This window comes from Cygnus olor, chromosome Z, assembly GCF_009769625.2.
Source record: "Cygnus olor isolate bCygOlo1 chromosome Z, bCygOlo1.pri.v2, whole genome shotgun sequence".
NCBI lineage: Eukaryota > Metazoa > Chordata > Aves > Anseriformes > Anatidae > Cygnus > Cygnus olor.
In genome coordinates, this window is record NC_049198.1 from 6,379,482 (window position 1) to 6,523,660 (window position 144,179).

Consider the following 144,179-nt stretch of genomic DNA (forward strand, 5'->3'; position numbering starts at 1 on the left):
AAGGAAGGAAAGGAAAAGGGAAAAGGAAAGGAAAGGAAAGGAAAGGAAAGGAAAGGAAAGGAAAGGAAAGGAAAGGAAAGTGTAAGGGAGGTGAGGGGAGGGGACGGGATGGGAGGGGAGGGGTTTGGGGGAGCGCGGGGGGGAGGCGAGGGAATGAGACAGAAGGAAAGGACCGAAAGAAGGAAAAAGTTTCTTTTGAAACACAGAGAGTACAGTCAAATCAGAGACAGCTTACGCGAGGAAACTCTGTCCAGAGAGTCAATGTGACTTACCTGGGCGGCAGAACAGATCATTACTAGAGTAAAGAAAACCTGGATTCTGAAGCAAAATTTTAATTTGATTTTTTTGCTTTGTCTTACTGGCCATTTCCAGGGCACACAATTGCAGATCTGTTTTGGCATGGCAACTCTTACTCACTCTTTTATTATGTTAGCTTTAAGAACTGAAGAATTTTATCATCACCACTCCTCCCCTCTCCCCCTCCCCCCCTCTCCCCCCACCCCAAAAAAAAAAAAAAAAAAAAAAAGGCCACAAACGTTGGCCCTGGCAGAGGAAAAAAAAAAAAAAGGGTTAAACCCTATGTCAGTTTTGCTACCAGGTGGGATGCAAACACTCTGACAGTTCCTGAGGATGCCTATTGACTCAGTTCAGTGGTGCCACATCAGCTTCAGCCTTCAGGTCATCTGACAACCTCCCCAAGGTTTATGAACCTCAAAACATTTGTGGATCTGATCCAGACAGCTTCCAGTAGCTCTGCACAACTGGGGTGCTAAGAAGAGTTAAAACTTGCCCCTACTGATATTATACCTGCTTCCATCAGAGCCTAGTTACACATCAGATTGATTGTAAAGCTTTATTGTTCTATAAGTCTCTGCTTGGTCTGCTACCAAGTCACATTAACAATCTGTTAATGGTTTTCATTATTCCCAGAGCATCCACAATAGGTGTCTACGACCTGGAAACAGTCCTTAGAGGAGAGAAGAATAATGGCGATAACTGTGTTGATCTGTTCCTCAAGTGACATTTCTGATGTACTGGTACTGAGATTTCTAAACGTGGTTCCTGCTCCCTGAGCAGTGACTAGCCCATAAACAAAGGGATGATAAAAAAATGTAAAAGCACCCAGTGACAATGTGGGACAGAGAGATTCAGTTCACTCCTGTCAGTGCTTAACTTCAGAGAAGGAAGGGATAGCTAGGGAAAATGCAACGCTTTCAGGAACTGCTTCCTAAAAGTAAACCTTCATCCATCTTTAATGGACCTGGTGGAAGTAAACAGGCTCACTTCAGTCATTTAAATGTAAATGTAGCAAATCACTGCAGAACCTATGAGGAAAAATCCTGTCTTAACAACTTGATGAGACTTTCTAAGCACTGTCCAATTTACTGTTTCATGGTAAGGAGGTCATGCTAAATAATGATTAGGATATTAGCCAGCAACTGTGAAACACGACTATTCCCAGTTTTACAACTGACCTGCGATCTGACATTGACCAAATAACCTCATTTCTCCATTCATCTGTTTTCCACTCATCTTTTTCACTGAAAAATAATTTTTGGTATCATTGATTGTTGCCTCTGATGTATTCAGGGAGCAGGAATAAGCACTGTGGTTCAGTGTCAACTGATGCTTTCAAGCACATCTGTTCTTGAAAATAAAATAAAATTATTATTCTGTGATTAGGAATCTTCAGAGAATACATTGTCTGATCACTTACTCTTATGGAAAAGGAAGAACTTAGCCTCCAAGATGTTATGTAAGCAGATAGAATTGCCGTAAACAGGGCTTTATTATTGGTGGAGGGGACTATAGCTAAAAAAAATAATGATAATAAAAATGTATTAAGTAAAAAAAAAAAAATCCTTCTTTATGTTCTGAAAAACAATGTTATGCTATTGGCAGTGAATACACGTTTTAATGTAGAACAACCCATACTACTGAATGGAGCTTTCCATGAATAAAAAGAACTGTCATAACAAATCTAAACTTAAAGTAAGGTGAACCAAATGATAATTCTGATACTTCAGGGAAAGAAAAAAAAAAAAAAAAAAAAAGTTCAGTTTAGAAGTTTGGGATTCTGCACCAGCCAGAAAGTTCTCACATCTGTGCACAATCTATTTGGTGTGCTCTGTGTCCCTCCTCCCCTCCCCCTGAAAGCCACATGTGGTGCCTACTGAAAACAAGAGGTTCACAATAAACTTTAAAGTGTTAAATCAAACTTTTGCTCACGTTTAAAAATGTAGATATACTATAGATGGTTTTAGCATACTTTGGATCATACAGGATACTATTGACACAGCTGGTAGAAATGAAGAAAGTTCAAGCTTTCAGTGAGCCTGCAGCTGTCTTTCACTAGAAATATTTCACTAAATCCCAGTCTGTAATCCTGACTTTCCATTCTCATGTGAAGCTGCCTCTTACTGTTCCCATACTGAGCAAAGTGAGTTGCTTAGACCTCGTGTCTAAGTATCATTAGAGTCCAAAAATGATTTGGCTATCTCTTGCGAAAATCTGTTTTGTACTTTTCCTGAACCTCATGCTAAAGGACCAATTCTTTCTGCATGAATCATCAGATGCCCCACTGCCTAATTGGAGATCGTGGTTCCTATGATAAAAGACTGAAAAATAATTGGCTATTGCAATGTTTAGCTTTGAAGTTTCTAAATCTAATTTTGCATTCACACTTAAGAACTGCACTGAAGTGGTTTACCCACAGCCGGATTTTTTTCTTTTTAAATACTTATTTATTCAATTTTTACTGATTTTAAGCAGGTTTGAAGAGACTTAGCTTTTGTTATTAAATGCTTACTTGTCAGTCATTTGAACTCATCTCATTGAACAGACCAGACCCAAAAATGATGTATTTCCAGATGTAAACATCCCTGATTACTCATCTTCTTGCTTCTAGTGACTTAGCATGAAGCACCATTAAATAATAGTGATATCAGTGTAAAAGGCAATACAAAGTAGTGACGAAAAGAGAGATAAGCACTTATTTGTTACAACTATTCTGTGTTATATATGCTAATAGTTAGTTCAATAGACTTGTAACTGTTAACACACGGAATAAATGTTTTTTGAAGAAAGTTTCCCAAAAGATTAATATGTTTAATTCTTGAAACTGTACTGAAAGTATCAATTTATAATGAGGTTCAGTATTGTTCTGGTTATCCCAATGTACATTTCCCTAAATCCTTTATTTTTAGGGGGACACATGGTGGTAAGTAGGAAATAAAACACCTGCTGAACAAGCAAGTAGGCTTCTTCTTTTAATGATGAGGTGATAGCTCTGAATAGCTCTGAATCTTCCTCTTTTTCTTTTCATAAAACATTTAAATGATGCTGTATATGTTCATTCCACTGCTGTTAAGAAAAAAAAAAAAAAAAACGAAACTGAAGAAATCTTGCTACATAAAAGAAGGAAACAAAATATAGTGTTTTACTTTGAATTTGTTTGGCAGTAGCTTATAAAATCTCTGGGTTATGTGAAGCTTTTAATCCATCACCCAGACCCGAAGCTTTTCATTGAAAACACATTTTATTGAATTGCATTTAAATTATTTAGCCATTTTTATAGGCATGAGGTGATGAAATACATAATGTATTTTGATGCTCCCCAAAATGTCCCATATGTGTGCTGACTTTTGCTAATTAAATTCAGACCACTCCTAGAGGGGGAGAAAAAAAAATTGTTCCCTTTCTTTTTTTTTTCCTTCTCTCTATTCTTTTATTTCTTTTTCTTTCTTTCTTTCTTTCTTTCTTTCTTTCTTTCTTTCTTTCTTTCTTTCTTTCTTTTTCTTTCTTTCTTTCCTTCCTTCCTTCCTTCCTTCCTTCCTTCCTTCCTTCCTTCCTTCCTTCCTTCTTTCTCTCTCTCTCTCTCTCTCTTTCTTTCTCTCTCTCTCTCTCTCTCTTTCTCTCTCTCTCTCTCTCTCTTCTTTCTTTCTGTTTCTCTTTCTATGGAAAAATAAAGGTCAGCTGTTAATTAGTGGTTTTCTGAGGGTATCCATTAATGTTACATAAATTACTGCCTCAAAATCCAATTAGAAACCTGGGCCATATTGAAACTAAATAGATCATTTAATTTTCAGGGCACAACATGAAATGAGGTCTAGGGAAGAAATCAATACTTTTTCAGTAAGGAAATATCAAAAGGAAAGTGTGTGTGTGTGTGTGTGTGTTTGTGTTTGTATGCATACTCATATAATATAGTACCAGCAGCCTTATGAGAACCTGGATGCATCAGATGGGTATGCATTTAAATGTGCATCAAAGCTGACTTTAAGAACAACACCTCTCTCTGTTTAAGAACAACACCTGCCTGCTTATTTTACTTTATGATTTTTAGCACTTATTCTGCTCTCATGTATTTTAGTCTCTTCATCCCCCTCCACCCTTAACTTGTATTCTTTTTCAGCTCTGTTAACGTTATATTCCACTTGCAAAAAGGTGAACATCAGCAATTTTTTGCTAGTGCTTTGAATGGAGGGGAAAGTGGGTCCAAAGACATCCAGAGGTCCCTTCCAGCCTGATTATTCAAAGATCTTTGATGCTCTAATCAGGACAGCAAAGGTCACAACAGGAATATGATCTTGGATAAGAAACTCAAGGAACTGGAATTTGTCATTCATGAAAAGAATTTTGTCTTAGCTCAGTTTGATGAAAACTGATGGCAAGACTGCAATTTTAAACCAATGTTTAGGAAGGATGTAGTTGACAAAAAGGGAGAGAAAGTGTATTTTTTCTGACTCATCAACATTACAGAAGTAAATCGTTTTGATTCATCATGTGCAGTGCTGGAGTTGTGGAGATTGGAAGGGATCTCTGAAGATCATCTAGCCCAACCTCCTGTTTTAACAGATAAAGCAAAAGAAGAAGCTGTCATTGGTATGTCTTACTGACCAATAGATTAAAAAAAAAAAAAAAAAAAAAAAAGGTGCAAGGAAGAGAAATTATGTCAATTACTTTGTAGATGAGGGTGATAGAATTGTCAATAATAGCACAAAAACTCCAACATTTTCAGTACACATTTCCCTTCTGCAACTGGGAAAAGGCAAAGAAAGTAGTCACATCATATCATGATGATATATGCTTTCTGCTACAAGAAATGTCTAAGAAACATGTTAAACTACTGCTGTTAAGTTAGACATATTTACATTAACATATCTGATAGTTTACACCAAGGAATTGTAGAAGGACTGTCAAAGACCATCTCCGAGCATTCAATTTTCATGTCAATTTTTACAAAATTCTGTAACACAAGATAATTCAGAGAACTGAATGCAAAACTGCTGATATTTTCTAAAGGGTAAACAGAAAACCCAAATAACTCTATAATAATTTAGGAAAGATTCACTTTTGCTTATTTTATGGAAAGTACATCCCATCTAACTAATGTGACATCTTCATTTGCAAGAAGCATATGTTAAGTCAATAAATACAGCAGTGCTGGTACAGTGCTCTTAGATGTCCACGAGGCATTTGATTTGGGGCTATACAATATTTGATTAAGTAATTAAAACAGTTAGAATCGATACAATAAATAGGTTTAAAAGAATGAACAGATGTATTTTATTGTAAATAGTTTTGTTTGCAGTGACATCTCACACTATTTATAATGTTTGTTATGAGTGACAGAGCTGAAGCCTCAAGATTTCAACTCGAGAAGAGTTGCGTAGCCTCAGGTAGCATCAAGTAGCTCAGGGGGGAATCTTATCCATGTGTATAAATACCTGATGGGAGAGTGTAAAAAAAGGAGAGCCAGACTCTTCTCACTGGTACCCAGTGACAGGACAGGAGCCAATAAGCACAAAACAAAACCCAAGAAATTTAATTTAGATATAAGAAAAAAAAACTGCCGATCAAACACTGAAACAGATTCCTCAGTTTCCCAGAGAGGATGTGGATTCTCCTCTGCTGGAGATATTCAAAACCCAGCTGGAAGGTATACTGAGAAACCTGTTCTATTTCACTTGGCTTTGAGCAGGGAGGTTGGCCGACGTGACTTCCAGAGATGCTTTCAGACCTCAGAGATTTGTGGTATTTAATCAATAAGAATAAATCTTTTTACATAGGAACCAGAGATAATGAGAACCAATATAAGATCTAGCTCAGATAAATAAGAAGATCTTGAGAAGGAGAATGGAGGTTAGATGATTTTGCCATTTAGTAAAGCGCAGGGATAAGACTTTAAAGAATGAGGGAGCCATATCACATTAATGGTTCCCCCTTACAGATGGGGTCTTTTTTCTGGATTATGTTGTGCCTCATTCCTTTGTTCTGCAGCCTTTCAGGATGGCATATGGCCCTATTTTTTATTTTTTAATTATTTTTATTTTTTATATCAGACATAGTCTATTTAATCTTTTCACTAACAATTAAGTTTCTGTCTTAGCTGGTTCGCAGATTATTATATCAGAACTATTAAACTGGTGGGTCGTTTTTCTTTCAGCTCAGTTTAGCTATTTTTTTGTTGTTGTTTAAAACAAACATTTGTCTCTGTGGTGCAGCACATACCAATATAGAATAGAATTACAATGTACTTCCAGCCAAAATCAGTTTATTGTCTATTTCAGTAGTTTTCTTATGGTAGCAATTATTCTCTGTAAGCCTGCAAGCAAGCAGCAGAAATCTGAAATCATCAAAGAGTTTTTATCTGCAGCAATTTCAAAAATGGCAGGTAGCTGATAGTTTAAACTTTAGTTCTCCGCAGTAGAGCAGTGTGAGAACTGGAGAATGCCATCTGTCTTCACCAGCTAGTTTTAAATGTTCAAGATTCAGGCTTGTGTTGCCATTGTTCAGATGTGCTAGTTAAATCAAGCTGGCATGGCACAGCAACAAATGAGTTACCTACAGCAAATACTGATGGGTGAACCCCATTGCTGAGAATTGCAATGGGGTTGGAGAGATACCAAGAGCTTCATTCTCAGCTCTACCAAGGGGGTCTTTTGTATTGTTCCCACACATCTTTATTAAAGCAGAGGAAGGTACACTGGAACCATATTTAATGGCACCCTTATTCTGCCTTTTTTTTTTTTTAATATATCCCCATAAGAATAACAGATTTTGTGTGCATATATTAGGAGAATTGCAACGGTTTTAATGCAGAAAATAAATAAATAAATAAATCTGAATTCACAGAACTGGGTTTTAGACTTTGTAATCCAGAGTGACTTTGGAGAAGTAACACAAAACATTCTTGTTTCCTACTATTATATTTCTATCAGTGATGAACAAGTCTCTTTCATGAATGTAAGAAGAAAATGAAGTCCTAGATCTAAAAAAAAGTGCTGGAAATCTAGAAGGACAATCTTTTGTGTTTTTCCACCCCTTACAAGAGAGAAAATCCATACTCTTCCTCTTGCTATATCTCTTCTTTGATCTGTTTTTGAACTATCAGAAACAGTCCATGATACAGAAGACAGGAGCCTGCACTGTGAACATGAGCAGGACTTGCTCAGCTTTGTACCATAGCCTCTGTTGATCTGCCTGGGACAGATCGACAGAAACACTGGGACTTTTTTGGCATTGCTCCACACTATGGATCCACTCAGACTATCTAGCCATATTCCCTGATATTTCACAGCATTTAGGTGTCTGTAACATTTTGGTTTCTCTCAGTACTTGCTCAGGGTACAGAATGAATTGACTGTAATTCTACAATCTAAGTCCTCAAGATAAAACTAGAATATACAGGTGAAAGCTAACAGCCTGTACATCCCATGAAAACTACAGAATAGAGGTTTGCTTTATTTATTTATTTATAATGTCTCGTTCTAAAACAATGAAATTTTGTGGAGCTCCTCTTTTCTGAATCTAGACACTTTATTGTACTCTCATTCGTGTAATAATTTTCTGACCAATTCTGCAGGTTTGTTTTTCTTTTGAATTTGTATTCTGTGAAGAATCTTTTGTTTAAATTTGTTTTAACATTTTAATCAACTCAAATGATGTTTTGTTGTTGTTGTTTTTTGTTTATTTTTTAAAATTTAAAAATGGTTACTTCATTTTGAATTGTTGATCCAAATAATAATGATTTTTTTTTCTTCATTTTAAAACTTGTTACTGCTTAATTATCTTTACTTAAAAATATTTTTCCTGTGGAAATTTCTGGTTTTGAGTAAAGCATTTTTTATTCTTTTCTTTAAGAACTGCACAAACATTTTCAAGCGACTAAAATTGTGCAGCTCATTTGGAACAGTAAGATAAAACAAAGAATCCCAAAGTGATGCAACAAAATAAAGCGGAAGGGTTATTTTTTTATTTTTTATTTTTTAATAAATAAATAGAATAAACAATACAGAATGCAAGGAGCAAAGTGAATTGCTCATATACTCTGCTGGGGTCTAAAGTTGGGAGAAGGGAAGTATCCTTGCAATTTGGGTGAATGGCTCAATGTACCTTTAAATGAATCACAGAATCATCTAGGTTGGAAGAGACCTCCAAGATCACCCAGTCCAACCTCTGATCCAACACCAACAAGCCCTCCACTAAACCATATCACTAAGCTCTAAATCTAAACGTCTTTTAAAGACCTCCAGGGATGGTGACTCAACCACTTCCCTGGGCAGCCCATTCCAATGCCTAACAACCCTTTCTGTAAAGAAGTTCTTCCTAATATCCAGCCTAAACCTCCCCTGGCACAACTTTAGCCCATTCCCCCTCGTCCTGTCACCAGGCACGTGGGAGAATAGACCAACCCCTACCTCACTACAGCCTCCTTTAAGGTACCTGTAGAGTGCAATAAGGTCACCCCTGAGCCTCCTCTTTTCCAGACTGAACAATCCCAGCTCCCTCAGCCGCTCCTCATAAGACTTGTTCTCCAGACCCCTCATCAGCTTTGTTGCCCTTCTCTGGACTCACTCAAGCACCTCAATGTCCTTCTTGTGGTGAGGGGCCCAAAACTGAACACAGTACTCGAGATGCGGCCTCACCAGAGCCGAGTACAGGGGCACAATCACTTCCCTAGTCCTGCTGGCCACACTGTTTCTTATACAAGCCAGGATGCTGTTGGCCTTCTTGGCCACCTGAGCACACTGCTGGCTTATATTCAGCCGACTATTAACCAATACCCACAGGTCCTTCTCTGCCAGGCAGCTTTCTAACCACTCATTGCCCAGCCTGTAGCTCTGCTTGGGGTTGTTGTGCCGCAGGTGCAGGACCCGGCACTTGCCCCTGTTGAACCTCATACAGTTGGCCTCAGCCCATTGGTCCAGCCTATCCAGATCCTCCTGCAGAGCCTTCCTGCCCTCGAGCAGATCGACACACGCACCTAACTTAGTGTCATCTGTAAATTTACTGAGGGTGCACTCGATCCCCTCATCCAGATCACCGATAAAGATATTAAAGAGGACTGGCCCCAGTACTGAGCCCTGGGGGCTCCACTAGTGACCAGCCTCCAACTGGATTTGACTCCATTCACCACGACTTCTCGGGCCCGGTTACCCAGCCAGTTTCTAACCCAACGAAACGTACTCCAGTCCAAGCCACGAGCAGCCAGTTTCTCAAGGAGAATGCTGTGGGAAACGGTGTCAAAAGCCTTACTGAAGTCAAGGTAGACCACATCCACAGCCTTTCCCTCATCCACCAAGTGTGTCACTTTGTCATAGAAGGAGATCAGGCTCGTCAAGCAGGACCTGCCTTTCATAAACCCATGCCTGATCGCCTGCTAGTGCCACATGGTGACACTCAAGATAATCTGCTCCGTGAGCTTCCCTGGCACTGAGGTCAAACTAACAGGCCTATAGTTCTCTGGGTCTACCTTCTGGCCCATCCGGCCCTTCTTGTAGATGGGCGTCACATTTGCTAGCCGCCAGTCGCCTGCGACGTCCCCTGATAGCCAGGACTGCTGATAAATGATGGAAAGCAGCTTGGCCAGCTCTTCCACCAGTTCTCGCAGTACCGTCAGGTGGATCCCATCCGGCCCCATCGACTTGCGTACATCTAAGTGCTGTAGCAGGTCGCCAACCATTTCCTCATGGATTGTGAGGACCACATCCTGCTCCCCATCTCCCTCCAGCAGCTCAGGGTACTGAGTATCTAGAGAACAACTGGTCTTGCCGCTAAAGAATGAGAAAAAGAAGGCATTAAGCACCTCAGCCTTTTCCTCATCTCTTGTCACTAAGTTTCCCTCCGCATCCAGTAAAGGATGGAGATTCTCCTTAGTCCTCCTTTTTGTGTTAATGTATTTATAAAAACCATTTTCTGTTGTCTTTAACAGCAGTAGCCAGATTGAGCTCCAGATGAGCTTTGGCCTTTCTAATTTTGTCCCTGCACAGCCTTACAACATCCTTATAATCCATCTGAGTGGCCTGCCCTCTTTTCCAAAGATTATAAACCCTCTTTTTTTTTTTTTTTCCTAAACTCTACCTACAACTCTCTGTTCAGCCAGGCCAGTCTTCTTCCACGCCAGTTCATCTTTGGACACTTGGGTACAGACCACTCCTGAGCCTTTAAAATTTCCTTCTTGAGGAGTGCCCAGCCTTCCTGGACTCCTCTGCCTTTCAGAACTGTCTCCCAAGGGACTCTGCCAACCAGTGTCCTGAACAGCTCAAAGTCTGCCCTCCGAAAGTCTAAGACAGCAGTTTTACTGGTCCTCCTCCTGACTTCTCCAAGAATAGAGAACTCTACCATTTCATGGTCACTCTGCCCAAGACAGCTCCCGACCACCACAGCTCCCACCAATCCTCTGTTTGTGAACAGAAGGTCCAGTGGGGCACTTCCCCTAGTAGGGTCGCTAACCAGCTGCATCAGGAAACTATCTTCCACACTCTCCAGAAACCTCCTAGACTGCTTCCTCTGAGCTGTATTGCATACCCAGGATATGTCTGGGAAGTTGAAGTCCCCCACGAGGACAAGAGCTGACGATTTTGCAAATTTTGGCAGCTGCCTGTAGAATTCCTCATCTGGCTCCTCATTCTGGTTTGGTGGTCTGTAACAGATCCCCACCAGGATGCCTGCCTTGTTGGCCTTCCCACCGATCCTAACACATAGGGACTCAACCTTATCATTCCCAGTCTCAGCCTCGAGTTCCACAACATCAAAACACTTTCTAATACAGAGAGCCACACCACCACCCCTTCTGTGCTGCCTGTCCCTTCTGAAGAGCCTATAGCCAGTCATTGCAGCACTCCTGTCATGGGAGTAGTCCCACCACATTTCAGTGATAGCAACCAAGTCATAGCCTGCCTGCTGCAGGACAGCTTCCAGCTGCTCTTGTTTGTTGCCCAAGCTGCGTGCATTAGTGTAGATGCACTTCAGCTGGGCCATTGCCTGCTCCCCGGGCCCTGACACTGTTACCCCCGACACACCTCCAACAAGCCTTACTCCCTCCCTCCCCCCCCCCCCTCCCCCTCCCCCTCCCCCTCCCCATCCCCCTTCCTACCTAGTTTAAAGCCCTATCAATGAGCCCTGCCAGCTCCTGTGCTAGTGTCTGTTTTCCCTTTAGAGACAGGTGGGACACATCTGCAGTTAGCAGGCCGGGTGCTGAGTAAAGTGCCCTTTGTTCAAAAAACTCAAAATTTCTGTGTTGACACCAGCCTCTGAGCCACCTGTTTATCAGGTGTGCTTTCCAAGTACTCTCTGTACCCTTCCCTGCCACTGTAGGAATGGAGGAAAGCACAACCTGTACTCCCACTCTATCTACTAATCGTCCCAGTCCCCTAAAGTCCCGTTTGATAGCCTTCAGGCTTCTCTCTTCAATATCATCTCTGCCAGCCTGGACTATCAAATGATGTATGGAAATGAGTAAAGTGCTCTTATTTTAATTTCTTGTAATGGAAACATAAGGCAAAATTCAGCAGTATTCAAAGGCAGCTCATTTAAAACTGATTAAAAAAATATGGAACTCATTTCTACCAGATACAACTTGGTGCAAACATTTTTATAGGGATAATATAAGTATCTACAGTTATATTGAAGAGTATGATACAGAAGTTACCTGACCTTAAGCAAGATCCAAACTCTAGCTGGTGGAAATTAGTAAAAACTGTCCCCATAAAGACGAAGTTGTAGTATTTCCAAGAAAATGTAAAACTTACTTTTTTAAACCTAATTTTATTTGAAAAGCAGAAACAAAAGAACAGCTAAGATTGTGTTCCCTACTAATTTTATATATAAATGAGGGAAAGAGAGAAAAACAGAAAGACCCAGCAGCAAAATATTCACAAAAATATTCCTAATAATATTTTCACAAAAATTGTTTTGAACTTTCACTTCAGTTTGTAAAAGCAGAAATGAGAGACTGAGCTATCTCATGTGACTTACATTATTTTCAGTTTCAGATGTTAGAAATACAGCTACAAACACTACTTCCTGTCAAGTTCTCTTTCAGGAGCAGATGACAGCAGAAAGTAAGGAAAAAGCAACTGGAAAAAAAAAAAAAAAAAAAAAAAAAAAAAGCAAAACATGCATACCAAAAACTTTCCTAAACTTTTAAATATCATAACATTTTGAGTTCTCTTTAGTGTTTTGAAAATGTTTTTAACCCATTTGTTCTTTCCTGCTGTTATCCCCACAGTCTGAATAAAATGTGATTCTATGCCCCCCTCCAAAAATATCTGAAACCCATCTCACTTTCTGACTCACCCAAAACTTCCATCATTATGTTTCTGTTTCCTTTCTTAATGCAGTACTTTTTATCATATGCTGGAGGGTGATGGCTTAAAAGTTGGTGCCTAAGGGTTGAATTACTTAGACTCCCTTGAGCCACAGGTTCAAATTCTGGCAGGATTGACTCAATTTTGCCTCCTTTCAAGGAAAATAAATTTAATTGTGTGTAGGTCACTCTGCGAGACTGTTTCAGGGAAAGACAAAAGGGAAAAACTAATATCTAACCTGCTTTCTGGAAACATAGAGCTTGCTATCAGAAGGAAGTTTACACCAGCTTCTTTCACTAGTATTTCCTCTTCTTTCACTTGAGTGCTGCAGCTTCACCAGTGCTGCTCACATCGCAGTCAGACTCAACCACGTGTTGTGTAAATAAGATGGTTTTGTACAGGGCCAGATGACACAGTGCCCTAAGTTCCAGCCATTTCATTGTCACATCTGGTGAAGTTTTACTAATACCATGTTTAAAATTTTAGTATGCCTTTTTCAAAGCCCCAGACAAGGAGATAAAATAAATCCCTGAAATCTTACCTTTAAGAAAATAAAGGTGTTTTTTTCCTTTTCTTTTTTTCTCTTTCACATTTGCAGAAAAGAATCTTGAAACTGTGCAACATGCACACCTCAAGGAGTCAGCAGCAGTGGTTTTTTAAAATGGTGTGGTTTTCAGCAGTCTTTCATAGTTTGTAAATGCTTTAGGCTGGCAGCTCTGAGAAGTGATGACATGGATGCAATCAGCAGCAGAAGGCAGCCCACAGGTTGTAAAAGTGTTGGCATCCCGTAGGAAGAATGGCACCACAGAGCCAGGCAGCTTAGGGAGTGCTTAAACCTGACTGACATTTCCCATTTCTTGATTCTCTTTCCAATTCGTAGGAGTATTGCCAATCGTCAAAAGTTCAGGCCAGAATTTTCCATGCTGGCAGCCTATGTCAAGCAGATATTGCATGGAAAATACCACAAGAAGTGGTCTGTCCTGGTTTCAGTTAGGACAGAGTGAATTTTCCTCCTAGTAGCTGGCAGGGTGCTATGTTTTGGATTAGAATGAGAAGAGCGCTGATAACATGCTGATGTTTTAATTGTTGTAGAGCAGTGCTTACACCAAGCCAAGGACTTTTCAGCCTCTCTCTGTCCTGCTAGCGAGCAGGCTAGGGATGCAGCAGAAGCTGGGAGGGGACAGACCCAGGACAGCTGACCCAAACTGGCCAAAGGGGTATTCCATACCATCTGACGTCATGCTGAACAATATATAGGGGTGGCTAGCCGGGGTGGAGGGGTGGCCGGCTGCTCGGGGATAGGCTGGGCATTGGTCAACGGGTGGTGAGCAATTGCATTGTGCATCACTTATTTCGTACACATTATTACTATTAATACTATTATTATTATTATTATTGTTGTTATTCTTTTCCCTGTCTTAATAAACTGTCTTTATCTCAACTCACAGACTTCACTTTCCCGTTTCTCTCCCCCATCCCGGAGAGGGAGGGGGGAGGGTGAGCGAACGGCTGTGTGGTGTTTGACTGCCAGCCGGGCTAAACCACAACATGGTCATATCATTTCTGAAAACAAGCTTAGGGAAAAAAAAAAAAAAAAAGAAAAAAAAATAGTTTTTGCTCTTTTGTAAAGAATATTCTCATAACATTTTTCTCTGAGAAACACCATGATCTTTGCCTGATAGAATGGAAATTTTACTCAACTTCTCATCACTTGTGTGAAAATTTGTGTAATTTTGCTTGATCTATTAAAACACTTTTTCAGAAATTCAGCAAAAGCATGCTAGCTCTTGTTAGCCCCACTGACTGATAGTTGTCTTGCACAAAATGTACTTTACCCCATTACAGAATTTCTGGTTTTAGGAGTGCAGCTGCTTCATTTCCTGAAATCACTAAATACATTCTCTCATGGGGTAATGGAGCAGTGGAGTTCCTCCCTGGAGTGTCCAGTCAGGGGAACTGAAATTGTGAGCTCTGCCTCCTATGCTTGTAGCTCCTGCCTCCTAGGGTGCTGGCAAAGAGAATATAGCCCAAGGCAAATTAGAGGGGTGAAGTTCAGGGATTGGATTAAAAAAGTAAATATAAGGGATAACTGAGAAACCACAACATATGTCTACAATATATATCATTTATGGCAGATAGACAATGTCTGCCTCTCAGTATGAAGGATGGAAGCTGCCTATGATGTTTTCATACATTCTAAACCCTAACAGGGATATGCTTCCAAGTAAATTGTTTTTGGAGGAATTATCTTGCTCATGCCTGAAGTTGACATCCCATGACCATCCTCCTCAAGTCCCCATGTCTTTCTCCTGATATATCAGGATTAATACATAAAAGCACAGACAAATTCCTTCATGCTCACCACAAAATATGACTTCCCTATGAAGCAGATAGTACATTCTTAGCACCTCCTGAACTGAACTCCTTTCCTCCTTTTCTTCTAGTTAATGTCACAGACTTAAATCAAGTACAGTGAGTCCAGGTGAGTGGGAAGGAAGACAGTATCTAATACAGCCTCCAGCTACATCTAGTGTCTACTGTGTGCCCCACTATGTTGCACAAATCTGAATGGCTAGTTCGTGGGACTTGATGTTTTCTTCAACAAAACAATCCCAGAGGCATAAAGGGCAAATCTGGGGCAATGGCTCAATGAGATTACATCCCTAGGAAAACAAAATAAAAACAAACAAAAAAAGCAACCAACCAAACAAACAAAAAAAACAGAGTATTGCATATTATTAGTTAGTAAATCTGTAACTATCAATGCTGTTTGTGCATGCATACATGTGTTTGTGTCAGTTGTAACAACAGTTTAGATAAACACAATGACTTCAACCCATAGGCCAACATTTTAAAAAGTTGCTTCTGCTCTGTTTTTAGAACAGTGCCCATATATGGCTGGTTTTGGTGTTTGTTCAAATGTTTTAAAACCAACAGATGTCCTTTTTTTTTGTGAGTATAGGAAATGAAGAAATTAAATAGACTGTTTAATACGATCTGATTCTATTTTAGAATACAATTAAATCAGGGGAAAACATCCAGAATAAACATTTAAAGGGTTTGATAATAGTATTCAGATTTTTTTTTCCTCTAGATCACTCAGTGGTTGCTCCCCAGACTCTGAAACAATTCAGAAGTGTGTGGCTGTGGTCCAGTGATCAGGTGTGCACATACTTGCACTGCGCTAGCTATCCAAAGCACAGAAACAAAAAACTAAAGACCAAAGAATGTTTCAGTTTTGAGAGATGATGTCTCAAATGCAAAAATCAGTCGTATTTACAGATTATGAGGTACAGGTCTTGTGCTATGATTGTTTCTGCTTGTGGGTAGAAAATTTCAGCATATGTAGCTGTTACAATAGCATCTCTCATCAGTTTATAATTTACCTTACCTTTTGGAGACCATGAGAAGAAAGATATAACTTAAACAGTAAGTCACCATCCCTGACCCCGAGAAAACGTGGGGATTGCACATCTGGCTTCAGGCTAATATTCGAAACTGAAAATTGATTTTGCAGTTAGTAGTCTCATAAATGGTGCCTAGTTTAAATCCATTATCCCAATCCATTGTCATTTCTTGCTTAAATTTTGAAATATGAAGTATGAAGAAAATATACTGAAGGACAAGGGAAAGCATTCTGGGTAAGGGGAGAGAAAGATACAAGGTGCAAAGTGTTGAAATACATCTGAAGACTGAAATATTCCCTAAACATTGAGCTTCAGGCAAGTCATTGCTGTTCTTATCATTGCTTTATATTTCTATCTGATTATCAATTGCACTTACAAGCTGAAAATGACATTCATGCTACAATTAACCTTTATTTGTTTTCATGTATTGCAATGTGGGATCGAAGATCAGGAAGGGATTGGAAGAAGCTGTAAATTTAAGCTACCTATGCCAGTAAATTCTTTTTCCAAAGCCTTCCTAGAGCTGTTTATGCCAACATTAATGGCACTTTACCTTCTGTTTATTTAATACCAAACTTCTTTTGTTCTTCATGACAGTGTTTTCTGTTTGTTTGTTTTCTCACTACTGAAGAGGAAAGGTGTGAGTGGTCCAGTGTTGGAAAGGCCGTAAAGCCCTGTTTACATTGTTTTGTTGAAAATTTCTAGAGTGCCATCCAGGTAATGGAGAAAGGAATGCGATAATATACATATACGTATATGTAAAGATATATATGTCTATCTTTACATTTAGCCTCTATAATGTCCCTCCAGTACTATAAGTAAAAAGGAAGGGGATAGCACTTTTTTTTTCTCTTTTTTTTTTTTTTTTCTCCAGTATCCTAATGAGAATGACTGCATTCCCTCGGCTAGTTCTTTTAGCCAGCAGCTATTGCAATATGTCTATAAGGAGAAACTCAAGAAGACAGAGCAGAATCTCAAGGAGGGAAAGTTACATAGAAAATATCTCATCATCATCTAATTTCAAAGAAACAATTTAAAGATAACTAGCTTGTAAATGATTGGGGTTGTATTGTTTTTAACTGCAGACACCTGTTTCTAAAAGAAGAATGGGTTCTTGGCTAAGGCTTGGCTGAAACAATATTCAGCTAAAGATGGATAGCTTGGCTCTCTTCCTAGAACTGCTACAGGATTCTTACATGACCTCATAGCCCTTCTTACACTTCTTGAGTATTATTTTCTCATGTCTCTCCACTTGTGTGCTAGTCATTCTTTAATCAGAGGATCACTCATAAAGTGAGCAGAAAAGTTATTTTTGATGGGACAGAAAACCTGGTGCATGAATCAAGGTATTAGAATTTCTGGAGACTGTTGGGTTTTTGTTTTTGTTTTCATTTCTGTTTTGTTGTTGTTTGTTTATTTGTTTTGTTTCAATAATAAAACCACCGTCTCTGACCTTCTGGCCTGAAGACCACTGTGGATCATTGAGGTGCTGGAGTTGTTTTATAGCAGTAAGCTGAGAATAAGCCTAGTAAACATTTATATGTTTTAGAGAATGTTTTGTACTCATTTATACTTCTGAAATTCAATGCATCTAATAGAGGAGAAAAATAAAATGAAACAAAACAGACAAACAAACAAACAAACAACAACAACAAAACATAAAGACTTGGCTTAGTTTGTATTTCTGGCATTGTTGGGAGACCTAACAGTTCACTTTGCTTTTCTGTGCTTTTCTTTTCCTCCCCTGCCTTTTCTCACTAGTAAAGTTCCCTGAGACAGGGTTTCTCATTTACAGTGGCCTTTTACATTTTCTTTAGTCTCAAACTCCTCTCTAGTTTGATAAATCTGTCAATATAAAGATGTTGTACTGAATAACAGCTGCAGAGATGTTAGGTTCCTCTATCCTTGACAAGATTTAAAAATCCTTGTGGGTTCCATAGGGGAGGGATGGTGGAAGGAATCATGATTTTATACACTTATTTATTCATTCTTTCATTCATTCACAGATATTACTGACTAGTTTCAGTCTATACCCTGGAGTTCCAACACATGTTCTTAACAGATGTTTTATTATCTGATCTTTTGTTATAATCATCCAAACTGCCACAACAGTCGTCTCCTACCCCAAATGAAATAGCAAGAATTAAACTCTTCATATTCATAGATAGTGTTGGGTTATTCTGACTAAGAAATCACTCTCTCTAAGGGCAATTGTAACCAACTTTTTATTTTAACAGAATCTATAGCGTGAGCTTATTGACTTGAAATGTAATGTGTTATGATTTTTGAAGTCTCAGACTGGGATTTTTAGGAACACAGCGTTTGCTCTTTCAGGCCAGTTGTCTCTGGTCTTGCTTTGTGTCCCTAGGAAAAGAATAAGTCAAGCTGCTTTGAAAGCACTTTTAAATATTTTGAGGTAAACAGTTATTCAGTCTGCCGTATAGACCTTACTCTGATAAACTCCCTAGTTTCTCACGTATAACCATGCAACATCATTCAGGAGAGCAACCCTGCGGTTCAGCACCATATGGGTTACACAAGAAGTTTGTCCCCTTGATCTTGTTTCTGATTCAGCCCTCTCTCTACCACCTGCTTTTTTTGTTGTTGTTGTTGTTGTTGTTGTTGGGTGAGATTGTTAGCAATTTAAGCATGCACAGCAGTAGAAGGTGACAGTATGAAAACAAAGTTTGTAGGTGTTTGTTTGAGCTCCAAAGTGTGAGAGTTAATGTCCCTTTTAAAGTGAGTACATACGGAGCAGCAGGTGTTGAAATTTAGTGCTCAGCTTCTCCTTGAATCAGGCATCTACTTTTACATTGAAGTACCTTCATTTATTCACCAAACTTCAAAAATGTTTGCTTAAGTGATTTTTCTATATTGACTTGGCAAGTTAATGGCAGAGGAGAAAGATAGTCCTTTGCTTTATCTATCAAAGTACAGTTCCTTTTACCTGTCTCAGGCTGTCATTAGAAAGAAGCAGAAATATTTGTATTAGCCATATTTATATTTCTATTTGATCATTTTCGTACTTGTGTACAGTGGATGTAGCTATATTGCTTATAAAAATCTAGAAAGATTTTCTAGAATTTTAGAAGCCTGGGATCTAACAGACACAAGATATTCATATCAATATCATTCTCTTCTTAAAACTTGTAACCATCTCTGAACTTTCTTTGAACTGTTCCTACCTCTTTTAACAATATTTATGTTTTAATAAACATAACAATGTTTGTATTTTGAAATATTTTTTTTTATACAATTTTTACAACGGCTTGCACATTTTCCTTTAAACTGAAACAAAAATTACTGCAATCTGTATCCTCAAATACAAAATAGAATCATAAGGGTACCAAAACAACAAAGTAAAAAATGAAGAATGTCATGAAAGTGAAAAATTATATGTGTTTGAAAAAGGGTTAGCACATTAAAATGATAATTTATACTGTAAAATATTGAATAAAAATACATTAAAGTCTGTCAGAACATATGTCAGTGGAGAATTTTTTTTAGTTGCATCTTTTTGTCCACACATTCTTGATTTTTATAGAAAGTGTACATTTTTTTGTATATAAAAAAATACTAAAATAATTTATTTTATTTTTTCCCAAATGTCTATGAAATCTATGAAAGATTAGAGTTGCCATTATTCAGTTTATTAATAGCTTAATTTCTCTAGACCAATTATATTTGCCATTTGGGCTACATTTCACTTGAGCATATGCACAGTTTCTTAGAAAACAGGACATTTATTTTCATGAAAGGCATGAACTACAAAAAATCCCTGCAACAGATATTTTACTAAATTTGGGAACTTATATTTGTAATGTCCATAGCTCCCACAGGCACATTACGTTTGCCAAAGGAAAGATGAGGTGGCAACCTTTTGACAAACCAACCACAAATTGAAGTCTCAAGCTGGTCACTGATTTTGGGTACTTCCATTTCTGAATGTTTAACAAGAACCACTTCAGGCAGGAGAAACTGAAAAAGAAATGAAAAAGGAGGTATACAGGTTTTATACAATTATGAGCCAAAATCTTTCCAGCTCTTCAAATTTAAAATTTGTTTTAAATGAGCAAGATGAATACATTGAGTCTATGTGATGCTAAAAGATGACTGTATATATATTCCAAACTAATTGAGTAATTAATGATTTCCACTAAATGAAAAGTATCCTATGAAATAGTATCCTTACCAATAGTGTACAGAAAATTTATTCATTTGAATACATTGAATCTAAGGTTAAATATTGATTTTATTTTAATAGCCTTAAGTAAGCAGTGATTTCTTGGCTTTTATACATTTATCCTACATTAGAGAAGGTTCATTCAAGAAATTTTAAAGTTGATGGATTTTCAGAGCTATCTTGATGAATCCATAACCTAATGCAAATGTGATATCATCTTACCTAACACAACAGGTTCAACCCAATATTAATAGAAATATTCCTGAAGTTCAAACTACTTACACTTCTTACACTGCAAGGGTGGACTTATATTGGTTACACAAATATCTCCTATTGTAGATGAGTACACATCATACTTTTTAGTTGGAGCACTGGCAACATTTTATTGGTATCCATAGTCCCAGATAGGTGGATTGCATTCAGATACCAGCCTTTTAGTTTGAGATTTGTTGTGTCTTTCGAAGGAGTAAATTTTAAGATATGCTCTATTTGATGGCTTGTTTGTTTATTTTTGAAAGCAAATTATAAGAGTGATGGACTACTTTGTAGAGAAGAATCAAGTTGTGGTGGTGATATGGGCGGTGGTAGCTACTCACTTCCTGTGCTATGATGAGGAGTGTGTACCTCTTGTCATATTGCTGGTAAGAGGAGAAAGAAAGGAGATAATTTCTTACACCTGTTCTAACCCCCCGCATGAATGTGTCTTGTTGTGTTATAGGCAAACCATTCTGATATCATTCATTGTTATTGGACTCTCATTGCTCATAATTACTAATTCAAAAGAGGATTTTCAAGAAGTGCCTAGTGGTTTATATTTTATTTTCTACTGACAGCAGCCAAAACTCCAGGTATGACTGGGCCTCTGGACACCACAGAAGAATGTCAGGGTAAGATCCCCACCTTAGAACTCCAATTCTTTTTCAAAAACTTTTATTATAATGCTGTAGGTCAGGGAAGGTGCATTAACCATCATTTCACATTTAGTCTTATACTTCTTCCTACGCTTAGCAGTCACTATGCTGTGATGTACTGTCATCTTCTCACAACAGCTGACAATTTGTTCTGTATCACATTACATTATAATACTGCTTTCCAGAGACATTAATTCCTACCTGGACTGAAGTGGTAATGCACAGGTTAAAAAAAGTTTCTGCCATTATGCACCCTGCAGAAATTATTATACTATGCTTATATTATACAGAATGCTTACTGTATAAACATAATATAACATAACGTAAGCCCCTCTCTTCATCTCTAAGATAATTCCTCTCTTCAGCCTATCCTTTGCAAAACAAATCCAGTCAGCTGAACAATTGAAATTTTTCCATGTCTTAAAATATTTCCTGGTAGGACTGCAACTCATCCCCCCTCCCCAGATTTGTATCAATATAAATAACCTGCTACAAACATAAGGACACATCAAATTTCACTGCATACTACGAGATGGTATGAACTGGCTTCTAATCTCATTGGCTATGGTTCAACAGAGGAGTAAGTTTATTCAGGACAAAGAAACTTCCTGATTTATCTTCCACATAATAGAAACTGACACTATAAGTTCTGACCCACGCCGGGACCTGAGTTTCTGTTATTATGTAGAACAGTCCAGTACCTATGCTCAGTGTTCTCAAAGGAAAACAGCAGATGAATAACTTTAAAAATATGAAAATAAATAAATACCGATCCTATCGGCTGTTTCTTCCTACAAAGAAAACACTGATATAGCATGACATGATAAAAACCTCCTTTAGTGCCTTTAAATTGAATGGATTCTGGCTGTCTTGAATCAAGGCTGGCAGGGAATAAGCTCTCCAGACTGTGGCAGATGGCATCTGTTTTGTTTGCTTGCTCAGGTTTGCTGTGTGTTTCTGGGTGTTAATCTATGTTCTCCTCTGTTCTGCTAAAAGGCTGAGTAGCAGAGAGAGTAGAGTTGCTTTTTCATTTTCTGGGGACTCCTACAGTCTGGGTTTGGTGAAATTTTCAGAAAGGAGGAAATATTGGACCTTCTTTGGACCCAATGGATTATGTTCTACTGCAATGTTGTTTTGAAGAGCTGGTTGGGAAAAGAAGGTACTGAAGAACCCAGCTATCAGGGACTTTGAAGCACCAGTAGGAATAAAGAAGGTTCCTAGCAAGAGAAGAAAACAGACAACCATGTTTCAGAGGGAGGAGAAAGAAATATGAATATGGGACATATGAGGTTTGTGTGCAGTGTGTTACAATCTAGGAAGTAATAAAAATAGCCAGGTGGAGAGCAGGGCTGAAGAAAAGGACCTGCCACAAAAGGATATGCACTTTTAAGCTGGATTCCTCTGAAGGAATATTTTTTCTCTCTGAAGCATTTTTTCCCCTAATATTTATTTAGATTAAAAATAAATAAATAAAAATGTATTTAGGTAACATTTAAACCCTAGAATTTATTGACACCTGATATTATGGAGATCCAAAAAGGTCCATTCAAAGAGGAAGATAAATTCAGGGAAGACGGGCTCTATTTGTGTGTAGATCAGTGGGTTTTACTTTGGTCTCAGCGTGGATGGTGTCCACTGAGAATCACATTTTGTTTTTCTTACTCAAAATTAAAAATAATTATGGAACACGGAACAGAGATCCATCTTCACTAGGGAGTCTTGCAACAGTTTTTGGAGAACTTACTGATTGCGTGCCAGTTGTCCTCTGGAGGCCAAATAGGCTCCATTAGTAAAGTATTCTGGCTGACACAGTTTGTATTCACTGTGATTTATTGTTAAAAAGAAAGCGTCACCACAGGTACTTATTTAGATGACAAGGAAGGAGGTCAAACAATGAGGAAACAACAGGAGGAAAAGAAAAAAAAAAAAGTCTTTTTTTTTTTTTTAAAAAAAAAAGACAGAGCTCATCATCTTTGTGATTTTTCATCCACCTACACTCTTATGGTTTGATCGTACGTGGAACTTAGATCTTCCATGGTGGGTGATCAAAACAGGATGTATGTTTGGGTGCTAAACAGTCTGGACAAAAGTTGTCCAGTGTGGACAAGAAAAAGGTGGCAGGATGGTTGACAGATTCAGTGTTAAGGTCCCTCAAGTGTTTCTTAAAAATCTGGTGCTTTTCACTTTTGTACAAAAGGAATATTCCTTTGCACAGCTCCCTGAGTGTCAATGTATTCATAGTATTCATAGAGGAATGCTTGACTAAGGATGACAGAAAGATGACATATTCTTTTGTCAGTATGTGAAGAGTAACGTAGTGAAAGGAAAGTTTTCCTAAGAAGCAACATCCTTAAAATCTAACAGAAATGTTTGAAGGGAGGGCAAACTTTCCAAATATTGATAAGTAACAGAGAAAAGGGGTACAGAGAGGACTGAAAGGTCCTCTAGCTAGGTTTTCTAGGGCCAAAGGAATAAAAACACTTTCAACTGAGATCTCCTTCATAGCCACAATCACTATTGCATACCCTTAAGTTCTTTTTTGATACAGATGTGTATCAGGGAGGTACATGTCACTGCCCCAGTGACTGTTGGCCTGTTGCCTCTGCCCTCACTCTCAGGAAGCAGAAAGGTGGCTCTTCCTGCTGTGCAGGTAAGAAATAATTTGGCCATTCATCTGCCAACTCTGTAAGACTTGCAGCCATATTATTGTCATATTGTCTTATTCTACTTTCTGACATCCAAACTTATCTTAGGATACACTTATACTTTTCCTCTGGTGGCAAACACATGATAAAAGATTCTTTATGCCAGCCACTCGTTGTTTTCCAATGACAGGTCAACATCTCCTCTGTTATGATGATTCCTCCGAGAGAGGAACTGAGGAAAAAATCTAAAATTTCTGAAAAAAAGTACACTTTGAGAGAAAAGTCTTTTTACAGGTGTGTTTGATTTTCTCTCTAAGTATTGATAACCCAGCTGACTCTTACCTAGGGATGTCAGACTGACAGAAATGGAGATGGCATTCTCTAAGTACTTTGTGGATCAATGTGGTAATTTTTTTCCATCTTACTTCAATGTCCTTGTACAGTGCAGTCATCTTCTAATAGAGAAAGCTTCCCACATAATTTCTGTATCCTTACCTTCTCTTTGATAAAAGGATGGATGGTCTTGTATTTAATTCATTGACCCAGGAATTTGTGGAAGATCTATACTGTCTGATTGTCTCTACTGAGGACTGTTGATATCTCACAAGACAATTGATATGAATGCTGTTTGCCACATTTTTCCATCAATAAGAAAGTGATACTCTTTTCTTATGTTACAGAGAATTGTGATTGTAAAATCAACAGCCTTTGTGTAATGCTCATGCATAATACTCAGGGTGACATGAAGTTGAGGCTTCTTGTTGAGCTCTCTGAGACTATGCCTGAACTGATACAAGCAAAATTTAGCTATTACATCAGGAGGGTTAGATCCCACCAGTGACCAAAGATGAGAGTTTTCATACCCTGAGAGACACATGGTTTTCTAGTGTCTCTGTTTATTAGCAATTGCTTACCAAGCATTGTTTCCAGGTTCCTGTGAACAATTTTCTCATATTGTGTATAGCAACAGTTGATCCTTTAATTTATTAATTCATTTTTTTTTCTCCTGTCCCTATTAAGTGTTTGTTCTTTTGTTCTTCAGGCAAAACCCTTGTTTTCCTCCCTGACTCCTGCCTTTTAATTACTACAGGCTTGATTGACAGAAAAACAGGACAGAAGGTTTTTGTTTTTGTTTTTGTTTTTAAAGTAAATTAAGCTTCTACTTCATCCTTTGTGACACAATGTAGCCAGCTATTAACAGGTTTTGTGTGTGTGTAAGCACAAGTGAAAGGGAGCGAGAGAGACAGGGAGCCAGAGAGGGAGAGCTTTAACATTTGATGATAAAATGCAGAGCTTGAGAGAATAATCACAATGAAAAAAAAAAAAAATTATATGAAAAGAGAAAGTTAATTGGTCTAGAAAACTAAATTCAATATTTGGTTGTGGACTGGCTTAATGATTTAATAACTGCCAATTTTGTATACAGGCTCTGTGTAGTTGTAATAAGAATTTCATCCCCAGCTCTTACAGGGAGAAGATAAGCAAGCAAATATACTGTGGCCACTGAATGCCCTAGTACCGTGTTTTATTATGTTTACTTTATAATCCCATCATCCCCATGCCACCAGCATGCTTGAGGGGTAGTGGAGGCAGCAGTCGGCACTCCCTGTTGGCTCCCTGTCTTTCACTGCTACCCTAAGGTACTTAAGAATGACAGTATAAAGAATTTCTGTGCAGATGAGCCTGTAGATTTGGGGAATTGGCTGCTTATAGACAGGGATTCTTTTGGTAGACTTAATTCCTTTAGCAAGGGTGAAGAACCATCTGTGGGGATTCTTGTCATGTATAAGGAAGTTAGTCATGCTCTCAGTGGAGTTGAGTTTCTTGAATTTTAATGAAACACATGTCAATCTGTCTCTTCTATACCCCTGTGCTGAAATCAGTGGTCAGCTAGTCAACAATCACAACAGTAAATCACAGCAGATAAGCCATGCAGGACAGCAGTGAAGAATTTACAGTCTTGCCTTTTCCTTTTTGTTCTTTTCTTTGCATTTTCTTTTCTTTTTTTCTTTTCTTTCTTTCTTTCTTTCTTTCTTTCTTTCTTTCTTTCTTTCTTTCTTTCTTTCTTTCTTTCTCTCTTTCTCTCTTTCTTTCTTTCTATCTTTTTCTTTCTTTTTCTTTCTTTCTTTTTCTTTCTTTCTTTCTCTTTCTTTCTTTCTTTCTTTCTTTTTCTTTCTTTTTCTTTCTCTCTATCTTTCTCTCTCTCTCTCTCTTTCTCTCTTTCTCTCTTTCTCTCTTTCTCTTTCTTTCTCTTTCTCTCTTTCTCTTTCTCTCTTTCTCTTTCTTTCTTTCTTTCTCTTTCTTTCTTTCTTTCTTTTTCTTTCTTTTTCTTTCTCTCTATCTTTCTCTCTCTCTCTCTCTTTCTCTCTCTCTTCTCTCTTTCTCTTTCTTTCTCTTTCTCTCTTTCTCTTTCTCTCTTTCTCTTTCTTTCTTTCTTTCTTTCTTTCTCTCTTTCTTTCTCTTTCTTTCTTTCTCTGTTTCTCTTTCTCTCTTTCTTTCTTTCTCTTTCTTTCTTTCTTTTTCTCTTTCTTTTTCTCTTTCTTTCTTTCTTTCTTTCTTTCTTTCTTTCTTTCTTTCTTTCTTTCTTTCTTTCTTTCTTTCATTTTTCTTCCTCCCTTCCTTCCTCCCTTCCTCCCTTCCTCCCTTCCTTCCCTTCTCCCTTCCCTTCTTCCTTTTCCTTCTTTCCTTCTTTCTTTCCTTCTTTCCTTCTTTCCTTCTTTCCTTCTTTCCTTCCTTCTTTCCTTCTTTCCTTCCTTCTTTCATCTTTTTCCCCCTCTTTCCCTCTTTCCTCTTTTCATTCATTTTCTTCTTCTTCTCTTTTCTTCCATGCTTTTTTGACTTCTGCTTGCCTGTCTGACTTCATTCTTTCAGAAAAAAAAAAAAAAATGGTTCATTGTCATTTCTTGTCTTAGAGTGATAGGTATTTTGGAGGTTGAGGAGAGGAAATATAAATTGAAAACGTTTTGGAGAAACTTTCTCTCTTTTGCTCCATCTATGCTTTTTATTGTTTAATGTTTATTTGCTTGCCCTTAATTTCTCTCCAATCAGTCCTCTGACTTGAACAACTATTTAGTAGACATTTAGGTGAGAAGAGCCCATAAAAAGTTTAGTTTTATACCACTACACACAATAGGATGCAGGATATATACTGTATATGGCAAATGTCAGACTCAGGTTAGAAGACTGAAAGGTGATAAAAGATCAGATAAAGTTAATTCATGTACACTGCTGTTATCCTGGGTCCATCAACTGAAGGATTATTTGTTAAATAATCATCTTGAACACAAAATTATACTAATCTCATTTTACTAATAGAAAGCATTTTTAATCTACCTTTCAGATGACAGGTCTCAAGTTATTGTCTTTTGGGGAAGTTAATTTTCCTTCTTTGCCCTGAAGTTGAGTCTGTACTCTAAAATAGCTAGGAAAAAAATGGTTGTGTTTAAAATACCTTTTATTTTTGTATAATCTGAAAGAAGCTTTCAGTTTTTAAAATACGTTGGTATTTTTATAAAGTTATAAGAAGTTTCCTCAAATATCTTAAGATGTTATCATTCTTCCATACAACTCTGTAAAAGTATCAGAAAATCTGTCCTGTAGAAAAAAATCCAAAACTCCATCCAAACTGATATGAAATGTCCAAAATATTAGAACCATGTCAATACTTTTATTTTCTTAATTAAGATATATTACGTTTTGTTTCCTCTGTTTTATATAAATCATATTTGCTTACATTCATCTTTCTTAATACATCTTTTTAAATTTGACATTTACCTAAACAAAGTTTTAAATGTTCTAATTATGCAGAATTATATACTTCTGCATTTTGATAAAATGTTTTATAAGAGAAAACTCCATTTTGGAGATAACCACATAAACTACGTGTTCAAGCTCAGTCTTGATAGCAATTCATTTTACTGTTATAGAAAATGATACCAAAATTTCCTCTCGATAGTTATCTGTGTCTTTAATTTCTTTCAAAGCTCAATGAAGAAGGTAGGACATTTAGGTTTAGGATCCTCATTTAGTTGTTATGAGCCTTTTTTTTTTTTTTTTTTTTTTTTTTTGAGGAGTTTAACTTATGTTTCACTGTGAGAAGTCAGATATTAGATTTATTTATTTATTTATTTATTTATTTATTTTTAGTGGGTATTCTAAGAGCTACGTTATAGCAGAGTCACTATTCTGAGTCTGGCACAGATGTGAGAGGACTTTGAATGGGGTCATCACATCTCACTACACCTAAGACCCCACAAACTGAGTTCTGCTCTAAGCTATTTCTGTAGAACCCAGCAAAAGATTGAAGTAAAACTGGTAACTCAATGGAGTAAAACAAACCTTTCTAAAGGCAGTTTCTCCTATCTCTAGTTAGTGTCTGAGATGGACCGAGTAAATTGCCATACTTTTATAAGACTAATGGTGCATGAGACCAATGGTGCTGAACATGTAGCTTTGTTATTGATGAGAGTTGCTATCAGGTTGAAATAACTTAATCAACAAAACCCTTTCTTATAACCATTTTTTTAATGAAACTTCTATCTTTCTTTTACACAGGGTAAAGCTCAGACTATTTCAGGCAGGTAGGGTGTCCATTGGGGCTTTGATAACTGATGGGGTGCTCAGGAACTGTTTATAATGGTTGTCAAATTAGTATCTAGAAAAAATAGACTGAAATCTCATATACAAAGATACTACCAAACTTAAACTTTCTGGAAAGCAATGAGGCAATGACCAAAGACCCAGCATATTTGCCATGTGTATGTTCAGATGCTGTAATGAATTTGCTGCTGAAACACACTACCCACACAGGAATTGCAGCTGCTTCTATTCTCAGCCACATTCCCTTATTTTGCAATATCAGCACTGTCAAGCTTTTTTCTTCCTTCCTATTTCATCCATTATAAACTGCAGACTTTTAGTCTGAGTATTCAGATATCCTTGAACCTGTCTGCATCATGTAGCTTTTGTTGCTTGCATCCTGCCTTTACATGTTTATTTCTTGTGCTTAGTACAGCATTTTCTAATCTGTAGTTAACCACTGTCAAAACTGATCAAGAATTTGTCCCTTTCCTATAGGTAATTAATAAGGAAACATCTTTCTTTTTTTTTTCTTTTTTAATATATTTTTTATTTTCAAAATCTTTGTAAAAATTAATGAAGCATGTTTTGCCAAATTGGAGTTGTTAAACTTTTACAACTGAAATATTTGCTGCATTTGTGAGAAAGACTAAAGCATGGAGGAAAAAAAATCATGTTTAGATATTCCTTACTAAAAGGAACTACAAACATGGCATGAAATTTTATTGTTTATTTTTAAATTGTATAGCTTGCAAATCTTACGGAAAAATATGCTTATGCTACTAATCAATTAAGTCTAGTTTATTCAGACTTGTATGTAAAGTACATTAAAGTGCTAGCCTGAATATCTCCATCTAACTATGGTTTCTACCATCTAACTTGCATCTAGGATAGATGGTTTGAAATTATGTCAGTATACCAGGTTAGGAAAAGCACTGAAAAAAAAACCCATAATCTAAACCTTCCATTTGTAATAGGAGCTACAATTAAATGCCTTTGACTAGGTTATTGTACTTCAACAAAAAAGGATAGACCAAATTTATGTGTGAACAAAAAAGAACGCAGGCTAAAAATAAGGAATTTTCATGTGAAGCTGTAGGAAAGGGTAATCTTTAGCTTATACTCATCATAAGCCTTTGTTGCCTAGCTTTTTGTCCCTGTTGTCATTATGATCTCTTTTTGACAATAGTTGCCCTACTGAATTCATCACTTTGTTCCAAAGTGTAAGGCTAAACTCTCAGTGTTTTCTCTACCTTTTTTCCTCTTTTCTTTGTTCCTTTCAAATAGATTACAATCTAGTTTGACTAGAGCCTCATTCCACTGAATGAAATATACTGTAAAGAAAAGATGACATTCAAATCACCACTTAAACATTGTAATGCCAAAGGACTCTGCACTTAACTTTTAGACTCCTAAAGCCAGTATCTCAGTTAGATACTGAAGTTTCTGAACAGGGCACAGCCAAATTTGAGGATGTCTGGAATTTTACTTCCAGAATTTGAACCTTTCACTTCTTGGACTGAGGGACCTACCTCTGGACTGACCTAGGTAGCTCTCCAAGGTTGGGATTCCAAACCTCAAATCAAATCCAGTCTTAACTTCACTTTTGTCTAAGTACACGGAGGTGGGGATATTTGACTGTTATAATAACTAACTGATGAGGCCCTTCTGCCAGAAGAGGTATACCCCAGCTTTCTGGACTATTTTATCCGTAAGATTTTCAAATTATCAATGACTTTTTGTTTACTCTTACAAATGACTCTGAGCAAGTTTCTTAAGATCTTCCCTATAATCAGTGGAGGTACAATCAGTGGTTTTATCTCAGAAGTATGGCCTGACCGCCAAACTATAATCAAAGATGAGAGAAAGATAATTTATGTTTTTTTTTTGAGTCGCTATGTGGTAAGAGTTCTAATATCCACAGGCACAGATTGTGAACAAACAAGGATCAACATGATTATGAATAATAATAACCTTCCCTGAGACACCACAATAACCACAATAACACCACAATAACATTGTGCAGAGAGCTTGTGGAACATCTGTGCTTGAAGATAATCAAGACACAAATGGTCAGCCTTGGCAACCTGCTCTAGCCAAACCTGCTCAAGCAGCATGGTTGAACCAGACAATATCAAGAAGGTCCGTCAAATCCCAAGTATTCTGTGATTCTTTGATTCTGCGACTTAGACAAAACAGGGCCAGCTGAGTAGCAGTAAGAGAAATCTAACCTGAACAATGATTTCAATGTTTAGCATGTCACACAATTAAGATTGACTACAACAGAGCTGATAAGTGATCTTGTCTTTTCCATGCACTTCTTCATCTATCAATCTCCATCATTTTTAACTGTATTATAGCTAGGACTGTCCATTCTTTAGTGTGAAGGATACTGTACTTCATGAAGCCCATCAGCATCTGACCCTAGCTTGGTTACCATGTATTAGAATAAGACCAAAAAGTTACTTGGATTGTATGAACAGCTCTGTTATGTCCTTCAGAAGGAAAATTTTTATTCCTCCTCACATGTTTTTCCTCCTTTAACCACACTGGAATGGTGTTTGATATAATGACAATGATGATGATATCAGCAACAACAACTTATTATGGAATATTTCTTTCTGTGGTTGACAGTACTTCAACACCATTCAATTAATGCTACTGAAAAAAAAAAAAAAAAAGTTAGGTTCAACGGTCTGACTGTCTGACTAATAGCAGATAATTCATCATTTCCACTTACCTTCAAACTCCATAGCTCCACAGATGAACAATGTGAGTGGTCTTCTAGTATGGCTTAATTAGTTCAAGATATGTTGCAGAAGATGGATAAAGAGAAAGATAAGTTTAATTCAACAGCACTACATGATAAAACAGTGTTTTTAGGTAAACTGCTTCCTCTAAAATTTGTCTTAATTCAGGGTACATGCAAGAGCACAAGATGGAATCAAGACTGCATGGGACAGAACAAATACGTATCTGCTTAAGAGCAATTCCAAATATACACTTCTGACTTAAAAATAAATATTCACATAAAAATGTAGTATTCATCATAAATGCATGTAGGAAATATTACTTTAAATACATATAAAATTATCAAAATAATTTTACAAAATAAAACTACATGTGCAATTTGCTAAACAAGTCTAAGAAGGACAGTGGTCTGAGAACAAAAAACGAACTGGGTATTTAGCAAAAGACCATGCTCTGCGTGTAGATATGTTTCTGACCCCAATAAAATCAATCTATTTATTTTTAGGTGTCTAAATATAAATTTTGCTCTCACATTGAACAGCCCAGTTAGAGAATATACTTATACAAATTTGATTAAAGTGCTAAAGAGAAACTCTGGATGGAGAAAATTTGCTGGTTACAGCATGGTGTGAGAGTGGGCAACTTGCAATATTCAACTTCCAGCTTAAATTTTCTAATAGGGTATGAAATGTACTTTACAATATTCATTCATTTTACCTTAGGGCCATTGGCTTTGTGCTGCCCTTGCACAGGTGTCATAGGGAGTTGGTGGGCTGTACTTCAGTTTCATTAAAACATGAGAACTAACTTGATAATTCAAAAAAAAAAAAAAAAAAAAAAAAAAAAAAAAAAAAAAAAGACCATAAAGCTCCAAAGAGCTGTGTTTATAAGTTTTCAAATAGAGGCTGAGAAGCACCAATAAAGTTTGGATTCAGCTCAAGTGCATCATCAACCTCAGGCAGCTTCCTGGTATTTTTATTTATTTATTTTTTATGATCCATTTGTCTAGTCTCATTGAAAGATCTATAGAGGAAATTACTGGGGCAGAATGTAGATCCAATTGCACATTGTGCAATAGGAGCAAGTGATTCCTGTTCTCATCATTTGGATCAATAATTTGCTAAAGCAGTATTAACAAGAGCAACAACTTTACTAGGTTAAGGGGGTTTTGTACTGAGTAATGACTGCCTGGAGAAGCGAAGAACAGAGGGAGTAAATCCTAGCAGCCTTTTACTACTGAGGTAGCACATGCAAGTGAATCAATAGTGGCTGTGGTAAGGTAGTGCTGTAAAGACGCTTTATTGGTTTGACAAAGTAAGCTGGCAAGGAAGCTGCTGCAAGTATCAGTACAGTCAAATCTGGTCCAAACACAGAACTGAAAACTAGCAGCCTTCACTTTTCTGGAAGCACTAAACAATTTTAGGGGCATAAGAGCCTATGTCATCCAACTTAGCCTTACATTAAGGTTATGAGCTGTCCAGACAATTCAAACATTTTTGTTTAGTCACAAAAAACACCTTACCTCAGACATTTGCAAAGGAATTTCTCAAAGGAAGCCATTAGCAGATTTTATGTGAGTACATTGCAAAAGAGAAGCATAAGGGAACATTGAAGAGCTTAGTTTTGATTTGCAGCATCCTGGAGCTCTTCCTACCCAGCTCTGCACACCTACCTGGGGCAGCTAAAGAGAATCTCAGTGCTTAACTCCCTTTGTAACCAGAGAGACTTCTCCAAGGGGTGCCTTGGTCTTGCTTAGATCTGCCTGGCTCTCTAAAGCAGCTCTCTCCATTTAGTGCATAGGGAGCCTATGGAGACTAGGCTCCCAAGTTAAATCCTTCACTTAGGTTCCTAAATTTTGAAACGCTGAATCTAAACCAACAAGTGCACAGCCACTGAGTTAGTAGTTTTTCAGCAGAGAGTCCATAAGTTATTAAAGGATGCTGCACTGATTCTTTGTGGGTTTTACTTTGTTGTTGGTGGTATTTGAACATATGTTAATTACAGTTTCACTCAACAGAAATTTGGTGGCAAACATGAATTTCAACTTTGTTTTCAATAAACTACAATGTTAGCATCCTTTCATTATCATCCATTATCTTTGCCCATGCCAAGGGCACAATAAGCCTTAAATTAGTCTTAAATAAGGACTCTTTTAAATAAGTCCTTTAATTTATATTTTCTTTATCGTATTTTATTAGTAGCAGTATTCATAGTAGTGATAATAAATAATAAAACTATGCACATAAAAGAAAAGTGTAAATAAATAGTTTTAAGTCTTTTCATGCCCTTAGCGTGGACAAAGATAATCGTGTTTATTATTATTATTGTTGTTATTCTTACTATCACTATTTGCAGTTGTATTGCAGTAGTGCTTAAGAAAGAGCTTCAGCAGGATTTCATTTAACTATATGTTATACAAACATAGGACTGCTTCAAAGAATTTATAAGCTAAGTACAAAACAGATCTAGTGAATGCACACATACACATACTTTTACTGTTGTTTCTCTGTGTGTGAGTAGGTTTAAATGTATTTTCTGTCTTTTCTGACTAGAACAGGACAAGGTGATGACCACAGTGCACTAACAACCTAAACACAATAAACAAGCCCAGAATCTTAGATTTGTTTAAGTCTAAAACTCAGAGAAAACAAGGATATGAGATTGGGAAAACTCCATGAAATTCACATGAACTTAGCCAAATGAGATTTACGTAAGTCTCCTCCAAACTGCATAAGGTTCTACCCAAAATCAAAACCAGAAAAGATCTGACATTCTTTAGTGCCAAATGTGGGATGAAATCCCATTGCAGAAGCTTTTGCAGGAAAATAGGATCAGACACTACTCATCACCAACTCTTCTGCTTAGCAGCATTATTGATTCTAAGCCATATATTAAATATTTTAGGGATTTCAGCCTTTGGAGTTTCATTTTTCTCTATTGACAGTCAAATGACCTTCCCTTGTGACAAGATGTTGGGCCCACAACTAGACACATAACTAACTATAATTCACAGTTTTGGTAGTATAAACTTAGAGTTCTGAACAGATTTTAAATGAATGAGTATTTTTGGAAGGAGACAATGCACAAGAATGATTTTAGCTATTTATTATCTTCAACCAGGATTTCTGAAAGAGAAGAGAAAGGGAGGGAAAGCAAAAAAGGCTCTGCATTTTCTTCTGACAGTCTGTTATGACAAACAGAAACCCAACAACTAAAAATGTCCATTTTTGAGCCTGGAGGCACCACTGCAAATGAGACTTGTAAGTTATGAGCAAAACTATCCTTGATCTCTTCTAACATCAGGAAACAAAGACACTTCCAGAGACTTCATACAGCCTGGAGATGCCTTACTCCTTTTCAGTGGCTGTAGAAAGTGTATGGATGCATGTCACAGAATCCTTCATTACGCGATGAAAACAGAAGCCTTTCTGTCTCATTGTTCTGGTGCAGGCTGTTTGAGTTTGAAGATTATCTAAAAGCAGACTCAGTTATATGCATAAAATACGGTACTGACTATGGATTAGAGAGGGGCTGCCAAGTGCAGCATTCAAACACCTGGCAATATTGATTTTACACTTTTCCTGTGATTCTACATCATGTTCCTTTAGTTTCAGGCAATCTCTATAACTTTTATACTGACATAAATTGTGATAAAAAAGGAATCAAATAGTCCCCCTTTCCCCTCCAGGAATATTTAAGAAAGCTCTACAGCACCATTAATATTTTTGTTAATGGAGGTGATCTCAAGGAGGGCAAAAGTACAGAGAAAGTTAAATCTAAACTCTTAGTGTGTTTTTGTTGTTGGTGGTGGTTTTGCTTATTTGTTTTTGTTTCTGTGTTGGCTTTAGATTTGCTCTCTGTAGTGACAAATGTAAGAAATAAACATAAGAAATAAATATTTATTCATCTGGAAAAATCCTGTTATTATATGATCACTATACATTTTTCTTAAATGCATGCAATCAGAAGTAATCTGACCACCTCAGATGAATCTTTTGGTTCAGTTACAGACCAGAAGTAAAAACTACAGGTACAACAGCCATCTTCAAGGAATTATGTGGGATATAATATATCCTTTAATAATGTTGTCCCTGCACTTGATGAATATCTGATAGTTTGTATATTGAAATAAAGATAAGAAGTGGATGCAGTCCTCTGAAATCCTGCATATTACACTGTGGGAAATGGGAGGACAAGTACCCTAATGAACCCGTTTATGTTCAAAATTCATAGAGTCTTAGACTTTCACGTTTGCAGAAGTAGTATGGAGGGATATTTTTGGCTTTGAGATTTACAAAGGGATGTATATTCTTGTTGTTCCTTTTGTTGATGAATTTGTGAAAGTCCTCTAATATAGCTAATAGTGTTGGCTTAGATTCTAAACTATAGTATGAAGTCAAAGATATGGCATGTTCAGCATTTTGACAAAAACTTAGATTCTGAATGTTGCTGTTTGAGTAACTAAGAAAGAGCAAAGTCAGTATTTTGTCATGTCTCTATTATCAGAGGAGGTTGTAGAGAATTGACCAGAAGGCAGTTGTGATAATACTGTCATTTGTATATCTGTGGATGTTAATAAATGCACTTCTTGTCCACTGATATATTTTTCTTCATAAATTTGATTTTTAACAGTTCCAGTAAATACTTTGTACAAGAGCTGCAAAGAATAGAGTCCAGTAACAATGTTGGTATTAAAGATACTTAGAAGGGATGAATAAAAAAAGACAGAGCTGAGCAAGAAAAAGATGGAAAGACTTTCACAGGATTGGAACAGGACTTAGTGGTCTGTCTGTCACAGAAATGACTTAATTAGAAAATTAGCAGTATCATCAAGAGCTAGAAATGCACAGCTAAGCTTTCTGAGTAGTCTTTCAATCCGCCTTCATTGCTTGGATCATAGGCTTCTTTAGGGCACATTAGCATTGTTTATTTAAGCAAATAATCTGTCTGCTCCCACAGGGGCCCCTGCCTCTTTGACTTCACCACCCAAAAATCAGACAGATCATATATCAACTCCGGGAGCTGAGAGGAATTTTAATAGCAGCAAAGTTCTATTTCAATTCTTGTACATACACAGATGAGTTTTACAATTGCAAGCCATATGACATGAGAGGCAGTAGTGGCAGCTTTGAATTTCAAAGGTCTTAAGTTCCCAAGAAGGTGCTTTTTAAAGCAAAATCTTAATGAATTGAGTAAAATAAGCTTTCCAGCATAAGCATTCTCAAGATTACTTCTGGGAGGTGTTCCAAGTAAAAGAAAAAGTTGATGTTGTAAAATGTTTTCTTAGGACTCTACTACTTCCTCTGTAATGAAATCAAAGTAAGAATGAAGTAGGCATTTAGGAAGAGTTATGGTATATCCTTCCTTCAGTGGCCCTGGAAATAGGTTAAAGCTTGGATAGGTACATAAACACTAATATACTATCTTTTTTAAAAGATCATTTTGGGAAAAAATTATTCAGTTCAAAATATTTGGGGAATTAAGACTGAAAAGTGAGTAGGAAAGGAGCCCTGAATATCTTTAGATGGGACAAATGTGCCATATGAAGTCAGATAATTCATTTCAGGCCAAAGTCTTTGAATTATCTAAGTAGTTTGAAAGCCACCTGTGAAAGAACACTTGGTTTTGTCTAAAAAGCAAAAAAAAAAAAAAAGTGATAATATAGAGAAACATCCAGAGGAGAGAGTTCTTAAAGAAAGTAATAGGGAAATTCACAAAACTTCCACAAATAGCCATCTTGCTAGTTTAAGTCTCATAGAGGTCTGTGGTTGTAGAAAAAAAAAAAAAAAAAAAAGAGTATGAGACAAATCCAAATGTCTTGGAATTGATCAAATTTCTGAAAGTATATCTAACTGGTAAAAGAATGTATGATTTTAAACATGGACAGTCATAGATTAGACTAAAATTAGAGAAGAGAGGTCTATTGATGCTGGTTTGTCTCTGACAGTGCCATTCATGTTGCCTGAGAGACCCAAATAATTAGGAAGACTAGCCACAGGAGAAAAAAAAATAAAATAAAATAAATAAATTAACTGTCATGGACAAATCTAAAGAATTGTTATTCCTGAGGTGTAAATAATATTCAATTTGATGGAAATGGCTCCTAGATAGAAATGTGGATGGTGATTACACTTTCTCAAAAACAAGTGAGTAAAGAACACCAGCTAGGAATGCATGAATTTGCTTACATTAGGATATTTGCCAATTTCTTTACCGGAACAAACCTGCATTTATATGGTTTCTGGGATTTCCTTGAATGGAAGATTACCTTTAAATCTAAGATAATATAAATGTTTACAAGAAATTCATGATAAATAATAGATCCCAGAAAAGGAATGAACTAGAATTTGGCGTTTCATTGCCATTGCAGAAGACAAGAAAGAGAAGAATCTTCCAGAAAAATTATGTTCCTTTTTATAATAACGTTGCTAGATTTTAGCTAAGCTTTAATTAAGCTACTTTACATTCCTCATATCTTGTGTTTGCATCCCTGACAAACTTAGAGTAAAGCATATTTTTATTTTTGCAATTGCTGGACTTGCTTTTCACTCTCAGTTGACATTGTCATTTATTAGAAACCTACATGGCTTTTAATAGTTGAAATGTTAATTTCATTTTTTAGAATCACAGAATGGTTGAGGTTGGAAGAGACCTCTCTAAGACATTTTGTTCAACCACCAGCAGAATAGGACTGTAATTACCACTGTTACAGGAAAAATAGGAAAAATAGGTTTTTGTTTGTTTGTTTGTTTTTGCATAAATATTGAGCTTTAGGAGAAGAGAGGAGCTGGTTACTCCCCCAATATCACTAAATATATCGAGGGTGATTGGACTCAAAGGGCCTGAAGAGTACATGTATATAACTCACCTCTAAGGCAGTATTAGCTGCTCTATTCCAGGTAGATGTTCAACCAACCTGTTCTTAAGTTCTCTTGATAGAGATTCTATGAGTTTCCTAGGCTATCTTTTCCAGTGCAATGAGAACACTACATAATAGCAAAGTGGACATATCAACTTTCATTGAGCATACACAGGCTATGTTTTTGCTAGCTGGGCTCTTTGTAGCTTAACAAGAAGTTGTGCTGGACAGATTCTAATTAGATCCACAGCCCCCTTGTGGGTTCACTCTGAAATGCCTTTTACCAGTTTCCTGATTAAAGTCCAAATGAAAAGGATGCCAAAAGTCTGCCAAGCAGGATGCCAAGCCACCAACAAGAACTTAAACAGTAAGAGTACTGCATTGTGGGAGCTCACAGAGTCATGTCTATGCTACTGAAATGAGATAACATGAGAAATCTGCAGCAAGGCCATGGTGACACAATCTCATTTCCAAAAGTGACTTTCTTATAAGAACCATAGCTGCCAGGGTTGAAAGAGTGAACTGGTCTGAAAAAGTCTTATGAGTTCAAAGAGGGCTGAGTGCAGTTTGTTTTCCTCTCTTTGGCTTTATTTTATTTTTCTTTTTTCTTTTTTCACTGATTTTTTTTTGTTTGTTTTAATTTGGAGTCTTGGAGATATGTATGCTCAGTTTAGCTGCAGAGTAAATAGAGATTTAGGGAATGAAAGTGCTCCTTTCTTCAGACTGTATTATGAAAAGAGATGTACCATCTAGCTGACTAGTTTGTGAGGTAAAAATTTTTTGTTGTTGTTGTCGGTTGGTTTTTGACTTGTGGGTTTTGTTTTTTTTTTTTTTTTTGTCTTTGTTCCTATAACAGATTTATTTTCTTGTTTATGTAATAAGAAGGGAAAGGAAGTGAAGAGAAGGGAAGAGAAAAAAATTATTGGCAGACATGGAATGGTTTGTTTTGGATATACTTTTTTTTTTTTTTTTTTTTGGTTTGGTTTGATATGGTTTGATTTAAATCTATTTCTAATTAGGGCTGACTGATCCTGATTCACTTGACATAGTTCACTTTTACAAGAACTTAAATCAGTGTTAATGTGACCTGGGTTTTAAGTTAACAAAGGCATTAACTCCATATCACATATTTAAGAAAAAGATCAGACTAGCTTTAGCAATTCCCAAAATGCAGCACAAGTGTCTCAAAGGAACAGTTTAATTGCAGCCATATAATTAAATATAAAAGTATTAGATACACCTTAGACAAAGTCTATGTATTGTTTTCCCCTAGTTCTGTGGCACTCCATGAACAACACTTTGGAAATCTAATGAATGATCTTTCCAAGCCGTAATGTCTCCAACTGATGAAGAAAATATGTTTCTATGTTCCATTTTCTGCATGGAAAAGATATTTTAAAATAAACTTTTGGAATGATTTTCATAAATGACAGAATCAAATATTGGACAATTTTAACTGTGGAAAGCCTTGAGGATTATCTGTCATATATTTTTGTATAATTACAATGAAACAGTTGGTGGTGGTTATAAGGTTAAACATAAAAACTTCTGAAACTTCAATGGAACTCTACCATTAATTGTGTCTTTGTGAAAATGACTTTATTCTACTTTTTGTGACATTCATTTTTGATTTAATTACTCATATTCATTGCCAGCAAGGAAACCCACATTGGCAGGGCAAGGAAAAACATAAAGCAGAGAACTGGAAAAAGGGAAAGAATCTATCTATTAACAGGATTTCAAAATAATAGAAAGCCAAATGTAAATGAAAGTTCAAAACTGAAGCAGTGGGAAAACAAAAGGCAAAAGACATCTAGAATGAAATGAATGTCGTAGAAACATAATTGCATATTTGAATAAAAGAGAAAATAAGAAAATAATGGACTAAAATAAGGTGACTCAGTCATGAGAAACAAAAGAAAACTGCAGATATAGCTATGGATTTTTGTACATGTGCTGTATTAGCTTATACATATATGCCCAGTGATTCCCAAGTGTGCACTACATCATCAGATTTCAGTCATTTTTTTTGGAGTTGGTCCCACCAACTACCTAATTCAAAACCAGGATCACTTATGGCTCACAGTCTTTGTACCCACATGCTCTTCTTTGCCAAAGCCTGACTAGAGCTCAATGAACTTTCTCCTGATATACTCTAGGAGTGAAACTCCTTGTTTTCATGAAAGCAAAAGAAGCATGAAAGATACCAGGGAGTGAAAGAAATGAGCTACATCAGCTCTTTGCTTGCCCCAGCATGATGTACAAAAGCAACATTTCAAGTACAAACTGCTCAACAGAAGGCACAATTTTTGTCTTGGGAAAACGAAATAAAAAAAACACCTTGTGCAACTTTCATATTTCTTGTTGAGAAACCTTCTCTGATTAGAATAACCCAGTTCATATAAAAGTCATTTGAAATAGGAGGAAAATAATATGTCAGAACCGGCAAAATAGGAAATGGTTAGACTTGAACTGTCTTTTGAATATCATCATTTTAGAAGTAACAGGTTATGAGTTTTGTGCCATCTGTATTACCAAAACCAGGGAACAAAATCCCAGGCAACCTTATTCTCTGCTTATGGAGTACTGAACAGTGCTTACCCACAGCCATACATTTGGAACAACCCCATGTGCTTTCTGAATGAAACAGAGATCTATTGCCAGAGAAGACTTTGTGTCTGGGGACTGAGAAAAATACCAGATTACATTTTCATCATCTGTAAACCACAGATTTATAGCTGCAAAGGGTCTGGCTTGTTATATTAACTGCCCATTAGCTTCAGAGAAAATAATGACTTGCAAAACATGAAAGAAAAAAAAAATAGAATTGCAAAGATGGTAGAATCATTTACTGACAGTTTCAAAACTGGCTTCAGAAGGTATTCCTTCTGGTAGGACTGGCAGACCCAGTGTAATGGCTTTGCCATGACAAAGAACAGCCATTTATCAAAGCAATATTCATCCCAGTTCCTCCCTGCCAGCTATTTTCAGTCACACTTTAATGGAAGAGAGAGAAAGAAACCTTCTGATTGCATATGGTCTCCTTTAAATTTTATTTTATTTTATTTTTTTTTACATAGCAAACAGTTCACTGCCTTTTTAGGCAAGTCTCATGTCCTGTTAGACTTTCTAGACCTTGATGTTCCCTTGACTAACAAGCCTGTAACCTATAAAGCCAAATGAAACAGGAGAGCATAGAAAGAAGGAGACCTGTCCAGCGGCTCCTTCAGTCTCTTATTAGACAGTGGAGGACAGATCCTGTTCTTGGTCACATTTCTGTAAGAAGAGCATCTCCAGAGATTTCACTCAAACTGCAGTGGTGTAAATCTAGATGAGAATTTGTTCACCTGTGACAGCAGCTCTAAACTTAATAGAATTGTGAAGATTGAGGGGTTAAAGTAATGAGTTCCTCAACAGTTCACCTCTTACTGCCAAGTATTCATTAAGCTTGTACTGGACGTCTTAGACAGTCACCTCTAAAGTCTCTGACTTTCTGGTGAGGATACAGTCAATCTTCTCTGTAATGTCCTCAAAACTTATATCTCTGAAATGTGCTTTCATTAGATTGCTCTACAAATCACCCCTTTAAGACCAATTCTAAATATGCTTTCTGAACTGTAGAGTGATTAGTGCTGAATGCAGTACTTTGGGTGAGGTCCTAACGAAATACACTGTATTTCCTTAACAATAATTGAGTTGAAAGCTTTAATATCATTTTTTTATTATTATTAAAATAACTCTCATATCTCTCTCCAGGTCAATATGCTGTAGTACCTTCCCATTAAGCAGATATTATGTCCTTTTATTACATTCTCCGAGACTCATTATTCTGCATTTATCTGCATTGAATTTGCTATCTATTAGCTCAAGCACTTAAATGGTCTAAATCCTTCCCTACCTGACTGTATTGTTTCTCACGGATGACCTTTCCTCCCAATTTAGTATCATCTGCACACCAGAAATTTTTACTTTAAATAATATGCTCTGAGTCATTTAAGGTACTGAAAAAGCAGTGGTTCCAACACTGATCCCTGCGGTGCCCCTGGCACAAGTAACTTTGCTGCAGCTTAAAAGCGTAACTCACAAAGCGCAATCACACCAGCTGCAGTTTAACAATATGGCATTCTCCCTTTGAATGAAAGGTAAAGCCTTGCTTAATAAGTATCCAATTTTTATAAAGAGTCTTCTGGATTTCTTGAAAACAGATGGTTAACATTTCTACAGGGCTTCAGGGCATGTCTGCACTACAGCTGCAAAAAGCCCAGTGCTTGCTAAGCACCAAGAAGCAGCTGGGGATGGCTCCACTGATCCAGGACAGGTGAACTCCAGCCACTTCAACTGCCTTTGTACAGCACCATGTTTCAACCAATAAGCCCTATGAAAAACTTTGTCACAACATCGCTTGAGCGTGGCTGTGTTGGCCCTGGAGATGAATTTGTAACCCTGCCCAGCCCTCTGCTACATGTGGTCAGGTTTGATGGGACCTATGTCACACTCTTTGCACAGGGTGGATGTGTCAGGTCGGCTGCAGAGGGGAGTTAATGCAAGGATGAAAGCTAGGATGCTGACAGTTTGGTCAGTAATCCCTACCCATGAGGAAGACTGAGGCTGAGGGCTTCACACTGCTTTACTTTTAGTACCTGATTGAGATATGTGAATTGAAGATGAGCAGCCTTGGACTTCCCAGATGGTCAGTGGGGAAGACAGGCCTGTTGAACTGTGGTCTCAGCACCCCTCAGCCTGTCTGCATGTGTTCCCAAACTTCTCAAATTAGGCAAACAAAATATTTGAAATGTGTCAGATGGACTCCTTCCTCTTGTGCACAGGGATTTTCCGCTTCTACTGTAACCCGTTCTCTCAAAGCTCCCTTCTCTTGATTAGCTTTCCTCAACTCTCTTTGCTTGAAGTTTTCAAATCTGATTACTGTATTCTAAAGGGCCAAACTGTGCTGCGGGCCTTTCTTATTCTTGGGTCTGGGTTGCACCTACAGTGATGTGTGTATTCCCCGTGGCTGGGAGATAAACACCTCGTTGAGGACAGGCAGTGGCATATACAGCCAAGCTTTGCATTTCCTTGGAAAGGAGGGGCAAAGAGGTTCTTGTGAGGAAATCAACACAAATGCTTCAAGAGCTGTATTTTACTTTAGTAATTGAAATGTGTCTCAGCTCCCAAACTTGTGCTGATATTTTCCACTTACTGTATTTTTCTTCCTGCAGAAAAATAGTTTGCTATGACTGAGTAGATTATCTTTTTCCTAACAGCAGAAAAAGAAGCAATTGTGTATGCACAATTTTAAGTTATTTAAATTCCATTGCCTCAAAAAGTGATTATTTTCTTTCCCTGTGAGGCGTTCCAACAAATTTCATGCAGTCAAGGCAAGCTTAGCTACTTCTTTCTTTGGGTTTTTCACTTCTCTCTGTTCCCTCAGGATGTTCTACAATGATTATTTCTTTCTGCCTTATTTTATCTCTCCTTCTTTCTTCCTATTTTTTTTTTTTTTTTAACAGCTCATTCCCCTGAGGGAGTCTGCAGCAGTAATGCTGAAGCACTGCTAAATGCAATAAGGAAAAATCATCCATATTTGATGGTGTCACAGTACTAGCATGTTGGATAATCTGTTATCGCACTTATATGGCATGAATCAGCATGAAAATATTTTCCAGAAATCTGTATGTTTGTGTGATTTTATTAAATTTAAAGCTGATTCTATCCCTTTCCCACAGATATTATCAGACTGTTTTAGATGAAATAAAATAAAAGAAAAGGAGATAATAGGTCTCACGGGATACATACATATTTAGAGCCTTTTGACTTCTCGGTATTTCAGACATGTAATGTTTTGAAAATGTTTAATCCTGAATTTATAAAGCTCTAGAGAGTGAAGTTTTCCATTCAACTGATAACATAGGTCATAGATCCTAGCTTCTTCATAATACCCCACTAAAATATGTTCACCTGATGAAGAGGGCCCAGCCATACAGATGATGAAGTATTTCATATTTCATGTCAGTTTACACTCTTCTTTTGAAACTGTTTGAAAGAGAAAATGTTTCATTCACATTTTTCTGACACAGTCTCTGTCCATTAGAAAGTTAGGGAAAGAAATAAACTTACTTCATGTAAAGAACTTTGAAAGTGTCACATGGCAGCAGTTTTCTGGAGGTTAATTGCCACCGATACTTCTCACAGATACCAACAGCAGCTAAGCTTCTTCTCTATTATAATCACTCTTAGCCACTCATACTCATAGCTCTGTAGCTTATCATCTTTCTCTCTCTTTTTTTTCTTTCACATGGAAAAGTATATATAGATTTCACAGTGTTTGATTAAAAAAAAAAAAAAAAAAAAAGAGAGACCTGAAAACATTTTTTTCTCATTTCTTTATTTTCCCCTCAAATGTTTTTTTTTTTTTTTTTTTTTGGCCTTTTTTTTTTTTTTTTTTTTTTTTTTTTTTTTTAGGTTCAGAATACTTCTGGCCAAACATTAGATTATCTGAGTAAAAGGATAGCATTTTATACCCCCAGCAGTAAGATAAAACCTTTTTGATTTGCCTAGGCTGAAGATTCAGGATTTGCGTTTTGTTATTAACCAAGCTAGACTTTCATACACTTTATACTACAGGTCCCAATCCGACCCGTAGCTGGTAGCAAATTTGTCTTTCATCAAAATAATAAAATAGGTGATTCTAACTTTTCTTTTCCTCCAAATGTGGTCCTTGTTGTTCCACAGAGATTTTGATGAAGCACTTCTCTGAATTCTCAAATATCAGAAAATTTCTTTCTTTCCTGGGGAAAGTGTGACCAGCTTTTCTGTGTAAAACTAGATGTCTGATATTGAAGGCCTAAACTAAGTCAGTGAATATTAAACTATTCATACAACAGAAGCTATCTGTTGAATAGTACCATTTCTTTGTCCTTGTGCTAATACAGACATGATAGAACCAGCAGGTAGGAAACCTGGGTTCAAGACCTTCCTTAGCAAAAGAAAAATTGTTCTTCTAGCAATTTCATATCAGAAGTCCAAACTGGTCTTGAAGAGAGTGTTTTACTCTCCCTCCAGATGTATAGTTTTGCTTACATGGCATAAAAGCCTAAAAGGAAGTCTGAGTTTGCAGCCAAGGAGCTTAGCTGAGATCGTGAACTCTGTTTGCTGGATGGCTCACGACAACTGTTCATTTAATAACTGAGTAATCGCTGGTTGAAAATAAGGACAAATTCAAGTGTGAACCACCATTTAGACCCATTTCTTCCTTTGGCTTTCCCATTCTCTGGCAGACATTTCTGACTGCACAGCTGGAACCAAAACCCTTCTGTCTCACAGGATCTGTGGGTCGTTCCCATCCAGCTGCACGCCAACGTCAGCGCAGAAGGAGAGGTAAATTACAGCTTCTTCCATGTAATTCAGGGCCTGATGCCTGTGCTTTGTTGTGAGGTAACTGGCATTTCAACCATGTTCTCACCAACTCTAGTTCACCTCTGGGGCACGGTTCAGGTGATTATTTTCTAGACACCAAATAATATATAGTTATATATTACATAATTGCGTCACCATCGTATCTGGAAAGGGTTAGGCAAAACCTGAGAATACTTAGCATGCCAGGATCCTCTGAGGACTTAGTAGTTTCAGTCATAAATTTCCATACATAGAAAATAAGTACTTAAATACCCGATTCAGTAAAGGCAGACATGTTGCTGAAAATTTTCCTAAAATAACCCTAATTACCAGGAACTCTTCTTCCTGAACCCTTCAACAGACGGTGGGTCTCAGGTGTCTAAGCAATTTAAGTGTTTTCTTTCTAACTGAATTTCCTGAATGTAGGAACTGAAATTCCATAAAAATGTCACTTTACATGCCTGTGTGGTTAGTTGAGTGCCTGCCTAAGTATCTCAAAAAGATTTTTAGGTGCTTGGACATATACGTAGCTGTCTTTAGACACAAGAATTTGGGGAAATGTATCTTGATGATGGGAGCCTAAAGAGATCTATAAAAGGGCTAAGTATCTTCCTACATCTGACTTTCACATTGAGTATTTTAAATATAAATTATACTTTGTTTGTTTGATTACCACTCCCCCCTCCCCCCCCCCCCCCCCCCCCCCCTTTTCCCCCTTTTATATTATTAAATGTCTTGCAATCTGTAAACAGGTGTTGTGAACATTATTTACTCACTGACTTTGTTTAGTAGTATAGAAAGACCTGATTCAGAACTGGGCTAATGACTTATTTTAGTACACCCAGTGTGATCTTAATTGCTTGAGGTGTTGATTTTATTCCTCTTGTGAAATATCTTGCTCTAGTGAATGAGAATCTCAACACGATGCGTGTTGAGACTGATTGGCATCTTTTTTTGCTTTGAATTGTTTTGTCCTTTGATTGATATATATCTAAAGGATACACAGGAGGGCTTTTTTTTTTTTTTTTTTTTTCAGAAGCTCAGACAGAAAAATTCCATGTGATTTTTCTTAGAAAAAACATAGGACTGCCTACAGCTTTGTGGACCATTCAGGGTATTATGAACAAGAAACATGATGTAAGGAGAGAGAAAGAAAGCAAACAAGCAACAAAAAAAAAAAGAAAAAAAAAAAAAAAAAAAAACATAACAAAGACAAAACAACCAAAAAAGCAAAAATCCTTTCAACAGAATTTTTCAGTAATGAAACCTCTAAATTTAGGAGGATGACTTTTGAGAACGTGTTGCATAGATAAATGTACCAGGTATTGTGACTATGGAGAAAAGTAGTCAGTTGGGATATGGGATCCAAAGAGATCTGGAGTTGATACAGCTGAAGAATTCAAAGTCAGAAGCATTAATATGATCACAAACATATACTCTTTTTTTTTTCCCCTTCTGGTTTATTAGTACACATCAGCTGCTTTCCTTCCTTGGTTGACTTAATTTTATGTGCATCATGAATACATGATTTGAAGGATGAAAGTGGAGAAGGGAACTCTCTTTAGTGATATTACGGGCCAAGACACTTTCTATGGAAGCACCACATTTCACCAGACTGTACTGGTCTTGCAGGCGAAATATGGACACCGTGCATCTTTCCTATGAAGCAGACCAGTTCAGATGTGATACCACTATGTAGTTCTTTCAGGGTTCTGACCTGCAGCTGTAAAGCTTTTCCTTTCATTTGAAAGTTGCTGCTTCTAAGCTGGCCAGTCATCAGTTCTCTGATGCTATGCTATATCAGAGCAAAAATGTCAAACTTCCCATCATTTTTTTTACAGTGGAGCATCTTCAGTAAAGATTTCTACCCGTCTATTCTATTCATCTAAGAATTTCTACTCATCTATTCAAGGTGGGGAGTCCATTTAGTGTATGGGCTAAGTTTTTCATTTGTTCTGTACAGCAATAAGAACAGATAAGCTAACTGTATTTTATATATATATACCTTAATTATCTCAACAGTGATTTAAAAGAAACAAACAAGCAAAAAAAGCACCCTGGGGAGTCACAGAGAGACTAAAATGGATGAGGTTCTAATGACAATTACAACTTCTAAACCCCAAATTTAGTCATTCTTAATCTTCTTAATGCAGTGCAATTTTATAATTCAAAGCAGTCTAAAACAAAACCAAATAGCCATCAGGTATTAAAAAAAAAAAAAAAAAAAAAAAAAAAAAAAAAAAGGAGATGATTATCTTACATACAACTCTGGAGGGGAATTAGTCATGTCTGAAGAACCCAAGACCCAAGAATGTTCATCTTGATCAATTGCAGGTAGGTATAGGCAGCTGATACCTATCTTTTAGGTGTCTGAAGTTCGGTATGAATTTCTTTCTTCCCCATCAAAAACACGTATGTGTAGAAGAAGAGAGGAAGGTTTTAAGGTAATGTGAAGCATTTGTAGCTACTGACATTGACAGTCTGTCTGCAAAGCTGGGTAAAGTCTCCTCTTGGTGAGACTAATAAGACTTTATAGAATCAAAAGTTTCAAGGAACAGATAGATTCTTCTGAGAGGATGCTGATGTTGTCACTGTGCTACTGAAGAATGTTTTCTACCTTGTGAAGTTTCTGTATGGATTTCATTACTTTGGTGCCACTTGACAACTTTTTCATAACATTAAGCAGATAACTATGAAAATTTCTTCCCGTTTTCCATCTTATATTTATTTGTTTCTTTACCTCTGTTTACTAAAACACTAGTTTCAAGATCATTGCCATAAATCTAACAACTGTTGAGAGATTTGGACTTCCTGACAAAGGAAGATTTCCTGACAAGGAAAATTCTGTGCTCACAAGTGTTACAGTATTAGGTCACTCCTGAATACTAGAAGAATTCTGGTACTGGAGCAGTTAAGTCAATCCAACACAGGCTGAGTTAGCCACCAAGGTAAAAAGTAAAATAAAATGCATCGAAACACATCTCATCAGCATTCAGTATTATTTATAGAGAGTGCATGGGCATTCCAGCGTGTAATACTTCTTTTGTTTGTTTAAGTTAAATAACTAATTTGTCTGTTTAATAAGAACATTATAGATATCCTGTGAATTTGTATGTCAGCAGCACTTCGAAAAGATGGTGTGTGCAGAGACAGACTGACTGAGAATAAAATACTGAGAGCTTTACTCTGTAGCTAGAAAGATGAACCTGAGGGTAAAATATTTCAGAACTATTCTGACAACAATGCATGTTTATGAAATGCTTGTGTTGGGAGAAAAAAAGATTATAATAATACTCTGCACATGAGTTGCACTCTTCACCTGGGAAACCTAAAGTATTTTTCCGATATCAGCACTCCCAGGAGGAAGGTCTTGTGTTATTCTACAGATGGATGAACTGAAGTACAGGGGCATCTATCACCTTTTCAGCTCCCTCTAGAATGAAGACTTTTCCACTGGGCAGTAAATGATGCCCTACATTCTAAAATGATTAAAAAGAAAGAAAAAGGAGGAGAGAAAGAAAGAAAATTTATTTTAAAGCTTCAATGAACTATCAGAGCTGTTGTGGATTAGATGTAATTTAGTAATAATAATTTTAACAGAAATAGTTGAAAATTTGCATTTTTTTTGACTTATTTGTATCATTTGATTTTTTTTCTTTTTCTAAGCACTTAAAACACTATGCATTTTTTCTTTCTACTGTTTTTATGAGGCTTATCTCTTCTAATAAGTGACTTTTAAAGCACCACATGCACTTATTTGTCAGCAAAATCAGGAATATAAAGCCTAATATCTGGACAACTTTCACCCCTGTCATGCTATAAATAGAAACTACCTTGTTTTATTATCAATGGAACATTTATTAGATTCAAATAATATAAGATTTTTACTTGGGAAAACTTCTAACCAACCAAATATAATTTACTCCTACTCATTCTTCATATTTAAACCATTCTACCAATGTATTAGTAATATATGTCTTTACCAAGAGAAGGCAACCATAGATTGTGAGATAAGATAAACCAGAAGATAGGCTCAATAAAAATGACGTGCTCTAAACTCATATTTCATGAGGTAGTTCTGTAAGTTCCATCAGTGCAGGTATTTAATCTGTACTGATCAGCAGGTATATAATCCGGTGCTACTAACTCTTCGCCTTTTCCCCATTTGCTTTCATGATTTGTCATAAAGTTTGATTTATAGAAAAAGTTGCAGTTGTAGAATTCTGAAGATTTATACTTTGTATTTTTGGTAATGTTTGGAACTTTGTTTATTTGTGGAAACAACTGGTGCAATGATGGACTGGGCAAATCAAACAGAGCCTTGGATTGAAATTTCTCTAGGATTAAATGCTCCATAGTAATTATTATTACTGAAGTAATAATGTCTAACAATACTAAAGGACTTTTGTTTCTATAGCTTTGTAAAATCCCTAAATTAATAAAAAACAAAACAAAACAAACAAACAAAAAAAAACTCTGATCAGCTTAGTCAAACATATCAGATAATATGACTCAGAAGAAATAATTCCCTGTAAGGGCAGAAATTCTTTATATTGATTTTACCAGCTCAGAAAACCTTTTTATGGGGTTCCTGGTTCAAAACATACTCTGTGTGGTCTCTCTGAGGTCACTCAGAAAGTTTCTCTCTCAACTCTGAGGTGTGCTTTCTAGGTTTGTTTCCTGCGTTTAAGAGAGATCTCACTTCTTTCTAAAGTCTCTCATCCTGAAGTGATATAGCAGGTTCTCGTCTGCCTATTTTCCTGTCACTACTTCACTCCCAAGCATGCACAAACACACCTGCATAGATAACTCTAGCCATGCTTGGGAAATATAATTACCAGATTTTCTTATATCCTACTGAGGTGGAGCACACACAACAGAGTAAGTTTAGTAAATCCAACAAATCAGGATGGATCAGAGTTTAGGGACATGTGCTAGAGGCTGTCAGTGAATACAGAGACATGACTAGAGTAGCTCAGAGGAGTTATTGATACTGTTGTTACTGTGCTTCCTTTCACAGAGATGAAATACCTGAAAGAAAAATAACAGTGTTAAAAATAATTACGAAACAAATAATTCTCATGTTTCTTTGCAAAAAATGCCTTACAAGGATGATATCTTAACACAAAGAATAAGAAGACTAAGGTCACATCAGCCATAATGATGTAAGGATGTAACAGGATGATTCATTTAAACCTCTTTCCCCAGTTTTGAGGTAGTACTGGCTGGGTACAGCCTTGCCAACAAGGGAAAAAACTTCTTTGAAGTAATAAACTCTATGTTGTGTTATTTGTGGTGCTACCCACCATATTTAGTTTCACCCACCATATTTCATGCCATAGCCAGGCAGGGCTGTGGTGGGACAGGAGATCAACATCTTGTAGCATCACTGGGGCAGGGACTGACAGCCCCCAGAACAACCTCATATGTTATAGGCAGAAGTGGGGTAGTCCCAGGACAGGATGAGGAGGGACAGAGAGGCCTGTGGGTGCCTGTGGGCCCTGGCAGCGTGGAAGAACCTTCTGAGGGTCAGAGTGCCTAGACTGGGATGAAACCTTTAAATCTTACTGAGAGACGTGGTAAACATCTAACCCCATTGCACCTTTGTTTCACAGCCAAAATGTGATGGTGCTTGTAATCTGTTATGTCTTTGCCTGAAGTTGAAGGAAGAAAAGTTACACAGGAAAGAAAGGGAAAATGTTTCAGAATCTGTAGGTACCAATATATAACCATAGTTAAACTGTTTCATTTTCATGAGGTTTTACTTTGATTCATTTATCCATTTTTGGACGTGCTCGAGCGAGTCCAGAGAAGGGCGACCAAGCTGGTGAGGGGTCTGGAGAACAAGTCTTACGAGGAGCGGCTGAGGGAGCTGGGCTTGTTCAGCCTGGAGAAGAGGAGGCTCAGGGGCGACCTTATCGCTCTCTACAGTTACCTTAAAGGAGGCTGTAGTGAGGTGGGGATTGGTCTGTTCTCCCACGTGCCTGGTGACAGGACGAGGGGGAATGGGCGAAAGTTGCGACAGGGGAGTTTTAGGTTGGATGTTAGGAAGTACTTCTTTACCGAAAGGGTTATTAAGCATTGGAACGGGCTGCCCAGGTAGGTGGTGGAGTCACCATCCCTTGAGGTCTTTAAAAGACGTTTAGATGTAGAGCTTAGCGATATGGTTTAGTGGAGTGCTTAGTGTTAGGTTGGAGGTTGGACTCGATGATCTTGAGGTCTCTTCCAACCTAGAAATCTGTGTCTGTGTCTGTGTCTGTGTCTGATGCCAGTGAGGGAGAGCAAGAGTGGCTCCTTACTCTTTTCTCTCTGAAATTAAAAAGTAGTAAATTTTAAACCAATAAAACCGAATGTTGTTTTGTTCTCTTCGCCTTTTTTATTTTTATTTATTATTATTATTATTATTATTATTATTATTATTATTATTATTATTATTATTTATTTATTTATGTATTTATTTATTTTAATGTAGCTGATAGTCACCCTGAATAATTCACTGTCAGACAAGGTCAGCAAAGGCAACTGCAATATCAGGATTTTAGAAAAGGTCTAAGTAATTCTGTGGTCGGTAATAACAGTTTTGCCATTACAGAAGCTAAAAAAAAATGTTGGAAAGTTCACCAAACCTCATGCTTCAGGAGCTGGTTGATCACCTGTGGGGTCAGGACAAAACTCAGTATTGCAGTGTGCACACCCATACATACATATATATTCACACAGTACTTTCAGAACTACTTACTAATAGTTTTTAATAGCTGATGATGCATTACCAGAGAAATACAGAGTCTTAATTTTGAGTTGATTAATATTTATACTCACCACGGGAAGTCTTCCCATGGTTTCTTGTTTTCATAGGAAGATGCAGTTGGATACTACAAATACAAATACTATGTCATGCATATTTTACAACAGTGATTCAGATGCCTTTTTATATCTTAGTCCACCTGAGACAATTGACAATGAACTTTGCTTTGCTGGGTTCAGTTCCTCTTGTCCTCTGTACCGGGACAGCTGCTGACAAATTGTTCCCTTGTCTGCCTAAAAGATGTCCTGAATACCTCCTCAGTATACAGGATTGTGGATTAGAGGTCTCTATTCTGACTCTGCAGAGACCAGGACAAGTCTAACAGAGCTTTTTCACTTGATGCTGTGCCTTACCATTGAGGAGCACCATATTAGCAACAAATCACTTTGTTTTTGTGCTGTTGGCAGATTGGGTGTTAATAGGGCATTTCTTTCATTAGAGATTGAATGAAATCTCAGAGCTGAGCTGAGAGGGAAGAGTCAAAGCTTAATCTGACCAAATGGCAAAGAAAAAGCTATTCAAGTGAGTCTGAAGCTTTGGCGGAATCTCTTATAACTGAAGATGTTCATCCCCATAAAGTGATCAAGTTTCCTGTAGTTTATGAAGGAAAACCCAGAATACAATGTTCTCGTGTAATCAAATCTACAAAAAGTGCTTCCAACCATTTAAGGTTGATTAGATGACTCAAGATGGAAGATAGCTTAGACTTATTGCTCACACATAACTTCATTACTTCCTACAGCATTATGGGTATGAAACTGTTAGACCACAGTTATGACTACTTAGTACTGCGAGGATGAGAATAGTTGGAAGGGACCTATAAAAATCATCAAAGCCCACTGCCTGACCACTTCAGGGCTAACCAAAAGTTAAAGCGTATTATTAAGGGCATTATCCAAATACAGGATAGGCATATGGGCCCTGCCTATCCCTCTGAAACAGCTGATGGCCTTCCATCCCAGCACTCCAGTTGTAGGATTTGTTCCACCAGGTCTTATTAATTCCAATACCTCTGAGAAAGGACCAAAGCTTCCAGATCGTGAGCTTCTTGAATGCCTCAGGACAACTTTATGTTAATTTTACCAACTTCCTACAGAATATCAAGACAAGTTCAATAATGACATACTTATTCTTTCTGATCCCAGCCTCCTAGGGGAATGTTCACTTTTCCAGCCTGAGGAGCTTGGTCATTAGCTTACCCCATTTCACATATCATAACTAGATGCAAATGGAAGGAAAAGTTTGTTTGCTTTTTTCAGATATCAGACCAAAATCAAAACACAAGTATGACTGAAAAATGAAGGGAGGTAAATTACATTTATTGATAAAATCCCTCTTTTACTTATTCATTTATTTACTGATCTAAAGGTGAAGATTTTTAATTTTGGAAACTCCAGTGAGCAGTTATTGTTTCTCACTCTCCAGATACCTCTGGACAGATGTGTGTCTGACAGATGCACAGTATTGTAATTAACATAAAGGCAACTCAGTCATATTTAATAGCCTGTGATAAACAAGAACCTAATCTGAACCACCAAATCATCCCTTCTATCTTATTCCTATGTTGTTGTTGGTGGTGGTTTTTAATTTTATATATGACTTCCATGTTCACAGTAACTTCAAAACAACACAAACAAACAAACAAGCACAAAATACCCGCTCATCATTCTTCACGTATATACATACATAGCACAGCAGATATTCAATAGAAAGTAAAATTTTTGCAGTAGGGGAAGCAGGGAGAAAATAGGAAAGAAAAAAAGCAATACAGATAGATCCTCTTCACATCATTTCACATACTCAAAGAAGGTGCTCAAGAGAGAGCACAAGGAGAGACATGTAGCATAACAATCTGTATAGGAAGGAATGGAATAACAATAAAATGTCTGTTAAAGAACTGGGGGAGCCTCAGAACTCACAAAGGACACTAAAACGACTGAGTAAGATACTATTTGTTCTTGTTATATTTCTTTAGAAGGTAAGGGGTATTTATTATGTTGATGAGTCTGCAATATGCTTCTTTGGACTGATTCACTAGATTCACATTTTGCTGCCTGCAGAAAACAAACTTGCAGAAAAAAGACCTCCTGCCTACTCTGTTGTCCTGTGATATATCTGAGAATAAAATTAGCTGAAACATCATATGCATAATACCCTAGAAAGTAAAGCTGCTTTTTCTCAGTAAAAAACAGAGATGGATGGGATAGGTCAAGGAGATGGAAAGGATACTATACATCTGACTAAATGCAGTGGAGAATCAATGTCTGAATGAGACAACCCTGGTCCTCTTTATAGCCAGTAGAGAGAAACTGGGACAAGGAGAGTATCATTCCTCCCCTCCTAAAATCCACGTCTTCTCTCAAATAACTTTTTTTTTTTTTTTAGTAGATTCAACAATAGGTGTCAGCTATGTAGGTGTTTGCAGCTGGTTTAATCACATTTAAAGTACAATATATTTTATTTTCTTTGCTGAATAGCCCTGTTTTGTATATTTCTTCATCAAATACACATTCTCTCCCATTCTCTCTCTCTGTCCATCAACAGTATCTTTTTATACAGTTGGGTGATTTCATCCAAATTTGACAGAAGAATAAAGGTTTCAAAGACATTCTGTGATGTGCTGCTACAATGCTGTTTTGCTGGGAAAACATACAGCTTGAAAAGACACTGTTGTCATACTCCCCTTAGTGAAACCTTCAGATGCTCATACTTTATTAAACATCAGAGAATTCACATGGTGAAGGTAAGGGAGAAAGGAAGACAAAAAGCTGGAAGCAGGTATTTATTAGGTCTGGTAATCTCTGAACTAATAGTTCAAACATTGTGATTATCTTTTACCAGGGTTTAATGGATGAGTAGCCATACTGGTGTCTTTTAAAAGAAGCTGCCAAATTCATAACTGATATAGCAGTTTCAAAGTATCAATTTTTAGAAGGATTGGGCCATTTTTTTAAATTTGCAATTGGTGTTTTCTCATCAGTATTGAAGCACTGGTAGCAAGGACTACTTTTTAATACATATCATTTCTGTATAAAGAAAACTTAATTCTACAGGACCATCTATTTGTCGTGCTTTCACTGTAAATTGTGTATTTTTTGAATGCAGAAGCACAGAAAAGATCTTTCCACTTGAGAAAGAAAAGAAGAAAAAAAATCTAAGATATGGCATACAGTGTTTCCTGGGCTTTCATAGATGATCTTATTAAAAGGAAATGCAACATGAATAAAGCCCTTTGTTGTGTGTTCCTGTATAGAAGGCACTTATGTCTGTCATACGTCATCAGGTGAACTACCTCGCTCCTCAACTTGTACCTGAGAGTTTAAAGAACATATCCTATATGTTACATATTAAAATTGATTACATCAAAATGAAGATCCAGCTCAAAAGCTTAACAATTTTTTTTTAAGACAGTTCAAGGGAAATGCTATAGTCTAAGTTGCAATCAAATCTCTCAGAGGGATTAGGCAGACACCATTTTAATTTATCCATTCCAGAATTCTATGCCAAGAGTGCTACAAAGATGAAAATAAAGAAACCGCCAACTGTGCATTTTTGTTGTTGGAGCTGCTGCGGCAGCAGTCTCAGAAAAAGGAGGGAACTGCTGTGCTACCTCAATCCCACACACACTGAAAGCCCATAAGAAGCTGGATTCTCACATCCTTTTGCCAAATAACTGGATAGCAGCTGAAATCCACCAAGTGCAGCGTTGTATAAAGAAAAGAAGAAAAAGAAAAAGACAGAAAAAACAGCAGATGTTGGGAATGATGATTGTACTGCGGATTACTAGTGTGGGGGGTCTAAAGAATGGAGCTGGCTATTTTTGGAGTGCCTTGCAAGAAGTAAATAATGATGTAGCTGTTGTCGAAGAACTAAGTGGGGTACTATATTTGTAAATGCTTCCTCCTTCTTTGTAGACATAGATTGATTTTTGCAAATGCAATGTTAAAAATCAAATGGCAAAATATATTTGAAATCTATCTTTAATAAGTTCTGCTGAGATAAGCAGACAAAGGTGTCATTGTTTGATCCTGGCAATAGTTAAATATTAGGACTCTCACCTGTCATCAGCCATGATCCAATACAGGACTTTGTGATTTTTGTCATTCTTAGGTCCTTTGCAAAATGGGTGCAGTCTACTGTCATTTTGCTCAGATGATATATCACACTGACATGGCATTCATTTTGCACTTGCATTGTTGATGTAAATTTACAATTAAAATCAGGTCCATGGTCATTAGAGTGGCCAAAAACATTACAAAATTTATTTTGGTTAATGGTAAGGTATTTGGAAGCTACTGAGACAGCTGGATTGTTATCTCTCTGTGGACTAGCCCTACTATGTTTAATTGAATGGTAAGCCTGTTGTTAAGGCGACACAAAATTGGTTATGCTGCTTAGTCAATGCACCACAGCGACATTTTTCCACATGGGGAAACATGCAATTACAACAAAAAACACCATAATTAGCAACTTAAAGCAGGAAGAACAATTTGCATACAAATATATTGGCCTATGCCTGTCTAGATTTGAAGGCCACATTTAACAAATTACTTGCACATATCTGTAATTTACAATATGGAGGTAATGCCCTTGATTGTGTCCACCCATATTCCTGTAGCTGTTCACTTGATTGGATGATCCTCTGGAGATCTGAATTTCCATGTGATCCCATTGAAGTCAGGAATCTAGTTGTTGGTAAGGCTTTTCCCTTCTAAATAAATCAGCTGAACTTTTGCCAAGGAAACCATAAGGTTTATAGATAAAATTCCACGATCCTATAAATCTTTTAGTAATTAGGCAGGAATTAAATAACTATCATATATAAATATTTGCAAGTGTTATCTATCATTTCTTTTCTGTAATATTAGTTCCTGTTCTAGAATATTAAATTCTGGTATATTAAATTACATTCTTTACATGATGAGTTTCTTTAAAAAATATTCATTCACTACTGTTCCGTTCCTGCATCTCATATGAAATGTGTATATGCATGATATATATCTATATGTGTCCTTACTTGCATACAGACATACATATATTTATTTATGTTTATGGATATAAACATAAAAATATATTAAAAGAAAGCAAAACTAAAACAACAACAACAAAAAAAACCCACACCACTCAATAACTTAAAAAGTGCTGAGAGATGAAAATGACTTAAAATGAAACTTGCCAAACTGCAAGCAGCTGCCACGAGTGTTCTGCTATAATTCATATATTTTATTATTCTGTTTTGTTTTTTAGATAATTAGTTGGTGGCAAAGGAATAATCATGTTGCATGAAACACTGTGAGTTTAATTTCACAATGAAAGCTGTACACTGTATCTACTATGAGTTAGAAGGACAAACAAAATCTGTTAAGGGGCCAGACTCAAATGGAATTTCATGTCCACAATACACTGTTTTATTTTTATTTATTCTTTCTACCAAATGTTTGTGTAAATTTTCGTGTTTTCAAAAGCAGCAATGTAAAATCTTTCCTTTGTTTATTTAAATGTAAATTTTAAAGCTCTAACATTGATGAGTGAAATAATCAGGCAATGAACTATAATTTTGAAGGAACTGCATCTCAGTGCAACTCATGATCAAGTAATAAATACTATTATTGCCTTCAGTGGGACTATTTGCCTAAGTATTAAAATTAAGTTCTTGCACACATTCCAGGTTCAGACCCTTTACTGTTCTGAAGGAAAGAATAGCATCCTGCTGATGGAAACATATTAGAAAGGAAATAAAGAAAAAAAAAAAAAAAAAAACACTCTGCTATTTACAAGTAATAATGCAAAAACAAAAAGCACATTCACACACAAGAGAACCACATGAGTCCTAGACGACAACAGTTAAGCTGAATTTTTACATTCCTTTCTTTTCCCATTTGTGGCTTTAACAGTAACTATAGCCTTTCTATCTTGATGTCACCATCATTTTAAATAACACCTATCAGCAGGCAGTTCATAGTGAGCTCCACAAAGAAAGTAGTTTCCAAGTTGCACTAAACCCCACCAGCTTCTGAAGTACATTTGTTTTGTTAAGTGGTGATGTATGCTCAGGCGATAGGGATCTCTCACCCAGGGAGGCAGCTTCAACAGACAGTTGTCATGGTGTTATTTTCTATGGATGGCTTGCTTGTTCAAGTTAAAATGTCATGTCTCTGTAGTTTTAAGGGAGGGCAGGGGGCCCGTGTCTGACCAATGTGCTGCAGCAGGGTGGAAGTCTCATTTGCCTGAAGCTTGAGATGCATGCTGTTAACTCTTCAAATGTCACTGCAGCCTCTAAGAGGCAGGTAATTCCCGTGTGTTTTCTGCGTGCACTTTAGAGCAGAGCCATCTCTCTGCAGGTGTGTGGTTTCCTTAGGCTTTTCGCATCATGGCAGATGAACACTGGCTTAGAAACTGGTCAGTCCTTTTATCAGCTATAACTATATCTTTATTTCATTCTTGAATATGAACAAGATGTTCACAAAAGGTTTTTTTTTTTTTTAATTTTTATTTTTTTTATCCTGCTTGATTCCAGTTCTGCTCGTAATAGCACTTACACATAGCTTAATTTTATGCATAAATGTAAGTTCTGTTGAAGCAGGGCTGTCATCATTTGCAGGTCCAAAAATCATAAAATTGAGTCCCCAAACCAGTACCTCTTTTCAGAGATGTTTTGCTCAAATTGGTTGACACATCCAGTGTAAAGCCAAGCTGGTTTTCCTCTATCTGACAGGCAGTCAGTGCAGTGAAATGATCCACCACCAGCAGATCACCAGCTAGTGGTCTTTGTTACGTAGACTTTCCTGCATAATTCAATTAGATCTGCATCAAGAGAAAAGATGGCTGAACAGGAAGAATGGAAGGTGAACCAGCCTTTTATTTTTTTTATTTTATTTTTTTATAGACCAACCTGGGTGACTTGAAATACAACAAGAATATCTTATATATTTAGCAATGCACAGAGGTGTCTTCTTGGGTTTACCAAAGCACAGGAGCACAAATAGATTCAAATCTATTAGTTAGACAGCCAGGCTCTTTGGAAAGTCTCACTCTGACCTGCTTGTTTTAGATGCCCAGACACTTGCCATACCTTTCCTGAGACTCCTGAAGCACATAACCTACTGAAGGTCTACTGAAGTCCAGATAATCAGGCTAATTCCCACCCAGACCAGAGACACCAGATTTTTATTTTAAAATGTTCCTGTTATAGTAAATCCCTATATAAAAATACTTGGATAACATTCCTTCCTTGAGTATTACAGAGCTCTTTCTATTAAAACAAATAATTGTTACATCTAACTGGTTTCAGCAGGGAAGAAAGGAGTAGGTGGTCTCATTAAGAATCCTTGTTTCACAAGAAAGGCATTTGTCATTGTCTTTACTGAGTGATATAAATCACCTTTGTGAAGGAATTGATGAAAGTATAAATCTTTCATAATATATTTTAATGTCCTGCTGGTAGTAATCTTTATTATAAAACAAAACAAACCAAAAATTTCATACAAACAGTAAACCTATTATTAAAAACATAGAATCCTTGCACTTTTGTGAACAAGAATTTGAAATGGTTCTTTGGTTCCCCATATCTTATAAGGTAATAGAAAGCCACATTTTCTTTCTTTTTTCTTTTTTTTCTTTTTTTTTCTTTTTCTTTCTTCCTTCCTTCCTTCCTTCCTTCCTTCCTTCCTTCCTTCCTTCCTTCCTTCCTTCCTTCCTTCCTTCCTTCCTTCCTTTTTGCTTTTTAATTATCCAAACAGCAGGCTATCTTTTTGTCCCACACACTCATATCTCCAAATGAAGATGTTATACTGACTTTTCACTCAGTTGTGTCTGCCAAGCAATCCCATTAAAAAGGAAAAACAGCAGAAGCTTCCACAGTCTTTTCAAACAGTTCTGTCTTGAAAAGTTGCATGTGTTTGAGTATTTTAGTTTCAGAAAATTTTCAGCTTGCACATAAAATTTTCACCAGAAACAAAGTACTGCCCTGACAAAGACTCCTGGAGGACTGTGATCTATAACTCTGTACTTTGAACAAATCTAGCAGGCTTGGACCACCAGTGATGCCCCATTTCTTATTTACTGCAACATTCACGTGAAAGGTGAGAGGTCTGATTTAAGAACTAGTATACTTATTTATATTTCCATCTGATTTAATTCAAGGCTATATATCTCATCTCCTCAGTGAGTTGATTCTTCATTCTATTTTCTGGTTGAGCTGTGCCACAATGCCAAAAGCAAAGCCAGATTTGTTGGGCCAATGAGGCAAAACTTGTCCAGGTAACCTAATATTTAGGATACTTGAGTAGAAAGTCCTGGATTCTGAGTATTACATGAGGGTTTATGTAATAAACCATTGGACAACCATTTCCTCGTCATTCTTCAGCACATGTAAAACTGAGAAGCTTTTAGGCTTATTTCTTGAGTACACAGCCAACAGGGAAAGGCTGAGGATAAAGAGGAGTCTTCATTCTCTTTCCTCAGTTTCCCTGAGGAATAGATATGGAGCACCTTGCCTGTTACAGCCAGAACACCTGCCCTGCAAAAAAATTCAGCCACAGGAAGAAGACATGATTTCCCCCACCTTTAATACAGTAACTTTACAAGCAGAATCCATGGAGTGAGATTTAAACCCAGTGATGTGATATGAAAATTGAGGATGACAGAGCACCTGTTGATTGTGCCAGGATGAGCAGAAAGAAGTGGCAAACTCTCTGTCCCCTAAGTTAGGCAGAGGTCAGCTCCATCTGCTCTGTCTCAGCAGTACCACTGTGCAAGTCCCTTTGTGCCAAAAGTATAATTCCCATCATCTCTCAGAGAGCATCCTAATTCCCAGGGTAGACATGACCTATTTTAGATGGGGAATGGGGAAGATGGGTGATATTTTGTCATGTCTTTGAAGTTTTGTCACTGAACAGCAAATAATTTAAACATTATGAAATAAGAGAACTAATGTTACTTAGTACTCTTAATCTATGGTTGGAATATTTACCTGGTAGAAGGTAATTTACAATTCAGAAAGCCTGTTTATTATTTATTTATTTTTATCAGGCAAAATATTTGCTTTTCTGTCGTACATAAGCGTCTTATTTCAATTTATATACTTCATTTTTAATCTCTTATCTTGCCTGTTAATGATTATTTACTGCAAATTGAGCCAAAATACAAATAATTTGATATATACTACCTTATCTTTACCCCAAATTGCTGTATATGATACTGTTCCTACTTTTTGCTGCTCTCTCTTTTTTGTTTATGTGACTGAAGAGCTTTTTTGTTATTTGTTTTAATATACTTTGAAAGGCCTAACTCAGCTTGGCTGTTGGCAATTCTTACATTATTTCTACACTTCATGACCTCTGAGGTGTACCTTTATTTGCTGATCAATCTTTTTTTTATCTCGATTTCTCGTAGGCTTTATGCTTACTCTTAATGTCCTTTTTGAGGTGGCTATACATCCAAATACATTTGGAAACCTTTCCTGAAAGTTTTGTCCGCAGTTGCTTGATGTGCAAGTTTCAGATAACTTTCACTGCTGACTTAAAGAGTTTGGAGGAATCTGTCACACTGCAAGCCCCTGAACTTTTTGTTTCCATTGACTTCACTTGCCTGTTCATGTAATTTGTCAAAGTTTTCTCTTTTAAAATTGAGTAACCCAGTTGAAGACCTGCTTTTGCTTATTTTCCATTTAATTTATATTAAATCAATTTATGACTGCTGACTTCAGGGATATCTCGGTATTAGTATTATTAGTATTATTTTCAGTAAGTGCACAGGATTAGAGAAGGGTTTGGCAGGCTAGTTGAAGCAGGAGCAGTAATTCCAGCTGGGCATCTGGAAATCATTGTCATGTCTCTTGTGCCTGCACAGATCAGCATTAATTCACATGTTTGTCAAATGCTTATGTTTGTGGAAATCTTTGAAGCTGTGCAAATGCCACACAGCATTGGTATGCACATGGTATCTGTGTATTTATGATACCACTGCTTGATTATAAACAGATACAGAAAATGATGATTTCAGGATGATCTGGATCTTCCAGTCATGATTTACAGTTACACTGTATACACATGCATTCAATACACAGAGAATAAATCAAATTTAAGGCAAAGTGACATAGGGTAAGTGTGCAAAAGAATTTGGAGGGGTTTAATCCCTGACCCTGCACTACGTAACATAGACTGCTTAGTCTTTTTGTTCAGGGTTTTCTATGGTTATGATTGCATTACCTGATATACTATCACCAGTATGGTGTGAAGAGGGAGTATGGTGTGAAGAGGGATGGACTGCAACTTGATATGCTCTCTTCTGTTATTGTTCTAAGACTGTATGTCCCCATTATGTCTCTACTGTCTATGAAGTCCATGCCAGCCACTAATCCAAGGCACACATGGCACACACAGCTAACGTTTGGATGACCATGTATCTACTGCCCTTGCAAGTAGTGAGCTTCAGATGGTGTTCTGCTGTGTGACCTCAGCTTTGTTTGCTTTGAGAGGGAAACAGCTTTGCCCATATCAGCTGGGCATGTGGTCAGAGCGTGGTTCTGTAAGACTCATCATACAGAAGCAAGGGAAATTCATGTGAAAAAGAATATCTACACCAAATTGCTAATGTAGATATACCCAATAAGCTTGCCTTCACAGTCCAATTAATTTGTAAGGCAGGATTAATACAGCTGCTGATGTTTTCAGTGTACATATATACAGCTGATCCAAACATTTGATTTTTTTTTTTTTTTTTTTTTTTTTTTATATTCCTTCCTGGGAAGGAATCAGAGATTTTTAAAGTGCACCATTCGTCTTGTCCTAAAAGAGATATTTGACAGAAGGCTGGTGAATTATGAGCAAAGTGAATATTTCTTATTGCTGATTGTGGAAAGAACCTAGAAAGATTGGTTCTGATGGTGATATCTACTCTGTGGGCATCTGAAATTACATAGAAGAGTCCAACTCTTCACTTTTGATTTCTTTTTTCACTTTACTTATAGTTTCATTTTCCTGCCATACTCATGTCCACTTATATCTCTAGCTCTAAGAAATACACTTATAGCTTCCTTTAAGTAACTATATGAACATAACACGTAACATCGAAACTTCCTCAGCAAATCATTTTTTTCAATCACCTTTGCTGTTTTCATGTCCATTGTTATCTCAGATACCCTTGTCAGCTTTTCTTTGCTGCCCATTATTTAAAGGAATAACACCAAGAAACAGAATTGCCAATACAGAAATCCATATAAATAAATAAACAGATAAAACCCACACACCTTTGTTGTATCAGCCTTAGCAGATTCCTATAGGTACTGCCGGCTTGACTTTCTAAGGCTCGTGTTCCAGTTCAGCCTGTTTTTAGATCTGGGTTCAACAGTCCGTAAGCCGGTTGGGAAGAAAGACTCACCCTGCAGTTGCAAGACTGCTGCCTACTGGCTGCCCCAGATTGATTTTTGCATGCCAAAACCCAAAAGTAGTAGTCTATGCCTTGCCACAGGAAAGTAGAAGAATCACTTCCTTACTTGCAAAGCAAAAAGGATTTTTCTTTTTCTCACAAAAGAATAGACTGAAAGTCTGATGTCTGGTCCCTGTTGACATTTAATGCAGTTTTGGTCTTCAGGAAGCCTGCATAGCATCGGGTCTGTTACTATGTCACCTTGCATCTTTTTAACTTTTACTGTTTTTATAGCATTAAGCAACACCACAAGTAAAGTTTTACCATCTTTAGGATACTTGAAAAATGAGAAACCTTGTAAGAAACTAGAATGAAAAAATTTTACAAATTTTTATTATTATTATTATTTTTTCTCCCACTACAGATCATTTCTCTTCTGGACAACATTTGGAGGCAGGGGGTGAAAATAAAATTTTATTTTGCAGAAATCAGCCTTTAAGTGTGGAGTGTTGTTTGGGTGTTGTCTCCAAGTTCTCACTGCTTTACCTGCCCAGGAAAAGGAAGGAAAACAATTTTAATTTATCCAGAAGCAATCATGGAATTGATGTCAGTCAAGCACCAACACAATAGAGAAGGTATTGTAACACCGGTGATGTGACAGGCCTCCTCTAAAATAATTTTATCTGCCAGAAAAGAGGCAGAAGTTTAAAAAACAGTACATTCTTGTATCCCAACAAGCAGGGGCAGAGTGGGAGCAGAACTGAGGTTGGAAGACTAGAGTAAGTCCAATCTAAAAGGCCCACCAGAACTAGTTTTTGTAAACTCAAACAAGATTAAAAAGAAATATATATATATATATACATATATATATATATATATAAAATTAGGTTAAAATGAATATATCAGGCAGAGTTTTTAGTTGGGTGAGATTGTCTATTCATTGCCTTCTTCGCAAAAATAAATAAATAAATAAATAAAAATGTATGCATCAAAAGAATATGGAAAATTCTCTTGGGAGGGACAAAATAAAATTTCAATTTCTCAGCTCACTCTTCACCTCATGCATCATATTTTCATAAACATTATGACTTCAGTGCAACAATAGGGATATTTACCACTGAATGAAGAAGGAACAGCACTTTCTGTTCCCTTTCTCTAAGATTCCTTCCCATTCATTTTTCTCCTTTTTGTGTTTGTGTTTTTCTTCCCAAACCTGACTTTGAGATCTACTGTACCACATGGTTATCAGCATGACGAGAAGAGACAGGCTGTCTAGCTCTGCTTGGTCTTAAAAAGACTGGTAAAGAAAAAGAGCCTGACTTGAAAAGCCAGATGACATCCCAGACCCAGGAAGTGAGCCAGGGTCCAGAGCAACATCTGCTGTGGCAAGGCTGCCAGCCCAAAGCATCCGTCTGTGACTGACCAGTTGCCTTGGATCCTGAGAACATCAATGATGCTTTATTTCCTCTACCTTTACCATCTCCTCTTTTTTCCCTCTTCTGTCTGGTGTTTTGAAAAAGGCAAAGAAAATAAGTACACTTCACAACTCAAAATTGCATGAGAAGACCAACCCTTTCTTCTTCACCAAGAAAGAGTATTTGACAAAATATGACACTAATCCCATGCTTTAGTCTAAGGAAAGGAACCTGGCACGTTTAGAATACATACATTGTTCATATCCACTCAGTTTTGGTATAAGATTTGTTTTCATTCTTTGCGTGTTTGTGGTTAATTCACCCTATTCAGGGACAGATGCTGGATGGTTTGAAATAAGGATGTTGTCTCAATGTGGGTTTGAAAACAATGTTGCATGATGCAGATACCATCTGCTATACTAGGCAGAACCAGTACAGGAGATCTTCCCCATTCTCCAACTGGTAAACAAAACACTTGCTACTCACATTGTATCTAAAAATCGGGATGAATTTTTTTAACATATTTTCCATCAGCTGAAATCCATAAGTCATGCTTGACTGTTTCTGTGACAGAAGTGTCTTAAGATATTTTTCTGTCTTGAGCTAATTTATTCTAGCTAAACTAGACAAATATAAGAAGAACCCACTTCAAACTTCTCTCTGTCATTTGTTCATATGACAAAAAAAAAAAAAAAAAAAAAAAAAAAAAAAAAAAAAAACATAAACTGAGTTTTATCCCTGAGGGAATGTGGGGAATGTGTGCAGAGAAAATGTGGGAAAAAAAGGAAGATGGCATGTGAGTAGAGGTGGAATAACTTAGTTATAACTTTGATTCACCAAGGATTTGCCTATATAACAGAGCAGATTTGTTTGGAATGCTGCTCCTCACTTGGGCTTTATTTAAGCTTTAACCTCTGCTGGGAGGACACTTGGCTGGGAACTGTCTCCCTCCTTGCCAAATTTTTTTCAAGGAGAGGGATGAGTCACAGAGGAAGCCACACTGCTCTTCAGGGTGTGGACAACCAGGGGAACAGGACTGTGGTCCACCACAAAGAGTGGTTTTCCATCATGGGATTCAGCCCTACTGTCTGGGCAGGCTGCCTACCAAGACAAGAAGAAAAACCAGGGAGAATTGCCACTCAGGTACAATCATAGCCAAGGTGCACCTTGCAGAGAGCCCAGGTAAGATGTCTATCTGGTCCTGATAGTACTTGAAGGTTCCATTCACAGTGCCCTGAAGCCAATATAAATACAGAAATTGTTCTCAGGGGGTGCTTGAAGCAGCATGAATTTGCCATACCACTGAAATAAATGGGTTTAAATTAGTTACAGGAACTTGAAGGGTGAGAGGAAGGAATCCTGAGGGCCTGAAAAATATTAAGAATAATCAAAAGGGAGGGGACAGAAGGGCAGGAGCTGGGTGGCAGATGTTTGCTTGCTCTGAAGAATAAAAGTAGCAATCACAAAAATCGACAGCGAGACTTATTAAAGGTGAGCTAGGTGCTTTCACTCTGAGATTTTGTTTGGTTGTATTGGGCTTAGATATCTCACAGGTCAGGTATTTCAGACCCAGCATCTCTAGAGATCACTCTCTTGTATTACAAAGTGTTCCCTCCAGAAACCTGCCACTATTTCAAATGTACTTTCTAGTTCTGAGTTGGGGGTGACAAAGCGAGGAGAGAGGAAAAGAAAAGGGGAAGAAAAGGGCAAGAAAAGGAAAGAGAAAGAAGAGAAGAGGGGGGAGAAGGAGGTCAAAGAAGGAAAGGAGGAGGGGAGGTGGGCAGGGAGGCAGGGAAGGAGATAGTGAGGGAAGGGAGAGGGGGGAGGGAGGAAGGCAAGTGTCTCCTTGTTCCATGTCAGTGTATGTCCCTTTATTTTCGATTTTCAGATTCATTCAATTTTTCTTTCGGACCATGTGCTCCTGAGCAACCTGTGCAATTTCCCTAAGGTGAAAACCTCCTCTTAGAGAACTGCAGTGAATATTATCCCAGGGTCTCAAAAATGCCAATAACAGAACGAATAATATTTGTTCATAATAGTGTTCAGTGCAAACCATGACTGATTAGTGTTACGTGTGACATCAACAGAGACAGTAATCAAGGTTACTTTAACATTGATTTTTTACAGAGGTGAAGCCTCTTTGATGTATTACTCCATCAACACCTTCAGAGCCAAACTTTGCACATGAAATTAATCCTAATTAATTAGACTATTTGTAGATAGTGCAGGGCTCTTTTATGTTGCAAAATAAATATTAATTCAGTGGCATTTTTTTTCACCTTGTGCAGTTTGTTTGGCTGGGAAGGGAAAAAGAACCCTATTGATCAGTGTACTGAAATATGTTAGAAAGTTCAGGCACAGGAGGTGGTCTGAGAGGCAGCTTGCCTGGAATCAGCTCGAGGCCTGACAGAGAAACTCAGGAAACTGGACCTCAATTCTCCTGACTTTGCTGGTACATATAGCTATGGAAAAAGTACTATCTCCAATAAATAAATAAATAAATAAAAATAAATAAAGAGTTACCCTTGAGCTTTTCACAAACTATACATAAAGCAGTACATTGTGACACTACCCTGCAGGGAAGACATGCCCTGGAGGCACTGATTCAGAGATACCTTTGCAATTCACAAACATATTTGTTCAGGAACTTCTAGTAATAGTGTTTTTGTTGTTGGTGCTGGTTTTGTTTTTGTTTTTCTGCATTATTATTTTTTGTAATAGCCAGTGTAGTGAGTAAATTTCTGTGACTTCTGCTGGGCTGTGTTCAAGTGATCTCATCTGGAAAGGGAAGAAGCCATGCAGAGCTCCACTACTCCTTCACAAAAAGACCCCAAGTCTTATTCACTTATGCAGTGTCATTTTCTTCAGATTCCCAGAGTCTGTGATGAACTGATTCCCAGAAGAATGTGGTATGTGACTGGGAGGAGAGATGGACAAGGCAGAAAATCCCAGTACTTTCTACTTTAGGCATTCAATACATGTTTTGTTTCCTCTCCTGCTGATGCATGCTTCCTCCCGCTGATGCATGCTTCCTCCCGCTGAGTATATATAGAGAACTTAGTCTGGAAACTTCTGTATGAGTTTTACCTGATTTAGATCCTTGAACCTGCTCCACTCAGTTGCTATAAATCCCAGTCTTTCCCCAAGATCCAAGCTACCATCTTAATTATTTAGGACCTAAGGGGATGCCCGGAAACTGCACAATTTTTTTTGGCACATACTGAAGGTCAGGACCATGTGGCTACAGTCAGTCTCATTTTTCACTAAGCCAAAAACTGCAAAATGAAAACCAAACTAATAGTTAAAAACATCCAGTTTTAAACATCAAATAAGTTGTCAAAATCCTGACTAGGAAAAGTAACAATAAAGAGTCTCTAACTTGATTAGGCTCTTTGGAACCTCATCAAAGGATAAATAAATGAGTGCTTGCATTATTACAGTAATGTTTGGATGGCCATTTCCTCACCAAATTTAGTCATCACATAGCATTATCCCAGGAACAATAAACCCTTTTCTACAGCCCATTATTCTCTGAAAGGAAGAATGGGAGACCATTCTGTGCTCACGTACCAGCCTTAGCTATCTGAGTGTCACCAGAGAGGTGAGTCAGTGAAATGGCGATCCCATCCTGGGGACAAAATGCAGAAATGCAAACTGGTGTAGAAGAGCAGACTGCAAGAGAAGGCAACTTCAGCAAAGCTGTGCTTCCTCCTCACCAAGAGAGGAAAAGCAGCCAGGGAGTAAACTCCCAGTGACTGCAGTGAGTATAGGAACCCAGTGGCTGTTGGCAGAGGCCCCTGTTGCTGTGAGGTGACAGCTGTGGCAGGAACTCTGCAGGAGCCTGTGCTGCTATAGGCATGTAGGCAGCACTGTTTGTATTGCCCTGCAGCAGTAGTAACTCCTGTCGGGATATCTGTCCCATGTGCCAGGGGTGATGACAGGGCAGGGATTCTGCCTGCTCCAAGCTCCAACTCAGACTTACCCTTCATGGGTCCCAGATGCAGAGGCAGGGTAAAAGAGCCAGGTAGCAACTCTAAAGTGCAGAAAATCAACCACCTTTTTTACTGTCAGCCTGATTCCTTAACATGTTGAGCTGGTGAGTTTATTTGGAGAAAGGGAAAAAAAGACCCAGTCCTACTTGATGGATAGGGGCTAGTCATTCCTGATTGCAGAAGAAATTCCCCAGTGAGAATTTGGATTTGGCCTTAGTCTTTTGCCACTAAGTAGTCCAAGAGGAATGAAGTAAAATAAGGGATTTACAACAATGTTTATGGAATTAGTAAACTTCTTGCATAAACCATTGGAAACTACGGTGGAGTCACACTGATACTAAATGAATGTGGGAGTTAATATGGGTTTATTTGGAAAGCTGATGGATAGTCTGTCTGTCCACCTATTTGAATGTGTGAGTAAATTTTTCTGGTAGAAGATTCTGACTGTAGTTATGTGTTCACATTTTATCCACAACAATAAAGATCTATATTATATTCAGATTCCTAGTTATGGCAATACTAAGCAAGTAAGTTACTACTGATAACAAGGCTGATGAAAACAGAGACTGATGGTCTGAATTTCCTTAGCATCACAGCAGTTTTGTATTGTAAACCTTTTGTTAATTTACCTCTGATTCATAGTGGTGTAAACAAGAAGAAAAACACACGGTCTATGCATTTATATTGCATTAGTATTTTGAGTGTATCCATGTCTTTGGATTTGCATGTGAATATGAAATAATTCTACGCAAGTATGGGATGGGATTTAATTGTTTTCTCCAACAATGTATCCTTATCTTTCTGGAAGCAGTTCAGACCATCAAAGAGTTGTTGCTGATGAACACACTAATTAGTTTCCAATACTTAATCTTGTATTTCACTTCATTACTAGTGCTCTGTTCCCTCTAGTTTTACATTTGGTATCAGAAAGTTCATTTAGAATCCAGTCAATCTTCCAATGCCAGCTCTGCAATTTAAATTTTTCATTCAGTAAGGACACAATGGGAATAATGTTTGTATTTGTCATGGAGATGCATGAAAACTTTTGAGTCGTATTGTCTAGAGAGGAAAAAAAAAACACAACAACAACAAAAAAAATAAACATGCACACACACAAAACAGGAAGATGGGACTTGCAAAAGAACAGCATAGAATTAAGTCACCAAGGACTGAGTGACTACTATGGTAAATAAGTTATAGGCAGCCAAAAGGTTTATAAAAGTGGACAGCTGAAATCCTTAGATTAACACTTTATTAAAAATTTGCACCATCAAATAATTACTTTTCTTGTATTTTATTTCTTGTAATGCTTCTTTTTTACATTGTAATCTTCAAAGCTAGAAGAAAAATGTCTTCAGAAGGAAAAGGCATGGGAATTCAGTGTTTAAATGTCACTATGGAAGCTGATGATCTGCCCATGCAAGAGGTGCACGGTATCTAGGCTCTGAGCTGAGGGGCCTGGGGGCTTCTAATCCTGCTTTGTAAAGAGGGAACAGTACTGAGGAAGCAAAACCATCTTTCATGCTGGTCAATCCTCTGCTGTTTAGTTTGTGTTACTTCATTCTTTGAAACCAATTCACGTAAGAAATAGGATCTAAAAATACACAGTGAGGCTAACTGGTCTGCAGAGCAGCTTAAAGTTGTGGTGGATTCTTATTCAGTGGAGATTTTTAAGTGAAGATTAGATGCTTTCTGTTTTGTCTACAGAAAGACATTGTCTTGGAGTTGGAACAAGCTTGTAGTCAGGAAGTCCCCTAGCCAGCATTATTCCGGAATTGTAATGGCATCCTCTGACCTAACACTTTATGAATTCTTATTTTTGCGAGTATATCAGTACACTGTAGCTCAGATACATTCTGGAGGAACCCATATGTGGATGAAATACTGATCTTCATTCTGTTCACTTTCCTGTCATATGTTTACATTTTTAAATGGATTGGAGAAGAAAATTTTTGATTCTGACTTACTTCCAATTCTTGGAATTCTAGGGCTTGCCTTAACCAAACCAGGAAGGCTGGAACATCATGTTTCCAATCTCAAATTCTTCTTCTCAACAAGAGAAATTGTGTTAGAGCCATAAAGCTTGTGACAGCTGTCACTGAGGATCAAAATAAAAGGCTCCAATTGGATGAATTGAAGAAATATCCTTTTGTCTTCACTTTTTCTGAGCATTCAGATTTGATCTTTATTGGCATGGATGCAAAAGCATATTATAAACTTGGATACTTGAAATTGCACAAAGTGAATTTGAAATTGCATATTCATTTAGAATAATCTGAATTTGCAAATCATGTTGTATTAGTTAAACTCCCATAGTTTACAAAATGGAATGATATGGCAGGAGGGATGTAATTATCAAAAGCAAACAACCAAATGAACAAGTACACATTCAAAATAAAAACAAATTACCATGGACTCTGCAAGATCCTCATATAGGAAAACAAGTTTCACAAAAATAAAGAAATACAAATGCCAACCATTTGAAATAATAAAGAGAAAGAGGCCGAACTCAGCAAATTATTATTATTATTATTATTTTTTATTAGATAAATATAATTCACTGCTTTATAGTTTCCCACCACATACTGACTATAGTCATCAGCTAGGACTGCTTATTATTGCTTAATGAACCACCGCTGTCCAAGAATCACAGATTTACTGATATTGACATGACTTAGCCACTTCTTTTCCAGTCAAAGATTTTATATTTTATATTTGTGGGAGATACTTGTTTAAGTTTAAAACTATCCAGGGATAACAATTCAAGATGTCTTATTCCAGTGCTTAAGTGTATCTGGAACAGATTGCCTAGGAAGTTTTTGTAATTGCTATCATAATGAAGCAACAGCTTAGGTGTTATGAATGCCTAAGTTAACCACAAAACAATATGTTATGTCAGGAAGGTCCAGAGCTGTAATCGTAGTCTCTCACTGTTGTACATATGTAGATATACCCCATTTACCTAGTTGAGCAGTACACATCATCTAGTTAGCTCTAGATTTATGAGTCAATTGTCACAGTATTCACTGGAGAAAAGTAAGAGAAACACCTTTTGGTTTAGTTTGCATGCATGTTACTTAACATGTTGATAAATGAATTGTAAAAAGAGCTGAAGAGTGAGAGAATTTTGGATGAGAACCAAAAAATCCCCAATCAGGAGTGCTGGGTTGTAGCTGCCTCTGAGGAATGGCATGAAGATCTCACAGTGCTTGATGGCCGGGCTACCAACTGGCAGATAAAATTCAGTAATAATTAGTGCTCATGGGTAGGACCAGGCACACAGGGTCAGCTATGTGCAAGCACTTGAGTACCTCATTCACCCAGACTCCAAAGACTGTTAGATCACAAAATCCTCAGAGAATCCAGGCCAAAGTAAATTGCCCAAGGTCACACAGAAAGCCTGTGGCAAAGTGAGAGAGACAACCCAATTCTCCTGAGGCCTCCTGCAACAGCTTTAAGTGTAAGGCCATCTTTCTTGTCTTCAGCCTGCTTAAGACTGGGCACCTTATGCAATTACTCATATATAACCAATAAAATTCCATGACACACAGCAGTAAAGAAAATATGCTTCTATTTATCCTCACTCCAGATAAAGTAAAATATCTCCCAGAGCTTTATTCTTGCTGGCAGGGTTCTCCTCAGCTGTACATTTCAGACTCGGTATTTAATACCAGTGATGCAGTTGCATTTCCATAATTCGACTGTTCAGTCAAGGTCCTCCACCTTCTAAAATGTGTAAGTCATAAATATGAAAAAAATAAATACTGTGTGCAATCTCTGCTGACTGAATTAAAAGTCTTAAAGAAACTTTCTATGCTATGAAGACTCTGAAAGATTTGGCAGAAATGGTGCTAACAATTAAAGCAGGCAGAGACAGATTAAATTTGCTGATGACAGCTCATTTCTGAGATGGTTACAGCAAAAGTCTGATAAAAGCTTATCTGAAATTCACAGTTTTGATGAGGCTTCTGCTTGTACCAGGAGAAAACGAAACAATTTAAATAGCATGTGATCCTAGGGAAAAGTTTGCTTGGTATTGCAGTGGGAAGTTAGGCATTCCTGCTGCAGTTAGGACTGTGAAGTATTATAATCCTTTGTTCTCAAAGCAGGAAAAGTAAGTCTAAACTGATTATTTTACGTGAAAACAAGGGCAATTTTAATCACCATAAAAATTTTTCAGTGTTTAAAAAAAGTAAAGAAGAGGGGGAGGTGTTTGTTTGAACTGGAAGGAAAACAAATGTTTTTATTCATACTTTTAATGCGGGAAAGAATCAGCCAGCCAGCTGTGTGTATTGTGAATTCCTTGAAGCCAGCAGTGGTCACATACAAAGTGGAACAGCCCTGGTGCTACTCTGGTGTGAAGTACATCTGCAAAGCTTTCTAGGGAGAACTGGCTAAACCCTTCAGTGTGCTTTCCTTGTGTTAACTTGCATGGGGCCCTGTGAGACTTGCACCAGCCTGCATACCACCAGCTCTGCAGCTCTCTGCAAGACTTGGCGTTGGAAGGTGACTGAGCAGAACAATGAGATCTCGGTGTCTGGTCCCTGAGGCTGAGCATAAATACAAGGTTTTAATCAACTCCAGTTGTTTCTTATGCTGCTTTTTGTAGGTGAAATACTGGGATGGTGTACAGCAAAAACATTTCTCAGAAGCCAGAAATATGCAAACAGATGTTATTCCAGGCAGTATCAAGACTATTGAGAAATTAAATGAAACAGAGCTAACTAAAAACAAACTGATGAAGAAAAACACTTCTATGCACAGTGCAAATAGACACCGGGATTCATTGTCATGGGACCAAAGATTTAGGCACAGCTCTTAAAGTTATTAGATATTTAAATGGATGACATGACCTCCAGAGGCTGTTTTTAAAGGACAAAATATTAAACTACTATAACAGAAAGGATATTAAAACGTTTTTTTTTTCTTTTTTCTTTTTTTTTTTTAAATCAAACAGTTGTTTAACTTAGAGACATTAGGTAGAGAATATAGATCGATAAAACAAAACAAAACAAAACAAAAAAACCACTCAGCTTCTTCCACAAATACTGTTTTTGTTTTTTTGTTTGTTTTGTTTGTTTTTTTTTTTACCTTTCTCTGTATGGCCTGGTTTGGTTCTTGTCATATTAATCCTGGCTCTTATCCAGGAAGGCAAAGCTTGTTCTTATTAAGTTCTGTCCCAAAGGATTTAAGGAAGGGACAAGAAGAAAAACAAAGGAGACAATAATCTTTTTGAACTGAAAGTGCCAAGTTCGTTAAAGCTTTAGTGCACAGACTCACCATTTTCTTGTACTGCATTTTATATATTAGATCACTCACAAAGGGATTTAACTAGAAACATATCCTTTATTAAAATCGTATAAATAAAAACATGTCCTTCTGCCCTCCAGCATGTTTACAGATGCATTTATTTATTTTACAATATTCTATTTAATTAAATATTTGCTGTTAGAGGAATGAAACTTTCTGAGATGCTTAAACTGCTAAGATGAAACCACTCAGGTTCACAGTGGCTTAACTGACAGCCTAAGCCACAGTCTGTGTGATTTGTGGAGAAGTCACCTGCTGCAAGGTTGTGTGAGCAACCAAAGAGGGGCTTAAAAAGTCAGCATTGAGTGAATTTGGGTATCTCAATCACATTGGGCCAACAGGCAGGTTTAATAACAATGATTTCAATCTGTGCATCTTCCATGTGGAAACAGAGCGATTTTTATTTGTTGGAAAGCACTTAATTTTCCATGTAATTCAACCAGAATTTCAAGAGGAAAAATCAGAAGTGGATGTGCACTTCAGTTTATATGGACCTCTGTCTCCATGTGAGGAGAAAAATGTGAATGTATTGGACATCATCAAAGCTTGTGACATTTGGCTTGTTTGGCTTGGCTGTAGGACTGCGTTCAACTCCTGTGTTAATCTAGCCATGGCAAAGAGCCTTTACCCACATCCCTCTAGCCATTCACTGCTCTGCAATTCTGATTCCTCTGCATACACTTATCAAATACACAAAAGGTGCCACTTTTGTTATGAAGTTACTGTGAACTACTGTCCAGTTCTGGCTCTCTTTTCTATGAAAGATGACTTTACCCTGTAACATTATGATTAGTTTCTTCTTTACAAACAGATTGTTGTATGTATGTAGGTTTCAGATTTCTATTTGGAGCTGCTATATTTTGGTACATTTGGTTTGAAACCAAAACTTTTCTTTTGGCCATTTTTGGATAAAAAATTTTATAGGGAATACAAGGATTTAGTCTTCTGTATAAGAGAGTAACCTGTTGTTATATAACCGCTATTAAAAACAATCAACATTTCCAGTGCTATTTGTTTTATTCACCCTTCTGTGAATTGCGATTCAGCTTTGAAATTCTCAATAGTCTGTGTTTCTATCTAGTCATTCATACACATGAAAGTTAAAACAAGATTAGTTCTGTTCTACTAGAGTACTAGAAAAGAAAATGAATGTTTCCTACATAACTCTAGTCAAATGCCTTGTTGCATAATCAATATTATATAAAGTTTAAACATTACATAATTTGATGTTTGTTTGCGAAAAAGAAAAGTAAAGAAAAATGATGTAACTTTCTCATTTTTTTCGCCAAACCAGGTAAAAGTTTAATTTCTAAAAAATTCATGGGAAAAAATAAGAAACATTCATAAGAATGTAAGAATGCATTAGCCTTATCTAGAAAAATCAGCCTAATGCAAAAAAAAACAAAACAAAACAAACAAACAAACAAAAACAAAAAACACAAACCTTTCATCTTTTAAAGTGCATTTATCCATTCATCTGTAATTATACGGTTACATCATAATGTTATAAAGTCACAATTCTGAGAAAACATGGCAAAGATCGTCCAGGAAAGTATTTACAGAAAAATAAATTACTAGTTTAGCATTCCATGTGTATTTTCTACTGCACAATAGAAAACCACAGACAGTTAATTCTATTTTCAAGCTTTTTTTTTTTTTTTGAGAAATTCAGATAGACATTGATTTCACTTATTATTTTATTTAACTTCTGTTTTTCCTCCTTTTAATAGGAAAAGAAAAACAAAACAACAACAACAAAACACACACATAAACAAATTACAAACTGATGTTTCTGACAAGTTAAGCTTCCCTAAATAAAAAAAAAAAAAAAAAGGAAGAAAAAAAAAAGGAAGAAAAGATAAAAAAAAAAAGCAGCAGCATTATGACTCAGAATGTGATTCTTTTTTATATATATTTTACTCCTTCTTTACAAGAATATATGTGAACACAAATATGGAAGGGCAGAGAAGACATATATACAGAAAGCAAATGCCTTACCCATTACATGATGGGCGTGCTCCACTTACTGTAGTTTCTTTGTGCATCAGCAATAGACTATTTTTATAAGTAGAGTAGTCAAGCAAATCCATATATCTGTGAACAAATGCAAGAAATTATTATTTTAAAAAATCAATTGACTTTGTTACATCAAGATGTTTTCAGAGTCTCATTATTTGCTGTAATTTTTGAAAGGACAGACAGAGAACTTCACCAGTGAACTAATCAAACAAATACATATGAATGAAATAAGAGTATAATCAGCAGCAGCTGCTGAAATTAGTATTCGTATCAGGTTGCTGAAGAGAGAGTGCTACAAAAAATAAATTAAACCTAATACTTTATTTTCCACTTAGGTTTTCACTTTTAAGTATTATTATCATAGGAGATTCAGTAGCCTTAATTAATGTAGCCTCGCAAAATTTTAGGGTTAAGTCTTATGATCAGTATATGAATGAAATAATTTAATAATTCTCTTGCTAACAATGATTAGTTAGGATAATAGAAGTGTAAGTTTACTGACACCAAAAAAAAATACAAATAAAGGCTCCTGAAAAGTTTTTTTTTCTGCTATTTGGGGTCCTGGGCCTCTCTCATCAGGTAATAATTCAGGTAAATGTCCTATTTACTTATTTAATGGACAAGTAAAACATTTAAGTTAAGTTAAGTTAACACAAGTAAAACATTTTCTTTTGATTTTGTAATGGAAGTTTCATTGAAGATTTTTTTTTCTTTAATAGAGTCCTATGGACATGACCCTATGTATTTAAACATCTTTGCTTTAGTTTTAATAATACATATGTATTTTCTGCTTTTTGATTATTTGTTTTTACCTCTTTATTTTCCCTTTACCTTCTCTTTCTATTTTATTTGTTTGTCCTTTACATTGTAATGTGCCATCGATTTCTCATTTCTCTCCAATTTTAGAAGGGCAAATAAAAAGAAACATGACGGCTTCAACATTTCATTACTTTCTGGTAACAGAAGAGCAATTAAAAATATCAAGACATTGTACTTCAGCTTGATTTTGCTACTGTATTATTTCTCTATAACTGAAGAAATTTTAAAAAGCTAGATGAAAGTCAAAGAAACTACACAGAAAATAAGAAAAAAAAAGTGTACAAGCTGTAACTTTATCCATTTTTGTATTGTGCATTAAAAAAAAAAAAAAAAGGTTTGACGGGAAGCAAAACATTATTCTAATTACCTTTTTTTTTTTTTTTTTCTGTCAAGCATAAAATGAAAAGTCCACTTGTTTTAAATAGAAATATAAAACTGTCATTTAATATCTAAGCTGCGGCTCCAAGTTAATACAGAACAAACAAACAAATCTGATAAGTTCTGGGGGATAAGAAGTGGAACTCTGCATTTGCTTTGCCCACACAGAACAACTCTACAGACTAGTAGACAATCCATGTTTATGTGTTTTCGGGAAGGAAAAGAGTTATAGCCTTTTTTAACCTATTATATGATACACCTGCTAATGAATATCAAAAGTGCACGGAACTTTCTTTATATTATGTTGCATTGTAAATTTGTATCTCATTTGCTGCTCTTACAAAATCTCTTTCAGAGCTTTCTGGTGTTCCAGGGTGTCAGTTACTGATGTACTACTATAAAACTTATTTTTTCCCAGATAATTTTTTTTTCTTTTCTCATCTCAGATATGTAATTTATATTCTTCTCATGTACTTATATTCTGATTTCTTTGGTCTTGTCTCCACTGCTATCTTCTAAAATACTGTTGAATGAGAAAGAATATATGGACCACTAGCAACAATGCTGACTGGACATTGAAAATAATTATGCATACTAATTTTTCATTTTTTTTTCTTTTATTTACATATTTTACTAGGATAATTTCTTCTACCTGTCAAGCCACTTCCATAGCTTTTCCGTACTAATGCAAAAGGTTGGCAGTTTTATTTCCTCTGCATTAGCAACATTTTTCTGGCATAACCGCATTTCTCTGTTAATAAAGTAGTTTCAAAATCCATCGAGTTCATAGCTTCCTCTTTCTCAATTGCATATTTTCATAATTGTTTTGTATGACCAGTGCATATAAAAGTATGGAGAGTCAATAGTATATCTATGATAATAAATAATGTCAAATGCTTAGAAGGTTTAGAGGACTTTGATCTGTTAGTGGGTTGTACCTCATTTGGGGGATTGACAGCAAATATTACCCTTCTCTTGATTTTCACAGCTGATACAATAGAAGACCAGAGCTCGTATAATACCTGATTTCCCAAGCTCCAAGCCTTATGGATAATTGTTGCCCAGAGGGGAAATTTCTTACCAGCCTACATCAGCAAATGGTAGGTTTATATCACAAAACACGAGGATTTATGCTCCAATCTATTCCACACCACTATCTGACTCAAAAAACTTTATTTCAGGAGCAGAGTTAATGTGCAGTTAGCAGTTTTACTGTACCTAACCTATTTGTCCAGAATTTAGTGAGATCTCCTAAAAATATTAGTAGGACTCTAGCAAGCAGACATTCAACCTTGCTGAACCCAAGCAAAGGAGGACTTAGAGCAACAGTATAAGATCTTACCAGAGTGCTTCTCATAACCTCAGAAGATCTACCTGTCAGTTATTGGTCACCTAAACAGGGTGGATCGATATATATTAAAAAAATAAGAGAACAAAACACCCATGATCTTTATTTCCCTGTTTCCTGACATGAGAGCTGTGAAAAGAAGACTTATTGAAAAAAATGCTTGTACTGACCACTAGGACTGGTATGTGGGCATTCATTTCTGACAGTTGTGTAAGGTCCATGTGGGGATATACCAGCTTATTTAGGCTGACCTAGATGCTGCTTTGCATCTTTGACAGCCTTTTTTACCTATTACAGCAGTGACTTCAGAGACTGGTCTGGTGCGTTGAAGAGTAGTCAGCAGTGGCTATACCAGGTGATCATTACACAAGAGTCGTCTCTGCTATGTTTAGTAACCTAAAAGTAAAATGTGTATTCTGAACCAGCCATGTGTACTACCTGTGTAATCAATGGAAAGACACAGGCACTGAGTGGGGTGCTTGATCCTTCCGGGGATACCTTTCCATCTACTGCAGGGTAACCAGGTAAGAATAGATAACTAACTTTTAGCTAGTCAAACTTACGTGAGATGAATCCTTACACATCACATATGCTCTGCTGCACTAAGTAGCTGAAAGTATTTACCTAGATCCCAAATATTTCCAGAATCGCATTACAGTCAGCACTTAAAAAATGCTGCCTAACAGAATTGGAAATAGGAGTCTGACATCTGATGAACACAACAGCTTTAAGTTTAATCTTGCTTGGTATCCGGCTTTAATAAAAGCAAAGCCAATGTGATTTTGTTCATTTTCTACATTTCACCCCTGCTGAGGATGGCACCCAGCCATTTGTGATACTACTGAGCTGGAAAGCAACCAATTCAAGGCTAACTGAACAAGATAGATCTGGTAAGAAGCAACCACAGAAGGATTTTTGTCACCTTTGGAGTTGTTCTGACCTCACAGCCTCTGACTTTATTATACAACATGGATGGAAAGAAATCTTGCTAAAATAGGATTTGAGGTAACATCAGGTCTAAGGGAAGACTATATTACTTGTAAGACATTGATGGATTTTTATTGGCCCATGTCTCTGAAAGCCAGAAGAATCCAGAAGGTGAATCACAACCTTCTCAGCTAGGACAAAAAACAGTTGCCAGAAAAGTTTAACATTTTAAAAATCTGTTCATTATTTTTGAAAGCTAGTGTCGGAGTGAAAGTTAAGACTCTCAAGCTTTCAGTGCAGAAAGCTCTTTCACTCAGACTGAAACCCCATCCACAGCATAGCTTATCTCATTTTACAGATGCTTCACTGTGATCACTTTTTGATCAGAAACACTTTTTGATCTGAAACAATTTTTCATTTAAATTCTACTGCAAATGAGCACACCGAGACTACATGGACCTTTTAGAAAGCTGCAATGACACTGGTTTTCTTGGAGCATCAGGTCATTTACCTCCTCCGATCTAAGAAGGAATAGGTCAGCCTCATTTAAGAAACCTGTCTTGAAACACAAGACTGAATGCCAGAACTACCCCGACACACACCCCAAACACCTTAATAGCGTCCTATCGCCCATTCTGTAAATCTGTATTCAAACAACATGCATATCGTATCATCTTACCTTTACCTTTCTATCTTGGCAAGTCTGCTTGCCTCAGAAAATGCTGACATATCCAAACAAACTGAATTGATTGGTGATTGCTGCTTGATTGTCACCAGTGGTGCTATGCAGAAGAATCCCTATTGAATCCACTGTAGCATTCAAGACATCAAGTTTATTTTCCGTAACATATGAATCCTCATTAAAAAAAAAAAAAAAAAAAGTAGGAAAAGAAAGCCAATAACCTTCTGAGTCTTCACGCATAAATGCTGTTGAGTTTTAAAAACTAATGGCTACCACCACAGCTGCTGCAAAGACAAGATGTCATTGTCTAGTTTGTTTGTTTTTATTTTTTTACTTTTTTTTTGTTTTATTTTTGTTTTTGTTTAATTGTAGCTTCCAGAATATTGTGATCTTCAGATCTCTAAGTGCAGCAGCATCCAGAGACCCCACTGAAGAGTAGCCACTGAAGTGCACTGCACTTGCCACTACCCCTGAGATCTTGCAGTCTAAGCAAAGGAAGAATGTTTATATCTTCATTTTGCAAACAAAGAAGTGAGAAGGCGATGAATGCAGTGACCATCCCACAGGCAGTGTGTGGCAGGGAATGCTTTTCTACTTCCTACGACAAAGCTTCAACACTACAACCGCTCTCCTATGTTCTGAGTCAAGGAAGCAAACAAGCACCGTCTCATCTCTTACTTGTTCTTAACTTTCATTAACTAAAATCTGACAGTGCTGGGTGAACCTGCCATCAGAAAGGAATGCTCAGAGGGCCTGTCTTCAATGGAGAAGATCAAGTGTAGCTCCTGCTCGGTAATTTAGTTCCCAGGAAGAAGTGAAATGAAAGGCAAGGTAATTGACTTTCTACGCTGCACATAGACCTTGTCTGAATGGACTGCAGTGAGAACAAACCTTTCCATCTGTGGAGATGTTTGCTTCTCCTTAGCAAGAGTAACAGCAGCAGAACAGCCATGTTTGTACTTTGGTCTTGGTTCCTAACCTTCTTTTAACACATATCAATTACTTCAGAAGTGTCCTAACACCCACATCTAGCTTGAATCTAGGTCTCTTTTTCATTCAATTCTTCTTAAATGGTTCCTTTCCCTAAAGAAATTATGAACTTTGCCCTTGTAGAGTGCTGTGCTGGAAGCTGTCTGATCTATTTTGATTAACTCATTATCTGCTTTGACTCAGATAGAAGTTAAACAATAATATTAAAAAAAAAAAAAAAAGGAATAAAATGGAAGGGGTCTCTTTAAGTAAGAATGTCCATTTTGTATACAACCCTTTGGCATCAGCAACCATTATTTGCATGGAATGTTAATATTTTGAAGGCAGCTAGAGAGACAAAAGACATTCTTGATGCTTTTTGCAGTACACTGTAGCTGCTGAAGATGCTTTTGTGTGAGAACTAGGGACAGTTATCTTTCAAGAAAATTTATTCCCTGGAGGCTCATTTATGTCGCATTATTATGCTTACAGTTATTTTAAGATAAAGTTCATCATGGAATACTATCTTCTTGTAAATCTACAGTGACACCTTCATTATCTCATACCTTACAAATGGATTTGAAAGAAATCTCCACAGGCACTGATGGGAGGTTGGTGTTTGATTCTCAGTAAAAAATGTTTACTTTCAATCCATATTTTTTTTTCAAATTCCCTCCAGGTGGATTACAATTTTTGTTTGTTTGTTTGTTTGTTTGTTTGTTTTAAAGTGTTTGTGAAGATATGAAGGACATAAGGGAAGCAAAGTCTTTGCCCCCAGATATGACATGGATTGTCCTTCTTACTGCTTTAACTAGGGATGTAACATGGCGAGTTGTTACTTTTATAATTAAGTAATCAGTAAGTGTGTAACTTGTTTATAATATCCTAGTTGTTCTGTACTTGTTAACTGATAAACACCAGAACAGGAAGAGCAGCTCTGAGGTTTTGTGTTTAACATACAGTTTGGAGACTTGGAGCACAGGAATTGTTTTAGTAGGCTTTTGAAATGACCTTGGACAAGTCACTTCATCTTTTTTTTTTTTTTTTTTTTTTTTTTTTTGCCTCAGTTTCCACTGTGCTGAACAAGGAGGATAACTATAAGAGGAGGAAATTATGAAGATAAATCTGTACAGATACGTTACCTATGTACAAACTGGGGAACTAAGCACTGTGGAGAGACTGCACAGACAGAAATAAAAAGCATCCAATGACAAAGGTGTACTTAACTGCTGTTTCTATAGAAGGGAAAGAATCTGATGCCTATCACATCTTCCAGAACATATAAAGACTTGTATATGCCTTTTTTTTGTTTTCTTGTTTTGTTTGGAAACTGTGCAACTTCATTGCTTAAGAGGACTCTACTATTGATTGGATGAGGTTGAGTCTGTTATTACACAACTGAGGTCAACTAAATTATTCGATCATGAAAGGATGTCTCCATCGTGTAGCATTTCCGTGTTATGATCTATGACAAGAAAAATGAAGGAGCAAAACTAGGATGAAAAAATGATCACACCCTGTTGACTCAGTTGAAAAAAAAAAATGTCTGACTTCAGCAAGGCCAGAGCTTGGCCTCACTGGGACCTGCTCAGCTTATGTACTAGTTCAGACAGTGCTGAGTAGTAAAGTGGGATGGTCAGTGATATGCAAGAGATGGGATGAATATAGGAATAGATTTTAAACACTTCAGGTAAACACTTGGAGGTAGACTGAGACTTTAGTAAGCCAGTTTACCTCACTATACCTCACTTCACCTCATCTCACCAAACCATAGTTCCATCATCATCCTAACTTCTGAAGTGTGGTACATGATCCACAGCCTGGGTACTTTTCAGGAACATAACAGAAGTGACTGCGTGGATGCTATATATAAAACATGTCATTATTGTTAATATTTGGTTTATTGCTGTTGTTGTTGTTGCTATTATTTTTTAGAACCCAAAGTCTTTCATGCACCTGAGGTCTAAATGTGTTGTATGAACACGAATGAGATGTACGAACACTTACCAAAACATAACAAAGCCTTTCCCCTGCTGAAAATACAGCTAGGAATGGCCTTTTTATTAGATGTCTGATCCTTCTGGTTGACATAAAAATAGCACAATAAGAGCCTTTCTCAGGATACCTCAGCAACTTCTTTTCTGTCCTGGCTAGAACCAAGGGATGCAATAAAACTGAAAACAATTGAGAAAAATAAAAGGTAACTGAATATTTCACAGCCCTTTAAGGAGTTCATTCACGTTAGATACTTCAGAACACTCAGAGGCTCTAGAGTGAAGGGTTAATGTTTGTACACTTGCTTTCTATATATTAACAAAAAGTACCTTGAAATGACTGGTTTTACTAATGCTTCTATTGCTTGTTTTACATGACTGTCACTTGCCTTGAGAGGTCAGTAATGCAGCTAACAGATGGAGCAGCAGGACTAGCAGCCATGAGGGATAGTTTACTAACAAAAGAGGAAATGATTTCCACGATTTCACTTGCATATTGAAGGCCTTCTTATCTTTTTCTCTTGCCTTCCCTTCTCCCTTCCCTTCCCCCTTCCCTTCCCTCTTCCCCCTTCCCCCTTCCCTTCCCTTCCCTTCCCTTCCCTTCCCTTCCCTTCCCTTCCCTTCCCTTCCCTTCCCTTCCCTTCCCTTCCCTTCCCTTCCCTTCCCTTCCCTTCCCTTCCCTTCCCTTCCCTTCCCTTCCCTTCCCTTCCCTTCCCTTCCCTTCCCTTCCCTTCCCTTCCCTTCCCTTCCCTTCCCTTCCCTTCCCTTCCCTTCCCTTCCCTTCCCTTCCCTTCCCTTCCCTTCCCTTCCCTTCCCTTCCCTTCCCTTTTCCCTTCCCTTCCCTTCCCTTCCCTTCCCTTTTCCCTTCCCTTCCCTTCCCTTCCCTTCCCTTCCCTTCCCTTCCCTTCCCTTCCCTTCCCTTCCCTTCCCTTCCCTTCCCTTCCCTTCCCTTCCCTTCCCTTCCCTTCCCTTCCCTTCCCTTCCCTTCCCTTCCCTTCCCTTCCCTTCCCTTCCCTTCCCTTCCCTTCCCTTCCCCTCCACTTCCACTTCCACTTCCACTTCCACTTCTTTCTTTTCCTTTTTGTTTCCTTTTTTTTTTTTTTTTTTTTGGAGAGACTGCAACTCCTTGGCCTCAGCTTCCTGGCATTTTGTTTGTGTAAGAAGTCCAACACTAGTAACAAATCTCTTTTACTGCCTCCTTCTGGAATGTATTAGGGTTATAGCTTTGGAAAGCAAGTAGCGCCAGCTGGGTTATCTCTGTTGCCTGTACCTCGAGTAGCTGAGGGTGTTGTTATGGGAAGACATTTACAGATCTCTAAATTGTAATCAGTCTTAGTTTCTGACCAAACACCATCTTGTGCTATTTACCAGGTGTGGCACTGAAACATAATGAAAGCTCTCTAGAAGGAGAGATTGATAATGAACTTAAGATTTAATGTGCTAAACAGAATCCTGGGTCTTACTACAAAGTGTCACAGATAGCTTCCAAAAGCTGTGATATAGGTAGCAAACAGACATGATATACTAGGCTGATGGAGCAGCCATTTTGCACCTAGCATTAGCTCACAGGCTACTTTGGCTATAAGAAACTGTTTGTCATAGGATGCCAAGTCTACTCTTTAATTATTATTTATTTTATTTTATTTTATTTTTGAGAATTTATGACCTCCTCAGATATTGTAACTACAGAAAATCATCCAGGCCCAAGTCTATAGCTCATAACAAATGGGCAAGAACTTATGCATAAGCCTGACTTTTGAGCTTATAAAAACAACAAAGCACTGAGCAAGACACAATAAAGCAGTGAAACTTATAATTACTTAAGTTAGAGGGGACTTCAGCATATGGGGCAATTCATTACTAAAGTGGAATGTCAGAGACATTTAGCTGTCCTCTTTCCTAAGGTTTTTAAATTCAGTTCCCCTTGCATTTCTTAAACACTTTCCTGGAGGTGAAACTGAGCCTTGCCAGACTGTATTGTTGTCAAGTATGAGATGTCCTCCCCATCACTAAACATACCATGCAGCTTTATATTACATCTGCATTAGCATAGAAATAACTGCATGCTTTCATTAGTTATGCAGATTAATCATTGACTCACTCTAGTAGGCTTCTGTAGGGGACTTTGTAACTCACCTGTTCATAGAGCAGCAAAAAAAAACCTTCTAATGTTCACTTCTAGATGTCCTTTGTTAGAAGGAATTCACTTTGTATGGAAGACTCCATCTGAATATCTCTTGATATATCCAGTGTGAATTCTCATTGTCTTGTTATTTATTATACCTAGTTCAGCTGCTGTTGTAGATGTCTAACGCCGTCACAGGCCCTCAGAGATGACAGTGTATTGTTTCATATAGATATAGCTATAAAGAAATATAAAAGAGTTATAAAAAGTCCTTCCTCAGAAGGAAATGCCTGTTTTGCCTGATGGCACTGTCAAAATAGCTAAGGCAATATTAACTAACCAGAAAAGCAGGAGCAGAGTCTCAGGATTTGGAACACTGGATTTTAACAATATGTTTCTGTGGGGCCTTGGGTAGGTAAGTAGATGTGACTGTGTCTCTCTATGCTGCACAACAAAGAATTAAAGAAACACTGCATTGCAAGAAAGACAGGGAGACCCCGCTCAGGAACTTCTTTACCCAAGCAAGGTGATGAAAGGGGAATAACAAAAAATACCACACCTTTCTTTCTGGATATAAGGGTTTACTTTTTAGTTCAAAGTATCGTCATGCTGAATACCCCCAGGCAAGGCTTTCATAAAGTGTGTGCATGTGTAAAACTTGCAATGATACGAGTAGTGTCTGAAAAGGTTCCAAATTGCATTGTAATTAAATTTGGTGCCAGGAGCCTAGTGTTTCAGAGCACCAGTACTCTCAGCATCACCCACAAAAGCCAGCAAACATCGACTTTCTTTTTCACTTACCTAGCTGCTGTTTCACTCTCAAGTGTATTTTACCTAGGAAACAACATGCCAGCAACTCAGCAGTTTTAGCATGGAAGATGTCATAAGTTGCCACTTACAATGGAGAAAAAGCATTCTCAGACTGTTGCGAGTACAATAAGAGTACTACTATACCATGGAGCCAGGCACCATGCTGAAAGAAAAAGAGAAAAAAGAAATGCTTAAAAGAACCAAGTATTTTGTCTTTTTTTTTATCTTTTCTTAGGCCTTAGCCAGCAGTAACATTCAGGAAAAGCACAAGTATCAGAAAAAATGGATACCCCAAAACACCTGATTAAGCCATCCCCATTCAGAGGGAAGACTATGGTTGTCTTATATCAAATCCTCTCAATGTTTGTTTAATTTTAAATAGTGGTGAAATTATGTCTACCGTTTTTGCTTTTTTTAGAAAGTAAAAACAGATGAGGAAAGAATACTAAATTAAAAAAAAAAAATTTTTAAGAAGCAGGTATGATAATTGTGTGTCTTATTTTTTGGTTTTGTTTTCACTGACACAAGAATAAATGCAGACAACTGTTTTCTACCAAAAAAATCTGAGTGCTCAGAGGTTTAAAAAAGATTTTGATGAAAATGCTCTAACCAGATCAAGAGCCTACATTTTAGTGATATATTTAGTACTTTCAAATCTCTTCCTTGAAAAGATATTTTCTGTTCCACTGTGTATGCAGACATATGCATAGGAGAATGAAACGTTACTGCATGGCATATATAAAAGAAATGAAATAGCACGTCCATACTTAATACATACTTGAAGGAGGTGCAATTAAGGGAGTAAAGACTATACCTATACTTATAAATGAAACAGGGTCAAAACATAAGTTTAAGGACTGGTACTTGATCACTTATACTATTTAATTATTGTCTTGCTTATGAACCAGGTTTGGCTTGCTCTGAGTAGTGCTATCCCAGGCAATCCCCAGACAGGGGTTCAGAGGCAAGTGAAAAAGATTGTCCCCAAAAGGCAGCATGGGCAAGGCCACCTTGTATTAGCAAAGGCACGGAGGTGCAAGAATATTAAGATGTAAGTTCTCAATAACAGAAAATTTCTACTCATCATGATCTTCTCTAATTTACGATTGTCATAGGGACAAGAATTTAAAGTCAGTGGCCAAGAATCGTGTCATGAGGATGAGCCAACAGCTGTCAAGGGGCAAGGTGTGAGGTTGAGATCCTAAATATGTACAGTCCCAAATGGCAGCAAGACAGACCCTAGTACTGTCACATTGTCACTGTAAGCCCAGCCTGCCCTGTCCTCATGCAGCTCCTAGAGAGCAGCGGCTGTGCTGTTGCTTCACATTGCAGCGCTGATATCCTCCCCAGGCTCAGCCAGTGTCTATACTCCCGTTTGCACCCATTTAGTTAGGCCACTGCATATCATCTTGTAGATACTACTCTTCCATACTGAGGATCACTAATTTGTTCAATGAGTTTAAACCCAAATCTTTACTGAAGTTTAACATTGTTTTATTTCAGGAGAAATCTATTGTTAACTGATTTCAGGAGAAAATGTCATTAAAATGAACATATTTGACTCTGCAGCCTGTTGCATCAGTTCAACTAATCTGAGTTCAAATGAAATCTGATTAAAATATGGTTTAAAATAAAACCATAATAATTTCTAAAGTGCTTGTCAACAAGAGTATGACTATGAGAATTTGATCCTCGATAAAACTCTGATCAATCCTCTGAGCTGGGATCAGTGTTCAGGAAAGGACTGAGCTGTAGAATATTTGATTACAGAAAACTTTTCAAACTTAAACATAATCAAACTTTAGAAAATTGGTCAAGGCTGATCATATTTTTACATCAGCAAATTGGCAATGTCCAGTCTCTGTAGGGTGTCTCTAAGCTAAAATTATCTAAAATGTCCTCTGCAAAAGAACATCAAAAGTCAAGAGTGGTATTTAAAACTAGAGGTCATATCCTAACTGCCCATTTATTTTTTGTGGACTTTTAGTCTCTCCTCCTTAGTATAACACTGGTACTTTCTAGTTATGTATAAAGTGGTTGGACTTACAGTGTTCAAGAGTTTTTCTCTTACCCTCTCTGATCTTGCTTCTCACTCTCCCCTCCAAAATGATACCACATTCCCTTCTGATTGTTTCTGCTGTTGTTACTGCTAACATTTGTTTTCGTCAAACAATATCAAGGAATATCTGGAAAATCAATGTTTAATAAGTTACAATAATGTTTTCAATTTCCTGTCATCTGCTCTAATGTACATGTGTACCTTGTCATTTCTCATCACTTTCTAAATCCATCTTGTTATCAGCTAGGTATAACTTAATGTACAGCTAACTCTTTTCTGGGTGACCTTAAAGTGTACACTATTGGGGGTGTTTCGTGGAAGAGTCATTCTTTCTTTGCAGCGAAGGTGACAGAGGGAACAGCTTGGAAGCAGTAGCACAAAACTTCAGCAAAGACTTTCACACTTGGGTAAATGTCCTGAGGGAAAAAAAAAAAAAAAAAAAAAAAAAAAAAAAAAGACTATAAGCAGAAGAAAATCATTATGCCTGCAACAGTGTGATCACTGTATGTCAAAGAGACTTTTTCCTTGCTTCTGTGCCACAAAAGCAGAGTCCTAAGTCTGAATCAGACTGTCTTACCGTACTGTCTGTGGATCCGACGTTTAACATTACTGTTAATTTGCTATCACATTTTCTATACAATGAGTTAACTGACTGACAGAAAAATAAGAAGAAATTAGGCTGTGCTGATTTATTTCAATGTTTACTCTACCACAAATGCTGTGCTTTAAGAAGGTGGGTGATGTAAAAAAAGCTACAGGAGAAATAGAAGGTAGGGGATACAAGCCTGCATTGCTGTGGTGCAAAGAGGGAGAGGTAAGGAGAGCAGCAGGATGGAAAATGGATTAAGAGGAATTTCATTGTCATTTGCCCACATCCAAACAGTTCTGTCAGTGATATTTGGATATTGTTGTAATGCCAGTTCACTTAGACCAGCGCAAGCTTGCTGTGGAGAGTAACTCTAAAATCAGAGTAACACAGGGCTGCAGGTCTCCTGATAAAGAATCCTTGGCTAAAGACTCCACTACTTGAATGTTTCGCAGGCTGGTCACTACATGTCATCCAATCTCACCAGGCCCAACAGCCTACCCTATAAAAAAGGAGTGGACCTAAATGGTGATGCTGGCACTCAGCCCGTAGTCTAGAGATTCAGACAGACAGTTTTTACTTTTGGCTGTGCTTCCTTTTTTTTTTTTTTTTTTCCCTTCTTTTTAATAGCTTTAAATACAAATTGCTGGAGCATGCAAATGACTGTCTACCCAGATATGTTTAAAGTCTTAGGTCAGCCTTTTTGCATGCATAAAACTCTCCAGACCCAGGTTTAGTGAGGACTTGGGAGACGAAAGAGGCAAGGAAAAAGCATATCTGGGAACCAGGGCCAACCCACTCATCCCGATCCCGAAAACACTGAAAAGACTGTGAACTCCCACGTACATTTCTGTATTCAATTCATTACCAGTTGGTACTTAGAGATAACATTATGGAAGTTTTTGTTTCTCCGCTTGGTTTTAATTGCCTTCCTTATTAGGATTTATCTTTCTGATATGGCAAAATATTTTTTCAATAGATGCTGCAATGTTACACAGAAGGAGTAGAAAATTATTTCTCATAGAAAATTATTAGTGAATGTTTACAGGTTTCAATGCAGGCAATTTAAAGTGCTCGGAAGATACCTTTCTTGAGTGCTCAATTCAAAACGATAGATGTTTGGTTTAAAATAAACTAAGCTCCATGTTTGGGGTTTTCTTTCTTCCTTTCTTTTTATTTTTTTTCCTTCCTCTGGAACATATGAAACAGCTCTTCAAATGCTAACTAATCTAACCAATTTTGCATTGAATCATGAATGCATTTTAATTCACTATTCAAATTGTTGTAGCAATGAATATTTTTGCATCCCTAGCAATATGTTAAAAGAGTTTTTTTTGCTGTTTTTTTTTTTTTTTTTAATCTTCTGCAAATTTTTTATGCAGTCTTATTAAAATCCAATTAATTACAAACACAATTAAACCGCTCTACCACAGTTTGCAGAAGAGGGCTGATGGAAGTAAAGTTGTCAGTCAAAGATCCAACAGGGAGCAGTAAGTTGTTATCTCCATAACTTTCAGCCAGTAAAAATGTGAAGCTAAAAAACAACATTAAGAGTGTATTGCCATATGCGAGTTTATTAGGAAATATCTCACTTCTTTGATTGTTGTTCTGCTTATCACCAGATCATACAATTTTGTTTATACTGCACCTTTCTTGACAAAGTTATCCCAAGGCCATTCACAATAATAAATATACATATAATAAAAAGGCAGTTAAAATACAATAAAAGGCAAATTAAACATTAATGTACAATCCAATCTTATTGCAAAATCAGTGCTGTCAAAGAACAATTTGATGGCATCCAAATTTTTTTTAAATTCTGTTTTTATTGGTATTCTGAAATTTTATAAAACCAATAAAACACATATCCACAATAAATAACAAATAAAGAATATGCACAACATACATCAGAATTTCCCCTGGTCTGGATTGTCAATCAGTATAAATCAGCATTGTCTTGCTGACTTTCATGAAGCTGTAAGAAATAATGCTTACTGGAGATTGGGTCCGTTGCACATTGACTAAAAAACAAACAAAAGCCAAAAAAAAAAGCAACAAAAACAGCAACAACAAAAAACAACACCCTTCTACCACACACCAGATTATCCTCCCTGTCATTTGAGGGTTTGGTGCTGATATTGGTTGCTGGGGTTATGTCCTTGTTTCTTTACTGACATCACTGAAGGTTCCCTGGAGGGTCTATGTGAAACTTCCGCCAGGAGGCAAAGAGTAGGTGTAAACTTCCTTTTTATGGGATGATCTAGGGTAAAATCAGCTTGAGGATACACTGTTTACAAACCCCATCTGCCCTTGTAGCAGCAATTTCAAAATGCTTCAAGGAAGAACCTCATTCACTATGCCTACTTTACACTGGTCATGTAACACCCAGATGGAATAGGTAGGGACTGCCAGGCCTGATGCACAGCAGTTTAGACTTTAAAAATCAGATGAAAGGAAAGACACTGCTGGGGATTTGCCTGGGCATCAAACCTATGTTTCAGTGGATTGACCTCAAAATGAGGCTGAAAATTTGTCCTCAAGCTTTGCTTCTGGCTTGCTTTTACACAAGAATCATAGAATGGTTGGGTTGGAAGGGACCTTAAAGATCAGTTAGTTCCAACCCCCCTGCCATGGGCAGGGAACTTAGCAGAGACAAATTCACCAGATTCCCCCATTGCTCATATTTCTCATGCTAACCTCAAACTCTCTAGTGGAAGCTGTCCTCTGCCATCTTTGAAATTGCTTGCTCCCTTGTCCCTTTTATCTTCACAGAATCACAGAATCGTCTAGTTTGGAAGAGACCTCCAAGATCACCAAGTCCAACCTCTGACCTAACACTAACCCTCCACTAAACCATATCACTAAGCTCTAAGTCTAAACGTCTTTTCAAGACCTCCAGGGATGGTGACTCAACCACTTCCCTGGGCAGCCTATTCCAATGCCTAACAACCCTTTCTGTAAAGAAGTTCATCCTAATATCCGACCTAAACCTCCCCTGGCGCAACTTTAACCCATTCCCCCTCGTCCTGTCACCAGGCATGTGGGAGAATAGACCAACCCCCACCTCGCCACAGCCTCCTTTAAGGTACCTATAGAGAGCAATAGGGTCGCCCCTGAGCCTTCTCCTCCAGACTGAACAACCCCAGCTGCCCCAGCCACTCCTCGTAAGACTTGTTCTCCAGACCCCTCACCAGCTTTGTTGCCCTTCTCTGGACTCACTCAAGCACCTCAATGTCCTTCTTGTGGTGAGGGGCCCAAAACTGAACACAGTACTCGAGGTGCAGCCTCACCAGAGCCGAGTACAAGGGGACAGTCACCTCCCTAGTCCTGCTGGCCACACTGTTCTTATACAAGCCAGGATGCTGTTGGCTTTCTTGGCCACCTGAGCACACTGCTGGCTCATATTCAGCCGACTATCAACCAATACCCACAGGTCCTTCTCTGCCAGGCAGCTTTCTAACCACTCATTGCCCAGCCTGTAGCTCTGCTTGGGGTTGTTGTGCCGCAGGTGCAGGACCCGGCACTTGGCCTTGTTGAACTTCATACAGCTGGCCTCAGCCCATCGGTCCAACCTATCCAGATCCTCCCGCAGAGCCTTCCTACCCTCGAGCAGATCAACACATGCACCCAACTTGGTGTCGTCTGCGAACTTACGGAGGGTGCACTCGATCCCCTCATCCAGATCATCGACAAAGACATCAAAGAGAACTGGCCCTACTTTCCCCTTTCTCTACTCCACTTCTCAAAAGGAACATGATTAAACCCAGTTCATCCTACAGAAGACTATAGCTTATGCCATGTGCTCTGGGGCCATCAGGAATCGTAGTTCAGCACAGAGGAGAAACTCAGAGTGGTTAGAGGAAGGACAACCTTGGGCAATCTCTACTGTGTGACTATTTAGGCAACCAGCACCTACAGGATGTGGTTGCTTGAAAGTGTGTTGGAGGCCATCTATACTAGTAACTGAGAAGGGACTGGGACATTGTCACGTGTGGGCTGCCAGACAGATAACCTTTGTTTAAGGAAAAATCAAAATCTTAGCATAAAACCTCTTAAAAACAAAAACAAACAAACAAACATACAAACAAAAACAGTTTTTGATGGTTATTTTCAGCACATTCACTTGCTTATCTCCGAAGGCAAATAGACCTTAGTGTTAAGTATGCCTCTGAATATTTTTTCTTAATACTGGTAATCTTAAACACATATTGATATTGTTCCAAATGGCTGGACTTGCTACTTTTGGACATATCCAAAGACCACAAAAATCAACAGAGAGATTTACTTTAACAAAATTTGGCTTCAACATCTCATCTACTTACTAGAGATATCCTGTGTACTTGGTGGAGAGAACCAGGGCATGATTTGTTTGATTTGTCTCAGAGAGCTGTTGAAGGGTGAGGTGAAGCTTATCTTTATAAGTTTCTGTCTTCTGTTGTGTGTGTGTGTCCCTACCCAACCCCCAAGCCCCACTATAAAGAGAACCTATATAGACTATAAGGGGAATCTAGTGTAAGTAACTCATGACTACTTTTAATCAGCATCTTCATCTTGTACTGTGTAAAGGTGGGGAGGAGCCAATATTCTAGCCAAAGATGCCATGTTTTTTTATCTAGAAATACCTCTGCTACAGTCCTTAGGCAGTCTCCCTTTCCCATGCTTTTTAAACAAAAGGATGTCACTTCTCACTAGTGGCTAATTCAGTTGTGAGGCAAAGCAAGTGACTGGGAAGGGTGTAATAATTACAGCACAATGCGATGATCCTCTGGTGTATTCCCTGCAGAAGTACGATCTCAGAGAATTTCTGCAAGGCCCTCTTCAAGTAATAACTGTCAATTCATGCTTACCTGCCAGCTCTCTCACCAGGTTTTCTTTTCCTTGCCTTCCTTATTGAAGATACTGACTCTAACAAAAGGAGTCATTTGTCAAGGAGACAGCAAGCCAACTTTTCTGTCCCTTTCTTTGCTGAAATTATGCAAGAGATTACAGTCCAGCCTGTACATATATGTCCCTTATCATTTGAATAAAGATCAATGTTAAATGGACTTTACGGTAGCAGATACAGATCTGTCATTCACCAGAGGGCTGCTTGCCACTTCTGGACATCTTTTCAAATATCTGAAATCACTGATGACTTCTGAATAGATTACCAAGGATGATCAAGTAATTGCAGAACTTGTAGTTGTAACAAACCTCAAACAAGTTTTGAACCATGAACATAAATTCCTCCCCTTAGGGATGATACTGGAAGTGACAAGTGCCTTCAGGACATCTTCCCAAAGATGAGCATTGCTTTCCCATGAGACATTAAGGGATCAAGGGAGAGATTTCCCTGAACTTCCACAGCAATGGCACTGACTTCAGTCAGGCTGTCTTCAGGTATTCTCCCAGGATTTGGGCAGGGGAACCTTTACTTAAAACTTGTATACGGGCCTAGTTCAGGCAGTGACAAATTCAAATCCTCCAATGACTAAGTACACAGGAATTCCTAATCCAGTCACTACATCAGTTAATTTTAAGCTCTAGAATGGAAAATGGAATTGGCTCAGACCACCTGTGAAAGTAGAAAAAGGGACCACCATTTCGAGGGTTTTACTATCTAGTACTGCAAACAGCAAATCTGCAGCCAGGAAAAAAAAGATCTGGTATATCCAGGTGCTTGCAATAAAATCACAGGGGTTTGGTGAGGACAATTTCTTTGAACCAAAATTCCCATTTTCATTTCTTAGACTACAGAGCAAACACAAAACTGTTAATTGATTGAAAGTCTGCACGATCTGGGACTCTGAACACAAATTATCTTCTAATTTCTGATTTCAGTGTGAGCACAGCCTAAGAATCAAGTGAACTTTGGAATCCATCCTCACCTTTTTGGTACTCGTGCAGCTGATGTGATGCACAACACAAGACCAGACGTAGGACTCGTGTCCTGCTATAGAGCCAGCCTCTCATGACTGTCCATGTCTACCAGGGTTGCAGTTTGGCATTTGTACATCATTGTTCAAGAGACTGCTTCTGTTTCCAAAAGTGCAACATTCACCTTCTCTTGCCAAGTGTCAGTCTTCAATACATAGGGGTATTTGTGCTTAAAACAAAGTGAGTCACCTAAAGAAATATGTAGTGAATAATTTTCTATATATTTTAATGCTTTAAGCATAAATCTTGCTTTCAAGGCCACGCATACAACATGTGAGGGGTAAAATAACAATGAAATGGAGCAAAGGTAGAGCTCTTTACTCTGACAATTTGAAGATGGTGCTTTAGCTTTCTCAGATGCTGGCATTTGCCTCAGGATCTGGGCTTATTAGGGGCTTGAGCTGGCTGCCAAAGGACAGATCTAAAACAACTGTCTTCACCATACCAGTTCCTCCGATCTGTACAGTCTATCTGGAAGACAGCTCCTTTGTATGTTTGGTTTTTTTCCCCCCTCTTTCTCCCCCGGCACTGGCAGTAGTTCACCCAATAACTTACTTGCTCCTCTATTTTTTAATTTCCAAGGCTTTTGGTGGCTGAAGAAATTCAGCAATGCCCTCTGAGGACTTACACAAACATGTCAGTTCTTTGCAAAGCATCCCCTGATTTTGTCAGCTGCATGAGCTAATGCCAGTGAAACTCCAACGCTTTGGAAGAAAATCCAGGGGCACCTTGAGGGTTTTATTTTTTATTTTTTTGTAAAGTTCAAGATGATTAATTATATGGGACTCAAGATATGTAAAAGTTATCCAAGTTTTCACCATTAATCACATAAATGAACAGAAAATAATTAGTTTGTAGTGACTTTCTGGCTTATTATAATCAGCCCAACTCAAATCGACTTAGCCCAGAGAGCCAAATATAGCAAGGAAAAAACCTCGAGGCATTTTTTCGCTATGTGTTGCCTGTTATCACACAGTGAGGTTTCTGTTCAAATGATGTGCCTTATTAAGGCAGGCAAAACCCATTTAAACAATGTATCAGAAATGCAGACAAGCTGCAGAAAAATACATGTATAAAGGGTATATTTTTCTTGAAATGTATTGATGGCTAAGCCTGCTAAAACTTTAGAGAATGCGTTTTCTAAAGCACTGACATTATGTTTTTCTAGTAATACAATTGGCTTTTTTTTCCTGTTCTTTGCAGTCACTTCTCTCCCCTCTTCCTTCTTGTAATGGGCTTGAAGAATGGCAATTATTCCCTTTTATTTTACTGGCTTAAACCATGTGCTTATTAGAATAAATGTTATCATTATCCTTTTTATTTTATGATTATTAATTTTTTATTTGATTGCCAATACTTTTACTGTAGGCTTAAAGTCTTGAATATTACATGTGATAGAACAATAATAAAATGGAAAGGCTTTGATATGATTCCTCATTTTTCTTAATAAATATAATTTTAATTCTTAGAGATCTATTCTAGAGGAAGATACCCCAAATCATATGTAAACTGTTAATTGTTCTGACATCTAAAGGAATTTGAGACCTTGTTATTTTTGGTATTTTGACCATTTGCATTATATCAAATTCTACTTTAGATGTTTCTATTGAAAGGTTGAACATCTTGCTGTCAGCTGACTGCTGACACAGATACCTTGTCAGATGGGTTTCACAGCCAGCACACTTAAATAAGGGATAAACTTAGGGGTTTGTAGGAGAGTTATCTGTGTCACACATTATCAGCTGTGATATTGAGTCTGGTAAGGTGCATAATCAGGTACAAGACAGGGTCCCAGGACTTTCTCTGGTGTCACCAGTAAAGAGGTAAGGCTCATGGGAACATCAGATACTTCTTGACAACATTTTCCTATGTAACTTCCCTTTGGTGATGCAGCAAAGAAAATGTCCTTGTTTTGAAATCTCAGTTGAACTTCACCATGCAGCCTGGACAAATTACATTAAAGGTCTTCTCTAAGTGTAACACAGCTGAAAGGCAGAGATAAGACCTGGACAGCTGTCTTCTAGTCAACAGGAGCAAGTCAGGATGGTACAGTGGAGGAACACAGGTGGCCAGAAGCTTCGAATTCAATCTCAGCGCAAAATTAGCAAATAGGAACTCCATAGCAACTACTTAACCCATGCAGCAGTACAGAAATAAGTCCATAAATGAGATAATTAGATGACTCCGACTCCTTAAAATTATCTACCTCTCTTTTAAAAGCCTATTTTTAATCCTGTACAATGTAGATGTGTAATTGTTTCAACACCGCATTAAAATCAAAGAACAAGGATCTATCTAAAGAGAATGAGTTGGACAGGCAGCACCTTTGCAGCTAACTAAGACAGAATATTCTTACACTTCCCTATCTTGCATTTGGTTCTTTCACCCTAAAATGGGCCTCAGAGTCCTTTCTTTCAAAAATCAAACTAGGGCTCAATGTATTTAAATTACCACTGGTGGTGAGATGTCATCATATGCATACAAGCCCAGTTTTAATATGGTCATCCAAAAAAAAAAAATAAAAACATGCAGTTCCATTCCCTCAATTTATTGAGATTTTCCCATTTCAGAGAGTTGGATGAAGATCTCTGCCCACATTTTTCTGAGGAGAACAAATATGTAAACAGTCTGGGAACTGGAAATAGCAACCAAATTATAGAACAGAGAGAAATGACAGGATGCATTTGAGGAAGTGAGCAGCAGTGGATGCTTGGAAGAAAAGAGCATGAAATCTCAGTAGAACTGGATGAAGTGAGAGCAAATCTCATTGCCATTCCAAGACTTAAGGGATTTTAGGGACCTCTGGAAATGGAAGTTACACCCAGGCTCTGGAAAATGCTCATTAATCAAAGAGTCATGACTGAATGCAGAGCTTTCATTAAATTTGTGTTCCCAACAGAAAACATCTATAAAAGAATATCAAAAGATACTTTTTTTTTTTTCCTCTTCCTTTCTTAATTCTCTGATAAACCAGGTACCAAGGACTGTAGAACCCCAGCCAAACCAAGAAAGATCACATAACTATTTCTGAGAGAGACGTTCCAATCTGAATTGCTATTCCTGTTTGTGTTCATCCCTCGATCTATCATGGCATCTCAAAAAGCTTTGCAACACAGGGTACAGTAGCAAACTGAATTATGCAATGCCAGTGAAGATCCTCAGCTAACTTACACAGACCTATGTAACCTTGGCTTGATTGTATTGCCTTCCTGCTCTTCTCATGTTTTGTCTATTCAGGCTGAATTCTTCTATGCCACGCTAGCCTGTTATAATATTTGCACAATCCTTAGTACAAAAGCAACTATGAAACAGCTGGAGCCCCTACCCACCAATAATATAGATTATAATAGAATTCTTTTTCTCTCAACAGCAATGCACATGCATCAAATAGGGTCATAATGTAAGGATTTGCAATAAAATAATAATAACAAAAAAAAGAAATACTACTGCTAATAAAATATCTTTTCAAGTTTTCTCTTTTGCAGTATGTGTGTGTGTGTTGGTGAATGTGTGTGTGTGTGTCCCAAACATAATAGAGCCAAATTAAATTTTGCATATTATATCAAAACAAGTGCAATCACAGTAACCATTTATTTCTCAGCATTTTCATTTCTTTTTTTAATGAACTTTCCCTGAAGACATTCTCACAATTGAACATTTATTTATTATAAGCAACAAAAAGAATTTTGATTGTTCCAGCTGTGGCAAGGAAACATACTTTGACAAGCATGCAGTACCGTAGATGAAAATAACAACACAAGTAAGTAATTAAAAGCTTTGGAATTTAAGGGTGAAATTCTCCACTGACACTTCTCTGCAAAATTTAATGTAGCTATGGTATAGATTTGGGGCCTCAAAAAAAAAAAAAAAAAAAAAAGAGCTCCGGAATCTTTGACCTTATTTTCCCATTTCTCTAGAACAACTGCACTTTATCCATTTTGGGTAAAAAGAGTTTCTGACTAATGTGAAATCTCAGTCTACCTAACTTGGAAGACAGGCATCATAAATTTTATATATATTAAAAAAAAAAAGTGTTTTTATTTTATTTTTATTTTATTTTTTCACATTTACACACACAGTGGAAACTGAAGAAACAGTGACAAAGAACAAGTGTCTTGCAGAGACAGTCTACATTAGCTACAAGACCAGCTTTTTTTTTTCTGGATGAGGACACACAAGCAAATTGCCCCGTAGTAAAAAGTTCCTCTGCACCAGTTTATTCATAATAATTATTGTTATGTTCACCTCATTGTGAATTAAAGGCTTTTGTATTTCTTTAAACTGTGGTGGATAATGATAATTTATTTCGCATATAGAAATGGCTTAAGAAGAAAGCATTGTAGCACACTGTGCATTAAGTAGCACTATGTATGGAAATATCAGGCTATTAAGTGATTGATTGTACATTGCATGACTGCAAGAAAAGTTATTTTTCATAGTGTTGAAAAAATAGCACTTTAAAACATTTTTGAATATATGTATTTTTTTTATATTCTGATTATCCTATATTGAAGATTCATGAAGACTTCATAGACAGTTAATAAATAGTTAACAGCTTCCCACTCATAAATGGCTCTTCAGCTGTTATTCTCCTTTGTAGGAATCACCTTTTTTTTTTTTTTTTTTTTTTTTTTCTTTTTTTTCCCTGTGGAAGTCAAATGATATGGGATGGAGGATAGCAGTGGAAAACTTGTTATTCGTTCCAGCATGGCAAGATCTAAAAGGCCTGATGAGAAAAAATGTAAATTTCTCCCTGCTTTGATTATCCACTCCAGGTCACAGTAGTGCAACTGTCATTTTTCTGATGTAAAATCTGGGTTTCTGGTGGAAAGTGTTCTCTTTTTTTTTCTTTTTCCTTTTTTTTTTTTTTTCCCCCCAAAATCTAACTGCCAACTTTAAGCTGAAAACCTTTTCTCCTCAGTTAATAGAAGATGAACAAATTGAACCCCCTTTGCACATAGTAGGCAAATACCTGAATGTCAGTGTCAAATTTGGCAGGACATTGCTGCACTTTCAGGGGTATCTCTGGAGGAGGAGAATTGAGATGTAGATTGGGAAATATTTCCCCTCCCTCAATGAAGTGTAAGGGTAAACAATACAGTACTTTTGAGAAGAAGACATACGTGGGACAGGGCTGATATTTCTCACAAATGCAATGCAAGTAATATCAATCAGAAAAACAAAGTAGGTGGAAGGAAGCCTGGATGTTTAAGGCAAAGGGTTTGTGTTCAAAATGAAAAGAAAAAAAATTGCTAGTAAAGCTTATTTGAAGTACTTTGTTGAGAAGGGAGCAGCAGCAGTCAATGTGAAATTATATAAAAATGTATGTGAGAATTTTTAGTAAATTCTTTGGGGCATTTGCCCAAGTTTAGTCACAGCTCAAAATCATTACTCTCGTCCTATTAGTTTAAAGCTGTGATGGAAACTCAAAGTGACAACACTGTCAACACCCTGAGACATAATGCCACAGAGCATTGTGCTTCTGGGCCAGCAAACAAAACGTCAGCTTCCAAAGGAAAAGGCACTGAAAAGGGGGAAAAAAGCAATCGCATACCATGCATCATCACCATATAATGTCATAAAGTAGAACAGCACATTTACTAACAAAAACAGGGACAGGTATGTGTGTGCGTGTGTGCAGGGAGATTCTGTACCATCATCAGGAGCCTACTTTTTTATTTCTAAAACCTGCCTGGTGATGGGATCGAGTAGTGGTAGTAGTCTGCTATTAGTCTTAATATTTGATTAAAAATACAAAAGAACTTCCTCCCCTTTTTTATACATACAAATACACAAAACAAAGTGAGAAACCATAAAGGAAAGATCTAGTGTATAGTTGTTACATGCAAAAGTAAGCAAAGCAAGATGAAAAGCCTTTGAAATTATACTTAATGCTGTAGCATCTCTGTTCCCTCATATTAATTCCATTAAACTCAAAACTGAGAGGATACAAAGAAGTTTTCTCTCTTTCTTTCCTGTTCAGACTCAGACCTGTCCAACCTTCCTGGTGTTGCTATCAAGCATTAGTGTGTGCACTTACCTGCTGAGGAAGCAGCACCTTTGGCACCACTGCTTCGTGTGAGGCTCACATGAGGAAACTGCAAAAGGAATTAATAAGTCCATGGAAAACATCCCATTTCCTCCTTCCACCAGATGCTCCAGTGAAGTCTCTAAAGCAGCAGGGTTAGAAGTGTTGATGGGAATGAGAATGGGCATCAGCAAGGAAATAACATGGGATAAGCACAGCTCATCTGACTTCATGGCTGTGGTCAAATTCTGTGGTCTTTCGACCTTACTCAAGGGCACGTCCCAAGGATTATGACAGCAAATCTGGATGAACCAATGGGGCCTTCACATACAGAACATATAATTAGTTTACAGGATGATACTGAGTTGACATAATCTTTGTGATATAAATCCATAAAGAAGTAAGAATGTAGATCTTTGAGATCTATGTGGATTCTAGAAAATCTCCCTAGGATCTCTTGATCCAGGAGAGCTTGTTAGCTTGGGTGATGCATCGTGCACTCTAGGAGTCAATCCTCTAGAATTACAAACAAATTAAGCCTAACTTGGTCATTTCCAACAAATTTTAGAAAAAGACCAAATCTACTCCCATCAAAACCCCCATACCAGTTTTACACACACGTGTGCATGAACGCACATACAATCAAAATCTGTTGAAAAATTGCAATCGTAAAGTTTCCTTGTTACTGCAATTAATATGCAGCTATTGTAAAACTGTGAATAGCTGCTGTTATTTTTAATAACTGTGCACCAAGGGCTTTAATAGAAGACCAAGACATTGCACTGCAAAATTGAAAAAGGGAATGGAAGGGAGAAGGGAAGGGAGAAGGGAAGGGAAAGGAAGGGAAGGGAAGGGAAGGGAAGGGAAGGGAAGGGAAGGGAAGGGAAGGGAAGGGAAGGGAAGGGAAGGGAAGGGAAGGGAAGGGAAGGGAAGGGAAGGGAAGGGAAGGGAAGGGAAGGGAAGGGAAGGGAAGGGCAGGGCAGGGCAGGGCAGGGCAGGGCAGGGCAGGGAAGGGCAGGGAAGGGCAGGGAAGGGAAGGGAAGGGAAGGGAAGGGAAGGGAAGGGAAGGGAAGGGAAGGGAAGGGAAGGGAAGGGAAGGGAAGGGAAGGGAAGGGAAGGGAAGGGAAGGGAAGGGAAGGGAAGGGAAGGGAAGCAGGGAGGAAGGAAGGGAGGGAGGGAAGGAAGGAATGAGGAAGGAAGGAAGGAAGGAAGGAAGGAAGGAAGGAAGGAAGGAAGGAAGGAAGGAAGGAAGGAAGAAAAAGAGAGAAAGAGAGAAAGAGAGAAAGAGAGAAAGAGAGAGAGAGAGAGAGAGAGAAAGAAAGAAAGAAAGAAAGAAAGAAAGAAAGAAAGAAAGAGAAAGAAAGAAAGAAAGAGAGAGAAGCAAGCCACAGAGGAGAAGACCCTAGTTAAAGAGCTTTAAGTCTAAACGGAAGTGCTGATCTGGGTATGTTGGGAGCATTACAAGCATAGAATAGGTTGTCATACAAAGCACTAAACATACCAGGTCCCCAGTGTTACAGCAGCACTAGAATGTGATATCTGCAGAGCCTCCTGGCAAGATGCCAAAGGAAAAGAGGAGTATTTTGTTTGTTTCCTGCACCATCTCCCTCGATGACATAAGCTAAGGCAACAAAAATACTTTCTTGGCATTATTGCATCTGCTACGAACACCTTTCAGCATAGTAGTGTCAGCAAGGTGATGCGATCTCGTCCTACCCTGCAGTGGCACAGATACATTAGCCAACAGTGGAGATTAAGCTTTAGAGAGCTGGTGATGAGCACATCCTAAAAAAAAAACAACAACAAAACAAACAAACAAACAAACAAACAAAAAAACCTTCTCTTTCTGTGAAGAAAGAAAAGGAAGCGATAAACCATGAAAGTGAATAACGCAGAGATCCTACTGCGAATGCCCTACCAAGATTTTCTCCTAACCCTCTTTGCTCTTCACTAGTAACTGAAGGACGAAAAATTCTACAAACGCAGCTGAGACACACAAATAGAATAGACAGAAGTTTTATTAAAAAAAAAAAAAAAAAAAAAAAAGTTTTCTGTATGCTTCCTAAAAGAAAACATAACACAGAACCATCTTTTCAGACAAGTAGTTTTCCAAACTTTTTAACCAGTTCTTTTGGCTCTGAGGCAGTTAAAAAGACCTGATGTGTTTGCGTACTTTCATGATGAGTAAGACCCTGTAGCCCACTAAATCACTTGCTTTAGCGTAAGAGACATACTCATAGTTAGTGAACAGAAATTTTTGCTATGTCACATGACATGAGATCTTTAGTTGTAATAGGACATTACACTTTTTCTGCCTCCATGTTTTATGCTCTTTCTGCACTTTCCCACAGCTGAGTGTTTAAACATAAAGGAAACAGCTTTAGGACTGAATAGCACCATGAAACCATGAAAAGCTGAGCTTTCCTGGTACTTCCTTGCTCATGGCTCCAACCAAAACTATTTGAGAAACAACATTTTTCACAAATTCTACAAGTTCCTTTACTCCAGAGGTCATGCAAAACTGTTATAGACTCATTTTGGCCTGTAGATCTTTATGTTAAGTATTCAGGTAACATCAATTAGCAGAGATAAGGTATCCTCAGAGTCTCACTGATTCACACAAATTGAGGGTATAGTTCTACAATTTTTGGAGCAAGGTATCTGCAGACTAATTTAATGAGGATTATGACTAAACTATGTTATAGAGCCTCCAGCATTTTAATAGGAGCACTCAATGACATTTCACTACTTGATTTTCACTGTTTTTCTTTGATTTTTTGTTTGGATATACAACACTGCTGTTCTTTTTCTTCCATCCCTATAACAAATTATATGAATAAATTAATAAATAAAACAACTTGTAATTAACGAAAATTTTGAAAAATGCACAAAGTTAAGAAACAGTGCAAAGATTTAAAGGCTACTGCTGATTTCATCCTCAGGCTCTTTTAACATCCTGTGCAAGGATTTACGCCTTAGGAAGGAATTCACTTGAATGAAGCACAAATGTCCAAAAATCTGATTAAACTAGTATTCTAGTCTCCCTTTACAGAGAGGTTGCCAATTTCATAGGAAATTAAGAAATTTTACAGTGATTTGGCAAGAGGCTGAAGAGGAAGACTAGCCCCTACCAACTTAGACTTGGCACTGGATTTTCAGAATGATATAGCTTGATTAATAAATCTTGTCCATTCCACTTAGAGGGATCCACATAAGCATGAATGTTTTCCTTTTTCTTCTTTTCCACATTCAGTACAAGACGTGAGCACTGCCAGTGCTTTAGAAGAAAACACATCTTTGACACAAAAGATGCAGAGCCTTTGAACTTTTGTGTCACAGGAAGAGGGAAGTCAAGCTCAAAAGCGCAGCTGATGTCCTGCGATCTTGCAATAGCACAGCATTTGTTGGCTGATGTTAAGAAGTGGACTTCATACCGCATTAGAGAGGAGAGGAGAAATAACTCTACGGCGTGTGCTAAACTGCCCTGAGGGAAAATTCCTATTAGGAGAATATAAAACCAAGAAGCCTAATTTCATTATAAAAATGGAGCAATGCAACTTGTTCCGAGGGCACTGTTTGTGCATACAGCTCACAACCCAATGAGGTCTTATTCTGCACTGTGGCATCATTGCTGTAATGCAAATAAGAAATAAATGCAATAAAAACACCACAAAAAGGCAGAAGAATAACACCTGTCTTAAAACTCATCAGATTAATAATGCAAGGAGTGATTTCAGGAAAGGAAATTAAGCTGTTAAAGCAAAATTCAGCAAGCTCTGACGCAGAAAATATTCCCTATGAATCCCATGGTGGCTTTGCTTGAGTAGGAACGTTGGGCTCAGGCTGTTACTGAATACTGACTGTCTGTGCAATATAGCTGGCAAGGTTTGCAACTCAAATCAGCCATCAATTGGGAGAATTAAGGAAGGGAAAGAAAAATGCTACTTTCGTTCCTATATCCCCAGTTCAAACATTGTGATTAGAAAGTGGGAGATGACAGCTGAAGGACATACTTTCACATAAAACTGATAGGTAGAACATGGAATTCATGGCAGAAGGTGAGGTTTGCAGACTGCACGTCACTACAGTGTGCTATAAATGGTGTGTGCAGTAATTCTCAACGTGTACAAATGGTACCACCTGTCCCAAAGCCTTTTACGCAGGATCATTAATGCTTTTGCTGTTTCACAATGTAGAGATGGGTTGTCAGAACCATTATTAGCACAAGAAAATGGGAGCTGTGAAAGAAAAGAGAGGTCAGACCTAGACAAGGACTTGAGTGCTGTCATTTTCAGCATTCTGATGCTCAGAGGTAGACACTCACCTTCCAGTGTAATGTGCAGAGTTCTGGGGAAGGAGTCAATGCTTCTTGTACAAGGGGGCGGGCAGCATAGGAAAATTCCTTTATGCAGAGGGATTAACCCTCTCCCGTCTCTTGGGTGATTTAACCACCAACTTCCCCTGAATGGTTTGAGAATATCAAATTTCTTACAAAATGTATTGCTCTTCTAAACCTGTACCTCACCCTCTAGACAAACATCCTTAGATTTAGGCACAGGACACCAGCTCTGTGAGTCCTGGATAGCTTCTGGTGTTTCAATAGCTATCTCAACCAGGACAGTAGCTCTACTATATGGCAGCACCAGCCCTACACTGGCAACACTTTAGGAAGGTTAGCAAAATCTGTGGCAAAAAAAGAAATTGTTCCATGTGGCCACCTAAATTCTAAAGGAGAATACACTTGAACTGTTGAACTAGGAGCCCATATTCTTCACGAAAGCCCTTTCAATATGACTGTTAAGTGCTGCAAACCATACATCTCTCTTCTCAGTAGAGTTTACTGGCATAGACTGAGTATTTTATTAACATAGCTATGTGGCCTGCTGACTGGAGCAATATTGTGTCTGGACAGTTCAGCATGTGCACTGCTCCATGAACAGACATGTTTCTAAACACCTAAATCACATTACCTGTATATTGGACACAAATATTCTGGTTTGGATTTGGCTCTAAATAGATAGCTCAAGGTTACATGTTGTACAAGGCTTCAGACATAGGCACTGGTCTTCTCCTGGAGGACAGCAACATCAAGAGCTAGAGCAGAAAGATTGGCCATATGCTAAAAAGAGAATGAGGCCAAGGGAGGCACTGAGATGTCTCTCAAGGAGTTCCAGTGAGCTTGAAAGTTATTTCTTCTGTGAATCCTCTTGCCTGCAGTTATGCTGTTTGGCCTTTGAAAGATGAATTCTCCCTCTAGCACAGAAAGCCCAATGGTATGGGTAAGGTATGACTTTCCTTTCTCCTTGCAGTAGCTTTGTTCAATCTGTAATCCAGTGGGGCCATACTCCCGTCACCCTCTGAAACAGCCACACTAGAAAATTTTGCAAACATCCTGATCTTTACTTCTCTTAAAAAAAAATAAAAATAAAAAAAAAAATGTCTCCCTTGAAAATATGTCAAATTGCCATGTACAAGGCCTAAACTCTACATACATCTAACCCCATGGTCTTATGTAATTTGCCACTAAGTCTTCAAACTGTTTTTCCCTCCCTTCACCTCATGTTCACAGAGGCTTATTCTTTCCTTATTTTTTTCATACTGATGTAGCAGCATAAAGCACATGGCGGATCTGAGCAACTAATTCAAATTTAATTCACCAATAGACTAGATATAGACTACAAGCCCTATCTCCATAAATTATGTTGGAAACCTTAATGGAGATGTCATTCATGCACACTGTTATTATTATGATACAACAGAAGATGTGTATGCTTTAGAAAGTAAAAATACATATTCCTACCCATAGTAAAGCTTCCTGTGCATATGGTATAATATGCAAATATAAAATTATTAATCAAGTCTTTCCAAAGCAAGGTGAAAGGATTTCTCCTTTTCTTTTAGTAAATTGCTTTGACAAATAAACAACTCTCAGGACATCCATTTCTGATCCTGAAAACTGTCCAAGAATCTGTGTACAGATATAAGCAGGATACATGCATATTTGACAGTAAAAACTAAGTTTCTTGGTTTAATTTCTATAGCAAAAAGGAGGGTAAAATCCTAAATGTCTTCTGTAGAGCATGACTGGGTCAAATTGTCAAGCCCTGGTATATTGGCTTTCAGCCAGAGCTGCCTTTGTAGTCAGTTTGGCACACCTTTTACTTTAGGACTGATCCTCTGGTGGAAGAAGTCATGGGTGTGATGATGATGTATAATGGAAACAATATCTTCAGTGACTTTGTAATATGCTCATTAGAGAGCAGACAAAGCCCATGGATATCAGAACCAACTCGTAACGCAACATTCGCTTTATTGTAGGTCTGATGCTACAAAGACACTTTAGCAGCTCTCATGTAACCCTAGGATCTGGCAGAAAAAATAGTGAAGGCAATTGTTTTAAACTGTAATAATCTCCTGCTTTTCATCTGAGGCCTGTAGTTTCTCTAGCAGATTATTCACACAATTGTCCAGTATTGTCACGCTGAGCAAATTCACCCATTCTGGTGACAAGAGAGAAAGCACAACTGGGGACAATCAACTAATACTGAGTCATATAAGCAAACCGATGTCTATGTTACAGACGTACTTCATGGGCATCCACCTGATTAGCTTTGTGGACTTCACTTTCCTTTTCTGATTGAACACTTCTCCAGACAGATGTTCTTTCTACTCTTGTTATATTTCATATAAGACCTAACCCAATCCATTCAAAACATTGAGTATTTGGCAGACTGCAACAACATCAGGGACAATTGCATACTACATTTTCCACACAGGCAAATCCCTGCAAAATAAAACAGAGATACACCTCTCCTGAAATTGTTAGAAGAATGCTAGAGAGTCAGAGAAGTGATTTTGGAGTAGGAGAGACAGCAAATACAAAGAAATTAAAAAATAAAAATAAAATAATAAATGACGAACAGTTACTTTTTATTAGAGAATTGTTTTTACCAACAGAAACAAAAGCTATCCATAGTAGATAAAGAAAGTCAATTAACTGCTTTTATACATTTTAGGGATCAGGAGACTTGAGAACTAGGGACTTCTGCATTTTCTCCTGAAATTTGCCATTTCCTTAAGCTCAGGCTCAGGGAGAACCAAAAAGCCTTAAACAAAACATCCCATTTGTAAGCTCCAAAATGCAAACACACAGCACGGTAATTTCCTCTCTCTAAGCATGATGCTGTCATGACTGCAGAGTGAGGGTGACTTGTGGATGTAGAAAGAGTTAACACTGATTTCTGAAGGAAATAGATAGCTATGTTAATAAGGCCAGGAGAGTGAAAGCCTTTATTCTCCCTGTGACCCCATACTGCCAGCTGTAAGCCTTATGCAGGCGCAGGTTATTATGTGGCACTTGAGGAATGCTGTAGCTACCCTTCATTATTCTGATGAGTTTTTTTTTTTCTTCTTTTTTTTTTTTTTTTTTTTTTTTTTTTTTTTTCCCCAGAGGACTTTATCTTTTCCTGGGAAAATACTGAGACAAGTCAACTGGAGGGAGCTTTTTAATCCGTCACTCAGTACCTGTATAACAAGGTTTGTGGGATCTGGGGAAGATTGAGTTCTTCAGTCAAGACTTGAAGGTGTGACCTCCTGATTTAGAAGACCGAGTGTTACTTCTGGAGTTTACCACTTCCACCATCCTCCCCATATGTTTTTGTCAAGCTCAAGAATTGTGCTGCCAATGGAAAAGGCTGCAGTTCTTAATGAAGTCAGAAGTGCTGGGAATTAAATCTGTGGTTTCTGAAAGATCATCAGCACTCTGCTTTAACCCCTTTTTCTTTTCCTTTTCAGGTTCAGATCTTTCATTGTTAAAAACTTCCAGACATTTGCACTTTTTTTTTTTTTTTTTTTTTCTCAATTAATTTGTAATAGTTGTTTACAAGGATTATCTTTAGCATTCCAACGTATTTTCTTTTGTTACTGTTCTTTGTTATAATGTCTTATAGAAAACAGACAAGCAGACAAACATATAGCTCAAGAAAAACACTATAAACTGCAGAACTACTGAGTAAAAATTCAAGTACTGATTTTGTTGGAGTACATCTGAGAACAAATCTGTGTCATTGAATGGATTAAATTTTCAGCTGATAAAGACTGCATTTGCTTCACTGCAGAGAACTCACCACTAGATTTACCTCTAGGTTCACCTCCAGCTGCAATATGAAACCCAGATGTGGAGGCTCCAGACTTTGGAGGAAGAGCCATACCCTCAGTGGACATCACCTGGTACAGGCGTACACCAGTCTACAGAGCACAAGACATTTGGTATCATTCTTCACAGAGGCCACTAAAAATCCTTTGTAAAGGTGTTTGGTCTTCTGTCCACTTGTTTTTTTTAAATCAAGAAAAATGCATATAGTAACAAAACTGCAGCTAATACTGAGGAGACAGTACTGTTCCATGGACAGAGCACAAGACAGGGAACTAAATTTGTCTTCCCACCTTTCCTGCTTGTTCTCTGGGTGGATTCAGACAACTAACTTCCTTCTTTATCGTTCAATTTCTCCGTCTCCAAATGGTTTGGGTTGGAAAGGACCTTAAAGCTCACCCAGTCCCAGCCCCCTGCCATGGGCAGGGACACCTCTCACCAGACCAGGTTACCCGAAGCCCCATCCAGCCTGGCCTTGAACACCTCCAGGGATGAGGTATCCACAGCTTCCCTGGGCAGCCTGTTCCAGTGCCTCAGCACCCTCAGAGTAAAGAATTTCTTCCAAATATCTCATCTAAACCAACACTTTTTTAGTTTAAAACCATTACTTCTTGTCCTATCAATACACGCCCTGACAAAGAATCCCTTTCCTGAGAAGGGAGCACCTGAGTATCTTTCTAAGATTTAGAGCATTCAGATATATTGTGAATTAGCTGTTTGGGTGTTAGTACGACTGTATTAATTACTATTAATATATTATTATTATTATTATGCTTTTGCAGTGCTGAGAACAGCTTAAATCATACACCACTGTGTTGGGATCCAAGACTTGCAGTGAAAAAACTAGCCTGAAAGATAACCTTGCCACTAACAAGGTAAAAATGAGAGCACCATGCAACTCAATAGCCTGCTTCACTGATAACAAGGCTTTCAAATATCCTGAGCCAGATTCTGTTCTCAGCGAGACGAGTGTAAATCTGAGGGGTCCTGCTGAGGTCCGCAGGACTGTAGGGAAATTACTGAAAATCAGAATTTGGCCCAGCGGTACTTAAAGTAAACGTGCTTGCTCTAAAGGGCCAGATACTCACTGGCGCTCAGTGTGCTACACAGAGAAGGAAAAACAACAGAGACACATGCTAATTAAAACCGCAGATGTGACTTGGTGGCTAGATTAAATAACACCTCTGGAAAGAGGGGAGCTGCCAGATATAAAAGCAGAAAGCTCCTCAACTAAATGGCTCAAAGGGCTGTTGCTGATCTAATTTCTCCTAATTTCTCGAAGCAGCACTAATAGCCCTCCCTTCATGGATGATATCTGTCAGTTAAGTGTTGACCCATACCTACTGTAAAGAGCAGTTTCATTTTTCCTCCATACAGCTTACCCAGAACTCAGGTAGATATTTAGAGAGCTCCAAAGCACTCCTATTTTTATCCCATTTAGGTAAAAAACAGAGCAGACTGGGCTCATGTGGGACTGAAGCTACCAGAATTTCTCATTTTCGTCCTTTTTTAGTCACAGGATGGGTATGAAAAGCCTGAGTTACAAGCAGGACAGCAGTCAGCAAGGCAGATGGAAAATGCATGGGGCAAAGCTGTGCATGCTAAAGCCAGCTTTGACAATGCTTTTAATCTCACAGGCAAAACCAGTCCTATTTCCACTGGCCCTGGATACTTGGCTTGCAAGAGAATTGCATAGCCCTGAAACACATTTTGCCTTCCAGTTATGGAAATCACTGTGAATTTAAGAAATTCACATCACTCCCCAGGAAAACAAACAAACAACACAGACGCAGACAAATTTGAAAGCAAAATAAAGCTAAGCCTCTCGGCCTGGTTTATCGCTGCTGAAGACAATGTCTCCCGTGGCTGCTATTCCTACAACAGCTGCTGTGTGGCATTGCTCCCCTTCAGATGAAAAGAAGCAGTGCACAATGCCAGTGAGTCAACAGCGCTCGCTGTAGCGCATTTCTTGAAGACAGTCCTATTCCCTGTCCCCGTAACAAACTGCTCTAATTGTTATGTTGACTATTATGGCTCAAATTGCAATGTTCTGCTGTTCAAGATTTTTTTTCCTATATTTCTATAAAACTACAGGGAGCGAAAAAGTGCCTTTTACAAATTATTATTATTTACGAAAAAGAAAAGAAAAAAAAAAGCCTTGAAAAATAATCTGCTGGCTATGAAATCTATTATGAAATATATTTCAATTAAAAGGCTACATAATTTATGTGCATAAGCTTTTCTTCTGTCAAATTTATATTTTTGTTTTGTCGTAATGCCCTGAAGTAAGCACTTCTGAATTTTAAACTTTAGCATTTATCTTAGCAATCATGCTGTGAAGATAAATATCCCTTGAGGAAGATACACAATTGGATCTTGTATACCAGTAAGTTACGCTTTGTACAGGTTATTACTGCACTAGGAAGCATGGGGGTTCAATAACAACAATTAGCATTTACAGATACGCTGTTTATGTTGAGTGCATTGTACGAGCAGCAGTTAATTAAAGCCATGCAATGGTTGTGATTTGGAAGCTCAGTTTTGGGATCCTTGGAAACATTTATGTGGCATAAAAGGGTCATAAACCAGTTGCAAAATATTCATTAAAATTTTTCTCTCGGTGTTAAACTTTCTCTAGGGGTCTTTTCCTTGTGCCTGTTGTAGCACAGGAGGAAGTCTGAGACCTGCTACTTCACAGCCACAGCGGCCACTCCTGAAGTGAAAAGCTTTTTACTGGTTTAAATAGTTCCTGCACACCTTTGCATGGTCAGTGTGCAGCAGAAGGGTGAACTGCAAAATTATGTTTTTTTTTTTTTTTTTTTGTGGACAAGCTATTTTTCAGCTGTCTCAGTTCTTTCATCCGGTTTACCAAGTGGCCACATAAAAATGCCTATGGACAGCACAAAAGGGAACAGCCTGAGGAGGAAATACCTGTGACAACAACAGCACAGAGAGCACAGCCCCAAAGGATGGTAGTTAGGTTAGGTGTTCAACTTAAACCAAGGTGTGGTTGCCCTTAAGTCAATCAAAGCCTATGCTGTTCCTAAAGGGGACATCTAAAGCCCCGCTCAGTGCCAGCACTAGCCTCGTGGTCAGCCAGACCTTGCTGAAAATAACCCAGAATGAAAATGATTAGGAAAAGTGCTAGTACTGGCAGGAGGAGGGGTTAATTTATGGTTGGCAATAGAGCGAAAGCCATGTCCCTGCCTTCTTGACACCTGTATAGACTTAGGATAGCTAAAACTGCTGGTGAAACTGCACCTGGACTAGCTTTTGAAGGAGTCTCTCTTTCTCTTTGTTGGCCACAGAAAAATCTTACGGCCACTAGACCACCAAAGTAGGCATTAAATTAGCATTTGAATGGAAATAAGCAATGGGATCCTCTGAGCCAATGCACAGTGTCCTGGAAATAAAACCAGCTTCCTAGCACTTGTTTGAGGTCACTTTCGGCAAGAAGGTCTCTATTAAGAATGGTCCTGATGCTTCTTTGACTTACATGGGAGCAATCTCTCCCCCTAACATGGGAAGGTGAGCTATGACAAATGAGAAGATGGCCACTCAACCAGGGCCAGGGGTAGGTCCCAGTCTCTCCTTGCTGGATGCTCTCCAGGTTGCCTGTCAACCTGCAAGATGCCACTGCGGTGGTTATTTATCTCTACATGGAGGACTTGCTCTCAGGCACAGTCTTATCGATTTCAGTGCTGGCTACTGTGTTTGTTTTCTAACCTGAACAACTTATACCCTTCTCTGCCAAGCAACATGAAAGCTGAGGAGATATTAGGACCCCGTAACATTTCAGAGTATTACAGCCTTTGTGCTGTGCTGTTATTACCTTTAGACTCCGAAAGAGGTAAGGATCCAGATCTATGATTCTTATGTTTGCCAATACAAGTTCAAAAGACTTTTTTTTTTTTTCCAGACTTTGTACAAAAACAAAACCTTGGTGAACATGATCATTCTGTCTGTCTCTAATTCCCTCCCCCCCCCCCCCCCCCCCCCCCATTCAAACTTTTGAAGCTCTTGACCACTTTCCACTAACCGTGATGACAGTTTATAATAATTAAGTTCTTATTTTTTAGGAGAACCGATAATATTTTGAGAGATACCCAAACCAGCATGTTCATGAAAGGATGTTCTGGCTGGAAGGATGCCTGTTAAGTTGTCATCATGTACATTACGTCCCTGTAGTCCCCAAGCACACAGCTCAGGACCCATTCCTATATACGTTCATCTTGCCCTATCTTGTAGAGATATTTATGGGCCATAGAGGGCAAGAGGAATATTCTGGGACAGTACAGAGACTTGTAGGAGAATGAGATTGTTGTTAAAACCCAGGATTCTGCAGTTTAGTTTCTAATGGTTGTTGGATTTATTTCCTTTCTTATCCCTGTTGACTGCTGGCCTGATTGTGACGATCTTGTTTTTAAATAACGAATCTAGTGATAGGGCCACTGTCAGCTCTTAGAGGCACTGGGAGAAAAAGTCTGTCCTCAGCATTTGATACACTCTTCTCTCCCCACAGAGGTCTGGGAAAATAGAAACAGACCTTAAGACCTGCCAGAGCTGTAGTTCATCTCCCTCAGGTGCTTAGATAAGCTGGTGGGTAACAGCACTGTGTATTAAGACTGTGCCTTGCAACTGACCAGTTGCTCAACTCAGATTATTCAAAGAAAATTTACCGAAACCATACAGAAAACTAGAAAATATCTTGCCAGTGGGGACAGGTATATACACACATATGCAAGTACAGCAGCTCTGAGATTCCTTTTCTGAAGGTGAGAAAACACTGCAGTGATCAATTTAAATTTAGAGTTCAGGGCAGTCGGACTTGCTGGTTTTATCTAGTCATCTCCATATTATTACAAGCCTTAGTGGGCATATACAGTAATTTAAAAGAAATTTATTAAAATATAGTTCCTTTAGAGCTTTTCTGTGTCAGCTCATTTTTTATTCTGTGTCTGTCCTTGTGTCATCCCCGAAACAGACTGGGCTGACATTTTTGATCGTTGTAACCACCTCTTTACCTTTACAGTATTGTCTTAAACAATCCTAGTGCTGAAATCAAGGCCAGTGTGCTTTGTATAGCACCTCCCCACTGGATAATCCCTCTGGTTACAATGCACAGAGCATTCCCCCCAGGTAGAATAGGGTACACATTGTACTACCAGCCCACTGCCCTGCAAGGAGACTTATCTTTCCCTGAACTCATTCATGCACTGGAGCAGAAAATCAGAACTAAAAAAAAAGAAAGAAAACAAACAAAAGAGGAAAGCTAAAAGAAAATTTAGACTCTCATGTAGTGTAAATCAAAGTAATTCTACTCAAGTCATTACAGTTATGCTGATATTCACCAGATGAGGGTTCAGCTTAAAATTTCTAGCAGTAGAAGCAGCAGTGTTTCAGCATTACCTGCATTTTTATTTTATTTTTTTTTTCAGGGTGCCGGTATTTTAAGCATGCAACAAAACAGCAAACCACAGTGTAGCCATTGCTTTCTTGTAGCCAGTTGCTTATTTTAGACAGGAAGAAATCTGTTCCTTTCAAAATATTATGGAAAAGATTACTAGCCACCAAATATACAGCAGCTGGAGATGCCAGTTTGAATGCAACACACACCTCAAAACACAAACATTTTTAAGAGGTTCTAGCGCACAACTGCAAAAATTAAGAAACACTACATAGACAGCAATGCACTGCATTTTGATCATTTAAAGATATTTTAAAAAAAATCTACTGAATGCATAAAAAAGATTGATTTTGCAACTGCAACCTAATCAGCTCCAAATCTCTGCAGGTTGTAGGGCACATCACTGAGCTGAAGTCATGTTGAAGGAACAGCTTAAAATGACTCAGTCCCCTGTTTCTGTTTCTGTTTCTGTTTCTGTTTCTGGGAAGATTAGGTATTTGGAAGGAGATGGAGAAAGGGGAGGTGTTTGGGACTTTTCGTCATTCTTTTCTCAAGACAGAGAGAAACAGCTTTAAATGCTATAAGCAGCCTGTTTGAAAGGGTGACTTCAGAGTGCAGGACTACCTGGATTTATTTTCCCAGGCACAGAAAGTGGCACTGTATGGGCTGTGTGATCTCAGGACAGTTCTGCTTTTTTTTTCTTGAAAGGCTTCGAGACATACAATTTCAAGCCACCAGTGCACATAAAAAGCCTTAGCAAAAGTAAGATAGAGGAATAAATTTTCTATAGGTTTTTTAAACCGATCTGAACAATTCTATTTGCAGGGGTATTATTGTCCCTCCAGATTTATCATATGATGCAAAAATTCTACAGAAGGGGTAACATCTTTTATTAAATTAAGTGGCTATTTAGAGTAATTTCTATAGAATCCAATTTAATTCCTATAAACCCCTATAGGTTTCAGCCCATTTCCATTCTGTAGGATTTTTCCATGGGGACAATTATTAGTGGCTGCAGGATTTGATTCACAGCAAAATTGTTTTGTAGGAAGGAAAAATGCCTTCACTATGAAAGCTGTCAGGGTATAGCAGGGTCTGCTTTTGTAGGCAACAGCCCAAGGCTGATGCAACTCCTTCAACCACATTCGGGCTGGACACAGCCATAGTGGTGATATAACTCTGTACAAAGGCTCAGTGACACACTACCCAAGTGAAAGGTTGGAGGGTTTGGAGGGTTCAGCCCCCCAGGCAGTTCATTTATTTATTATTTTTTTTCTGTTAGACTCCTACAGCTACAAGCTGAATGGGAAATCAGACTGCTTGAAGTGAGTTACTCGGGTATAAAACTAAATTCTTACAAGGGGGAAATGGCTCCTGAATCTTCCAGCTGGTAGCGGCTGGTACTTTCTCAGCACCGAGTTACACCCCATCAATCTACCTGTGATCGTGCAGCTCTTATTGCCCTCCCCATTACCGGACGGCTTGTGAGCTATTTGAGGCTGCATTTTAGGATGCAGCAATGCTCCTGTTCTCTGCCAAAGCCAGTTCAGGACGATGTGAAGAGTAGAAGCATCTCAGAAGCAATAGCTCCTCTCCCCCAGCTCAAATGACTAGCCAGACAGAAAAATCAGATTCACAACCTCTCTTAAAACACCAAACTGCACTCTTGTGCCTAAAGTACTTTGCAAACAAATGTTCCCAGCTGCCTTCCCAGCACACAGTGGCCCTCTGAATGAACACCAATGAGAAGCAGCGCAGACCCAGGGTTTCATTTTGCCGTCAGCCTGCAGCATCAGGAACGTGCGAGTAGCACGCACCTGAAGTTTTACAGGTTGCCATGGCAAGGCAAGGAGGCATTACAAAATGCACAAGCTGTTGAACATGCTGCCGGAGCCAAGAGGAAGAGCTAAGAATAAACATTGGGTTAATTCACCATCCAGTGCCTCATCCCAGCCGAGTGGCACTGTAGCAGGTTTGAAGCCGCCCCGCCGAGCGCTCCCGGCCCCGCACCTCGCACCCACACCACTCCTCCAGCACCACAAGGGCTGCAAATGGAGGTGCCTAAAGAAAGAGAGGGCTAATTTTATTAGGATGATGATCATTGCTGGCTAATTCCTCGTTTCGGTGGGGCTGAGGGATAAGATCGCGCCAGCTGCCCGGACATGAATAACCCTTCTCTATTTTAACACTAATTGCAAAAGTCCCCTTCCAACAAAGGTTTTAGAGATCGGCAGGAACAATGCAAAAGGTGCCTGCCCAGCCTTGCTGTCAAGAAAGGAGAAGGGTTCTTGACTGGGGGGGGATGAATTATACCCTCCACCCTTTTTGCAGCACACTGCTGCCTGAGCACACCACAGGTGGAACACACCAGGGGCCCTGGCCCTTAGCACACCTTTTCTTTGCAGAGTATCCCTGCCTCCCAAAGCATCCTGCCACAGGCATTAACACCTGCAAGGAGCTTGGGTGAGCAGGTAAACATTCCGTGTATTCCCCCAGAAAGCTGGCCTGGGAGGTAGTTTCTTCTTTTGTGTGCCTCTCCACACTTGCTGATTTAAAGCAGAAATCTCATAGTAGCCATGGGTATGAAGTCTGTTTTTCCACCCAGTGAATACCCACTAGATGGCAACATCCCTTGCTCCCTCTCCTAGGACTGCAAGATCTGTATCCCTCTCGGCTCAGGGGTGTATGTGTATGGGGGGGTGGCAGATCACACACGGGGATCTTGGATCCTATCGTGCACTGAGATTTTTTTAAGCACAAAGAAAAACAGACCAGCAGAATGTTCATTACCAAGCTCATCCTAGCTTTACAGAGAAATTTAGCCATCAAAGACAAAACGTGCACTACCTGTATCTGTTGAGGACATTAAGAAGTATTTCTGATCACCTTTCCAAAAGTAATTTCAGGCCTTGCAACTCAAATAAACACCTCCATGAAGGATATAAAGACCCATACTCCCCCATACAATCTGTTCTTTGTACTCCTTGGCCTCTGTTCTCCCAGACTTCTGCTGTCTGGTCTTTCTTCCAAGCAATGTCTCAAAGCTAGCTGTTTTGATCAGAAGCTTTTAGTGTATGTATCTATTTACATATCTGTAAAGTGCTCATCTCACTTGGTGTATAACATATAAAAATAACAGTAAACCATCCAGGTTTCCTTGTCCACAGAACAGACTTGGGGCTCACCTCCTCTGGCACTCTCAAGTCTGTATCCACGTAATTCTCATGCAAGCATACACGTACTCAGAGGCACTAGAAATGCACCTAAAAACAGGCAAAAAAGTAAAACTTGCTGCAGAAACAGCAGGCAGGAGGAAGGATGTAATGGAAGTAAAAAGAAGAAAAAGAAAAGTGGATGTGAATTTCCACAGAGTGCTATAGTGGTCCAACACTAAAGAGGACAGTTGGATAATACCACCATGATGTGATGGCTTATCTTGTAGGAAAGGTCAAGTTTTGAGAACTCCGTGTAGGTCAATACAGCAGGTATCTCGGAGAGATTCCCCTAGCCCTGCCACTGGCTGTTGGTAGTGATGTCCTGGTGATGAGGCCCCTGGAATTCAGTGCAGAGAACCAAGCACTCAGCTCCCTGGCATGCACATGGTGGTCCTGCTTGACAAAGTGATAACCATCAATCTTGAGGGTTTTTTCCACCTTCTAGGTTTCGAAGCCAGGGAGGACATGTCTCTCATGAGAAAATTAGCCTATCAGTAAGTATGGAATTTAGTTTGCTTGTTTCTGTCATCTTTTCCTTGGAAATGCCTGGTGCAGGCTGTTTTCGGTATTACAATTACAAACCCTAGTCCTCCAGTTAGTTTCCTGCAATATGAACAAACACGAGGTTCACATCAAATTAAAAGGGGAGAAAGGAACGGAGCTTAGGGAAGGAGTGCCACAATCTCCTCTACAGAAACGGAGGCTGGATATGAAAGAGATGTGAAAAAACATGAGATTTCACCTGTTGGCTTTTGTCTTCAAGTAAGATCCCATGAGAAAATAATGTCACCTCCCCCTCTCCATCCCCCACCCCCCCCCAAAAAAAAAAAAAAAAAAAAAAAAAAAAAGAAGTGTGGGAGTAGGGGAGTAGGGAAGAGAAAATAGAGGAGGTCCCTTAAATTTGAGGAACTAGGACACTGGCTGGCCCAGGGAGGTTTGCAGCCAGGCTGGCTGCAGCACTGCAGTGTGACGAAGACTGGCAACACATCTGCATATCACACACATAGGAAATATCCACAAGGCAACAAACACCAGCACCGCATTTTCGGGACGGTTAAAGCTAATGTAATGGGAAAGCCTTCAGCTTCAGTAACTCCCCTGTAACCCTCTGGTGCAGCTCAATGCAGGTCTTACAAGAAGCAAGAGACTGTTGATGTCCTACCTGATGCTGACCACTCCCATCTTTAATTAGCAGTTGAGATCTGTGCCATGGCAAATCACAGACCTACAGGTGCATAGGGCACTTTGGCAATGGATTTGGATCATTTTCCTCCAGCTATTTAAGAGTGGTCACTTAGGAAATATGTACATTGAATGGCAAGGGAAATTAACAGTGCCACATATTGGTTATCCACACCTATGCCTGAAACAAACATGTTTCCAATTAAAAGTGAAAGAGACAATTGCTGAAGTCACTTTGGCAGTGAGAACTCTCCAGCTGCCTCTAGATTCCTGAATAAGTGAAATGTTTGACACAGAAGCATATGTTTTTGGCAACGTTGTTTAATCCACATTGTAAAGGGAAAATTGAAATTCTACAAGGTGTGAAAAAAAGATCACTGGAACATTTTCTGTTTGGAGAGACAGAGACCAAGTCACCCTTCTATTCCCGTTCTCTGTAGGCTTTCATTTTGCAAGAGCTACCTTACAAACACACAGGGAACACACAGGGTAGGTACGCAGTTGGAGAAAGCAGAGGTAGCTGCAGCCTCACGTAATGAAGTCCCACACTACAAAGTACTAGAAAGGGCCTTGGAAGAAGCAGTGCAATCTGAACTACAAAATCAGATTTTTTTTACAAGTCTGACACGACTAATCCACACCCTTTTTTTTTTTTTTTTTTTTTTTTTTCCCAATCATGTTTTAAAACCGAAGAGGTGGGGTGTGTGGGGAACACACCCTGTAGGTACAAGCTGGTGAAGGGTTATGGTTTACAGGCATCCCACAGCTCTGCCAAGATTTCAGTCTCCTGTCTCCCAGCCTAGCATCCAAATGTAGACTGTCTCTCACTTTAGCAACCCGAAAACTTGGATAGGACCATCTGATTCATCTAGTGCTGCCTACTGCTGTCAGCAGGTAGCCTGTAACTGGAAGACAACCTGGAACGCTGTGGTTGCTATAAAAGTGCTCATCACACATTATCGTAGGATTTGGTTCTAGAAAACAAACTGGCTAAATTCATTTTTAAAATCTGCATTTCCTTTATTGCAATGTAAACATTTTTCCATTTCTCATACAGTATTAAGGGAGAGCTTCCATTAATTCAATTAGCAACCAGTAACAAAAAGACAAAGGAAAAAGAAAAAAAGTAAAAAGGAAAACAGAAAACCACACCAAAACTACAAAAACAGAGCACGTATCCAGTGTTCCTGCCAAGTCCTGCTTAAAATGAACTATTTATTCCCCTTCTTTGCATTCTGTTTCTTAGCCAGTCTTTGGCCCATTATAATGTGTTTTCCCTGGTATTCCATAATGGCTTAGTTTCCTTAACAGCCTTTTGTGAGAGAATTTCTCAAAAGCTTCTTGAAAGTCCTAATAGATTATGTCAGCCAGTTCTCCTTTATCCAATATTTATTTGACACTTTCAAAGAATTCTAGTAAATTAAAGAAACTTGATTTTCCTTCACACAACACACATTTCTTTGTGTGTAACATATCACAATTATCTAGGGTTTTTTATAATCCTGCTTTTAATTATCATTGCAGTCCATTTGCTGAAGTAAGGCTCACTGGTGTGTAATTCCCAGGGTCATTCTTAATGTCTTTTTAAAAGACAGGTATAACATCTACTGTGGATGATGTTAACGAGAGACTGTACGTTTTTGTTAGCAGCCTAACCACCACATCCTTAAGTTCCCTCAGCATCTGGTCCAGGTGGCTTGTTACCCAGGTTGGAATCTTGCCAGGACAGAGGGGTTAACACCTCTACCCAGGAGAAAAAATGCTTTGAAATCTGTAATTGCCAGATGCATCAGAAACATCAACCTCTGTGTATCTGTTGATACTCAGCTTTTCCAGGAGTATGGTGCCCTATGCTGGGAAAATATCATGGTTTCATCTGTGGACTCAAAGGACAGGATTTTCGTGTGATTTTATAGACTACAAAACTGATAGAACCATTCCAGCCATTTGTATACAAATATGCAGCAATTAGAGTGAATGAATGAAGCTCATTCCATAATTCCACTGAGCACAGTAGTATCATGTAATCGGTTTATTCTACCTGCAACATAAAATTCTACTTAGTTACACAAGAGTACATTTTATCAATTATTGATTTATGAACATCTAAGGCTTTCTTCAGTCACCACTTATGCTCTTGGTTTTATCATCTCTGCTGTGCCGAGAGTAGTGTCATAGAGTGGCATAGTCTATACTATTTAAAATTCCACATACTTCAGTAGATTACCCCATTAACCATTATGTTTTCCAGCCTGTATAGATTAAAGTAATTAAACTTGTCCTCAAAGACCTAGCTCTTTGATTATGGGATCATTCTACCGCCTGCAGCACATTTGAGGTGATTTGCAGTAATATTGTCTTTGGGAATTTAGTGACCATATTACAGTGACAGCAGTGAGAGCTGGTGGCCCTCGCAAAAAACAAATTTCATCTGTGCCCCTTAGAAGTATCTAAGAGAGGCATGCTGGGGCAAGGCTGCAGTGTTGTGGATGGCTGAATGGCTCTGGGAGACTGGCACTAGTCTGGGTAGCCACCTAAATCAGGGTTTACTGTTTCAGGCTGTAATGAACTTGCAACTGCATTCTGGTTGGAAGTGTCTGAAAGAGGTTTTCAGAAGACTGTACATTGGCCCTTGTGAAATGAGTTGGATGGCATCAGCAGAGTGAACAGGTGCCCATATCATACTTAAACCAAAGTATCCCACTCAGCTCTCAGGATAATCATTTCAGCATCAAGGCCAAGGATAAAATGAAAATGGTGACTAAACTGCTTTTTCCTCCCTTAGAGATGTCCCTTCAGGTCAAAGGAAGGCATATTGGCCTGCGAATCTGAGGAAACCTGCATATTTCCTGACTATGCTTTACCTTTTCTATGGATAAAAGTGAGATTTAAGAGTGTCAATCCTGAATCTTTCACTGGCATAAAATTTGCTAAAAAATGTGTAAAGGAGGTCAAAAAAAAAAAAAAAAAAGATGCTTGCAGACAGGCTGCTGATGCATTGTGGAGAAATTTTCAAAACCATTCCCTTTAGAAATGATTCATCTTATGTGTCATATATTTTCTCTTTTTCTCTGTACTTTTTGGTTCTTACAAAGGACTGGAAAACAGGATCCTCACTGCTTAAGAGTTAATCTGCTTTGGCTACCTATTCCTCACCTGCAGTCAATAGTCCCCCTTTGTGCCAACCACAGCTATGAATTTATTTACACAGCAGCAGTGCCCAGGGGCCCCAGTAGGGATCAGCATTTCATTGGCAAAATGCCACAGAACACAACACTGTCCTTGTGACTGTTTTTGTTTCTTAATAAAGAATGAAAGAAAATAAGTACCGTTATTCCCATTTTACAGATGGAGAACTGAAAACCAATGAGATTAAATGGCACATGCAAGAAAGGATTTAGAAATTGTACTGACTGCCACTTTGCCTGGCTCTTATGCTCTTATTATTCTGACTCTTGGCCATCTGGTCTTTGAATGATCCAAGTATTTCAGCAACTCTTATTATTTTTTTTTTTTTTTTACTAAATTTCTCTGGATACAAATATATTGGCCATAAAATAACCTAAATCTGAAATTGCACAACATCTATCTCTAGCTAAAATTCCCAATAGGATTCAAAATCTATTTTCTTCATTAAGCTTGTGGGTGTGTCCATTGGATTGAGCTTCTCATATACTAATGATGGTAAACCAAATATACCAGTGGCATAAAATTCTCATGGTCCAAAGGCCTGTTTTCATTCAAATCCTATCTTGAGTGATTTGTCTGAAAAAAACGGTTGGAAGCAGACAGGCAAGGTATTGCTTTAACATAGTCTTTCTTATTTAGCACTGCTCATCCAGCATTGTGGTCTAAGTTTACCTGAAACAGGACAAAGGTGCCCTGAAGTTGTGGCAATACTACTTCAGCATGATTATTAGAAATGCATTCTACCAGCTTCAGACTGACATTCCTCGAAAGTACAGACATGTCTCTCTGCTGCATCCCTTTTCTGTTTTCTATTTTTCCTTGCACATAGCTTGGTTTATAAACTCTGCCAGATTTTGAAAGTTCCTGAGTTTCACTGTCCCTGGTTACAGTTCTGAACCTCCTTACCTTGCCTTAAACCATGAGGACACTGGCCCTGGGATTCCCACAGGGATGACTGGTGTAAGAATGGTACTCACCAATTCTACAGTTCATATCAGTAGAGGTTGTTCCAGCCTAGTCTCAGATACATCTTGAATTTCTGAGTTCTTGTTCTCAGCAGTTATCAGACTGTTGCCTTCTCCAGTGTAAAGAGCAGTCTGAAGTGGTGTTCAGGAATCTTTCCAGGTACCAAAGCTCAAATACCTTGAAAGAGTATATGGTATGGTTAATTCAAGGAAATATAAGACTTTTCCAGAATTTCTAGGGTTATTGTGGGCAATTTATGTATTAAGGCCATTTGCAGTTAGCAGCACAGTTGCCATTACCCATTCTTGGAGGCTAAAAGAATCCAACACTATGAACACAGGCCATTTTGTGCTACTTGGCCTTGGCACCAGAAAATAGTTGTAATATCAATATTAGCATATTAGTATTGAATAATGAGTTCTTTGAATCAGACTGGGACTGGGGCATTTGTTCTCTCCTATTTCTTAGAAGTTCTTGGTTTTGCACAGCTGTGCATTGTAATGAAGAATAATATTTATACTGTTTTCTTGTATAAGGAATACCAATCTCTGAGCTACAGTAAATTTGTATGTCTCCACTGAAATCCACAGGACCACAATTAAATTTGAAATACCGATTAAATCTTTTGCTCAGTTATCACACCAAGTTCTTAGTGCTTTGCAAGATCAAGCTGTAAGGGTCTAATCCAATTATTTTTGCCAAAGGAAGGTTGACTTTGCATTACAGGATGAGTAACTGTGTATCATGATTTCAGAGTCATTATAATGAAACCCACCTTGTATTGCAATTATGCTGAAAACTTTCAAAAAGACATTTGATAAATGTTGCGCTCTTGAGATGTACCACAGCGACAGTCCTGAATGTTGAAGTGTTTCATCCACCCCACAACAGACAAAAAAGCAAGCAGCTGCAATACGTGCTTTCTCTAATTTACGCCAAACCCCCACTTCTGGGACTCAGATTTCCTAAACACCGCTGTTTTCCTTGAAAGAAAATTTCCCTAAACTGGGACAAGGAAAAAGGCTCAGGGAACAGTCCATCAGTAGTCTCAACTAAGTCCCAAATGCCTCCAATCTACAAGTTAATTTTCTGCTTTCATTCATTAATTTCTTTGTCCTACTTCTTTCCTCCCTTACTTGCCCTCTCTCCTAGGAGAGATAGCATTAGCTTTCTTTTTAATAACAGCCTGGGTTAGCCAGACAAGATAATTTCTTTCACAAAACTGCTGTGAGCTGGTGACCAAAAAGGCAGCTAAAGCAATGTCTTAAGCAGCCTAACACGAGTACAAAGTCTTGCAGAGCTAATAGGAATGTATTCTGTGATTGTCTTTCTCCAGGCTGGAAAGCAGGGTGAGCTTCAGAAAGAGAAACTGGATTTCGTAGGTTTGCTGTATTTTTCTGCTTATGCCCTCTTTCTGTCCTTTGTCGCTCTCCTTTTTTTATGTCTTTGCCTTGCTTTCTCTGAAAGCAAATTACAACAATAGTGATTCTGGCCCATCTCAGCTAACTTCTGCAAGGATTATTTCTTTTTCTTTTCTGTTCCCAAGAACAGTTCTTACCATCTTTAACACAGAGTTTCAGCATGTTAAAGTGTGGTATTCTCTCCAGAGAAATTTTTCTATAGCTAGAGGGGGAATAAAGGATACTGTTAAAATTAAAGCTTCACTTAATAGTTAGAATTTTCATGTTCCCAATTTTTTTTCCTTAATCTCCAGATGACTAAAGAGATTAACTTATTTCTGCTAGGCTGGGAGAAGCAGTGACACTAAACATTGTTCAGAAAAAAATAAATAATAATAAAAAAAAATCAAAGGGCTGCTAGAATAGGAACCAGACTGCAAGTTTCTTCCTTGGCTGAAAAGTCCCAGGTCACTACGGTATGTAGCCAAACTCCATAGGTGCTATCCTCACACACTTTATCACAGTGAGCAGCTCATAGCCTGTTGTAGACATTCCTGGGAGTGGTGTGAGATTGAAACAACACTGGCAAAAAAATGGGTCCTCTACATCTGGACTAAAGGCCACCCCAGAGACTGTGCTAATCTGTAGGCTACTGAATGTGAGAAACAAAATAAATTAATTAATAAATAAAGTTGTAAGTCTTTTAATGTGTCTTAAAGCTTGCTTAGTGCCATTAGATTCTCTCAAAAACTGCCATCTTCTGCCAGAACAATCCCCTCCAACATTTCAGCAGAGGACAGCTTCAGCTCTGAACTCCCACAGACCTACAAGAAAGCTGGAGTGCATTACACAGTTACATGTGTTACAGCACACATATCACAGTTACTGTGGATGGGACAGCTTTTGTCCTGCTCAAAGTTATGACTCTAAATTTTTAGTGAATTGCAAGAAAAATGTTAGGCACCTGCAAGACTAGTCAGACGCCAAACAGGGGTGCAGAACTATACTTAGATGTATGAGAATTTACATTTAGGGTGAAGAAAACAAGGCTTGCTGTTTACAGAAATGATATTGCTTATCTTCTTCTTAGGGGTATTTTGCTCATGCTAATCAAAACTACTCATACATTAGTAATGCAATAGTGTACAAGTCTAACAATGGAAAATTTTCATGCATTTAGTCACGTGCTTTCTCTTTTGTGGCCACATAGCTGAACACTCATCTTCTATGATCCTTGGATTTCTTTGTAACTCTATGGCTGGAATCCATCACTTCCCACCATTTTCAAGTGTGAGAATTTGAAAGGTTTATTCTGATCATTAATCAGCCCCTCCAATTAAGCACAATTACACCGTATAATGATAGTTATAATTATTGATTAATCTTTCAACTATTAATTAAGAATCTTAATTAAAAGAGTTTTTTCCTGTTATTTAAACTGAAACATGACTAATTATTTTATAATTTACGCAGTATGTGCAAAAACTGCATTAGTTCCGTTTTCTCCATCACTGCTGTATTGAAAAAGCTAGATTTGGATTTTCAATAACAGCTAATGCCTCCATCTTTACACAACCAATCTTTGTCCACCCAGCTTTTCAGAGAGGTCTGAATCTGAAACAGCTCTCACTAGGAAGCTACAAATTCAAAAGATTAAATAGTTCATTTGATATCTGAATTACTACCTGAGCCTACAAAATGTCTCACAATATCTATGCCAAAGGAGGCTTTTACAACTGAAGTTGTTCTGCAGGAAGTATGATGCAAAGTTCTAGTGTTTTTAAACATTTCAAGACTCTACTGCATTTGTTTTGGCTATTGCAAAAATGAAGTACAGCAGCAATGAATTCACAAAGAGAACAGTGAAAGTTTCATCTTCAACAAGATGTTGAGGCACTTAAATAGGCCCAACTCTTCTTATTTGGAAGAAAATATTTGTCAGCTACATAGCAAACTTACGTAAAGAAACATTCTGAGGACTACTTATCTTTGTTTAACTCAGCTTTCCACTTGTGTTTTAAAAGATTGAACTCATGTCTAACTGCTTCAAAAAACATATTTTGGGGGAGTTTTTGTTTAAAATAACATTTTTTTTTTCTTACTTGTGCAGCCCATCTGTTTGTTATACACTGTTGATGTGGTAACGCTTACCTCCATTAAGAGTGATAGGTACAAGGACAAGTTTCTCAAAACCTATCATCAAAATTTTAGGTGTCTACAGCTAAATTAGCCACTCCCTACATACTTATTGGATAGAAATAAAAATTTCCAGGCTGTGATTCATTTCACACCAAAACAGATCCTTAAAATGTCAGACAAATGATTCTGTAGTACAGCTTATTTTTCTCGGTTAACTATAAAGGGAGGCAAAGATGACTTGTTCAGCTATATAACTCTAAAATTAAGTAAGATCAACCTCTCCCTGTGTGTTGCACATGTCCCTCTCACACATTATTAGAAATTTTACCTTCAGTCTGTGCCAAAATCCTTCTACATTAGAATATGCATTCTGAGAATATTCATTTTAATAGTTACATTGAAAATATAATTACTTGTGTGAACACAAATAAAAGTGTAAGAATCACCTTTTAAAATCCAATGATACAACTGAATTCAGTAGAACTGAGTGTGAAGACATATGTAGTTTTTATTAGGAAATTAATCAACAGGAGATATTGATTACAAACTAATAGATTCTGTTAAAAAAGATTCTCCTAACTATAAAACTTTGAGTCTGTAGAATATTATTTTACTTCAAAAAGCATCAAAGCGAATTGTCCTCTGGTTATATTTTTAAAAGCTTTACAAGTAAAGAGTAAAAGAAAGTTATGTCATTTTAAGTTAATCCTTTGCCATTTCACAAAAAAAAAAAAAAAAAAAAAAAAAAAGGAAAGGAAAAAAAAAAAAGGCAGCAGAAAAGAAGCTCAGAAGAATCAGTCAAGTGGATGTATGGCAGATGCAATGGACGTACCTCAGTCTATGAGTAATGGGTTTTGTTGATAGTATAAACAAGTAAGCTGGAAATTCTCTAAAACTCACGACATATTTCAGACAATATATGAACTTAACTGCCAGAAAACACTAAAAAGTGATGGAACTGTCTGCTTCATAAATTCACTTGTATCAGACCCTGATGCACCTGTCCCAAAATTGGCATAGACCAATACAGGCAGAAACCTTTGCACCAAGAGGATGCTAATCTCTGAGAGCTAGCCTGTTTTTCAGACTGAGAAATCCTGCTTTTGTTTTTTCATTTGTTTGTTTTGTTTTTTAACCTAGCCTTACACCTGCAGATGACTAAAGCTGTACCTTGTTGAGGAAAGCTGGCTGGCTTAAATCACCCTTTACTCTATGTCAGCAGTGGGATGAAAATACACTTGGAACGAAACTTAAAGGACTGAAATTTTCACTCAAGTCATGATGTCTGTACAAGAGAGATATTAGAGAATGAATGCAGTTCATATTGTATGAAGTGCTGGAAATTACTTTAGGCAGTTTGTAACCGGAAGTTCTTCTGAGTCCTCATCAGAGGACCATAGTGGCCAACTGAAAGACTGTCCTTTTATGTGAATTTCAGCTGGGTTTGTACTTATCCAAAATGTCTGGTATGAGATTTATATTCTAATATTGCGGTAAATTTAGTCTGCAATAAAGTGGGGATTAAATCTTGATGATTTTTCTGTATTATTTGACCAGATTCCTTTGACTTTTGTTGAGTGTAGATGAAGCAAAAACTCAGCAGTAGAATGTATGCTCTTTCACACTTCAAATATTGGTGAACCTTTTCCATCAAAAACTGAAGGGATAGCAGTACCTGCCAGTTCAGATGCCATTTGGGAACATTGATTTGCTTAATCTATAAATAATCTCCTTCCAAATAATCTCCGTAAAAATCAAGGAACTGAAAAGATCTCTCTTATTCCATTTTTGTTTACCTTCTCTGATTTTAAGCATATCAAAATATGCTGTCCTTGCCTAATCCATCAACTGATTAATATTAATAGAGATCTTTAAACACTCAAAAAAATATGTAACTAAAATAGGCATTGTATTTTAAATCATTAATCGTTCACCTATTGCCTTATTAATCCAAGGCTCAAATTACCTATTCATTTCCTATCTCTGGGGACAACGAATATTGCCAATCACTACTTTGGGTGTTTTTTCTGTCTCATTCAAATTGTACCACAAGGTGAGCTCTCAGCGATGAACTGAATTTCCCTGAAGTTCACAGAGCTTTCGTTATCAGCATCTCTCCCTAGCACACAGGGCCTTGCGTTGCTCACACAGACAGCACCAAAATGCACTGCAGAGCTTTTAATGCATTCTGAATAGCTCTTGTCATTCAGGATCCTTCATTTCATGTTTCAGATTTTCCCAGGGGGCTTTGATGTTAATCCATTTCACACTTCTAACACATCTGTTCTTCTTCTGGCTTTCTTATCTCTTCTGAGCATTCAAAAAAAAAAAAAAAAAAAAAAAAAGTTTTAGCTGTCATTGTGCAGTTTCTGAAGCAAGACTTTAATGATGAAGCATATTCTAGCTAACTGCATTGATACTTGGTTTTAGCCACACAAGGAGTTATGTACGCACAGTATTTCCAGGGCTGTTTCCTCGTTATTTTGAATTTCTTTTGATTCTTTATGCAATTAAGAAATGGTGGCCTGTCATGCCTAGGAATAACATTATGTGGTCCACTGACCACTTTTTGGACATCAGCAGATCAGTTTTACAAGGTGTCCTCCCTCCCTTCCCAGTCACATTTGTTGAGCAGCGACTAAATAAATTTCATAGAATCACAGAATGGTTTGGGTTGGAAGGGAGCTTAAAGATCAACCAGTTCCAAAGTTCTAACTCCCTGCCATGGGCAGGGACACTTCTCACCAGACCAAGTTGCCCAAAGACCCATCCAGCCTGGCGTTGCACACCTCCAGGGATGGGGCAGCCACAGCTTCTCTGGGCAACCTGTGCTAGTGCCTCACTACCCTTACAATGAAGAATTTCTTCCTTATATCTAATCTAAATCTACCCTTTCTTAGTTTGGAACTGTTACCCCTTGTCCTGTAACTATACTCCCTGATAAAGTGTCTCTTCTTATCTTTCCTGTAGCCCCCCTTCAAGTACTTAAAGACCACTATCAGGTTTCTTCAGAACCATTTCTTCTCTAGGATAAATCATCCCAACTCCCTCATCCTGTCTTCACAGGAGAGGCGTTCTAGACCTCTGTTAATCTTTATGGCCCTCCTCTGGTCCCACTCCAACAGGTCCATGTCCTTCTTCTGGTGGGGACCCCAGAGCTGAATGCAAGGCTCCAGGTGCAGCCTCACAGTGAGTGGGGTAGTGGGAGAGAATCACCTCCTTCAAACTACCATCAATTTGTATGTGCAGGTGTTAATATGAAGCAAAAGGGTCTCAATATGAAGTGAGAATTCATTACTGCTTTTTTTTTTTTTTTTTTTTTTCACACTTGGGGCAAGTTATATCTCATGTACCTGTAACAGTCTTGGGTTTTAACCACAACTAACTAGGTTCTTAATCTCACTCCATGATCGGGTGGTGATATACTGGAAACTCCAGATGTGATTCATCTCATCCTGAGATCAGTATCTGGATAGGTGGGATGAATCACTGTCTCTAGATGTCACTTTCCGTTGACACACAGTTTCTAGGTGACAGCTTAAGCTAAAAGGTTAACATTCAGGTAGCTAGAGCCAAGTAAAAATAATCCTAACTTGTGATTTTGCCTTGGAGAATAAAAGAACTATTACAAACGTCCTTAAAGGTTTCCTTTTTTTTTTTTTTTTTTTTTTTTTTTTTTTTTTTTCTGTGCCTGGATAAAGCATTAAGGCTATTAATAAATGTCCCTATTTCAAATATGAAAATGTACTATTTCATAGTTAAACTTTACAGGAAATGTTCTGTTGTACAGGTGCACCTTATTTGAGGCATGTTTTGTGGGACTGACCAAAACTGGTTGGTTAACAAAGGAGGTAACTTAATAACACTGGAGAAGAATTGTATTCAAAGCATCTCTATAGACAGAAGGTTACCTAATAACATTCTATTGTAGGCCTCTCACTGTCTATGAAAGACATGTATTATCATATAAATGAAAAGACTGCTTTTTTCCATCATCCATACCCTCACTCCCCTCTCAGGGAAAAAAAAAAAAAAAAAAAAAAAAAGGAAAAAGAAAAATTAATTCAGACCAAAATCCAGCAACAAGTTCTTTGCAGTTTCTTACCAGCTCTTGACAGTTCTCAAGTATTTTTAAGCCACTCCAGAATGTAACTAAAAGTGATGCAATTATAACATATTATTACTTGATGGTCAATTATTATCGAAGAGCAGAATGATACGAATGACAGCCTGTGGACCACGGATTTCCCCTGGGAAGGTTGCTTCCTTTTCTGTTGTTGTCCCAGTATTCCTACTTAGCACAGGGAGACATTTAGTCCCAGAACTGCTTGCCTTGACTACATGAAAAAAGCAGGATGCTATCTCTCACTTGGCTGTTGCAGACAGTGGTCTGCAAAGATGTGGTCTGCCTTAGGCATTAAAGATGATTTAGGCACTAGAAAGTTTGTCATAAATAGCGCAATCTCCAGTGCACATTGGAAGTCAAAGGATGTGTACAAAAAGGGAGGTAATGGATCTGCCTAGAAAATCTGATTAATATAAAGAAATGTTATTCACATAATCAATCCCATTTTGTTCAAAAGGAATCAACTTCTGAGCATTAATTACATTAAGGCAAATAGAACTTTTTTATGATGCAAAAATTTTCTGTCAGAAATGCTGATTTTCCAAATGAAACACTGTCCTGGTTTCAGTTAGGACAGGGTTAATTTTCCTCCTAGTAGCTGGCAGGGTGCTATGTTTTGGATTAGAATGAGAAGAGCGCTGATAACATGCTGATGTTTTAATTGTTGTAGAGCAGTGCTTACACCAAGCCAAGCACTTTTCAGCCTCTCTCTGTCCTGCTAGCGAGCAGGCTAGGGGTGCAGCAGGAGCTGGGAGGGGACAGACCCAGGACAGCTGACCCAAACTGGCCAAAGGGGTATTCCATACCATCTGACGTCATGCTGAACAATATATAGGGGTGGCTAGCCGGGGTGGAGGGGGGGGCCAGCTGCTCAGGGATAGGCTGGGCATCGGTCAACAGGTGGTGAGCAATTGCATTGTGCATCACTTATTTCGTACACATTATTACTATTAATACAATTATTATTATTATTATTGTTGTTATTCTTTTCCCTTTCTTAATAAACTGTCTTTATCTCAACTCACAGACTTCACTTTCCCGTTTCTCTCCCCCATCCCGGAGAGGGAGGGGTGAGGGTGAGCGAACGGCTGTGTGGTGTTTGACTGCCAGCCGGGCTAAACGACAATAAACACTTTACCAGTTTTACTGCTATGTTCACCAAAAACCTGGTTAAAATGATTCCTATGAAGTTTCATATCAGTAGAATTAAATCTCATGGGCAAAGGAAGCACCTTGTCTTATCAGAATTAAATGCCTTAATAAAGTCATGTTGACTTCTTTTTGTCAGAACTTTAATTTTGCGGATAATGTAGATGTTTAAACAATTCATTCTGATTTATGAAAAAGAAGAATTCAAAAAAGTTTATTTTCTGGAGAAATTTCAAGTTTCACCGATCACTGGATTACAGTCTTGAAATAGGATTATAGAATTAGGCCTAGATCTCCTGATTTCCCTATGCCTGATAATTTCAGAATGTTGTTATGACAGCTGTACCAAAATATTTTAAAGCCCCCCAAACACTGACTAGCTAGAAAACCTGAGTTTTGTTTTCAAAGAGAACTGGCAATAACTGTTTTTTTTAATTATTATTTTATTTTATTTTTCCTTAAGCTGATTCTCACTCCCCTGAAAAAAAAAAAAAAAAAAAAAAAAAATGGTATTTAAGCATATATAAATATATACACATAAAAAATGCTAGGAATTAAAAAAAAAAAAAAAGTAAACAGCAAAACAACATGTGGTAAAATAGAATCATAGAATTATAGAATCATTTAGGTTGGAAAGAACTCTAAGATCATCGAGGCCAATCACTGACCTAGCACTGCCAAGTCTGCCACTAAACATGTCCCTAAGCACTGTATCTACACGATGTTGGAACACCTCCAGGGATGGTGACTCAACTACTTCCCTGGGCAGCCTGTTCCAATGCTTCACAACCCTTTCAGTGAAGAAATTTTTCCTAATATCCAACCTAAACCTCTCTTGGTGTAACTTGAGGCCATTTCATATACAGAAATACAGAAGACTCAACCAGGAAGTTTTAATTTAGATGGTTCATTCTTCATAATGCCAAATCTAATCTAATTTTAGTTTTTATTTGCAATCAAATCTAAATTCTTAGTTAGAACACAGTCCTCATCACACATTTCAGTGGTATATATTCAGAAAAGGGGGAGACTGGGATTTTTTCTAGGAGGTGGGTCCATGAGACACATCTGGTTAGAAAGGAAAAGAGGGTATCAGGTGGTCAGCCATACCTCCCATTAGCAAGGTGGCCACAAATGAAAGTTTCTCATTTCAGTTTGATCAAGCAAACTGATTTGGCATGAATGTTCTGTACTAAAACGGAATATTCTGTGCTGACTTTTCCAGTAAGAGCGATTTTTGACAATTTCTCCTGATGTCTTTAAAGTGATAATTGGTTGCCACTGCTGTTAGATAACAGAGTTGCTAGTCAAGTGTCAAAAATGTCTTGTTGAAGCTATGTTCTTCACAGTGTAGATGGTGTGCATGAGGGGGAACTTTCGTGTTCCGTGTCTGAAGTGCTACAGTCCTTTTTTTTTTTTTTTTTTTTTTTTTTTTTTAAACACCATCCCAGAGGATGCTGGCATTCATCATGAACAAAAGATGCCACAAAGACCAAGACTGATCTTTCTGGTATAGCATCATTTAGTATTATCTGTTCCTGGTATTCTCTTCATGTTCTTCCATGCCATCCACTTTCCTCTTTTCCTTTACAAATAGTCATGTGGTTTACACTCTTTGGCTCTGCATTTGGTGCCTATAGTCTTCAAGTCTGTATACTCATTGTTACCACTTTTGGGTAACCTCTCTCAGCTGAATGTTGCCTCACTTCAGATGACATTTATGATTTAGGAAAGAGCTGGGTTTTTCAGTTGTGACAGAAAAACCCTCCTACCCTCCCCCATCATGTTTCAGTTGTAGAAATTTTATCCACTCCTGCTTCCCCACATTACCTCTTATTTCAATTATGTATGAGAATATGACTGAAATTACTTCAAGGCTTATAAGAGACCTGTGATTTTTGCTACTTCCTAGTGAAGTGAATGACTATTAAAAACAAAACAAACAAACAAAAACACCCACAACCTTCTCTGACATACTGGTATTTGTCTTATGGTGAAAAGAAAATGGGATTGGCTAGGATTTCTATGTTATTATTATAATTACAAACTTAAATTTGAAGCTGCCAAAACAGCTTGTTTATTTACAGTCTGTAAGGGTGATTTGAAGAAAAGTGATGCCTAATGTAGCTCTCAGCAGTGCTGTCAGTCCCTTTTGACTCTATTTGAAGCTGAAGAAACATACTATTTCTCAAAAATCAGCAATTTTCAGAATAAGTTCTTAACTCAGGTACACCAGTCACTAAGTCACCATCTACAATTAATTTTCTGAGGATATTTTCTTAGTTTTCTAAGGATGCTAAGTGACTTTGCAGCCTGGTTTGTGCTCTTCAGTTTTAGGAGGTAAATTATGCAGACTTCATAGTATAAAATGAATGTTAGTTTCTCCTAACCAGACAGACAGACAGGAGTTCTACGTAATTTTGATTTTAGACTACCCACCTCCCTTCCCATTCTAACTACATACTGCTCACTGCCCTCAGGTGTGGGACTCGACCCTTACTGTGATCTGCATGTTGGAAATCATCTGGAAATTCACTCACACATGCATGCACTTATAAAGAAAAAACAAAAATCACAGCAAACCAGTCTTTCTGGATGAGGGAGTTGCTCTTTAGATCAGAGACTTTGCAGACAGGGGAAACATGTGGCTGAATTTAGGAGGGAGAAGGTACCATCTCTGGAGTTTAAGAAAGCCATAAGAGCAGAAATGCTGGTACAGAGGGGACAACTGTCACTGGACGCTGGGAAGAGAGAAGACTTCAGAAACATTGTGAAGGCAAAGATTGTAGAGGGGAGGAGAAGGATAGAGGCACATATTTTAAAAGGACATTTTATCCTTTGAAAGCCTGTTTGCTTTAGTCTGTTACTAAAAAATTAGAACAAGGATTATTGTCCTATTCATTTCATCCTGTTTCATGGAACATTGTCCTATAAAAATAAGTTACTGTTATTATCATGATAAATAAAGGACAGATCTGAACAGCACTATAAATTTTGGTAGTTTTAGATCTATTGCATGAATGTAAATGGATGTTTTTGTCACAGTTATCTATTCCCTTGACCACTCTGTTCAAAGAATTAAGGGTATGGAATTTTAATATTCAAATAAACTGCAGTTTGCAGCAGCATTTCTTCGGTATTTGAAAATGCAGCAGTGCTAATAATAATGATCATGCTGAAATATAAACACTCACTATAAATAATTGTTACTAGACACAAGCAAAGTGTCGAACTTAGATCTTTTCTTAATCAAGCTATTTTATCCTTGTTCAGTAGCTGCTGGATTAGGGCAAGGATGAAGACCTTGAAAATTCCAACTTTTCAAGAGATATAAAATTGCAAAGATCTATGAAAAAAATAGGAACTTGAGAAATACACCTGCAAAAAATGCATAGATACTGGGAAAAATTAAAAACACAGGCTGGAAACATTCATTCTGAAAAATAATTAAGAAACTATACTGACTACACCAAGGAAAGAAAATAATATTATTTAATAAACTGTTATAAATAATACGACATTTATATAATAATAATATTCATTTAGTTTATAAGCTGCTATTTAAAATAAGGTAGAATTATGATAGGCAGCAAATGAGACATTTTCCACAGTGTCATAGGGACTAAATAGATGGAAGAATCATAATAATGGGGCAGAGTGTCAATAGTCTATTTCAAAGGTCTCTGAAACTTCTAAGTCACGTATAGACATTCAGGTGTCTTCATGGTTACCAGCATCAAGGGGAAAAAGGAGGAAGATTTTTGAAGTGTCTTTTAAGTTCCATGTCAAGATGTGTCAGATAAAATACCAAGGCCAAAGTAGCTGCTTGTATAACTAACAGGTATCACAGCACTACTGTAATCACAGCATTCTTTTCAAGCCCCTGCCTTCCAACAACCAGATTTTCTTACAGTCTTTAACCTTCCTGGAATGCACTTCCAAATTTGATTTCAAAGTGATAAAACAAAAAAATTGAATAAAGCCCAAAGAATTAACTGTTGATAGGGGAAACAGAGATGAAGGAAGAATATTATTTACACTAACCTTTATGTTTTTTATGTACTATGTGATCTGTCTAGCTTTGACCCTCATCCAAAAAAATATTGTTCAGAAGTAAGGAAGTTTGCTGGGAGGATTTTGAAGCAACATGGTTTTGTTTTATTTGCTTTAGGGAAAGAAGGGAACATAGGGGAATTTGACAAGAAAATACAGAGGCATCCAAACCAATGGCTTAAAAGGTGAAGTACTTATTTCTGCTGCAACTCAAACTACTGAAGACTTCATGAATCTTAAATCTACATTCTTGTCAAGATCAAAACTAAAAACAAATAAAGAAACAAAAAATGCAGTCCAGACAGACAAGATTCCTCATGAGGTCGTTCATCCAAATTCAAATTATTGCTCACCTGCATGTTGTTCATTTTCAGGTGTATCTTTTTCATTCTTAAGAATTACTCGTTTCAACAAGTGTTCACCAGAAGACTGTCCTGTGCCTGTACCTTCCACAACGGAAGTCAATTCAGCTACTTTCATGTTGCACTTCAGTAAAGGATGGGAGAAGATACAGGAGAAAAATATGTTTTTAAATAATAAAGTGTTTTCTAGATTGGTACACCCTTTCTCATCCAGCTCCTGACCAAACAGATGCATATTTAAGTTGTCTGATGTTTTAGGATCCTTTCCTCTTTCCATCCCCAGGACTCTGCTCCAGATCTATTGAAGATGCTGCATTGTGAGGAAAGATAAGAACCTGATCTAAATGAGCTTTGTTTTAAGCAGGAAATTCAAACAAACAACCTCCAAAAGCCCTTTCTGACCAAAATGCTTGTGTTCCTAAGACTACTTACTGCTTAGTATAACTTTTGTCAAAAAAAATGTTGTTAAAAGGGAAAAAATGAAGATGTCTAGACTTAAGTAAGCATGTCTGGTGACAAGCAGCCAGTTTCTGATCCATGTATGCTCAATGCTCAATTGCTGTAATGCTCAGAAGTTGTAATGGCATAGGCAGACAACCAAGAAAATATGAAATATATGTAATTGAGACTGTAACAATATAAATAGGAAAATTTTGAAAATTACCTTTGAAAATTAGGTAAGCTGATTTGGAGACAGTTTTAAAGAGAAACAGGTTCAAGAGGCATATATTCTGTTTTGACATTTAGCTGGCCAGAATAACATCTGACTTCACTGAATGATGTTATGTAGTACCTAGAAGTGGGCAGAAGGCTGAAAGACTTGGTTAAATCATACCTATATAATCTAGAGATAACATTATTACTGCTACTTTAAAGATCTTTGTTTGGGGACACTTTTGGAAGCAAGCGCATTTTTTTTCTTGTTCTTCCTTTTCATTTTTGAGGCTTGCTTTCATTACAGTATCATTTTGCTCATGAAAATAGTGGAAGTCATGCTGACATTTTAATTCCTGATCAAAACTAAGGAGAAGAAGAAGACAATGAAAATAAGCAAAAAACCATCTCAACAAAGCAAACATAAAAGATCCCATCCAAACCAGTTTTAAAATGTTTGCTCTGAATTTTACTTTTTTTTAATTTTTTTATTTTTTCTCCCAAACAGAGGCTTAATTCTTCACATAATATAATGAATAGCACACGCTAAGCATTGAACAAATAGGTCTGTAATTATACTACGGGGTCTTGGTGACACTGATAAAACATTCACCATCACCCTCTCATTGGAATTAGGCTAACTATGTACATAGTTGGGTGTCCATTAATCCTACTATTATTATTATTATTTGACAGTATTATTCATAATTTAAGTTTTCCTTCCTTTAATTTCAGTCCTGTAACAAACGAGAATGTTCCATGCTTAATTAACAGCCAAAAGCTTGAAAGTACAGTGTAATGGGACATTATGGGAGCTCTATAGTGAGTTAATGACATAGCAACCAGCTAATGAGAATGAAGAATTTTTACAATAGCATTCTAAAATGAACGGCACAAAAGCACAAGTTGTGTCAAATAACATCATTGACGGTATCCTTACTTCAGAAGGGAGATAGGTTTAGGACTGTATCCTGCAATCCTCAGAGAAATAAAATTCATCCATAACCTAGCAGTAATTTTCTTCAGTAGGAGGAAAGTTAGCTTAGTAGACCTTGTGCTACTGCATTACCCGCACCATTATCAGTCTCTCAAAAAGCCACTCTCTTAGGTCAAAATCTACCTTATGCCAGAGAATAAAAGCAGGGACAGAAGAGGAGAAAAAGCTGAAGCTGAAAGAGTCCTAAAGCAAACACATCTTTATAAAATTGCTTTTCATCCCAGTTCATATTAGGCTGGCTTGCAGGATGTCACTGTCTCTAGAAACCACAGAAAAGTTGACTTCTAAAGAAGTACACTTTACGAATTGAGCACAATAGTGATGTTTAGGGTGCCTGGATTTTATTCTTACTCAGGTGCAAGATCACCAAGTAATACTCAAAAGATCTGCATACTCTGTCATCACATGTAAAAAGGCTAATAATATTATTTTGCTGCAAAAAGGTGTTGCAAGGACTTTTTCCCACGATGAAGAAGAAGGAGTCTCAGGTAATTGATTATTCTTTGACTGCATAACCATTAAAGAGCCTAGTATTTTCCACAGGTGTTGAAGTACTAGTTCTACTGCAATTCAACCTAAACAAAACTCACCGAAATAACTATTTTATTTAACCAAACCAAACCAAACCAACCAAACAAAAACATTAAATGATTACAATAGCATATATAAGATACCCTTTATTCTGTCTAATTTAGTAGAGGCTGAACTACTGATTATATCTTTCATCTGGGAATACTTCTCCATGCTTGTTTAAGAATAGCCAGAGTTTTAATCAGTCTAAGATATTTCTCTGTAACAGATGACATTACTTACTTTCTGGAAATGCTTCTCCTTCCTTTGAGTCTGAGTGAATCCCCTGTAATCCCATGTTCTGCATCTGAGACCTACCTTTGAGATGCCTATTTTTAAATTTTATGAATTCCACACCCATATATACCTGATTTGCAAATTATTTTAAAGTGCCAGTTCAGACTCTTAATATCACTAGATGTAGGTAGTATATTCAAGTGCAGATCTCAGATGATAATCCTTCACATGCATAATGCAAAACCCTGTAGGAAGAAGCATTCATGCTGTAGCATCCAAGTTATGTTCTATCATTTCTAGTCCTGTTACCAGGAGTCTGCAGTCTCAAATCCACTCCTGAACCTGAAATTAGGCTGTGAAGCCAGATCTGATTCCAAACATGTCAAAATGCTTTTCTGTTCAGTGAAACAAAATTATATACTTGATTTCGAGGAGGAGAAGGTAAATATGGCTGTCTTTCACCCACATACTTAAACAATAGGTGATCCGAGGCCAAAAAATGATAAATATAGAATTATATAAACAGGTAAGTGCAAAGAGCAATTGCCTCATCTTCCTGTAAGCAAAGGTGAGCTATGGATTTTAACATATGCTGCAAAAAAGAAAGCAAAAGGAAGCATGTCATGGTGTCACTATTGAAGACTATATGACTTTTCTTTATAGTAAGGATGAAGATCCTACAGCAGAAAAAGAATTTTCCAGTTGCTGTTGCTTTTCTGTCCTTGTGACGTTTCATTCAGTACTTATGTTTTTCCCTTCAAGTTTCTACACCAGTTTTGATCTGAGCTGAACATAGGAAAGAATGATTTTGAATTGATATAAAGACTTGACCAGACATGTAATCGTTTGCATTTGAAAACTTAGCCCCAAAACCAAAATAAAACAAAACAAAATATTTTCATATTCTGTTGTTTTGGTCTACACATATTCTGCATCAGGAGAAAAAAAATTACTGACTCTCTCATTCCTCTTCTGTAAATCTGAAATTAAAACTAAATAACTGGATACACCATGCCAAACAGTCATAAATCAAATCTGCCCCCAAATAAGCAGTATTCATAATAAAGATATGCAAATAGCACTGACAGAAGCCATGCAAATTATTTCACAAGTAAATCTAGGTAAGTGGGCACTAATAAATTTCAGTTTGACTGAAATGGCAGAAATTTAGATGTATTAGTGAAAGATGGGAATATTTTGCAAGGAGATGTAAAGACGGTAATCATTTGATCAGTGTGACTGGACACTGTAAATTATTCCATCTTTCACTTCAGGTTGAGTTAATATGATACTAACTTCTAGATTTATTTTTGTAAATTTTTTGGGTGGGGATAAGAAATGTACAGGAACACTAACATGTAATTGAATACCAGCTTAATCCAAAAACTCATACACCTAGCGGAAAATCTTCTGTTCATTATCACAGTTTAGATGAAACTCCCTCTATAATTCTTGTAGAAGTGACATTAAGATAAGATGCAGACTTGTATCTTCTCCAAAATATATTCATTTCTTTCCTTATTGCACTGTACATGGGAAAAGGAAGCAACAAAGACAACCCAGAAGAACACAGCCATACCAGTGATTCACAAAAATGAGATCATTTGCTCTCTCTTTGGACACCATTTGCGCTCACCTAATTCTTACATTTGATGTCTAGGAATTAAGGTATCAGGTATATTCAAGTCAGGAAAGACAGATGGATTAGACAGAGCTTTCAACCACAGCTTTTAACCTCAGCAAGGCTCACATGTCTCAGGTACCCATTCTGAGCTCTGGCTTTTGCACACAGACCTTTAACACAAAATACTACAACACCAAGGAGGCTCGCTGCCTTCTCTGAGAATAAGCAAACTCATCCCAAACACAATGAGATCGGTAGGATATTCCTCAGCAACATGACTGAACTCATGATCAAAAATCATGTTGGTTTTCCTCATGGGTTTATGTTTGTCTTGCATTGTTTTGTACACAACTCTCTCCGCGGTTTATACATGTGTATATATTCCCCTTGTGTTTAACATGGCAAGATAAAAAGATTACAATCAGAATCTTAAATCTTGAGGTTCTACTATTACACAGCTGAATCAATAGTCCCACTCCTAGAGAGAAGCCAAAGATTCTGACACTTGATTGGGTTTATGACATAATTTTTCAAGTTGCCTTTCAAAACAATAGATGAATACATTATCAGACAGGAGTGTAAATTATTTTCTATCCCATTAACATTTCTGCAGGGGAATATTCAGAGTAAAGAGAACTCCCCAAACAAGGAGCCAGCCTTTCCTTCAGAGGTGATGCAGTTAAAAAAAAAAAAAAAAAAAAAAAAAAAAAAAATCGATCAAACAAACAAAAAAAACACATTTTTTTTTCAGAATTTCTTTTCTCCTACACCTTCATCATCTCTTTTCTTATTGGACATATCATTTTTCACTAGCTCTTTTTTTTTTTTTTTTTTTCCTCCACTTTTTTCTTCCAAGGCACAAACTTTAGTCTAATTTCTTAGGTGACTGAGATGCTAATCAAGCAACTCAAGACAGAGAGGCTAGTGAAAATAATCAAATGTGAAACTGTCCAGGGGAAACACTCCACTCTGAAGTAAAAGAGAGGAAATTGTCATTTTGAAGCCACTAGAGACAGCCTTCCTGTTACAAAGAAGACCCTGGGGAGTCACTACCTGATTTGCTCTTAGTCAAGCTGGCATCTCAGTGACAGGGCAATTGTAATTAGGATGAATAAAATGAGAGATGTGCCAGCTCCCTGATTTGTAATTCAGTGAGCAACATTAAAGACATAGATTTTTATTTAATTTTTGGAAGAATCAGGCACCGTGCTAACAGGTAGCAGGACTTCCCCCTACGGGGATGACTTACATAAAATTTTAATCTGTCTCCATGCAGAGAGCAAATATGATACAGGCAATGGACCCCAGATGGCTATGTTCTTGTTGTGGAAATTTTAGGCAATTTTTAGAAAGAGAAAAGACAGAAAATCAGATGCTGGGATTTTATTTTATTTTATTTTTTTTTTTCTGTGTTCAGTTACTCAAGATGACAACAACGGAGTTTCACTGAGGTACCTGACTTAAAAATCTGATCTTTCATCTTTTCACCCAGTTAATGAAGATTGCAGGGTACAGATATACCATCAAAGAGAGTTCTTATCTTTGCCATTAGAATTAGTAACTTAAAAAGAGAATATTTTCACTATCTTTTTCTGGATATTTACAATTCACTTCCAGGTAAAAATAACAGTTGTTCCAGAAAATGTGTGAAGTTACATATGTCAAAAATAAAAGTTCATGTTTAAGAGCTGAACTCCATTTAAAAACTCTTTTAAAGTGAGATGTCGTAAATGAATCCAATAGAAAATAATAGACAATGGGAGAGTTTGATGTCAGTGTTGATTGTACCTCGCCTTTATCTCCAATTAGATGAACTAAAAAAATTCAGATAGAAACAACACCTTCTTTAAAAAATAAAAATAAAAATCTCACCCAGATGTAGCATGGGATCAGAAACAATAAATGAAGCCACTCCTGAAGTAAGGGTTGGCTACTCTCTGTAGAAACAAATATGGTTTCCCAGAGAAAGAGTCTTTGCCTCTTGTTCATAAGTCACCAGCGATCATCAATTACTTTGTGAAAGAGATGAGGGAGTGATAAGTATCTTGTAAATCTTTTTAGCATGTTGTTTCAGGCAGTTGAAACAAAGCCCTGTATATGAATGCAATTCATATTTGGAAAAGTTTCCATTTTAGCTTCAAAATTGAATGCTACAGTTGGGCACTGAAACCTGCCTATATATAGCATATAAATATATATATTTTTTTTTTCTCTAAGAGTTGCATTTTGAAAGTGATGGCAGAAGTTCCAGAAGGTGGAGAAAATTTGTATGTGAAAGACCCTTTTCCATGGTTGGCCAAACCACAGCAATTGATATATATTCAGAAAAGCCTTTGTGTCTTTAATGTTTTTTCAAAACAACTTACAAGTCTGAATGCAGGATTTGTGTGACCATCAACAGGTCCATCGACATTGCCAGGGCCACAGATCTAACATGATTAAGCCCTTCTCTGCCGTAACAGGTCAAAGTTGTAAATATAGCTTTAACCATGCTTTGTCACTGAGCTTAAAACTTGGCCATGTCTTATTTGTAGCATCTGAATATAAGCATAGTGCAGTTTCTATCTATACTTCAGACTGAAACAGGTTTGTAAGCAGGTGTGTCAGGAGACAACCTTACTGTAATTGGTCCCTCTGGCAGTTCTGCATCTGTAATGCAGTTGGACTCTCAGAGTTAACTGAAGATTTATCTTTTCTGGAGCTGTCAGTCCACTCAGTGTCACAACCATTACATTCTGTTAATAATATAATTTTTCAAAGGGAAGGTACCTTTCTTTATGACTTGCTCCAGCTGCCTCCACCCCCTTGTTCTGTCATGAAAATAATCTACTGAAGAAGCCAACTGCTATATATTTCTATTACTTCTAGTTCTATATTTACTGAATTAAATTCCATATGCAGCTATGCAGGGGATATCTATCTATCTATCTAGTTTTTCCCTGATGCTGGAAATTCAGAATTCCAAAGTCTCACAAGTGCTGTCAACAGACTTCAGCTTCATCTTTATTACATTGGGGGTGTAAAACAAACAGTCAAAAATGTGGGTCCCTTCAGAGGACATCTCTACAGTCCGACAGTAAATCAGAAGAGTAAAATATCTGTGCATTTTAAGGGGAAAGAAAGTGACGCTTCACATTTATGCAAATGAAAAGACAACTAGGAGCTAACTCAGTTAAATGATTTCTATTAACAACAGAAGATGAAGAAAAGTTCCTTGGCTATCATAGCTCAGCCCCAAATGAGTCATTCTGTTTGTAACAATATCTTTTATTTGAGACTTCTCAGTTTGAAAACCAGGATTTGAGACATTAGAGCAATTTTTATTTTACTTCTAGTCCAGTGTACCACCATTATCTCATTCTTCAGAAAGCAAACAAGCTGGCTAAAATCCCCTGGCAATATTCTAAGCTCCCTGGAGTTAAATCCCCACCTCTTGCCACCCCATTTCACTTAGCTGAATCCTAGGAACGCTTTTGATTCCAGTTTTTATCAACAACATGGTTAACTTTTCCTCTGGAACAAGGTCTTGTGGCTCTTCTTCAATAGCCCAGCAACCACACAAGTGCAAAATTTTTTAAGGTTTAATGGGAAGCAATAATAATACCAAATAAATAAATAAATAAAGCATTGTAAATTACTGCTCGCCAAAGAAGCCAGGGAGAATAAGAGTGCTTGTATGAATACATCCATGGAAACTGGTGAGAGAGCATTTATGCCTGTTTTAATGAGCAAAAGGACAAGCTAATGATGGCTGGAAAGTAACATGAACATCGAATTTAAGGACCTCTATTGTGTTCAAACGAAACCTATTTTCATCAATACATTCAAAAAAAAATCCCTAAATAAAAATAAAATCTTGTTAATATCACTAGACACCAAGAGAATTCCA